Source organism: Ictalurus furcatus, chromosome 1 (genome assembly GCF_023375685.1).
Source record: "Ictalurus furcatus strain D&B chromosome 1, Billie_1.0, whole genome shotgun sequence".
In the NCBI taxonomy this organism is placed as follows: Eukaryota; Metazoa; Chordata; class Actinopteri; order Siluriformes; family Ictaluridae; genus Ictalurus; species Ictalurus furcatus.
This window is the reverse complement of record NC_071255.1, coordinates 30,852,447-30,968,556: the sequence shown is the minus strand read 5'-3', so window position 1 is coordinate 30,968,556 and position 116,110 is coordinate 30,852,447. Positions and strand designations below refer to the sequence as shown.

Here is a 116,110-nt window from a genome sequence, read left to right as displayed (position 1 = left end):
ATAAATGAATTAAGTAAGTGAAAATAATAATAATAATAATAATAATAATAATAATAATAATAATAATAATCAGGCACACTTTATTTGCTGAATGCAGGGTATGCAAAAAAAATAAAAATAAAAAACAACTAGTTTTAAAGGATTTTACTAACAAGAGTGTCTATTTTAGAAACAAATGAATGTGATCTAAAAAAAAAAAAAAAAAAAAAAAGTAATAATAAATAAATAAACCTTTTTATGCATTTCAAGGTTTGCAATATGAAGCCTGTCCCAAAAGTCTCCACACATAGGGGACTACAGTATATACACCAGCACCATGTCGGTTGTGCCGTCGTCAGTGGATGTTCATGGACGTTCACTTCTGGGTTGGTCTGCAACACTTCCAGTCTTTATTACTTTGTTGAAAAGTTTGGCAGCAGTGTTGTGTATGATGTGTTTCCTGTTTAAGTCCATCACAACTTTGCAACAGTTTCCCCATCTAGCCAATGATTTCAGAGAATGATTTTCAGAGAATGATTTCAATACGCCTCTGGGAGCAGTATTACCATGCATGCTGGCCCTCTGGCTGCGTCTTTGCCCCATAGTGTGGTACTATAGGTTCTCCGTAGAACACCCACGGTGCTGTGATGTGGTACAGATTTTCCTGCATGACCGTGTCCAGCTGCATGGCCAAAGGGAAAGGGTCTCGGAGTTTAATGTTTGTTAATGTGTTCAGTACCAAAGAGGCCAGCTTCAACAAGGAGCAGGTGGCAGCTGGCTGAATTTATCCTTCTCTGTAAGATCTAGTTAACTCTCTCGTTACTAGCTGTAATGATTCTTTTTGAAAATGGCCAGTCATCATGTTCAGTGCAGGTTGTTTAGTTCCAGGAGCAAAAATGATATCCTAGTGAAAATATCTTGAATGTAGGTGAAATTGTCATTATAAGACTATAATAAAAGGAAAATAAGATTATTTGGCCTACTTCTAGATTATATATTTTTTTATTATTATTAATTTAAAACTTGTTCTTTCGCTAGGTAACTTTTCTTATTTATAATTATTTATTTCTATAAACAAGTAAAATAATCTGCTAATAAAACAAGACAGTTGCAAGTTTGAAATGAGAAATAGTAATAGGCTTAGTTCTTAGGTACATTTGGGATTTGACAGTGCAACGAAAAAAAAAGTTAGTCCCCCCCTCCACCCAAACCCAAACATGTCCTAACATAACACCCTTAATTAAATACTTATTCTGTTAGCCAAAATCTTTTGGATATTTTTTCAAAAAGCAGAGATGCTAGATATATTCCGGTCAACTATGTTACTGACAAAATAAGTAAGATAACTAGAATTTTAATAGACATCTGATTTATGTAACCACGTACCAAAAGCAACAGTGTAAGGAAAACATATTTGGAGGCATAATACCTCTCTAGTTTCATAAATGTAATTCAGTGGTCCTCACGTGTTCTCAAGTAAGTCAAATTTGTATATGTTGTTTTGGAAGAAAACTACTTGGGGGACAAACGACACCTCTGGTCATCTCTGGACACTATACATATTGTACAGTGTTCAAGTGAGTATTTTTGAAAATGAAAAATTTTACAGTAACACAGTTGACCATAGGGAAACATAGTTGACGATGTAACAGCTGACCGGACATGAGAATATAGAGTAGCAAAATGAGCAAGAGACAACAGTTCACAGGTTATAATTACGATAAAATTCGTATCATTTTTATTTATTTGTTATTGAGCTGGTTATTGCAAGTTCTTGACTGAAACAATTTCCATGTACTGTGTTCACTGAAAAGTCTAAGTTTAAATTCACCTGCCTCATATTGTGTAGGTCCGCTTTGTGCCGCCAAAACAGCTCTGAACTGTTGAGCATGGACTCCACAAGACCTCTGAAGGTGTGCTGTGGTATCTCGCACCAAGACGTTAGCAGCAGACCCTTTAAGTCCTGTAAGTTGCGAGATGGGGCCTCCATGGATCGGACTTGTTTGTCCAGTAAATCCCACAGATGGAATTTGGAGGCCGAGTCAACACCTTGAACTCGTTGTCATGTTCCTCAAACTATTCCTGAACAGTTTTTGCACTGTGACAGGGCACATTGTCCTGCTGAAAGACGTCACGGCCATTAGGGAATACTGTTGCCATGAAGGGGTGTACTTGGTTTTCAGCAGTGTTTAGGTAGGTGGTACGTGTCAATGTAACATTCACATGAAAGCCAGGACGCAAGGTTTCAGAGCAGAACATTGCCCAGAGCATCACACACACCCACCAGCTTGGCTTCTTCCTATAGTGCATCCTGGTGCCATGTCTTCCCCAGATACGCGACGCACATGCACCCGGTTGTCCACCTGATGTAAAAGTAAAAGTGATTCATCAGGCCAGGCCACCTTCTTCCATTGCTCCATGGTCCAGTTCTGATGCTCACGTGCTCATTGTAGGTACTTTTGGGTTAGTATGGGCGTTCTGAAAGGTCTGCGGCTATGCAGCCCCATACACAGCAAGCTGCGATGCACTTTGTTTTCTGACATCTTTCTTTCATAGCCACCATTAACGCTTTCAGTTTGTGCTACAGTAGCTGTTCTGTTGAATCGGACCAGACAGGCTAGCCTTCGCTCTCCAGTGGTCCTTGGGTGCCCATGACCCTGTTACCGGTTGTCCTTCCTTGGACCACTTTTGGTAGGTACGAACCACTGCATACCGGGAACAGCCCACAAGACCTGTTGTTTTGCAGATGCTCTGTCCCAGTCGTCTAGCCATCACAACTTGGCCCTTGTCAAAGTCACTCAGATCCTTACTCCCATTTTTTCCTGCTTCCAACACATCAACTTCGAGACCTGACTGTTCACTTGCTGCCTAATATGTCCCAACACTTGACCGATGCCACTGTAATGAGATAATCATATTCATAATCTTATTCACTTCACCTGTCAGTGGGTTTAATGTTATGGCTGATCAGGGTAGTTGCCAAATATAATATGAAGAAATCATGTGACAAGAAAGTTGTATCCCATTTAATGGCCTTCACACACGTTCAAAATGTTCTAAATGACTGCACAGCTAGTGTTGAGTAACTCCTTTAAATTTTATCTTACAAATATTGTACTTTTAAATTGAACATTTGTAAATAAAATAAAAAGTCATCTATCTTACCTGTTGTCCTTTACTGTGTAACACAATTGACAAGTAACTTATTTGATATTTCTTGCATTTTGGGCCTATATTCAACATGGAGGCCAAGAAACTACTGAGCACATAGTATCTTTAGAAATGTATTTTCAGAAACATATCATAGGTTTTAGTCAAATTTTCTTGTAAAAATATGAAGCAATAATACTTGTGTGACAGTCAATTAATCCACACTTGACACAGGTTTGCCATTTTAACAAATATTTAGGAAAATAGAGAGGACATACCTTCTAGTCCTTCATCCATCTGCTTCTTGAGGAAATGACATCACTATGCAAAATCTGTAATTTTGTAGAAAAAAAAACATTCCTTTTTGAATGGGATTTTTGTAATGGGTAATTAGTTGGTTTTTCGGACATAAAATAAAGTATACCACAATAAACACGTCTTATTTTTGTAGTACACACCTAAATGTCTTGATTAGATAATCAATCTAAAGGCAAAATTATGAAAAGCATTTATATTTGAGGTCATTTTCATGCTTAATGGCAGAGTAGAATGAACAACTTTACAAAATCAGACAGCTGAATACCGGGGTTTTATGTGATTATACACCTTGTTTTTGTACAAAAGACATGGCCTTTCCCACATGTAGTGGTGTGATTTGGAAAAGTATAATTTTGTACTAGGAAAATAAGCAGTGGTGCTATATATAGATGAAAATGTACCAACGATTATAGGGTGACCCAGTAGTATTAATATTTGTGTATTATATTATATTATATTATATTATATTATATTATATTATGTATAGAGTCATTACCATGGCTCTGTTTGGCCCAGTACTAATGCACTTTTTGAGCCTCAAGAGAGTCATAAAAGATTATTACTTTAACCTAATATGCATTAAACATTACTCATATTGCCGCTACTTCATGCTGTTTATTCAGTTTTCTTCATGCCATATGTCTGTAGAGCTTTATTCAGCCTTTCTGGAAATGTGCTGAGGCCCGAAAGTAGCATTGTAAAAGTGCATTGTATAACTGTAGCATGTGTGAATTAGTTGTGGTTTGGAAAGTCATGCAGAGAACGGGACAATAGAGAGGTTGTATTCAGACAGCACTGGAGCGGAAAGAGTAGGTGGATATGGGGCGACTGCATAAAAGAGTCAAGTGTATTGAAATGGGACTCTACAGCGTTCATTCAGGCAGTGTCAAGACTTAGCCTTTGGCATTGTAAACCGTAGCTTTAAACTAATCTCAAGAAAACAGCTTGAAGAGTTGGGGAATGTTGTTCTAGCTCAGCCATTCTGTTCCGGTCTGTAGTGGGTGGATATTTTAATAAAACTTCCTCAGGCCTCAGATGAAGAAGACCTGAATCTCAGATGAATAAATCCATACTGTAAACAAACTCATGCTGTCACTGTAATGTTCTGTGTCCGTGAAATTTTGAAAATCCACAGAACAATACAGCACACTTGGATAAACAGATTCATTTTTCTTATTTCTTCACAAGCCAGAAGGATGAGCAATTGCAAAATAGGAAATTTGTTATGAGTTCCTGGTTGCAGGGAGTGTGTAGGTTTTCCACTGGAAACATCTGCTCACTATCACAGTGTCTGCTTTCCATTTTCACCCAAGAACACTGATAGCTGCTGCCTGATTTCTCTCAGGCTAAACGCAAAGTAGAGCAGAGGAATCAGTGCATGAGCCGGCCATGCTATCCATTAAGTACACCTCATCCTGCTTTATGAAGTATCATGAATGTTATAGCGATACTCCCTGGTGGTTTGCACAGGGAATGGATTTCTGGCGGTCAGTTCCAAGCATAAAATTGGTCCATTGTGTTTTTTGAACTCAGTGAACTATGGCCTATATATAAGAATGGCCTCTGTTCAGAGTGCCTTGAGAAAAGGAAATGTGGATCATTTCATGATCTTTACCTTAAAATAGCAGAGAATTACCAGCCAATTTTTTGTATTATTAGTTAGTTGCACCAGATTGTTTCATGCCACATGATCATCAGATAACCTGACATTTATTTTTCTTAACTTGCCATATTAAGTTATTTTGTGTGGGCAGACTCTGTTTCCGGATCTGGGTAGCCGTCAGAAGCCGTCAAAAAAGCACTGTTCGATAGGGCCGTATTGAGATATTACTTGTGTGCATGCATTGAGGAGTTAATACAGGAATACAGGAAGTGGTGAAGCTAAGAGGATGGATTTCCAGTTTGAACCCCCAATGAAATATTATCCAGTACCAAATGGTTATTTGTGGATAATTAACATAACACACATACAGTGCAGCTTATTATATAGGTATATGCCTTTTATGTACATCATTATAGTGCAATTTTTGCGCAAAGCAGTGTTATTCAATGTCAAATAAAAATGCTTTGCCTGACAATTGTGCTGTAATGATATCATATTTACGTTTTAACTGCCCCAAACGTCAAATGACCAAATGCCAGATGGTGAGACACAGGATTAACCAATCAAAATTATGCATTTTTCAAGTTTCTGTTTGAAAACCAGTTTGTTACACTTGGATATCCAGGTGATAGATAATGAAGTACCACAGGTTTACTGCAGGAGGATAAAATTAACCATAGCCCTAAAGATAAAATGTAATTTCTCCCATACTACTAACATCTTATTTTAGAAATGATCTTATTTTATAATATTTTAAGATTGGTTGATGATAGATAGATTTAAGGGCCTTAAATGGGCTTCTACTGCTGACTGGCTTCCACCCAAAATACATGATTGCTCTGCACTTATCAACAGTATAATAGTACAGATCACGTTATGACCTTATTTTGGGGTGTTTTCTTCTCCACACCCATGAAATTAATTCCTGGTTTTCCAACACTACTGCCAAAATTGCACAAATGGGTGTTTAGGCCTCAGATGTGATTAAAGTTGCACACAAGGGGTGGGGTTTGTCTCAGTGTCTCAGTTCAGCGTGATTCTGAGCTTAAACTCAAGAGCAGTGTTAAGTCCAGCACCACTGTCTGACACAATATTGTGTAAAAAAAAAAAAAAAAAAAACAGTGTCAACTGAAATTTATGTTTTGAGCTGCAAATATACTCAGCTAGTATTCATTCTGAAAGGACATCTATACAGACAACTTTCTCTGTGTGAGTATCATTTGAACTAAATCCTCCAGATCTGAATATGGTCCATAATCATATCCTCTGACATTTCTTCCTTGTCATCATGTCCTTCAACACTAATAATTATAATTAACCACAGCAAACATCATTCAGCTATCAGAAGGTCAACTGCTCAATGTGTGAACTGCTTGATTGCAGGAAATTCAATACATTTGGGGTTTTTTTTTGTTTGTTTGTTTTTTGTAAACTGCTGTTTTCTGAAGATCTCTGAAGATTGTTGCTTGAACAGACTTTTTTCCTGTATAAAAATGCTCTCTATTCTGGCATGTTTTTAATCTAAAATCAGTCCAAATCAGTAAGCCTTTTTTTCTATGATTCTAAAATTTCACAGTGGATCTCTTCTTTTATTCAAAAATCATTTATTCTAATCAAACTGAGACTTTGCATTGTCTTTGCCTTCTATTTTACTGATGGTGCATTTTCTCTGCCCTTGGGGATGAATCTTGACAACAATTAGTCTTTCGTATTCTGCCTGTGCTTCTTCTGTGTGGTGCTGCTTTGTGGATGGGGGTCACTGCTGATAAAATGCTGCCTGGACATCAAGCCCTTTATTGTGCTTGACAGCTGAGCTGAGAAAGTGGAGAAGGGAAGACTAATTCTGGCACCCAGATGAGTTGATGAACAGTTCTGAATTAATGATCCCAGAGAACAGAGCCTAATATCAGAAGCATTAGAAAAATTTCCAGTTCAGATGTGCGAAAATGCTGGCAACTTCCAGTGAATACTAAAGCATTTGGCACTGACAAATGGGACTCATAGAGCCTGTCTTTGTTCATGTGTGATCCTGAGAAATATTAATGGAAATATCCTTGTAAGCCTTTGATTGTCAATACAAAGAAAGCCCTGTCTCCGTTCCCAGTGTGAGAGATTATGAGAAATCCTTTAAATGGGAAATGCTTGTGCCATGATTGCCCAGGTGACAAGACCTGCAGGGACAGGTATGACAGATAAGATAATCCCACCTGGCAGGGCCTGGAGCACCTGACACACCTGGTCAAAACAGGAGCCTCTGATATGCTCTCAAAAGCATTTTCAAGTCTCAGCCTGATAAGACATGTCACCAAAAAATGTTGCTTAGTTGGTGTTAAATTAGAGATATGGCGCATTATACAACAATTAGTTTTGGTTCACTAATTTGATTGGATGAGTGGCATAGCAAGAGTGCTTTTATTTAGTATAAATATAATTTTTCACTTCTGCATTATGATGTTTCACTGTTTGAATCACTCCGCCATGTAAAATTCTACTTCCCAGTACAAAACGGTTACTACGTTAGAGTTAGCGACATCATCAATGGAAAACGATACATTTTTCATGAATATAACTTCTGAAAGCTCATCAGATGAAGATGAAAAGGAAGAAGGGAAGCCATTTTCACCAAATGCACCGTTAATAGGAATGTACAAATCGTTAGGACCTAGCTGGCCAGCTAACAAAGGGGCTAGGAGCGAGTGTGGCTTCTTCTGGATCAATTTCCATTCACGGAGCAAAAATAAACAAATTATTCGGCCATATTGTGTCTGAAATGTCAGTTAATCAATATTAATTTCATAAGCAAGTATGTGGATATACTGAATATCGGCACAGCTATGATTACCTCTGGAGCTCGTGGTTACGGCCAAATCACAGCCGGGCTGATGTTCAGTATAACCGCACTCTTGCTTTGGTCTTTCTGGAGCGTTCCTCACTCTGATCGATCATTGACTCCTGTCTAGTTTGTTATAATCACTATTGTTTTCCTTAGTTTGGTAATCCATGTGTTCATGCAGCATTATTATTATTATTATTATTATTATTAAGCTATATTTCCTTGCTTTTCCAAGTTGCCTAGTTTGCCTTGTTTTTATATTCTGACCCAGTTTGCCTGTTTGTTTGGTTTTTTCCAATCTAATGTGGCTCCTCTTGAGTTGTCTGATGGATTTATGAGCCTCAAAATGCCCAAATAAATGTAAACTAACACTGGTATCCTACAGCTTTGGTTGCATCAGTGACCATATTCTGATTTAAGACGTACTAGTTCTGAAATGTGAAGCATATATATGGGCTGGGATTGCAAAGCCTAGCACAGTTGTGGTAAATCTTTTCAGTACGTACCTCCTTACTACAAAAAGTTTCACTTAAGGTTGTGTTTTTGCCAAGTTACATTTCATCAGGATAGCTCAATGGAAGCTGTTCTTTCTCTCGTGTTGGCAGACTCTTAAAGCTTGAAGCATCCTCTTGACTGAATGGACTTTCTTTTGATGAAAAGACGGTTATTGTGGGTAATCATTAGTATTCCGCACATAAAACTACTTCTTTGTACATCTTGAATGCGTCTTAAATGTAGAACTGTTGTCACTTTAATAATACGTTGACATACATGATATATGATTGAAAATGTGCTGAATGTGTATTATGTCCCAATAAAGAAAAAAAAATGGCTTCTTACCAGCTATTGAAATTTGTATAGTTGTTTTAACAAAAAAGAACAATGGAAACCTAATGAAAGGATAGTCTAGCAAATGAATATTTTTCAGTCCGAATCTTCCAAAGCCAAAAGCTGGTCTTTGTCGGTTTTCTATACGCCTCCTCAGTGATCTTCACCATTTGCTCTGCTTTTGCTGGCTCAAGCATCTCTTTCAGTGAGCGAGCTCTTTCTTAATTGTGTTTCTCTGATCTTTTATTGTTGTTGACAGTTGCAATGGCATCACCCTGAGAGGAGAAAGTGGGAAAGTCTTCACATCTCTAAGCAGGCCATATTGGGTGATTGCTGAGAATCGATCAAAGGCACTGGCTAGTTGAGAATTGATGTCCGGTGTCCTTGGAGTGAGGCTCCCTACTGATTTCACTCTCCGGCTCTCTCTAATTAGTACAATGTTTCACTTGCTCTGTGAGTCTATAAAGCCCTCTTTGCTTTTTTCCCAGGTGCTAATTCAAGAAAATTGAACATTAAATTAAGTTTCGTGATAGGGTTTACATTTGCAACATTTCTCTCCCATCCCAGAGTATCACAAGCATCTATTTTACAATAGACACGTGACTATCCATCTAAGGCATTATTAAATACAGATTTTCTTGCAATTACCTGCATTCCTTTTTTACGCAAATGCAAGGTTCATTACTCTCGGTTAGGATGGTGGCAGGCAGCCAGATTATTTAAAAAGCAAGCCATTTCTCCAGCAGTTCTTTAAGGATTTCTCAGAAACTGCCAACGTGATGTTTTGACCAGGTGATGAACCTCCTAGATTTGAGACAAACCACAGCAATCAACCCTGCTCCATTTTTCAGGTCATTTAAAGGGTTTGCGTGTACACGTACAGTATATGAGTTGTGTGGTGAAAACGCTGTACACAAGGTGATCACGCATTAAACAGCCGTTGTGGTGTTTCAGGAAAAAAAGGTGAATTTGTTACATCCAGCTTTTGATCATGATCCTAATAAATTATATTAACCTTTGGTTCAAATACACTGTAGTACTTGTTCTATTGCTTTAGTTTAATTTGTACTGCACCCCACAAATACAGCTGCTCCAGCAGATTTTCCCATGAAAGGTCAAGGGAAATGGTCGGGAACATGAGCTAATTCTACAGAGAAACTAGCGCTTTAACTTGCATGCCCTACCCACCCAGGAATGCACTATTTCTCATCAATTTTGCATGGCCAGTCTAGTGTAACGAATGGCAAAGCTGATGATTAGCAACTAGGATACAGGAAACAGAATTCCGAACGTAATGAGGAATGCAGAACGATGAGATATTCTGACTTGGAAATGAATCTTCTATTTGATAACTTTTATAGACCTAATTATGCAGATGAATTGATTCTGGCAAGTCCTTGACTCGTGGCTTTACATCAAATTAAAGAGCAGGGGGAAAAAAATTAACTGATGGAATCAGTACCGCTCACACTCCTCGCTTTTATATTGATGGCTTGATAAGTTTTGCCCGTAAATGCCACCGGAAATAAGTTTTATGAGCACAATTTGTTTTAACCTCGAGCGTTTTCTCCTTCTCTTGTTGAGGTGTAAGTTGCACAGATTCACTTGTTACTGTTCGTTTTCAACGCAGTAGAGGGCCCTTTTCTCCTTGTACACGGAATAGAGCAACAGAGTTGAACCACACTGCAAGTGGAAATTTATTGTGTGGGATTTCTTATTTGTTGGGCACTTCCAGGGAGTGAGAGTGTTATTTCCTTCGGGTCTATCTATTTATACAATAGGTAGTTCCGTTCCACTGATTTGACTGGTCGTGTGGTGTTCCAAGAGTGCTTACTGTACTGTATATTTAGTATAACCGTGCTGGGACGTTTCACTCTGCGTATCACTCCGCTCATCTGTGTTCACCATGTACAATTCCACTTCCTAGTGCAAAACTGGTACTACAGTAGTGTTAGCGACGCCATCAGATGACATGGCAAACGATACATTTCATGAATAGAACTTTTGCTCAGGTGGATATGAAAAGGATGGAACGTACAAATCAATGTGAGCTAGCTAGTCAGCTAGCCGACATGCTATAAAGGGGAGTGTGGCTTCTTGAGGATCTATTACTGCAAAAATAAACAGAACATTTTCTAACATGGAATTCAATGTTGAATATTTATTGATACGTTATTAATGGTGAATCAATGTTTGTATACAGTATTCTGTTGAGTAATGTGTTTTTATACAATATCATGTAGAGTTATGTAAACAAACGACATCATCATCACCACACCTGAACGTGGAAACACTAGCTACAAAATGCTAACTAACTGAAACTGTCAGAAATGTACATGTATGTTAGCTCATAACCGGGCACCTGGGCACCTCTTGATTCATGCAATTTTCATGCGGCAGCAGAGCGATACATAAAACCACGCAGAGATACATCGAGTTCCAGTTAATGTTCACGTCAAACATGAGAATTGGGGAAAAAGGTGTGATCTCTCTGACTTTAACCGTGGCATGGTTGGTGGTGCCAGATGGGCTGGTTTGAGTATTTCAGAAACTACTGATTTCCTGGGATTTTCACACACAGTCTGTAGAGTTTACACAGAATGGTGCAAAACGAAAAACATCCAGTGAGCGTCAGTTCTGTGAGTGGAAACACCTGGTTGATGAAAGACGTCAGAGGAGAATGACCGAACTGGTTTGAGCTGACAGGATGGATACAGCAACTCAAATAATCACTCTTTTTCAACCATGATGAGCAGGAAAGCATCTCAGAAAGTCTACAATGACCTCACAGAAATCGGACAGTTGAAGATTGGAAAAATAGTCACCTTTTTCCAATTTTCATCTGTCAAGTTTTGGTAACAAAAACAACATGATACTGTATGAGCCCAGTGTTCAATAAATAATTGAATTTATTACTGAAAATATTCGCAATAAACAATTCATCCTCCACACAATGTGGTGTGTTCACAGTAAGCTTTGGTTGCTAAGCAACACAATGGACAAGGATTAGGCTATTCCATGAACAGAACAGCCTGAGTGTAATAGTTTATTGGTTAAAAACCTGGTACATTAACAATACAGAATTCAGCTGAGATTTGGTCACAGGTGTGTGTATATCCAGGATTTTATAAAGGCTTCAAACGCAGCTCAGACAATCAGATTTTAGAACCAAAGCTATCCATTTAAAAATAAATAAATAAAAATCAATATAGACACTATAACAAATAAGATTTGTTTGAGTAATTAGATTTCTCTTTTCTTTAGGTGTACTTAATCATAAAATGTTCACTCAGTGTAAAAAAGCAACTGCTGTTTTAAAAAAAAAGCCTATTAAAAAAATGAGTAAAAACCTTACAGAAATGAATGCTACAGAAATAGAGATTAATGATGTGGTTGAACTCTTTCTAACAGATTCATTCATATCCTCTGGGTAGAGCTCAGTGCAAGACCAGACAAATTTATCTTTCAGCAAGACTGCTCATTTTGTTCATCCAAGGCATTTTAACTTTATGATTACATGGAGAAATCTCTTCCAGTTCTGATGAAACTCTTCAGTAGAGCCATATTATAATTCGTTTGTCGCACTTCCATGTTTTTGTGTCCGATTCTGCACTAAATGCAGTATGTTTACCTTGCGCTTACTTTGACTTGTTCCCTAATTCGTTCTGTATATTAAATGACAATAGCAATGTGAGAGTGAAGTAAACTGAACGAATAGAATGATGGACATCTAAAGGCATGAGAATCAAAATGGCCGTATTTCCCACTTCAGCTAGAGATAACACTAATGCTGCCTTTTCTGTTATTTAATCTGTTAACCCTTTGGTTTCAAGTCCTGAGTCTCAGAGAAGGCGCAGTACTCATAATGTCCACCAGGTTTCTTTGAGCATGTTAACATGTCACGCAACATCATGAATGTTCCACTGCACTCCAGTTCAAGGTTACTCGTCATCCCAGCCTGGGGTACTTCAGCTTGCAGTACCTCTGAGACCTACAGCTGGTTTTTAGAGATGTTCTGTGGGTTTTGGTGGAGAAGGCCTACTGCAATTATGTGCTCAGTTTACAAACATCTGCTCACAATTTGAATGGCTTAGATTTGCGAATCTTTTCACAAAGGCATCAATGGAGCTGTTTCCAAAGTATGAGCACTTGGAGTTTTTATTTTTATTTTGTTTAAGAATGTTGAAGAGTTCATTGTTCTTTATGGACTTGTAAAATACCAACTATTGTATAACAGTTTGAGATCTGGGGAAATTGTTGAATCCCAAAGAATACGTTTTTACTCTTTTTTTTGTGGCAAACTGTCATTTTAGGCTTTTTTGTCATAAACTATGTGTTTTTACTCTTTTTTTCATGGTAAACTATTTGTTTTTAGTATTTATTCATGGTAAATTATGTGTTTTTTGCTCTTTTTCATGGTAAACTATGTGTTTTTGCTCTTTTTTTCATTGTAAACTGTGTTTTTGCTCTTTTTTCATGGTAAACTATGTGTTTTTGCTCTTTTTTTCATTGTAAACTGTGTTTTTGCTCTTTTTTCATGGTAAACTATGTGTTTTTGCTCTTTTTTTCATGGTAAATTGTGTTTTTACTCTTGTTTCATGGTAAACTATGTGTTTTTACTCTTTTTTTGGTTAACTATGTGTTCTTCAACTCTGTTAAATAAGATATTTATGAAAACAAATGAGCCATTTAAACACCGAAGTATACAGTATGTGAAAAGTGATAAATGTCTCAGTGACCTGTTCTCCATCATGCTTGGAGACGCTTGATTAGAAATTTCTGATTAAAACAACCAACTGGCGCTGACATTGCTCTTTAAAAGAATGAGCTTGAGTTCTGAGGGCCAATCCACCGATGCCTGTCCTGTTTGTTTCCGGACACTCTGTACCTGGAGTCCAATCAAAACCAGATGCCTGCTGTTGCCATGAGAGCACACCCATAATTCACTGAGATAGAATTAGAGACAAATCTACAAAGTTCACCAGCAGGTAGCATATTAGGAGGAGTCCGTCATGCTTTTTCTGCATCCTGTGCTGTAATACATCTTGTCTTCTCCTTCTTTCCTTGACCCGTGGTTGTGTTTAGTCTGTCCTTTCCAATCCTCATTGAGTAGACAGCTGGAGACCAACTGGAACATGATCTCTTTGAGGAAGGGATTCTGCCTAAAAGACGAATGCTAAGATGACGGAATCTACCAAATTCTTCCATTATGCTGGGAAGTGATGGGAAACAAATGTTGGTTTGATCCTTGAGTTTCTCAGCTAGGTGTTGATATGGAACCATTAAACAACAGACAGATAAAAGGCAGCTGTTGGTCTGTGATGCAATTTCTCACAAGAAGATGATGACAAGAGCTTGTTTTATTTACGCGTTTGCAAATTTACATATGATTTTTCTATACAAAACTGTTATTTACAGTACATCCAGTATTTCATAAGAATATTTTTTTTTATCTCTAATGAACAAAATTGAAACTCTGCTATAATAGCATAGTTGTTTAAGTACTATTACATTTAAAACTCCACAGTGTGACTACAGTCGAGGGGGTAAACCAGCTATATGAAATTAACAATAAACTGTTGATGAACTCAATCCGAATATTTTATCACTACTAAGCACCATTTTCATGTGACCTCTCAGAAATTGAGTGCCGTATGGATGCGGCGTTTTGCGTGTGCTTGCTTTCGGCTCTGATGATTGGCCGAGTCCTCCTGGACGAGTTGCGTGAGGAGACCCTTAAGGTGCAACCTTATATTCCGGGCGCGCTCTGCGTCCTCTCCTCCCTCTGTCTCCGCACAATCCTGCACCGCCTGCTGGAGCTCCACCTGAAGGGGGCGCCCCGCTTTATCCCCCAGCAGCGTGGGAGAGAACCACGAGCGGAAGATCTTCTCACAGATCACCTGTACAGAGAGAAAGAGAGAGAAAGAGCTGACGAAGAGTTGACCATCAGCGAGGCCAAATGGAAGGCTGCAAGATAATAGGAAACAGCCATTATGAGCGTGACCTGCTGGTCTTATTTCATGGCCCTGATTACAATCATCGGTCATATTCTTATTTCATGTGGTTTGAAGGGGACAGGAGCAGGAGATATGCTCATCTGCTTGACCTGGCATCCTGGACGACACAAAGCCCCTATTGTTCTGAGTGGCAGGAAGGACAATAGGATGACAGAGGTCATCTGGTGGTGTGATAAGTGATCAGTGATGGAGAGATGGGCTCTGTCTGAGGCATGGAGCTGGACTTGGTTTCATTTCCCTCACTCGTCTGTTAGCTGGTCTCCTTAAAAGGGAGCTTGCACTGACAACAGGTGATGATTTTGATTTTATCGTGAAAAGATGAAAGCGAAGATGTGATAAAGCTAAAATCATATAGTTTTATTAAAATGTAGTATCTCTTTTTAAATGTTTATTTACACGCATGACTGTAAATAAACAGCCACTCTACTGAGGCACTTTATAAAATCTTGTATTATTATTACCGTCATTGTTTTGCTTAGTTTTCGCCTTGCTTTCAGATACAATTTGAAATCGTCTTTGTTTCTCCTGACCACAAAGGTTTCTGTTTTTCAACACCGAGGCTGCTAACCTCAGCGATGTTTATAACACATAATGACGGTAGGCTCCAGTCCGTTTCTTTTCAGTGTTATCACAAACTTAACATTCCGCACATTGTTCACGGTAATGCTTGAGGTTGAGGAATAGCTTTCCCCCCTGACCATTGTTACAACAGTCTTTTTCTGTGAAACTGCCTACCATTTTGCACATGTCTGAAAATATTAGAATTATCAAAATGCCTGACTAACAAATGAGTGTTAAATTAATTAGCAATAAACTGTAATGCTATAATAGTCTATGTTTTGAAGAAATAAATACATACTAAATAGTAACTCACAATTTTCAAGATATTAATTCATTACACTTACCTGAAGGTTGCTGTTTTTGCGTTTTGATCCACACTTGTTTCTCTTTGTGTCACATTTAGAGATGCAGTCGAAGAAATTGCAGTCATGGTCGTTGGTGCAGTTTTGCTCAAGAATGTCCTGCATTTTGGGCTCAAAAAAGGTCATGTCCACATCTATAGCTGCCACCTGCCGAACACATTTAACAAATTTAGTACTGACCAAAAATTCTGTTTGTTTATTTATTTATTTATTTATTTATTTGTACATTCGTTTTCAGTGAACACTTCATCCTGGTTAGTCTTACGAGAGATCCGGAGCATATCCCTGGAAAGCTGGGTATAAAGCGGACATACACCCTGTACGGGATGCCAGTCCATCACAGGACAAATGTTGGGCAATACTTAAAATGTACAGAATAATAATATAAACCCTGAACTGTATATTGAAATACGTTAAATCCAAATACACCAGTGCTAAAGGAATTTATATTGATGTATTTACGGAGTTCAGTTGTGTAAAATGGCCCAATACTGGTGAGTCCACTGTGCAGAACTGTGTTTACTTTGTTACCGTGTAGAACTCAAACTATATTTAATAAATTTAGCCCGTAACACATGTTCTGTTTAAACCTAACCTTCTGAGAACCTGCAGTTTTGGCAGCAAACACTACCATAAATATAACACACGTCGCTGACTGAGCTCAAGTGTCGAGTGACATTATGACCGCCACAATCTGGAGTTTTCCAAAAGAAAGTGCTGTAATGTTTCTCAGTCATGAATAAAATATGATTCAAAACGTTTGGCTTTGGCTTTAAAACCTATTTGGCTTTAAGAGTTTTAATCCTGATCTTACCCAAAGGTCCTATGCAAATGTTTACACAAGTCAGTCTTCTGCAGCTAATTTGATTGATGGATTTGTTTTGTTTAAAAAAAAAAAAAAAAGAAAGAAAAAAAATGACAGCTGTATAATACAGAAAGAAAGAAATTAAAGAAAGAGAATTTTATTCATCTAATTTGATGAAATCTTTATCTTATTACTGGTACTGTGTTGTTTTAACTGAAGTTTTAGCTACTGAGGGTCCTTACTTGCTCTTAAGTCCTAAACCTTTGGATAAACAGGATTAAGCCTGACAGTAAAGTTCCCCATTACACGAAAATCCTATTTGGTTTTTAAAAGACCTATTTGGCAGTCATGTGTATAATTGGTAAGTGCTAAAATGAAAAACATTTATCAACCTATCAAAAAATGTACAATTATTCTTCCTATGAGGGGAAAACAAATGCACAGACTAAACTGGCTTGTTAATCTTTGGCAAAGCACGCCTCAGTGTGTTTACTATAAATGAATGTGCTCCCACTTTTTTTTGTTGTAAATTAGAGTGATTTAGTGGATCCATTTGTTGAGACGGCAGCTGAGACCGTGGGTGAATCTAAATTCCGTGACCTTCCCTTGTTCGTATAAGGTTTTTATTGTTTCCTCAGAGTATCATGCTTGCCTTAGGCACAGCTTACTGACAGTTTTACCCAGCTTTCCCAACCATGTCTCCTGTTTTGTTTTGTTTTACCTGTTTAATGAATGAAATCTAGAGATACTCCTGTACATCACAGGAAATACCCACCGTCAGGTCCTTCCTGATGGCAAAGTTTTCCGGTTTGATATCACAAAGGTGCAAGTGATGAGAAAAGTCATTCTCAAAGTGGTCCACCATGTCCAAGAAGCTCAGGGCAACTCGAGGCACCATGTCTATCTCAGTCAGTGTTTGTCCTTCTTCACTTTTTGGGCTCTGAGAGAACTCCTCCAGCGAGAAGATATTCTGGTCCCATGCGTGGCCAGCAGCAAGATATTCCACTGCGTAAAAATGGCCGCAGGAGCCCAGGACCTTGGCCACGTGGTCCGTCAGGTCCTGCATTACACGAAGAAAGGCGTATTCCTCCTGTTGGAGCAGAGCCCAGAGCGAGGCCAGCTCAGCCCGCGAATACGACTGGGACCTTTTTTTTAGTTTCTGGCCCCAAAGCCTTGGTAGCGTCAAGTTACTCCCAGTCTCCAGACCCAACAAGTTCTTAATCTGCAAAGCTGCATAAAACACCACATCCAGAGGTGACAGCTCCTCCTCAGCCCCGACATCATCTGCTGTGTCCTGGTACTCCAGCAGAGCCAAAGCCTCATAGGAGGAGAAATTCTCGAGCTTGGACTTGAGGACGACGGGCACGCCTCGCCAGCTGGCCGCCATGACCTTCTTTCCATTCTCGTAGTAGAGGCAGCGCTTGTATTCCACATGGCCGCCCACGCAAAGGTCTTCACATAGGTCACCTGTTAACACACCTTGCTGGTATTCCTCACACTGCAACACAGAGCAGAAGACATTCACGTCATGTTATAATGCATTCGTATGGCATTCGTAATAAATATTTCTGAAAATGCATTATAAGTAGTGTTCGTAATACATTATAAAAAAAGCAATTCTAAAGAAACCCAGCCCTACTTTGTATAGTGCACTGAAACATATTTTATATGACTTATACCATAGATTTTACCAGGGAATCTTCCAAAAAGTATAGTGTGTTATAAACACTGCTTATAATGCAGATTGTTAACAATTTATAAATGCATTATAACATGATAGTAATGTGTTTATAGTTCAGTAGTTCATGAATTACGAATGTATTCACGTTATATTATAATACGTTTTCATAAATAATTAGTACAATGTGAATATTGTCTAATGAATGCATTATATAATGTCTTAAATGTACTACATAGAAAGTGTTATGTATATGTATGTATATATATATATATATATATATATATATATATATATATATATATATTATATCAAAACTCATAAGGTGATATTAGTGTTTTTTTATGTTGTTATGTTACTTTGTCTTATAACAGAGAAGAATCCTTATATAACACTATAGCTGAGACTATATATATATATATATATATATATATATATATAATATATTATTTTGTTCTGATGATACATTTTTATTATTTTGTTTTTACTAACAGGGCATTAATGAAGCTTTGAGACATCCTATATGAAGGATACAGAGGTATTTCCTCCTTTTTTTAAAACTGTATTTTGTGTATTTAATTTATATAAGAACATTAGATTATATTGAATTATTCTTTAACTACAATTAAAGCACCATTCTGGTACAAAATTCCCATATCTAATAAGCCCATATGCTGGCCAAATGAATATAAATGAAATCAATGCTTGATCGAGCATGTCTCACATATTCTTAAATGTGCTGCTACTACAAACAAACTAATACTAAAAAAGTCACAATAACACAATCTTGAATTAGGTCTAACAGATAAATTGTTCTTCTTCATGTATAGGCAAAGTCATATAGTATTGTACCAAAAAAAAAAAAATCTCTTAAGTCACCTCATATGTTTTGACATAAGTCATTCATAATCATTTAGCATTCATTCATTCATCTTCAGTAAGTGCTTTAATCCTGGTCATGGTCACACCAGATCCGGAGCCTATCATGAAATGGGAATAAACCGTGGCTGGGAAATGCACACACACATTCACACACATTCACATCTAGGGGCAATTTATCTCTGACTGTCAACCTACCTGTACGTTTTGGAGGGTAGGAGGAAACCAGAGAACCCAGAGGAAACCAACATGGACATGTAAAACTGTGCACAGAGAGTAACCCGAGCTCAGGATCGAACCGGGGAGGCAGGAACACATAGGAATGTATGTTACAAAAGCTCAGTGTAGGAAAACTTTAAATAAAGTATTACCAAACATACTATATATGGAATTTTATAAAGAATATGCGGAAGAGTGGATTATCGCTACCCCTGAAGTGGATTATTCTATAACTGCACTGTCTGGAGTGTGTTATTCCACTTATACCACAGTGATTTGCCAGCGTTTGCAATGTTTAATTTATTAATGAATGACACATCGCACATTTAAAAAAAATTATAGTTTGATTTAATGTTGTGAAACTTCCAAGAGACAAGTTAATTCCTGTTCTCACTTTTTTATAGCTTCGATAAAGAGTTGTTCCCTCACCAGCCTCTCTCTCTCTCGCTCTCTCGCTCTCTCTCTCTCAGCCTGTCACTTTACCAAGAAACTGGAAAACATAAACTCCTCTGTACTGAAGATTTTCCAGAGCTGGGAAACTTTAACTGCTACAAAGTGCTTACAACAGAGACTTCTTCCATAAACGTTAAATAAATGTCTCCTAACAAAAACATCACCACATCAACGATTACACGTTTAACTTTGCTAAACAACAGCACATTTTTTAAATCCGCCAATTTAATCTGGTTATTATGAGTCTTGGTTTATATTGAGCATCCATCGTACAAGTCCGTGTGTATGAGCTTTTAGGATAGAAACAATAACGTGTTAGAATGAGCACATTATTACTGACTTGTCGTCCGTGCTACAGCCGGAACTACTATCCGAGTCGTGCGGTTATACACAAATAATACACACCTTCTGACCAATCAGATTCGAGCATTCGGGTTCAGGCTGTGGTATAATTTTATACAGAACATTCTGACGTTTGTGCTTTACAGTCAACAGAAGAATTTAATTGAATCGTGAAGCATCATAAAGAAGATTGCGTTAAGAACGTTCTGCTGTAACGGACATGCTGATGTCGATGTTTAAAACCAAAAACCATGTTTTCAAAAAAAGTGTATTATTGATGCTTTACAATTAAGAGAACATTCCAGTGTAGTCCAATTGAATATTCGGAAAAAGAACAATGTAATGTCTATGCTTTACAAATAACAGAACATTGCAAAGCTGTTGGTTTGCATTTTTACTCTGTGAGTGCATCAATACAATGTTTGAGTTTATATATATATATATATATATATATATATATATATAATATATAATGGAGTTGGTGAATGGTACCCTTGACATTTCTGTGCCTGTGAGGGCTCTAGGATAATTCTCTCTACATAAGAAATTTGCACAGATGATTGCATCTCCTCATATCTAGTGATATTATCGCTCTTTCTTAGAATAGGTAAGTCAAGGTAAAAGTGTTGCTATGGAAACAGAGAAAGTGAGGTCTTAGAAAACACAAACTGAAGAAATGACCTCAGAAGTGTTTTCTTTGCTTTTGTGTGTTTGTTTAACAGTGTGTACGATCGCTGTGAACCCTTTTAATCTTTTCACTACTAAGAAACAATGCAAGGAAAAGGTCCCCCCCCCCCCCCCCAGAACCATCAGTAATTACTTCTTTATATTTACAGCTTATTAATTTATTCCGGAGCTATTTCTCCGAGTGAAGTGAAATTAAATGGCTTCAGGTTGTTGTGTTTGCTCAGAGTTTTGGACAGATGAGTAGAATCAAGTGCAGGAATTTGGACAGATTTATATTTAGAGAAGCATCTAATGAGTTCTGTGTGATTGTGAGATCTTTACCGCTGAAATTGAAATCCACATGCAATTTTATTTCATATTGATCAGCATGCAGTACACGACACACTTTCTATGCACCGCTGCACTTTTTATGAAACACAGCCGTGTTTTAAACCCAGTGCTGTCACTGCTAATATACTCTTGATTTCATCTTACCTAAACTGAATATATACATTTACTGAACTATAGGGTCGGTGCATATGTTGCAAACCCAGCTCAATAATCCGACAGACAGCATTACGCAGCTCATTATGCAAAATGTGTAACCGCTTTGCACTCGTGTCATCCACATCTCAACCCAGGCCTCCTCTGCTTAAATATTCACATTCACACACCCACATGTCTCTTAGGACTGGAAAGCGAGGCATGATTAGTGTTTCACAAAGATTAGCTGCAAATCCTCCGCTGCCACATTCCAAAGTAAACAGCTGTCATCTCGAGTCAGCCAAGGGTTGATCCGGTCAGCTAATGGTCCTGATAGCATTGACATTAGCACATTAGTGATATTAATATCTTTTCCTAATCACCATCCATCAAAATGGTTTATTATGTGTCTCTTACTTTATCACCCGAGCTTCAATATGTCTTGATATATGTCCTATTTGGAGTGATTGTTTTGTTTGGGTAGGACTCCAGCTCAACTATGTGTTAAAGAAGATTGATATTTCGTCCTGCTTTAAATTGCTCAATCGCCTTGCGTGCAACTTTGAGACGTTTAAAAGAAAACGAAAAAAACTTACATGCACTATTCTCTGATTTTAAACTAAGGTAATAAATCGTTATAATTTGTGTGTCCTGCTTGTTAAACTTAACAGGCAAAATTTGCTGTGTAAAAACCTCGGTTTATTTGTGTAAGCAGTGTTATTGTCGCTGCGGTCACTGATTTACGAAGCTTTTAGTCCAGTCCGGACTGGATTTCTGCCAATTACCACACATCCGTTTGAATTCCCGAGATTTCTTAACCTTGCATCATATTGGTCAGCAGCTGTTTTTAGCTTCTGTGTCTGCATGTAAACTTTCCCACCATGCGGTTGGATAATGTCCAACTATACCCTTGTCTTCAATGTTCTATTTATGTTGGGTTTTTATGTACAGTGTATATAACACATAGTATTGATGCTGGCTTTGGTTTAAAATCACTGATCGGACTTTTTGCTTTTTGAGCATTATTCCGAAGCATACCCCAAAAGATCGTGCCTCTAATTAAAAGGTAACAAGGTTGTCGTACTAGACGTATGGACAGACTGGTAAGCCAATCAAACGGGCTGTCTAGTGCATGTTTCCTGACACAGACCATGTAGGGTCCGAGCACTGAACAAATAACAGATCCAGTTAAAAAAAAAGAAAAAGAAAAAAACAGAAAAGTCGAATGATTTCCACAGCTGAAACCTGTTTTTATACAGCCAAACATAATTAACTTAGAGACATTTGAACAACAATTAGTTCTGCTGCGGTCACAGAGAACTGCTAAAGCATTCAACATCCCCCAAATGTGGATATCTATTACAATGGACACGATTGTCAAATATATTTGCATTGGCTTGATGTTGTCTTACTCTGAAAAACAAACCCAGTACTAATTTAAAACATACCCTGACCTTGGTGTTTTTGCTAAAGCAGTGTGTTTTAGGTTACTCTTTATAATCTGCTTTAATAACAGAAGACATCTCATTAGGATATACGTAAATGCACTAAAATATCTCTGTATGCAATAATAGCTGATTTATAGCATCTGTCTGGAGGTCAATTATTCCTCAGCATTCAATTTTATCACACTAAACTAATATTTTTTGGTCATTTTGTATTCACTTAAGTCACAAATGTAAAAGATTTGTGGATTTGACACTTGTTATAACCATAGCAACAACAGGGGCAGTTGTTTTTGTTATGTTTTTAAACTTTGTATGAACTTGGCATGTAATTATAAAAAAAACATTCAAAGAATGGGCTTTTTAAAAATAGTACTCATAAAACCTCTCGGCTTCGGCATGCCGTGTATATGTGTGTGTGTGTGTGTCTGTGTGTGTGACCTCACTATGGCAGCATTCCCAATACTAAACAACTAAAAACATACATCTACAGAAGAGCCTCATTTTCCCTTTCCATTTTCCCTTTCGGTGTGACTATATAAACAAACTTTATATAGTCACACCGTTATATAGAATTATATAATAGTGTAAAAATCTTCACTTTTTCATTTCCACTGAATACAAGAGAAGGACTGTCCTGTAGTGTTTTTTTATCAGAAATACAAGAAGTGGAAAATTTGATTTGAATTGAAGAATAATTATTCATGAATGATTTTTACAGGCTTAATCTATCCGAGGATCTAGCAGAGGTTTAGATTTGTTTTTAAGACTGTAGTCCTAGATATATAACTTAGTTGTATATTTATATTAGTATCGAATTTATAGTTCAGCAATTGTGTGCACATAAATCCAGTGTATAAATTATGCATCATAGAGTCAGGTTGTACAAAAGGCCACAAAAACAAAAAACATTCTCATTTGTCACTGTTTATCCGTCTTTATTTAGCACAAAATAATATATAATGTGTATATACATATATATATTATACCCAAATCAATTATACATGATCCCATTCATGAGTATCTTTTTTTGTGTGTGTCCTCATTAACCGTCTGGGCTTTATCACCGTGTTGGAGTGTACATAGGAAGAGCAGTGAGGCCCTGCGGCAGAAAAGCATTAACGGCACAGTCAGAGACTCTGCTGGCTCTTTCATTAACGCTTGCTGAGAATCGACCTGTAGCTCAGGTGACAGGTGCGACTACTGATTAAAAAAAGACTTGTGTTTAAACAATTACTGAAATGTGCTCAGCCTCATCCGCTACCACTTTATTTGGTTTATTCTTGTTTATTGAGTTGTTTATTGAAGCAGGCTGATTAGAATCTTGTTTCAGTTAATAAATGAGGACGATATTGCCTTTACACGTCTCTGTGTTCGCCATTTAGTAAATTAACTCAAAAATAAAAGGGAACTTAGCAAAGGATGTCCTTTTGACCCGAGCCGTCTCTTCTCAGTGAATAAACAATATTTCTTTGTCTTTTTTCTTTCTTTCTTTCTTTTAAACAGCAAAATAAGGAAAAGCATTCAAAATGATGTGAAATGTGAAAACTTGTCTTGAAGATGAAGAGGTCTCCTGTTATTTAAAGCAGTTAATTTAAAAAATAAAATAAAAAAAGCGAGAGAGAGAGAGAGAAATATTAAATGCAGGTCAGAGAATGTTTTAAATGAGTATCTCTTTTATGTTGCAGTTTAAAGACATCATCAAGCCAAAGAAAGTGTGTGGGTGAAGAGTAAATATATAAATTAGAATTGAATTTTTTTCTTATAGAGGAATCCAGACACTCGTTAAGCACTGGAACACTTGAATGGAACGAAATGTGAGATCATGTAAAAAAAAAATTAAATAAATAAAAAAAACTTAACTTACTTGTGATGTATATATTTGCAATAAACTATGCCAAAAGTAAAAATGTAAATAAATAAAAAATTTTATATATATATATATATATATATATATATATATATATATATATATATATATATATATATATATATATATAAAATAAAGGTTTTCATTTGACCCATCCTTGAATATTTGGCAAATGTGTGCAGTGTAATAAATTCTAACATTTGGGGAAAAAGTTAAATGCTCAAGTGTTCCTCAAATGTCTGCCAGCTAATTACTAAAGTACTAAAGACAGATTTAAATGATTTAAGCATAACTAAAGATAAATGTTTACAATGTTTAATTAAAATGCTTTAAACAAATATTTTAAGCGAGTCTCACTTTTAAAGTCAAAATTAAGCCCCCCCAAATTTTCCCCCCAAAACACAAGTGACGTCGTTCAGTTTTTAATGATCTGATAAGAGGGACGTGTTGTCCCAACAAACACATTTTATTTATGACTCAGACGCGATGTTTCCAACAGGCATGTTACGTGCTGAAACAAGCTGGGCTCAGCTTGTGTCTCGCACTGGCCCCTCTCAGCACGTCTTTGCGTCGCAAGATCTGCTTGATTTCCCCTCGGTGAACCATAGCAATATTTTGACAATGCCTTTATTGTGTGTCACATACCACATCGCTTTTTTCCCTTTCTATCACAGATGTGGTCTTTAGAACTTTTCCGGTCGGATCAAGTTGTGTATTATTTTTTAAAAAAGACATTAATTTTTTTTGTTTTGCTTCTTTAAAACCTGCTACCTTTGAGCAGGTGTAGGAGATGGACCGGACTGTATACTGAAGGTTAAAACCTGTGCTGCAAATTCTACTTATAACGCATTTTTAAATGCTTGTGGTTCTGTATAGCATTTAACATACAGCATAGGTGTCTATGGAAAATTTAGCTTTATCATAATTACACACACACACATTCACTTCACAAGTTATTGCTGCTGGTTTTACATCGTTTTCTATATCTCATATCTATTATAATTCTTAAATTCCAGCACACATGGTTTCAGCTAAACCGAATACAGTGTTACGAATCATAAATTAGCCCATGGAGTACCCTTTAACGCCCCTCCGGACTGATAGATAGTTGCCGCTCAGTTTCTACACCCCGTCTTTAATTAGAAGAGTTTGGCATGGTGCAGAATTCCTTGGCTGGCTCCTACTGAGCCGTGGAGACATTTTGCCCTCGGGTGAATTGGATGTGGGACAGCGCTGTCTAAATGATGCCATTTTCAAAACACACTTAGGAAAGAATGTGTCTTGAATCCGCTTACCACAGTGTTTGATTTAAGTCCTATTAAACTCCAGACTCTCATTTGGTCCACATAGCAGGTGAATAAAACTGCAATTAAAAATCGGGAGCATATTTATACTTTTTGTTGAAGTCTGTCGTACCGTTTATTCCTGAACGCCAGCTACTGTTCATTTATAATATAATTATAATTGTGTGATATATTTTACATTTATTCATTTAGCAGATGCTTTTATCCGAAGTGACGTACAAATGAAGAAATACAGGTAAAGCAATATATCAAGCGGAGAACAATACAAGTAGTGCTACCATACAAGATCTTTGATTGAGTTGTAGAAGAAGCAAAGTGTGCAGAGTCGAGGTGTAAGTGCCAGAGTAAAGTTTTTTTGTTTGTTTGTTTAGGGATTAGTCACATGTTGACAGAAGAGGTGGGTCTTTATCATTTTAATCATGTAATAGCTTGAGTATCTCCATGTAACAGTAGATGTAAATGTGTACATCAAACCTACAATATCTACTTAAAACTGTTTCCAAACTCTGGTTGAACATTTTTACTTCTCTGCTACACTGAACCTGATGGTTTGTTGATTTTACTGCACCTCTTAAATCTAATTTCTCGGTGGAAACTCAATCCTAAATTTCCTTCGTTATGCTCCGTGTCACTGTCTTTAAGAATTTGGAGGCGGACGGCAAAAAAAAATAATAATCAAAAGTGGCATCATCGGTCACTCGACACGGATTAATTCGGCAGTTCAGAGAAAGCTTTAAGAGTCCTGTTGATGTTAAGTAACACTACCAAATCCCTTACTGAAGCTTGGAGCTAATATAACCCATGAATCACAGGCTGACAGATTAAGCCTTTGCAATGCCATGTTTATTATTCATTTGAACATTTATCAGGTTTACTGACTGTGACGCTCAAATGAAAATAAATCTATCAATCACAGACAGTCCACACTGCTGTTAGTTTGCCTGCTTTATATTGCTGATGTTTTAGACCCGGTGAATAAGTGTGACAGGCTGCTGAAACGGTTATATAAAGTGACTGCTGCATGCTGGATCATAAATTATCTGCAGCGTTTAACGCCCCCACTGTAATCGATCTACGTTGTTTTAAACAAACACATAGTTCTGCTAGTCGTGCCTAAATATGTGCACTCGAGTCACGCACTACGTTAGACAGGTCGCTTTGTTTATGCGTATGACTCTCATCTATCAAAGGCAAAAGTTTACACTACGCCTACATGGTGACTTGAAACTTTGTGACCTCACTGTTGAATGAAAACTCGACAGGTGATACCAAGCTGCCACTGTGACCTACCAGTCTTTGGAGAATCCTCCTGCTCTTATCATCTGTGCAGAAGTCGGAAAACATGGTCGTGTGCACGAAGAGCAGGCCGTTGAGAAAGAGCCATGAGGCAAGCCAGAGCAGGATGAAGAGAACAGCACTCTTGCGCCGCACTCTCGCCCTGAGCCACCGCAGCCCGAGACCTCCACGGCCCAAACCCGCGGCCCGGCACACGGCCCGGAACATCGGCCACACGCTGTACCCTTTTCAGCTCCCTGTGTGCTTTAGCGCTCCTCCTGCGGGCATCTGTGGTGGTCTCGGTAGTTTGTTGTAGGCTTGGAGTCCTGCTGGTGCTCCTCCTGCAGGAGGTCTGAGTGTGTGTGTTCTCCTCTGCTCCTCTTCTCCGCTCGGCGGTTCTCCATGCTGCCCTGGAGACCTTCTCAAATCTAGCTCCTCAGCTTCTTTTCCACTGGTTTGGGATTGAATGAGACTGGCAGTGCCATGATAAGCTCCTTTTTTTAAAAGTGTTCCTTTCTCACTATTTCACATTTCTCCTTCATACCCACAACCTCTCTCTCTCTCTCTATCTCTCTCTCTCTCTCTGTTTCTTTCACCGCTCTCACTGTTTCTCTGTCTCACGCTCTCCCTCCTCTGGCTTTCAATTCATTCTCTCTCTCTTAGCCTCTTTCAATCTCACGCTCTTACTATACTCCACCTTTTTTTCTTTCTCTCACTCACTCTCTCTCTCTCTCTCTCTCTCTCTTCATTTCTCAGATGCCCTCCCCTTTCTTGAGGACTTGCCTCCTTTGGGTTGCTTTCTTCCTGTTTCCACGGCAGCCAGGCCTTCTCAGCAGGCACACTGACTCTGAGCTGTTGTTTTCAGTGCCTTCTGCCAAACTCCTTCCTATGCCATGCGTACAACACTCTGTTCCACAGAGCAGTGAATGCAGCACTGTTTAATCAACTGCTCAGCTTGCACACTCTCGACCACTTCACGGCTTCTAACCAGGTTATGGATCTCAAGCACAACAGATTTACAGCTACGGTTCTTCGCTGCAGCTGCAGTAATGTTTGTCATTGTTTATTCAAGTTGCTGAATATTTGATTCAGAAAGCATTTCTCCGCAGTGATGAAGCAAAACTTGAGATTTGATTCGCAGGGACTGGATGAAGGAAGGCGCTTGTGTTTTTTTTTCTTCTTTGATGAGCCGAGCCCCCAAGTGCCTCAGTGTGACTGTTGTTATCTTTTGTGTTGAAGAGACAGCAAGTGCTCAGAATTCTTAATCACTCATTCATAATAGAGGAGGAAGCCCAGCCATACAGTACACCAGCTAATATCCATCCTTGTTTTCTATTAAAATGCTTCACATTATGATAATTACCACTTTTTCCTGTGTGCTCTGTGGCACTCTATTCTCCTAACTCATTAATCCATCCTGCAGATCAGAGATCCTTTTGAGATCTCCTCTGCCTTATACCTTTTCAACACCTCGCACACACACACGCACGCACACACGCACACACACACACACGTAGTCAAACTCCAATGGTCAGGGTGTATGCTACAACGTTTAACTTCATAGAATGCAACACAAATGACTAACCTATATTCACTCATGTTGAAATGTAGCTTTTGTGATCACACTTGCTTCATTTTGAATGAAGTAATAAGTCCACTGGCATTTTCACACATTTCTGTTTGCTCTTCTCACACTAGAAAAACATTCCTACTCTAAGAGGATGAGTTATCCAGACTTTGGCACCCCTCAGAGGAGAACATCAGTGTTTACACCAATTCTTTTTTTTTTTATTTACGTATGTAGCACATTTACCAGAAAATCATTAAGCCTGAAGATCGTAAAGAAAAAAAAAAAAAAACATCCTCCTCTGGTTGACACTGAAAAGTGGAAGGGTAGAAGAATGTAAATGAGATTAACAGATGCTCTCAGGGAGCACAGTGGCTTAGTGGTTAGCGCATTCGCTTCACACCGGTGGAGGTTTCCTCCGGGTACTCCAGTTTCCTCCCCCAGTCCAAAGACATGCATGGTAGGCTGATTGGCATGTCCAAAGTGTCTGTAGTGTATGAATGGGTGTGTGAATGTGTATGTGATTCTGCCCTGTGATGGATTGGCACCCCATCCAGGGTGTACCCCGCCTTGTGCCCCATGCTCCCTGGGATAGACTCCAGGTTCCCCGCGACCCTGTAGGATAAGCGGTATAGAAAATAAATGGATGGATTAACAGACGCTCTCGTGTCCAATGAAGTAAAGTTCTGAGATAAGACAAGGACTGATATTAGGATTCTATCACGAAGCTGTTTTGAAAAATGCTTTTTTTTTATCTCAAACTCTTGTGATAAAGTTCCCAAGTTACTTCAACTCCTCTGATGCTAAATGAGTCATGATAATAAATGGGCCTGAGTATAGACCCTTAACCACTGAACTGCTACTGCTACTAGCTAATATCAATGATAATGGACACATCTGGATTTTATTATGAATAAATTATGTTCACAGAAATCATGAATCCCTTATGCAGGTACAGGATGTTTACGGTTTCTTTTTATTTTAGCTTTAATAGGTGGAGTGGCTACTCTAAATTGTCTCTAGGTGTATATACATGTGTGTTTGTGTCACGTTCAGAGTGTATTACTGTCTTGTGCATAGGGTTTCCAGGTTAGGCTCCAGACCTACCTGCACTGTGTCAAAGATAAAGCTCTTACTGAAGATGAATAAATATAAGGACCAGCCCATACAGGATTTCACAGGATTTCGCGGCCAAAAATACTCGATTTTGATGTGGCTTTTTGTGTGTGTGTGTGGGGGTTTGTTTTTTTCTTTTCAGAAAACTATTTTATATATACTATAAAACTGGCAAAATTGCACTTTCACAAAATTGTTTTGCACAGGCTTTAGCAGTGATGTTTGTTGGTAAACAACAATGCTTGTTGAGGCAGCTGTGACTCAGGTGGTAGAGCGGGTTGTCCACTAATCGTAGGGTTGGTGGTTCGATTCCCGGCCCACATGACTCCACATGCCGAAGTGTCCTTAGGCAAGACACTGAACCCCAAGTTGCTCCCGATGGCAAGTTAGTGTCTTGCATGGCAGCTCTGCTACCATTGGTGTGTGTGTGTGAATGGGTGAATGAGAGCGCTATATAAGTGCAGACCGTTTACATTTACCAAATGAGACTTTTTCGCTGTACTCATGTTCGACGCATGTGAATCGAAGAGAGCTTTGGCTGAATGCGCGTTATGACGATGTCACATGACGCGTCTTGGCCCAAATCTGCAGAAAATCTGTGATCGTTTTGAAAAATTGCACGTTTCTCCGAATATTTGTGGAGTTTGTTTGAGTTTGTGTTCATTTTTGTGATCGCAAAAATCGCAAAATCCTGGAGGGACCGAAGAACCTGGAAGATTCTGCTCTTTTACCCCACCTGCACTCCATTAATTAGTGTTTTTCTGCTCTAACACACCTCAGCTTCAACTCATCAGCTCATCAGGAAATCACTAAAATAAAACACAGTATTACACAATACTATAAGATCAGCACTGGCAGGATTTAAAGTTTGAAAACACTGCCATCTGGTGGTCATAAGTCCTTGATCCAGTTTATATTTAATAAGCACAGTCATTGTGCAATGTGAAATGAATTTACCATGATCAATCGAACATGCTGCCTTTTATTTAAAACATATTTCCACGTTTAGCGCCAATTTCAATCAAGTCAGAGTCTGAAATTAGCATCTTTTCAGATTTGCACTGAAGCTATGATGCTAATGTAGCTAACCAGTAAGAGAAGCCTTCAGTTTATAATTGTGCAAACATGCAGGATGTATAAATCTTCACATACTCACCTCAAACCATGGTAGATTTATTCTCTCGTAAACGCGCGTCAGAGGTCTATGCAGAAGTGAAGATATTTCGTGAATAAAGCCATAATTTTAGTTGCTTTGTGCACACAAAACTTCCGTGTCACTTCATAAAATTGGGATCGAACCACTGGAGTCACATGGATTACTTTTGCAATGCCTTTATGATCTTTTAAGAGATTGAAAGTTTTGCTTAATTGGACTGTAAACAGAGGGACATAAATCTCCCAGATTTCATTCAAATGTCTTCATTTGTGTTCCGAAAATGAACAAAAGTCTTATGGGTTTGGAACGACATAAGAGTGAATAATTGATGACAGAACTTTCATTTTTCAGTGAACTACCCATTTATCATGTGTTATAGATGCAATAAACAGTTGTTCACTCACCAGCCTCTCTTTTTAATAAGATAAAGTTAACAAGTCCCAAAAAAAAGCAGCTTGTCATGTTACTGAGAAACTGCAAAACGCAACATCCTTCACACTGTGCTGGAAAACATCAAGGAACACATTTACCTCCAACCGTTACAACGCTCTGACACTGGAGACTCCTTCCAAAAATGCTAAATAAAAAAGTTCCTTATAGAATGTTTTACTGATTTTATATATATTGTTGCTAGATAACAGCACATCCTCAATGAATCAGTTTATTATTGTAGAAATAGATTAGGCAGCGTGTTCCCCATACAAGTCCCAGTGAATTAGTGGTTACTATGGAAACGATGGCATATTAAAATGAGTGCTTTAATATAAACCTAATATTACCAGAGCTGCTGTTAAAGAAACTCCTTTTCAGTAACCAGATTCAAGACTTCAACACTGCTGTGGTGTAATTAAAGAGGCGCATCAGTAATACACCATCAGTCCAACAGAGGGCACTAAATCAGAAGCACTTCATGTCCTGTAGAACTAAATTCACAGTAATGGACCGGGGCCTTTTTAGGTAATATGTTTGTGACTGCAGTCTGAGGCCATAAAGGGGAGCTGGGTTGTGGTTTTGTTTTTTTTGTTTTTCCAGCTTTGGGAACAAAAGAGGAGGGGAAATCCTACAAACAAAGCCTCTACTACTGCTGCTTATCATGATCAAGTGAATTTACAGGATAGTTTACAGGAATCGACAGTATTACTTTTGTTAATTGCACATGCCCATTAAGTCTTTAACTAATCGTTAACAATATATGTAGCATAGTTCCATGGCAATGTGTTAGTGTTATGTTAGTGTAGTGTTATTTCATGTTGAATATAGCCTCTGTTGCTTTGAGACTTCATATTCTCCATTGTGTATTCTTTGTGATTTTATGTGAATAACACTAACACGCCTTGAAATACAGTGTATACAGCCAGACATCAGCACTAAGGCCGTTACAAGTGGGTTAAATTAAGAATTTGTAAACATTTTTAAACTTTTCAACTCTGTGCTTCGTTCCTTAGCGCACACAGTAAGTAAAATGTTCACCAAGCAACATTACAAATAAATAAATAAATAAATAAATAAATCACATGATTTGCTGACACACTTTAAGCTTTTTTTAACACAAAAGCATTTACACACTGGGAAGAAAAAGTTACACAGTGTAATGAGGCTGGAAGTGTAATATACTGGTCATTTCCTGTCTGAACCCCAGTGTGTTTCAGGATCTGGTGTATTTCACTGTGACTATGACTCACCGGAGCAGATCCACACGCAGAGTGAGCTGTGGTATAAACAGTTCTGGAGAAGCAATAAAACATCCAAGAGGGAGAATTACACTCCCGGTGTCCAGCACCTACTGCGAAAATCACCAACCCCTGCCAACATACCGTCTCACTGCTCTCTGCTCATACAGAGGTATATATTTTATATTGTGTGGATATATGTGGGTTAGGATTTAGGAAAATAGTTTACACAGCTGTTCATGAGGAATGGCCTGTGGATTTGAATGACTAGGAAGGAAGCCCCTCATGCACTTACTGGTTTGTCATATATAGGACAGGATAGCTAAAGTTTTCCCATTTAAGCAAACTGATTAGCAGTGTATTTGCAGAATATAATGTTTAGGCTTTTTACTGTTCAATAATATGCAGTGCACATCATTCTTGCAGTCTTCATTCTTTTGGGAAAGTATGCGTGAGACAGAGTCTTTAATATCAAAGTAAGACCCAGGATATGTTGTCTTTAGAGCTTTAAACTTTTTTTTTTGTAGCCAGGGACATTCCTGTGACTAAGAGTAAAAAATATTCCACAGACCCCCTCAGTATGAATTTATTTCATGAACAATATTTAAATATTACAAGTGTTTCTCTTTTTTTGTTGTTCCATAGAGCTTTCTGTTCCCAAACTTTCCTGCAATATAACACAATTAGGTCAGAGTTGACTTTGGTGCTTGGACCCCTAAATATAGTAACTTTGATAATAGGGGTTGTGATTTACACTGGGGGTTCCCAAACTTTTCCAGGGCAAGGCCCCCCAAATGGCATTAACATTTGACCGAGGCCCCCTTTGTGCAAAACGTCTTTAAAACACATTAAAAATACAGACTTCTGAATATATCCCCCTTTTTTATTAATAATTACATCTTACATCACATTACATTAGGAATTGATTGTGTGTGTGGTTGTCAGAGTGAGAAAGAGAAAACCTACTAGTGGGACAGATGGGCAGACTGAATTGTTGAGGCCCCCCGGGCGCCCCCTGGTGGCCCCCACTTTGAAAACCACTGATTTACACTACCGTAACTCCTTTAGGTGACACTAGATTATTTTCTGCACTTGTTTTACGTTTTCTCCATTAATGATGGGGTAATGAGCTTTTAAAAGGTTGAAAACGTTAAAATCTGGATTTTCTTCACATGGAAAATCTCTGTACTTTCTGTTCAGTAAAAACACAGGCTATTTACAGCCACCAATCTACCAAGTCAATCCTACCAACATGATTTTGGGAAGTGGATGAAACCAGTGAACCCAGAGAAAACCCAGACAAACAGGGGAGAAGAGGTGAAAATTCACACAGACCGTTCACAACTTTAGCTCTGGATCAAACCCGTGACCCTGGTGGTGCAATATGGTAACATTACATGCTTTAGCTACTATACTGCCTTAGAGGAACATTAGTAATGGTTTATCATAATTACCCTAACTTTAAAAATTCAGTAAATCTAAAAGCAAAAAATAGTGTGAAGTGATAATGTAACAAAGAAGTATAATAATAATGGCACATTGTGATGACTCATTGCTTGTTTCTGATGGTTGTCAGTGTTTTTGTGTGATGGTTGCATTAAAAAAAAACTGCAACCATCCTTCTCCCATTTTAAAATGTCTGCCTAAAACTTGACTTTTCTCCTAATAGATTTGTTTTCTTCTTTTTTCTTACTTTGGGTTTTAGACAGGAGCTATAAAATGCATTACTAACATTATTTTTAAGAGAAAGGAGCAGAGCTGAGCAACTTTACGGTAATATTACAAATGATAGTTTTGTTGAAATGCCTTTCAAATATTATATATATTTATATATATAATATAATATTTTACACACACCCGGTCAAAAATTTAGAAACAGTCATTCTTTATTTAAATTTTTTTCCCCACATTTTAGAATAATAATAATAAAGTCATCAAGACTCTGGAGTAACACAAATGGAACTATGGGAATTATGTTGTGATAAAAAATCCAAAATAAATCAAAATAATTTAATATTTTAGCATCTTCAAAATAAATACCCTTTTTGCAGAGAATTTCCAGAAATGTATTCTTGGCATTTTCTCGACCGGTTTCTTGAGGAATTTCCCTGAGCTGCTTTTAAAACAGTATTAAAGGAGTTCACACCGATGCTGGACACTTAGTGGCTGCTTTTCGGAATATTTCGCTCCGAGTCGCCCATTTAAAAAAAAAAAAAAAAAAGATCCTTTTGTAAATAAAATGTTAGTTTTCTAATGAAAATGTCGGCACAATTATTTTTTGTCTACAACACCGATTTCAAACTTTTAATCATACACCTTCAGATCAAAAGCTTTTTAACATCATGAGAAACATTTCAGTCGAGTGTCCACAAACTTTTGACTGGTAGTGTATATCTAATCAAAGTACAAAGTTTCATTGTTTTTTGGGGTTAAAAAGTTTTAATAAATGTGTAAACATGTCTAAACCTGCTGGATAATCTAGGATCTAATCTAGCTCAGAGCAGCATTTCCCTGCTGTGTCATGAAAAACCACGCCCTGTCCTACTGAATCCACTCCAGCTGTTAGGTATTTGAAAGAACCAGAGTGCACATGTCAAAATGTCTTTCTTCTCTGGACTGTAATATGGAGCTGAAGGATATGTTTCTTTTTGTTCCATTCGTCTGTCTATCCCCTCTATGCCATTCTCTGGTTATTAGGTCATCTGGAAAATAGAGTCCAGAAAAATTATAGTCCACATCTGTAAAGGAATACTTACTCATTGGTTTTTTCCCCCCCTTTGCTGTATGTGTGAATGGTTTGCATTGTTAAAACACAAAAAGGTAATTCTCCTGATGACAGGATTGCACCCTGCTGCATCAGTCATTGTGTTGCACTACAAATAGTTCTGTCGAGACTGGACTTCCTCTATTGTTTGTTGCACAGCTCTGAACGAGGAATGCCTTGCTCAGCAGCTGTTGGGGGATAACCGAGGCCACGGTGAGCAGGATTTATATCCTCTCTAGGCACATCTGCTATAAAGTCATGAGCGGAAATGAACAAAAGGATTTGGCATTTAGAGTGACTGACGCAGAGTTCACTTCCTCGATGCCAACGCAAAACCGAGCTTCACGCCAGTGTGGCGATAGAAATATTATCTGGCCGGTGAATTTCTGCAGAATATCCTGTCTGTTTAGCTCATTAGGTCATGGAGTAGGTCAGTGAGTAAGCTCCAGTCCTGCTATAATTGTACATGTGGTTGCAGTGTCTGTGGAAACAATGACTTCTGCATTATTTTAGAACTATTTATAAATATTAAAGAATAAAAACAGATCTCTTCAAATTTCAGGAATATTTATTTTCCTAGTGTTGACTAGGGTTTTACATTTAAAAAAAGAAAGAAAAAAAAAGTTAAATCACAGCTTAAAGAGAAAAAAACAAAACAAAAACCACATAACGTTAAATGTGTGCGCACAATCAGTGAGTGATGAGAGTATCAGCCTACAGGGTTCACTCGTTGACTTCCTCCTCATCCTCATCGAAAGCATCTTCGCCATCGTTGGCTGTAGCCTCTTGGTACTGCTGGTACTCAGACACCAGGTCGTTCATGTTGCTCTCGGCCTCTGTAAACTCCATCTCGTCCATGCCTTCTCCGGTGAACCAGTGCAGAAAGGCTTTTCGTCGAAACATAGCAGAGAACTGCTCAGAGATACGCTTGAACAGCTCCTGGATAGCCGTGCTGTTGCCAATGAAAGTGGACGCCATCTTGAGTCCCCTGGGTGGGATGTCACACACAGCCACTTTGACGTTGTTGGGGATCCACTCAACAAAGTAGCTGCTGTTTTTGTTCTGGATGGCGAGCATTTGCTCATCCACTTCCTTCATGGACATGGGGCCTCGGAAGACGGTGGCCACAGTCAGGTAGCGGCCGTGACGCGGGTCACATGCAGCCATCATGTTCTTAGCATCGAACATCTGCTGTGTTAATTCAGGCACGGTGAGGGCACGGTACTGCTGACTCCCCCTAGCGGTCAGTGGGGCAAAACCGGGCATGAAGAAGTGCAGGCGTGGGAAGGGAACCATGTTTACAGCCAGCTTGCGGAGATCTGCATTCAGTTGACCAGGGAAGCGCAGCGAGGTGGTGACTCCACTCATGGTGGCTGAAACCAGGTGATTAAGATCACCATACGTTGGTGTCGTGAGCTTGAGTGTGCGGAAACAGATGTCGTAAAGTGCTTCGTTATCGATGCAGTACGTCTCGTCCGTGTTCTCCACCAGCTGGTGCACAGACAGTGTGGCGTTATAAGGCTCCACCACTGTATCGGACACTTTGGGTGAGGGCATGACACTGAAGGTGTTCATGATGCGGTCCGGATATTCTTCACGGATTTTACTGATGAGCAGCGTGCCCATGCCTGAACCAGTGCCACCTCCCAGCGAGTGGGTGAGCTGAAAGCCCTGGAGGCAGTCGCAGTGCTCACACTCCTTCCTCACTATGTCCAGCACTGAGTCCACAAGCTCGGCTCCTTCTGTGTAGTGCCCTTTCGCCCAGTTATTCCCCGCACCTGTCTGTCCTGCAGCGGCAACGAAAACAAAGCGTTAGACCAAACAAAAAAAAAAAAATAAGGGAATTCAATCACTCCACACCCCCCGCCCTATAGCAGTTAGAGATATCCATGTGCCAATTGTTTCCCATTTATCACTCAGACTACGAAGTATTAGCAATGCACGGCTGTCCGGGAAAATTCCATAGGCTTCTGTGCACTGTTAAAGAAAACTGTTAGACAGAGATTTTACGGCGGAGTATGCGAGTTGTCTTACTGTACATCAAAGAAAGAGTTTGTGATGACTATTGTCATCTTTTCTTGTAAAAACTAATGGCCCTTTATTCAAACTCATTTTATTTTTGTATATTGTAAGTGACAGATAATGGACTGCATGGTTTTCATTTTCCATTCGTTCATATCGAGTGTGGAAAGTCTACTGTGATGGTTCAAAGGCATGAACTGTGTAATGTATGGGACCTACAAAAGGTTAGATCACCCTGGAGGTCTAAGGGATATCAAACATGCACGTCTATAGCTGAAACTGTTTATATTAATTACAAATCAGTGCTTTATACGTCTTCTTATACACCTAGTATACAAGCAAGAATGTTTTCGGGTTCTTGAATATACACTATATTTGGAAATGGGTAGCCTGGCTCATCTTTTAAAATATTTCAGCTACAACATAGCCATGTACATCTTGTGTGTTAGAGAAGTCAGTATTGGTACTGGATCACAAGTTTAGTAGGTATGGAGTTAGATTTGGAGCTTTTTAATTACAGTTGTTAAGAAGCCAGCTAAACCATGTGAGGTTTAGTCCTCAATGGAAACTCTAATTCAGGAGAAAAGAAAGAAAGCAGACAAGTATACAAACCAAGTTTATGACCACTAGTTAGCATCATGCATGCTGAAGTCATCCCACACTTGCCTCAGTCAAGATTGTTGGCTAAAATCCAATATCCACCCATAGTTCAACAACAACGACAATGAAACTGTAAAGGTTTAGCAATGCATTATATCACGAGTTCTCATCAGTTATGTAATAAGAATGATGTGTGGCAAACGATTACACACAAGCACTTACTAAACAGTAACCCTTTCCTCAAACCAATAAAAACACTAAACTTATGGTAAATAAGCAACCTCTTGAATTCATTAACCCATGACTGTACTTCACACGCCCCTTGTAATATGATGTATATGAATGAGTCAGCGAATCAGCCAGTGATCAGATCTAGGGTGTAATCACCTGCTGAAAAGTCATCTGCATGAAGCTACAGTTTGGGCTAGAAAGAAGTCAGCCCTAGCCTCACTTCATACCATTCTGTGCATTTTCGCTTACGATCAATTGTAATGGTGATGCCCTGGGTTCCAGAAGAGTCCAAAATAATCCACCTTAAGACATTTGCTTACAACAAATAGCCCTGATAGCCCATGTATACCCTTGCTAGATCAGATCATTTAGATATGAACAGCTAAACATCAGAACAAATCTGCATTTAACCTGCAAAATTTATATATGTATTAAATACATATGATCATCTTTGCAAATGATATGGTCAACCAGATCACTCTAAGAATATACTCTAGTGCTTCAGGAACTAGGTGGATGCTGAATACAAGCACACATTTTCATCATATATTATAAAAAACAAAGAGCTGTTGTATGCCGATTAAATTGGTCAGGTAAGTGTTAGAGAGAGCAAACATCTGGAATTCATATGGTTCTGGTAAAAAAGTTTTTAAACAGACTTGGACAGCATTCATATTACATCAGCCATTTCCACACACCAACTCGCTAATATTTTATTCGTTTGAAAGATGCAATCAATCAAAGCAACTTTTAAGGGAGTAAGAACATAAATGAAGCATCGACATGAGGGTTAGCGGACTTGCTCAAGGGCCCACCAGTGTCTTTTCTGGTCGTGCTGGGATTTGTATATACAACCTAGTGTGTCAGAACGTTTATCACTGAACTTCCACAGTCTAGCACCCTAGAGCACAGTTTGGGAAAGGAAAACTCACCAAAGATGAAATTATCAGGTCTAAAGAGCTGTCCGAATGTCCCAGATCGGACACTGTCCATCGTCCCCGGCTCCAGATCCACCAGTATGGCTCGAGGTACAAACTTATGTGCTACAAAAAACAATACACGCAGCCACACAGGCAGACTGTATAATTCTATTCACTAGGTTATTTTCCATTTAGACCATTTATTTACATCCAAGAAAAGTAGAGACACACTCATGTCAGTATCAGTATGATGGTTCAGTGCTGAAACAGAAACCTGCATTCAAACATACTGCAAACATTTTAACGTTAGGGTTTGGGAGCTGAATGCATTCTTTTAGAGTGACGACACGATTAAAAGATGGAGGCCAGTCGCAGTGAGGGCTAGAGATATTGGTCTGGTATGTGTGTGGGAATGAGGGACGTTCAATAAGGACGCTGATTCATACGTTCACACACTCACACAGTATCATATACTCACAGCTTGCCGCATTGTAGTACACATTAATTCTCTCCAGCTGAAGGACCGAGTCTCCCACATAGTTGCCTGCTGGGTCAATGCCATGTTCGTCACTTATGACTTCCCAAAACTGAGTGTGACAAAAAAAATAACACACAACAATAAGTGAGAACACAACTCTTGAACAAACTTTACTGCCTTCGAGATTTGGAAACACGTTCAGATCTGTCCTAAACCGCATACTAATATTGTGAAATAGACCGGCACCAAAGTTCTAACAGGTACGGTACTAGTTTAGTAGGAGAGCGAAAGTCAAGCCTATTATCTATTTAAGTATCATAGATCAGGTAAATACACTTTTGAAAAATAAATAAAAAAGTGTTCCTCATGAGATACTTATGGATTCTTATCAGAAAGGGGTTTTATGAATACTCTCTGATAGTGTAGGGCTCTACATGCAATATATAATGGTTTCCATAGAGGGACAACCTAAAGAACCCTTAAATGTTTCCCGATTTAACTTTTATGTCCTAGGAGTCCTTCATTTCCACATAATCTGTGATGGACTGTATGGCAAACAAATCAGAACCAAGTGAATGCATTATGGTTAAGATGTTCTCATAATGATAAAGGATAAGCTTGAGACATGGTTTCATATTAGATTTTTTTTCGCCCCTTATAATTTAATATTAAAGGAACAGAAGCTAAAATGAGGTCATAAACTTGAGTTGTGAAGTAATGTCTGAAAGAGAGAGAGAGAGAAAGAAAGAGAGAGAGAAAAAGAAATCCACCTCTCAAAATGGATTTTATTTTCTTTTTATTTGGGTGTTTAACTGTGGGACTTTATTCTCCTACCTAATCAGTGAATGTATCCCAATGTATCCCAATGTATCTGTACCCCTCCCTTTGTCTGGTTGTGCCATCATACAAACTTTATATGGTGGGTTATAAATCTAAAACTAGTGAAATGTAACAGTTTTCATTCATATGGCTGTACAACAAGCACAGTAAATATAAACTGAAATTATACCCGTGTATTTGGACACAGTTGTTACATCCAGAGTGGTATGAGGTTTGGGACAAAACCTGCCACACCCTTAAGCAGCTGATCAACTTGCATTACACATGCAGTGTATAACAGGTGAAATCTATAGCTGCCGAGTCCTAATAAGACAGTAGTTTAATTATAATAATATTAATACTAAAGGGGAATATATAATGACCCTTTTTCTACATGTTTGTATTATTATGAATTAAAGTAAATAAAAGAAAAGAGAAGCGTAAAGAGGTGTTTACCTTGGTGCCGATCTGATTGCCGCATTGTCCGGCTTGTATATGAACTATTTCTCTCATTTCTGCTGTTAGTCTTAAATCTGTAACACACTTCTGTCTGAGTCTCAGTACTGAATGAACTCTGAGCTGCTCTGTGCTAATATAAACCTCTCTCTCTCTCTTTCTTTCTCTCTCTCTCTCTCTCTCGGAAGCACGTCCTTTTCTACATGAAGTGCACTACGTAGTGTGTATAAGTCATTATTTATATGGCCACATGTAGTGCACTTGAATGAGGAGTAGTGAGCTGTCTGGAACCCAGCCTTTTCGAGCGCCGTCTTAAAGCCCCGCCCACAACAGCTGTCTCAGGTCTGTGACACATCAAACCTCCAATCAAAACCTCGAATTAGCTGATAGGCTAGCACAATGGGGTGATGTTGTTGTAATAATAATAATAATAATAATAATAATAATAATAATAATAATAATAATAATTGACAAACTGCTGCTCTTTCTTTCCTTAAAACAACATCAACAATAATAATAATTATCATTATAATTATAAAGTTGATGGTGATGATGAACTACCGGCCCTTCTTTCCTCTTAAAAAAAATAAAATAAATAATAATAATTATTATTATTATTATTATTATTATTATTATTATGAGTAAAGAAAGCACCGGTAGTTCATCATCATCATCATTATTATTATTATTATTATTATTATTATTATTATTATGCCGAACTGCCTGCTCATTCTTTCCTTAAAACAACAACAACAATAATATTAATATTAATATTAATAATAATAATAACAATAATAATAATAATGATGATGATGATGATGATGATGAACTACTGGCTCTTTCTTTCCTCATAATAATAATAATAATAATAATAATAATAATAATAATAATAATAGCTTCTCTCACCTTTTTTATAAACTCTCACAAAGGCAAAATATCTTGCTGGATAATGAAGGCCTCTCTACAGTAAAGGACTACTGTACTGTAAAACAGTGATGTGAATACAACAACATGCACATTCTTACTGCTTAGGCAACGTGGATCTTCTAATATGTGGAGTTCTTCTAAAGGTTTAGAGCACTTAGCTGCAGAACAGGTTATGAGAGGTGAATTTGCATTCCCCTTAGGACAAAATGAATAGTAAAAAAATAAAATAAAATAACAACAGTATAAAAGTTTGCATCATTTTTTTTGAATGTGGTAAGAATATATTATTCTCCCTAACTGCCTTCTTCACATCAGCTCTGGAGATTTGTGTGGCATAGCAAAATGTTCGCTTTCATTTAGTTATTCGCCAGCAGATTTTTTTCCCCAGTCGATTTTGGTGTATATTTTAGATTTCTGTATTGTTGCTGGATACATTCACATATTATTTTTTTCAAATTTTTCTTAATTTTTCCATGGATATATTATATAGATAGAGTGATTTTTTTTATTTTGCATTTTTCATCTAGAAACCAAATCAAACTATATCCATTGTGTGTGTGTGTGTGTGTGTGTGTGTGTGTGTGTGTGTGTGTGTGTGATTCATAGATTTAAAAGATACAGAGAGCGCTCTAGATTGCAATGATTCATGCACTAATGCTTTAATCGCTAAGAAGAGATATTCAGTATCTATCAAATGGCACCAGCTCCACGCCTCTGCAATCTACAGTGCCAGAGAAAGAGACGGCAGATCCTGGCCATTTTAGTCGACTTTGGAGCTCTAGTTCCAGCTAACATGACACCCAGAGCGTGTCTCAGACATGTCTCAGAGCTAATTATGTTTCAGACGAGCATGTTCCCCAGTCCCCAGTTTAAAGACTTTGTTTACTCAATCGATTACATTTTTGGAGATGCTCTTAGACCAGTTCTCAGTTTGAAGCTCTTACAACATATAGTCACATAGAGCCAAAAAAGTAACCCTATACATTTTTTTACATAATGTGTATGCATAGACTAGACTAAAATAGACTAGCAGTCTATTCTACACATAGTGGTACAGGTTATTGTTTCCTGTGTTGGACACCATATTGGTAACACCATGGCGGTATAGAAGTGCACGTATATTTCCGGTTCTTTCCTTCTTTTATATCTTCAACAAGTCCTTCATTCAGATCCTCCATTTTCTTTCTTTGTTTGTTTGTTTCTTTCTTTTTTATATTGTATACCATACAGAAACAGACAGCATGAGAACTGGTCACAAAGATTAGCACATATCCCACTACCCAACCATGCACACACACACACACACAGAAATCAAACACAATGCCCCTTTAATAAAAAGGTTGATTGTGAGCTGATTAATCAGCTTAAAACTGATGGTTAATGAGCAGATTGGGGAACAGGGCCTCATACAAAATTAAGAAATACTCAAATCTCCTCAGAGCATAGTGATCTAATCAGGTTGCTGGTGCTCTCTCTCTCTCTCTCTCTCTCTCTCTCTCTCTCACACACACACACACACACACACACACACACACAAACACACACACACACACACTCACTGCTTTTAGCTCCACAGAATTTTACATTTAGTGCATTATTCAGTAAAATGGTTAGTTTAGGGCAGACATTTTGAGTCATCCTTAAAATTTGTTTCATTCATTTGTGATATGAATTGTTGTTCATGATCTATTATAACATGTATATGAATTCTCTGCATTATCCAAATTTGTAGCATTACTATGAACATCCCAGCGTACACCACTCTTCATAGCAGTGCTGTAAAGTAATGACTCTGTCGTCTTCTCCGACATGTTGACTCTGACATGTTGTGGCAAAGGCTTCAGCTGTTTTCATCGATCCAGAGAAAGCAGGGTTTACCAGCTCAGCTGAGAGAACGAGCAGAAGCACTTCACTCACACTGAGATGGAACATATGGTCAAGAGAAATTCCTGTGGGCATACTTATCAGTCTGATTTCTTACACCACACAGGAGTATTAGTATATTTCAAGCTGCTGGTTTTGAAAGTTTCAACACACAAACACCGGTAAACTTTAATCATTTAATATGCACTTTTTAAATATATGATTCCTTTCCTGTTATTAGTAAACATACTTTATATATTTATACTTCCATCAAAAATGTACTTGCATCAGCTATCATATGAGAAGGAGTAAATCTCATAGATAGTAGCTTTAACAGTAAAGAGCCCAGAAAATCTTCTGGGTTCACCCTGTACTGGTCGCAGCTTATCCCACTAATTTTATTTCTCCTTGGCTGCCTGAAACTCAACAAGACCTGTTAAGGAAGGATTTAATTAATCACAAATATTCATTTGGTCAAATTACATGTTAAATTAACAAACAGCAATGATGTGAGGGAAAGAAATGTAAAAACGAGAGCATTTTTAGTATAATGGGCCCCCTGGTGGCAGAGTAGCAGCAGTTTGGACATTTGCATGCGTAACACAGCAGGGACAATAGGGACAAACAAGAAATGCAACATAATCATGTATATTTTAAATAAAGCAGTGTTCTGTACTTTGCTTGGTATAGGCAAAAGTGTTAAAAATGACTCTCATGGTACATTGCCAGAGCAATATATGTAGAAACTCCTACTTTTTAAACTATTTCTGCCAAAGTGAGACGTTTGGCAGAAACTCAAGACTGATCATCACCCTGAGAGCATACAGCCTCACAGAGAAGCATGGGGGTGGTAGCATCATGTTGCTACTCATGGTCTCTTGCTTCTCTGAATGATGGCCCCCTTCCCTGTTCACTGACCTTTGGTGGATGGCCTTCTCTAGGCAGAGTCTTATTTTCTGCCATATTCTATACATTTTAATAATAGTTTCATGAAACTGTTTGTTTGGTATGTTCTCTAACAAACTCTGGGGCCGTCCAGGAACAGGTGTGTTTACACTGAGATCACGTGACACTTTACTTGCACACAGGTAGACTCCATTCAATTACTTATGTGAGTTGTGATGGCACCTGGTTGCACCAGAAATAATTTTGGGGTTTCACAGTAACAGGGGTGAATACTAGTGCAATCACAATGTTTACATTTTATATAATTTTGAAAATATTTTTATATTCATGGGCTATTTTGTTTAGATCCGTGACATATAATCTCAGTCAATTCATTTCACGGTTGTAACGCAACAAAAGTTCAGGTGAGGTGAATATTTATGCAAAGCACTGTAAATAATGTTTATATTGCACATTGATGTCCAGTATTTATATTTTCATTCTGCTGGGTGGAACATGTGGAGTCCTCCATTCCGCATCTATTAAAAAAAAGTGAGACTAGTGATTTAATCAATTTCAAATAAAATTAAGAGCACCGGAAAATGTGGTCTCTATGTGACCTGATGCAGGTTCTGGGTGGGTGAAATTTGTCAGTGTACTGTATAAATAAGCAGGATATGGGTACACATGGAGTTTTCCTTTACTGACACTTCAGGACATTTATCAGTCCTTCCAGGATGTTGCGATTTTGCGATTGCAGAAATGAATGCAAAATCAAGCATACTCCACAATATTCTGAGGAGCTTGCAATTTTTCAAAATAACCGCAGATTTTCCGCAGATTTGGGCCAAGACGTATCATGTGACGTCATCACGACACGCATTCAGTCAAAGCTCTCTACGATTCACATGTGTCGAACATGAGTACAGCTAAAAGGTTTCATTTACCAACAAACATCACTGTGAAAGACTTCATGCAACTGCAATTTCGCTATTTGAAGTAGTTTTCTGCAAAAAAAAAAAAAAAAAAAAGAACAACAAAAAACCCCACAAGTTGCATCACAAATTTTGAAGAAAAGCATTTTTGGGCACAACATTCACAAAAAAAACTCTAAATCCTGTACTGACTGATGTATAATGATCATTTGAGCCACGCATTACCCCATTAATGCTGGACAAACGCTACATGTTCTAGACACTCTTAGTGGATGCAAAATCAAGCAGAGACGCTTGAGTAGAGACACACATCCAGACATTATCTGTATGGAGGCCCAACTGTACCAATGTATAAGGACTACAGGGTAAAGCATTAGCAGATGGTGTAAAAGTGATAAATGAAAATACAGTAGGTGAACAAAGAAACTTAAGAAAATCCAAATTTGCATAGAACACTGCCAAAGACTGGGTTTTCTGCTGGAGTCATTCCAATGTCTCAAAACCTATATTACATTTTCATGGAACACTAAGACAGCAACTAATAAAAATATACTAGATATTTGATTTTGGGAATACCTCCTGGAACAGCTGTGATCACTGTTAAGAAGTCCCATATGTACATTGTATGAAGACATGACTGGAGCTTCACAGCGGTGGTCTGGCACCACAAAACTGCCATCTGGATTGTTGGGGTTGATCCCATTGTTGTTCTAAGGCTGGCTTTTGTATTATGGTGGCAGTAGCAGTTGTGCAAAGGCACCATTATATAAAGATTTAGCTGCTCTTGTGATTGTTTGACTTGCATTAGGAGGCTTATAGAAATTCCTGATGCATACCAGATAGGATCCTGATCCATGAAGATTATTTTGATGAGATAAGAATGTCTGTAAAATGTTGTAAATGTAAATGTCGTTGCTAGAAATATACATTACCTGATTACTTAAGCACAAGTTTGTTCTTTTTCTTCAGGTTCTTTTGGAGAAATAAAGGATTAGCACCTTATTCGTGAAAATAAAGTTTCACAACTGTATTCATTTCACAGTTATTCAGTGTGTTTATGGTTTATTTGCACAATCTTGCTCCAGCTTTATCTTCTCTTGAGTCCTTTTTTTTCCCCCACTATTGGGCTGTTTGTATATTTCCTGACCTTTGTCTGTTTTATGGTTTTGAGACCAATCTTGCCCTTTGGTTTTGTTTGCTATATTCATGTAATAAACTCAAATCTGTATTTCTATACAAGCGATCTGTGATTTCATGACATTTAGCAGTATAAGAGAGTTTCAATTAATAGCAAACAGCAGGCATCAGAAAGAAAATAAATGTCATTGGTTCATCATGTCAGCGCAATTGTCAGTAAAATATAAAAACACCTTACATTTAAGGTCTCAGAAACATTGGAACGCTGAAAAAGAGGAAGTATCGCAATGTCCTTGAAGTGGCCTTGTCACTCTCTGGAGCACATGGCACTTCTACATGTTGATAAGACTTGACTGAACAGCTTGCTGTTTCCTTTGGAAGCATTTGCAGTGAACAGTTTCTTACAGTCAAGTATAATGCCTTTCAAAGTAGTATACAGTAGATCTTCATATCTGCCGGGGAGTAAAGGAGCACTAAATGTGAAGGTGATTCAGGTATTTTTTTTTAAATTGTCATGAAGAGTTTCATCATCCTGTCTTGAAATTTTCGTAATGCCCAGAGGATCCCATCAGCAAAATCGTTAGCGTCAGTTACATTCACGTCAGCCGCAGCAGACACTGAATTACAGCTGAAATCCCCTTTGCAACCACATCCAAGTGACGAACACGGGGTCTCGCAGAAGCCTGTTGTGGGTCATGCAGGATCATGTTCTCATTAGCTTTTGGGAAACATCTATAATTATCTATAAAGGATACAATTAGTTAGCAATTAATAAATCTTTATTCAGTTTATTGTGTAGTAGAATAGAATAAGACCCTTTATTTTTCACGTATACATTACTGTATAGTCATTTTTTTTCTTGTTCTCCACATATCCCAGCTTGTTAGGAAGCTGGGGTCAGAGCACAGGTTTAGCCATGATACAGCACCCCTACTGTGTGCTCTAGTGGAAAGCCTTCCCAGAAGAGTGGAGCTTAGTGGTTAGCACGTTCACCTCACACCTCCAGGGTTGGGGTGTTCGATTCCTGCTGCTTCCCTGTGTGTGCGGAGTTTGTGTTCTTCTCCCTGTGCTGGTGGGGTTTCCTCTGGGTACTCCAGTTTCCTCCCCAAGTCCAAAGACATACATGGTAGGCTGATTGGCATGTCCAAAGTGTCAGTAGTGTATGAATGGGTGTGTGAATGTGCATGTGAGTGTGACCTGCGATGGATTGGCACCCCGTCCAGGGTGAACCCCTCCTTGTGCCCCATGCTCCCTCAGATAAGCTCCAGGTTCCCCGCGACCCTGTTGGATAAGTGGTACAGCAGATGGATGGATGGATGGATGGATGGATGGGGTCAAGTGTTCACATACATTTGACCATATAGTGTATTTAAAATTCAGTGAATCACATCCCAATCCACCATGGGTATAAAATAATGGAAATAAATACTGAAATAAAATGAATCAAATCTGTCCTTGCTTGCTTTTTCTGAAGTGTTCGGATGTTTTAATGTATAAATTTTGAATCTGAATCTGATTCACTGTATTTGAAATGCAGCGTAGCCACCAAGTATTGAATTTCTGATTATTTTAGAACTGGATTCATATTTAAAGCTATGTATACAAAACTTTATATATATATATATATATTGTCCTCTGGAGGTAAACTTTCTTGTCTGCTGAGGCTTCTTGGTATATTTTTCAAGTCACAAAATCCCGTTGTAGTCCAGACATTGTCACCCATTGAGAACAAAAGGCAGGGAAAGCAGAAAAGGCGGTTTCTCGTAGCACAACCACACAGCCAGTCTTTACGGGTGTACCACTCCGATTGAAAAGAGCGTGTTATCTTCTGTCCCGTCGTTTGTCACAAATCTTTTAGCTCCGGCATCGGTCTTCCATTATTTATCACTTCCAGTTTTGATTGAAAGTTCAGTTTTGAGAAATGTTTTAGCTTATATATATATAATCTTCCATTTTTGCAGTCAGGGCAAAAAATAAAAACAAACGGACTGATGCGGTGCACTTAACTTTCTCGACTTGAATTTTGTAACTAGCATATTCCCCACAATGCCATTTGTCTGTAATACGTGAAGAAGAACAATAGCAGAACAAACCCGTATGCTCACACACACCCCCTCCAGTGAGGCAGAGGTACTGGCTGCCTCCCCTCCTGCTTTTTCACTGCGGTGTTATGTCAGATCAGCAAGACTAATATGTTACACATATACGTGAAATACATGACTTATACTATGGAATGTGAGGACATATAATAAAAGTGTGTACAAACATTACATTGGTGACATACAGAGAGATCAATTGCACATGCTCAAGTTGAGAAAAAAATGAGCAGCTCAACCCAGTTTGTAAGGTATTGCGCAATCCGAGAGGAGGCTCAGCTCGACGCTGCCTCCTTTCGCGTCTTTCCCCCGTATTTGAACAGGAAAATACACAAATTCAGCGATATTGACTATAAAAATCATTGGAATGATTGGAATCATACAATAATTACATTTCTATCACAGTTCAGTGGACAAATATTTATTTATTTATTTAATCATTATTTGTTTTTTTTACATTTCATGATGATACGGGGGAGGCACTGCTTCCCCTGCCTCCTCTGACTGCACGTGACCACTGACTCCATTGACTCAATGGGGCATGCCACTTGATAATAATCCGCCGTAAAAATACTTAATAAGTACTCTCTTTACTTATTCATTGCTTGAACCGGACTCTTTCCGTTAGCAAATATTTTTACCGTTATTATCTCTCTCTATATATATATACCCATCGGTATATATCTTAGTTTTGGAACTGTGATCTAAGAATCACCAATATTTCTGCCATCACAGAGGCGAAGTTCCTTGAACTTCTTATAAGAAATCGCTCCATGTAATACTTCTCTCAATGTAATACGCACATTTCTTATATCATTGACTCCCTTCCATACAGACAGCAACACACAATGACTTCATAAAATTCTAATTCTAAATCATTGACTCCCTTCCATAGAGACAGCAATACACAATGACTTCATCAAATTCTAATTCTAATTCTAAATTCTTTATGATTCCTACCAGTCAAGGTCTTTCGCTCTGCACAACAAAGGCAAACCGTCTTTGCATCAACACAGACTTCAGGGTGAAACTTTTCCACGAGTGTCCTCCGGTTTGCTTGTTGTCCAGAAATACTCGCGCAGCCCAGCCAGGAGACGCCCAATTGTCGTGGAAATTAGACAACACTCGTAGACTCGTCCTCTGAAGGTAAAAAGGTTTATTACAGAAAGATGGTTAATACAGGATAGAATTAAACAGGATAAAATAATGGGAGCGCTCTGAAGCCTTTGTACTAAACCACTACTATATATATGAAACGCAGAGCATGACATAATTCTGTGTACCGATAAGAAGCAGTTTGAGGCAGTTCAAACAGGCTTTGTTTTAGGATTTTGGAAGATGTTTAGATGAACCTTGAACAGAAGGACATGTTTGTGTCTCTGTAAGCAGATAAACATTCTGTACTGATCTCAGTGACATGACATGGCCTTCTTAGGCGTTATCCTCTGATGAGAATGAAATAGAACAAGAACAACAATCTTATTACGTAAAAATGAGTAATTTCCCTCACTACTCAACTACTTTTTTAAAATACAGTCTATATCCTTTCGAAAACCTTACATGTGATGATTTATGTGATTTAATGTTGTATATTATTTCTCTTTTTATCTCTGAAACCCCTCTAAAGGGGAGCTGGTTCCAGGCGCTCGGCTGGATGTAGCTAAAAGCTTGGCTAAGTTGTGTAGTTACTCAGCAACACGGCTCTGAGTCCACGGGCTGGACTGAAACAGCAGAGTGCGGGCCTTCGGCTTTATTTTCAAGAAACATTCAAAGTGCTCTGCTTACTATGTTAAGTCGAGCATTTTCAAACCAAAACTGAACGGCAGAACCGTTAAAGCTAAGCTGTGTAGCTAACTAGCCGGGCCTGTGTACAGTTGGTTTGCTAGTTGAGTTGTAGCGTAACGTAAATATGCGCCTGGTGTCGTAAAGAGTCACAAAATAATTTTCACCACTGATGATTATAATAATAACTCTCTCATTACTGTATATTTGTGCCTGGTGCAAGCGTTAACACACTTTGCTTTGAGCTGTATTTCACTTCAGTCAGGTTTTCTGATAAATCCTTCTCCTTTACATGCATCAGAAAATAAAATATCACAGCTCTCAAGACCAATATCATGGTCTATACATGGTCTATATACAGCAACACATGTAGTTTTGGAGATTTGCTTTACATTTTATAGCTCAATTACAGGAAAATGATTAACGTTTTTACATGATTCACCATGTACTAGGCTTGTTTTCATCCAATTTAATGCTCTCTAGAGCTGTATGTTCCGCCTCCCCTACTCTCCCCTGCCCCTGGAGGGAGGGGCTTGATCTACAGTATCCGCTCCTTCACAGCAAACATGGTTCAGCCGTGCATCTTCACACATGGGCTGCGTCCGAAATCACATACTGTGACAGTACGCACTAGTCAGTGTGTGTGTGTGTGTTTGTTATGACTACAATTCTGGACACACTACATCCACCATGTTAGCATTGTCATGTGACCTTCGACATCATCATAAACACAAAAATCTTAAACCAGTTAACAGTTTATTCGGGTTTTGTTAAACAAGTCCTGTTTAAAAAGAGCCGACGCTGTCTTCTGCGTTTATTTATTTATTTATTTTTCTGAGCTCATCTGCACCAGTCCCGTTGCATTATGGGATTGTTTGACTCGTGTAGTGTGCATTGGTTGCATACTGCACAATCTCGCCGGGAAGCAGTACACCATCCGGGTATATCTCGCCTACTGTTTCTTGCATAGAATTCGGACATAGCTACTACACCCCTGGTGTACTGCTTTTCACCGACTATATAGTAGGTAAGTATGCGGTTTGGGACACAGCCATTTCCTTTTCCGACCATTATTCGGTGGAGAAACAAATCATTCTTTAGTTTCACGATTGTAGAATTGTGTGAGGTGGAGTTGACATGACGGACCCCTTTTTTCCCCCTAACTTGGAGCTGTTCGATGCCGGAACGTCCAGAGTCCATCTTTACATGTCTTCAGGGTTTCTCCAACACTAAAGCCACAGCGACTCGCATTGACAAAGTGACCGCACACCGTTCTTTTCCAACGAAAGCCGGCGACTTCCAGCGATATATAGATGTCCGCGATGGCAAAGAGCATATGCTGTATTTCCATCTCGTACAATATGATGCACATATATACCCTGGTGTATTTTTTATACAAACACTCTCCTTCCAGAAGGTTTCGTTTTAGCGGCAAGAAAACTGGTTTGTTGCAATGCTAGTTGCGCCACCCACTGATCTATGTTACTACGGCAACCAGTAGTAGAAAAGCCTACTGGCGACTTCATAGTGCAGCGATAAAATGGTTGCATGTGTGAACGCACCTTCAGGGTAATTCGGATGGTTTCCGCTGACGACCCTGAACCTCTCCGTCACCATCTGTGCCACTGACCTTCGACCTCACACGTGTACGGCGACTCCAAAATCACACGGTGTCTTCGTTTCCAGTATCTCGTTCTCGTTTAACTAAATCGGTGTGGCGGTGAGGAATCCTCCTCCTCTGACATAAATAAAGCCTCTCGTTAACCTCTTCTCTGTTCTCCATATTCAAAGAGTTGGCAGTGATGTGTGGCGTTTATGTATCGTGTGTAAATCTCGCTGTCATTCTGACTTCCTGTTTCAAAAGGAAATACACCAACACAGGGAATCAAATCACCGCTCTCCTGCCATTTCATGGGAACGTTAAACTGAGTGGCATCGTGTTTAGTCTCTGTTTAGATGTTTTAATCTTTGATATCTCCATGGTAATAATGTCCCCAGTTCTGGAAACTCACTCCGTGTCCTTCACCGTGTGATCATTCGTCATGTAGTTAGTGGTTGTTTTGTAAGAAATCATCACCACCACTCCTGAGGTTAGTGATTGTATCGCCGTTGTATATTGGATGATCGATGGTTTGCATTTTATGACCTCTTCCTTTGCTGTTCCAGCAGTTTGCAGTGGGAGCTGCACGATGTCCTTAATGCCACGGGTGGTGGATTTTGATGAGACCTGGAACAAGCTGCTAACCACCATCAAGGCGGTGGTGATGCTGGATTACGTAGAGAGAGCTACGTGGAATGACCGCTTCTCGTATCCTTTCACAGACGAGCCTGGGGACAGGCTACGCTCGGTTTGGTGTGATAAATGCTTTAGGAGCTTAGAGACACAGTCTACTTTACAAAGTTTACTTTTTTATCTCTACTGACAGAGAATAATTTTGGCATGTTTCCCTTGTGCTGATAATTGAAGGCTAATGGCAGTTTATTAAGTTACAAACAAGTACACTACCAGTCAAAAGTTTGTGGACACTTGACTGAAATGTTTCTCATGATGTTAAAAGCCTTTTGATCTGAAGCTGTATGATTAAATGTTTGAAATCAGTGTTGTAGACAAAAATATAATTGTGCCGACATATTAATTTCTTTCATTAGAAAACTAACATTTTATTTACAAAAAAAAAAATTTTTTAATGGATGATTCGGAGCGAAATATTCAGAAAAGCATCAGATAAGTGTCCAGCATCGGTGTGAACTCCTTTAATACTGTTTAAAAAGTATTAATATCTCAGGGAAATTCCTCAAGAAATCGGTCGAGAAAATGCTGAGAATACATTTCTGGAAATTCTAGACAAAAAGGGCGTCTATTTTGAAGATGCTAAAATACTAAATTATTTTGATTTATTTTGGATTTTTTTTTATCACAACATAATTCCCATAGTTCCATTTGTGTTACTCCAGAGTTTTGATGACTTTATTATTATTCTAAAATGTGGAAATAAATAAATAAATAAAGAATGAGTGTGTCTAAACTTTTGACCGGTAGTGTATGTAGCGCAAATTTAAAAATACAACCATTACAGTTAGTATAAGTTTCAAATGTACATTTAAACATGAAAGCAATACATTCATTCATTCATTCATTCATTCATTCATACATCCATCTGGGAAACCCACACAGACGTGGAAATAACTTTCCACGAAACTCCACACACACAGTAACCCGAGCTCAGGATCGAACGTGGAGGCAGCAGCACTACCTGCCATGCCGATTGGTGCCCAGGAAGAACACAGTCAAAAATCATTCCAGTTACTTATCCAGTTGTTATGGTACCGCCGGCAGATGGTGCTGTGGCGACAGCGTGCACGAGCAGCTTGAGAACGTGCACGTGCACATGATTGAGGGGCGCATGGACAGTAAAGCTGGGTGAAGTGTCGCCAGCTGTCGGCAATCAAGAGACTGTTTATTTAAACCCCGCGGCATTAAAGCATTAAAGTGTGAAAGTGTTGAAATAAATTCCCGTCCCGTAAAGCCAAGTAACGTCAAGCCAAGTAAAGTAAAGAGGAGTTTGGAATAACAGAAAAGACGACGGAATGTATAATGGTGCCAGGTTGTGATGTTGCCATGCTCTGACTGTTTTCCTGTTACTTAGTTTAAACCCTGTCGTAGTTGAGTGTTTGTATCCTGTCGTAGTCAAGAAAGTTTAAGTCCTGTCATAGATAATGATGTTGATGCCATGCCCTAGATAAGAGTGCTTATGCCATGCTATAGTTAAATGAGTTGTTCCTGTTCTAGTCAACTGAGATGTTCCTGTTCTAGTCAACTGAGATGTTCCTGCTCTAGTTAGATGAGATGTTCAAGCTTTCATTAGATGTGTTCCTGCCATTGTTAGAGGATTGTTTCCCGTCTTGGTTATAGTTAAAGGAGAACTGTTTGTGTTAAGCTTCACGCTCTTTGCTTGAGTTAGAATTTTATGTTTAGATCTGGTTTCCTGCCTCCTCGTGGGTTTATTTCCTGTCTCAAAGCCCTGTACTGTAACACCCAGAAGTTTTTGTAGTATCTGTGCACAATCAGGAAAAGACTAAAGCACTTTCCGAAAAATGCGGTCACCAAAAGGGACAAATTCTAATAAGTATTTAGAGCTTCATTTTCAAATATCTTAACTAAGAATTACCCAGTCTCCTACAAAAATACATATCATGCATAAATGTAGTACAACTGCCCCAATTATCTGCCCTTAGACTCTTGTTATAAGTCAGTCTGTACAGGTTTTTATAGATTTTGTGTGTGTGATTTGTCTTTTTTTGCAGAAAACTGCTCGAATTGGTGAAATTGCAATTGCAAAAAATTGTGTCTCAGTGACGTTTGTCCATAAACGAGAACTTTTAACTGCACTCATGTTCGATGCACATGAATCGAAGAGGGCTTTGGCTGAACATCACACGTCTCGGCTCGAACCCGCGGTAATAGTGAGAAATCGCAGGCTCCTCCGAATATTGTGGCGTTTGCTTGATTTTGCGTGAAATCCTGGAGGGACTGGTAAGTGGAACGGGAAAACATCAGAACTGTATGTGGTTATTACACCGATGCGGTAGCCAGAGCATAGAAAAGCTTGGGGTGGTCCTTTAACTCTTATTCTGAACACACGTAAAGCGAGTTAATTTCACGCTGGGGGATTTTACTGCGCGGTTAAAGATCTTAGGAGCAAATAACGCTAATCCTACCAAATGTTCTAGATTCTGACTGTGATCCTGTAAAGTTTCTTTAACCGCAGGTCTCAGTGATATTTACGCGTTGTGTGTCGCATACCCAGAACCCCTGGGTGAACGGCTATACACGGAGACTAAAGTGTTTCTGGAAAATCATGTCCGTCAACTATATAAGGTAAGGACTAACGTTAGACTTCATCACGTGTGCCTGTAGTAATAACGTTTATCTCCTGTTCGTTTACTCATCATTTACTTGTCACTACTCCACCACCGACGAGACGGCCTTGTCTGTGTTTGCAGAAAGTGCTGGAGTCTGAGGAGAAAGTGCTGCTGATGTATCATAGATACTGGGAGGAGTACAGTAAGGGTGCTGACTACATGGACTGCTTATATCGGTGCGTAGAGAGAAACCTTTTCTTTTCTAGAGCATAGCTTACTGTAAACCGACACGTTACACGATGTACAGTTCGCTTCATTTGTAACGTCTTTACATTTAATTAAAGGCTTAACATTGGGTCGTTTTATTGGTTGAGTGGTTGCCATGGAAACATAGGCTTCTTTCCTTCAGTCTTCCAGTGATTTCTGTTGTTGGTAGAAAACATTGTTTCTACTCGGATAATCGCTCGGACTGTATCATCTACACCCGCTGCCAAATAGGCCACTCGAACGGGTGAAGATCCTCCTTTTTCATTTTAACCTGTTCCTCATCATGAAAATAGCCATGGTTAGCTGGCATAGCAATGAACCCTTTTTAATCACTGAAAGTAAACACAAAGCAAACTTTACAGCTAAACATATTTTGGACAAGAGGGAAACTGTGTAAATGAAATTTTTGGCAAAAAGTTGTATTAAGGTCACTTCACTGAGCTGTGAGTTCTGGCATTGTGACTCGCACGGAGCGAAACGTCTTCTAAAAAATATTGCTCATTAGTGGCTCATAGTTTCTCTGGAATTGTTATCTTCCATCATCGCCGTTTGACGCAGATGTTGTGGGATGCAGGATATTGTTGTGGGATGTTTGTGTTCGTTTGCTGCTGTTCATATAGTGATTTTTTATTTATTTTTTTTTTTCCCATTAGGTACCTCAATGCGCAGTTTATAAAAGAGAACAAACTGACCGTGGCAGGTCTGCAGTACAGCTACGGAGGAGTCGATATGAACGAACCACTGATGGAGATCGGAGAGGTACAGAAACACTCACTCACCCAAAGACAAACTACTGCACTCCGGTAAAGCTGTTACGTTCGACTCGTTTGAAGAATGCAGAAGTGACGTAGAGTTCCAGATTACACGTTGTTCAGTGCCAAATGACTCAATTCATTTGTTTTCAGGAATTTAGACTTGGCATAGACACCGCAAGGTCACGTGTCTGGTATCTGGGTTCGATTTTTAACCGCGTTTGTTTGTGTTTTGTTCGATTTCTGAAATCTGATTGCTATATTGTGCATACCATGCAAATCAGCTCTTAACGTTTGACAATCATCTTCCTGTCTTGTTCCTTGTTTTTCTATTCTGTGCAAAAAATGATTGCGCCATTGGAAATCCCAGATTTGCTCGTTTATTTATTTATTTATTATTTCCTAAGAGGAAGGTGTCCACTACAGCCATGATTAGAAGCACACACCTACGGTTTTATACGGTTTAAATAAAGCACTACGCCTGGTGGCAGATGTATTTTTATTTGCAGTCTACAAATCAAGAAGGAAATGATGGTAGATGGGAGCAGATTGTGGAAACGTACATGTTTAATTATTATATATCCAAATAAATACACTCATCGAACACTTTATTAGGAACAGCTCCTCGTTCATGCAATTATCTAATCAGCCAATCATGTGGCAGCAGTGCACTACATAAAATCGTGCAGATACGGGTGGGCAGCCTCAGGTAATTTTAACTCAGTTAACCACTCTGTACAATTGTGGTGAGCAGAAAGGCATCTCAGAATGCACAACACGTCGAACCTTGAGGTGGATGAGCTACAACAGCAGAAGACCATGTGGGGTTTCACTTCTGTCAGCAAAGAACAGAAAGCTGAGGATGCAGTGAGCACAGGCTCAGCAAAACCGGACACGTGAAGACTAGAAAAACATAGCCTGGTCTGATGAATCCTGATTTCTGCTGAGGCACACAGATGGTAGAGTCAGAATTTTGCACCAACATCATGAATCCATGGACCCAACCTGCCTTGTGTCAACAGTCCAGGCTGGTGGAGGTGGTGTAATGGTGCGGGGAATGATTTCTTAGCACACTTTGGACCCGTTAATACCAATCAATCAATGCTTTAATGCCACAGTGTAGTTGAGTATTGTTGCTGATCATGTGCATCCCTTCATGGCCACAGTTTACCCATCTTCTAATGGCTACTTCCGGCATGATAATGCACCATGTCACAAAGCAAAAGTCGTTTCAAACTAGTTTCCTGAACATGACAATGAGTGACCGGATGTGACTCCAGTAGGGATGTTGTAGAACGGGAGATTCGCAGTGTGCACCTGCGAAATCTGCAGGAATTGTGTTATGTAATCATGTCAACATGGTCCAGAATCTCAAAGGAATGTTTCCAACGTCTTGTGGAATCCAATGCCATGAAGAATTGAAGCTGTTTTGACAGCAAAGTGAGGCCCGCCCCAGTCTGAGCCCGACCCTGTAGTGTTCCTATTAAAGTGTTCATTGACTGTATATACATGCTTTATGCCTTATACATGCTGTTAGGAGGAATAGATAATAATCAACCTTGGAAACGCCTCTCACACCACCCTGTTGTTGATTATTTTCCTAAAACAGCACATCCCTCAAGTGTTTAATTTCTTGCACAAGTATCTAAGGCATCTCGGATATCCTGCAGTATTTTTTTTAGCATCTCGAGTGCAATTATATAGACGTTTCTGAGTTTATATTTTCTATCCAGATAATCCAAATAAGGTGTAAATCCATTCTTATACCCCAAATTATTATTTTTTTTATTCAAAATTATGATGATTGTGTTTGACATTTCCAGCTTGCACTTGATATGTGGAGGAAACTGATGATTGAGCCTCTTCAAGCCGTGTTGATCCGAATGCTTTTGAAAGAAATCAAAAAGTAGGTTAAAGCATCAGACAGAGTCGATATCGCCTTTTACTCCTTTTGTGTTTCGTTTATGAGCTAATATTGTCCGTCTCATCTTGATGAACTGCTTCTCTATTATGCACTGATTTAGTTTCAGTCTGAGCGAGGAGTATTTTTGTAATACTGAGTTAAAATGTTCCTAGTGATCGGTGTGGGGAGAATCCGAATCAGAAAGTAATCCACGGGGTTATCAACTCCTTTGTTCATGTTGAACAATACAAGAAAACGTTTCCTCTAAAGGTGAGTACCTGTGAAATAACACTTCTATAGTTAGAGCATTGTGTCCTGGTGAGGTTTCATACAGGACTACATGTTTCTGTGATATTTGGATATGTTTACAGTTTATGAACTGTGCACTCACGTGATATAAAAGACTAACGAATCTGAAATAGCTTGCTTTTACACTGTATAGCATTCCAAATAACACAAAACTGAAAGTATCTGCACACGTGACCCACATGAGAACCATTCCCTGTGTTTTAGTTTTATCAGGAGATTTTTGAAGGGCCGTTTCTGACAAAAACAGGAGAGTATTACAAACAAGAAGCCGCCAACCTACAGCAGGAGTCCAACTGCTCTCAGTACATGGAAAAGGTAACACGATGACCCATACCTTCCTGCCCAGGGGTGGACAAAATACTGAGAAATTATACTAAAGTGGAAAAGTAAAAATAAAAGTGCAAGTGTCCAGCCAAAATATTCACTAAAGTGAAAGTAAAAAAAAGTTCCCACTTTATGTGTTCAATCATTAAAAAGTAAATGGTTTTTAATGCAAGAAATCAAGTTAGTCATGTTTTTATAGCTAAAATTGTTACATGATGGGGTTTTTTTCTATAGAAACTATGTAATTTTTGCTTGAAAGCATCATACTGTCTCTGTAAGTGTGCATATGTTTACCATTAGCTAGAATTGGACCTTTACAGTGGATATAAGAGGTCTAAACACTGCTGTTAAAATGGCAGGGTTTTATGATGTAAAAAAAAAAAAATCAAACCAAGATAGATCACGTCAGAACCTTTTCTACCTTTTATTGCAGTCAAGTTGCAACCTATAAATTAAAGTGAAAAACAATAAGAATCATTTTTGGGGGGGGGATGAAAAATAAATGTAGAATAACCCGGTTGCATAAGTGTGCACATCCCTAAACTAATACTTACCCAAAATGATTGAATGCTGTAATAAAATGTAAAGGTGCTTCAACTAAGTGTTAGTTTAGGGGTGTGCACACTTATGCAACCGGGTTATTTTACATTTTTTATTTTTCATGCGAGTTTGGCACATCTTGGCTTAGTAATATTTTGCCATTCTTCCTTGCAAAAGAATTCTAACACGGTCAAATTGGTTGGGTATTTGCTGTGTACAGCTCTCTTCAGCTCCCCGCACAGATTTTCAGTTGGATTTAGATCTGGACTTTGGCTGGGCCATTCCCAAACCTTGATCTTGTTTTGGTGAAGCCTAATTATTTGTTGATCTGGAGGTTTGCTTCGGGTCGTTGTCATGCTGAAAGGTGAAATTCCTCTTCATTTTAAGTGTTTTAGCAGAAGCCTTAAGGTTTTGAGCCAATATTGACTGGTATTTAGAACTGTTCATTATTCCCTCCACCCTGCTTAAAGCACCAGTTCCAGCTGAAGAAATGCAGCTTCAGAGCATGATACAGCCACCACCATGCTTTGCCATGGGGATGGTGTTCTTTTTGCTACTGATGGTGATGTGCTGTATTTTTCGTTTTGCGCCAAACATATCTTTTGGTATTATGGCCAAAAAGTTCAACTTTGGCCTCATCAGATCATAACATGTAGGGAGCAACCAGGACTTGCCAGAAATTGCTGCAATTCTTTTAATGTTGCTGTAGGCCTCTTGGCAGCCTCCCTGATGAGTTTTCTCCTGGTCTTCTCATCAATTTTAGAGGGACTTCCTGTTCTTAGTAAAGCCACTGTTGTGCCACGTTTACTCCACTTGTTGGTTATTGTCTTTACAGTGTTGTGTGGTACATTTACGTTTATGGCATTTGGCAAACGCTCTTATCCAGAGCGACTTACAGAAGTGCTTTGAAGTCTCTATCAATAATTACATCCCGATACTGATTCACTAGGTCAAGGAACAGGAATGACAAGGGACTGAACAAGCACCTGAGTGGCCTGTGTGTATAGAAATGGGTTAGACGAATCCTTCTGATGTTGTAAAGGAGAAATCGATACGAGCGTGTCAGATTAGCAGTGTGAGAGGAAAAGGACAGTTGATTGACCGTGGTTACCGCAGGGTTGTGCGCAGTGACCAAAGGTGAGATCTGAGAGTTGTCCAGAGAGATCCTGGTATGGGAACGAATCACCTGGGATGAACAGCAGCTCAGTTTAGCTGGGATTACGTTTCAGCTGATGAGCTCCCATCCACGATGAGACGTCAGCCAGAGATGCTGAGCGTAAACATGAGTGTCTGAGGGAGGGGAAGGAGAGCGGAGTTGAGTGTCATCTGCATAGGAGTGGAATAAAAACCCATGTGATTTATATGACCTCACCAAGAGATTGGATGGTATATCCAATGCCTTGAAATGAGATGTTTCCTGATATGTTTCAACAATGAAATCCCATACCTGCTTTGTAAGCTCATTGCAGCCCATGGCGTTTCCATTTGGATGGTACCAAGATGGTGTCAGGAAAATCCTACAGGAACAGATGTACTTTATTTGAGGGTAATCAGTCACATTAATTGATGGCAGGTGTATTCTGAACACTGCCACTTTCCCAATTATAAAAGGTTGTGCACACTTATGCAAGCTGGGTATTGGAAGTTTTTTATTTTTCTTTTTCCCCATAAAAGATTTGTTTGTTTTTGTCACTTGATTTCACAATAAAGGTGAAAAAGGTTCTGCTATGGTTTAACTTGGTTTCATTTTTTTTTTCCATCACTAAAACCTGCCATTTTTACAGAGGTGTGTAAGCTTTTTATATCCATTTTAGTCAATGCTAGTCTAACCTGGCATTAGCAATGTAAACACCTACCTTTAGTCAAAATAACAGCCAGTTAACATTAGCCAATTGACAAAGCTTCACACGCTCAACATGCTTTTTCAAATCAGGTAGAGCCAAAAGGAGAAGCCTCGTTTTATACGAGACTTTGTGTACTCTGGCACTTTGAAACATTTGACTGAGGTAGGACCAGGTGTGCTCATCTTCAAGTTTTTCTTTTTGGAAATGTAACTGAGAATACAAGTATTAAGTTTTAATACTACTCAAGTACACCAAAATAATACTTAAGTCTAGTAATGAAGTATTGTCCACCCCTCACTTTGTTTGCTATGTTTTGTTTTTAACTGTTAAAGATAGATCCTAGTTTATGCTCTTGTTGTTTTTTTTGCATTGTTTTCAGTTATTGCTCTTGCTAAGTACAATAATAATGCCACCCCAATTCGAAAAAAGTTGGGACAGTATGGAAAATGCAAAAAAAACAAACAAAAGAGTCATTTGAAAATTCAATTCACCCTGTACTATATAAAAAAAAGCCTTGAAAAGGTTTACCAAAGTATTCCCGAGCCCATATCAGGATATCCATTACAGATTCATGATGGTTTTTAAGACCGTGATGTCTGACAGATCACGTGCATTCAGAAGTGGTTTTCGGCCTTGCCCATTATGCATTGAGATTTGACTGGATTCCTTGAATCTTTTCATTATATTGTGTACTGTAGAAGGCAAAATCCTACTGATTTGTTCTCAAACTGTTGATTATTCGCGGATGCATCTGTTGGCAGATCGGCGAGGCTTGACCCATCCTTGCTCTTGAAGGACAAGGCCTTTTTTGGAGGCTCCTTATATACTATGATTAGACGATTGCCTCACCTGTTTCACATCACCGCCTTATTTCAACTTGTTGCATCGCTATTAGTCCTAAAGTGCCCCTTTTTTGGAACGTGTCGCATGCATCAATTTCAAAATAAACTTCAAACAAAACTATGCAGTTGACTAGGTAAAACGTCAAATATTTTGTCTTTATGAGTTTTGTTTAAATACAAGTCAAAGTACATTTACAAATCACTCCTCTTTTGTTTTTATTAGCATTTTCCAGTGTCCCAACTTTTTCAGAATTGGGGTTGTATTAATTAGCATTTCCACTAGCATTCTTTCAATCATAACATCACAAGACACGATGTAGGAGCTCTGGATTGTTCACCAAGGCATGTGCTAAATGTGTAGCGGCCTGGGAAAACCCTGGGGGTTACACTTGTGTTTTAGTGAATATTGTTATTAGACTTAGTCATTATAATGAGGAAGCATCTAGTTTCTTCTCTAGTAAGCTTTATTGGAAATTTCAGCAAGGTTGATTGTTTGCCGTTCAAGACTCTGCTTGATTGATGTACTAAATTATTTATAATCCTGTCTGTTTAATTGTTTTTGTCTGTGTATTTTTGCCTAAAGGTTTTGGGGCGTTTGAAAGATGAAGAGGTGCGATGTCGGAAGTACCTGCATCCAAGCTCCTATGCCAAAGTGATCCACGAATGCCAGCAGAGGATGGTGGCTGACCACCTGCAGACCCAGTCTAGGTTGGGCTGCAACATACAATAAAATAAAAAAAGAAAAGGGTTGGCGAGACCAAGATTGCGGAGTCCTTTTTATATACAGTGGCAAGAAAAAGTATGTGAACTGTTAGGATTAAAGCAAATAACAGCTTTATCTTCACCTTTCCTCCGTCAGCCTTCAGCCGTTCTTTGTTAAGAGTGGAGTGTTTCTCTCCTCTATGCTACCGCGCGGATGTGGTTTGCCTCAGAGCGTATACGGGCCCGGAGAGAGTCTAAATGAACACACTGGCAACCAGAGCAGTTCAGAGAGACTTCTGATTTATTTGTAGAAGGACAGAGGTTTATATAGGTACAAATAGCTGTGCATAGGCGTTGTGCTGTGTGGAAATGATATGGCCGTTAAACTGTCTGGCCACGTTCGTGAAAAACATCTTGGGCAATACGAGAAAGTACAACAGGTTTTGATCATATATGGTATATGTTCGCTAGCAGAAAATAGGAAGTTCATATGATGACATGTTTACTGACACGTACACAACAGTCAGGTCTTGAAAGTTCATGAGACAGAAATTAAACTATAACCTAAACATACTTATACATATCTAAGGGAATAGAGAATAGAGAGTTTCCAACATGAACCTTTTGGAATTTCATGGTTTTCTGAATAAATTTGTCATAAAATGTGACCTGATCTTCATCTAAGTCAAGGGTATTGACAAATATAATGTGTCTAAAATAATAATACAAAAAAAATTCGGATCCCTCATGTCTTTATTGAACACACTCATTCAACATTCAAAATGTCATGAAAGTCATTCCATAGCATCTCTATTGGGATGAGGTCTGGGCTCTGACTTGGCCACTCCAAAAGGTGGATTTTGTTTTTCTGAAGCCATTTTGTTGGGGACTTGCTCTGGTGTTTTGGGTCGTTGTCCTGTTGCATCACCCAACTTCGACACAGTTTCATCTGACGTACAGACATTCTCACATTATCCTGAAGAATTGTCTGATATACTTGGGAATTCATCTTCCCCTCAATGATTGCAAGCTGGCCAGGCCCTGATGCAGCAAAACAGGCCCAAATCATGATGTTTCCTCCACCATACTTTATGGTTGGGATGATGTTTTCATGATCATATGCCGTGCCCTTTCTACGCCAGATGTAGTGCTGTGTGGTTTTTCCAAATAGTTCAATCTTAGTTTCATCAGTCCACAAAACATTTTGCCAATACTGCTGTGGAGTGTCAATGTGCTCTTTTGCAAACTTCAGGCATGCAGCAATGTTCTTTTTAGTAAGCAGTGGCTTCCTTCGTGGTGTCCTACCATAGATACCCTGCTTGTTCAATGTTTTCCGTATTGTACACTCATGAACAGAGATGTTAGCCAGTTCCAATGATGCCTTCAAATCTTCAGCTGTCATTCGGGATTGTTTGTTTTACCTCATTGATGAGTCTTCCTTGTGCTCTTGGTGTCATTTTGACTGGGCGCCCAGTCAAAATGAGTGTAGAGTAGAGTAGAGTAGCAACAGTCCCAAAGTGTCTCCATTTGTAAAATGTTTGCCAAACTGTAGACTGGTGAATTTCTAAAGTCTTTGAAATCACTTTGTAACCCTTGCCAGCATTATGTAAATCAACAATTCTTGATTTCAATCCTCTGAAAGCTCTTTTTGGTGAGGCATGGCTCACATAAGCGTGTCCTTCTTGTGCAGAGCAAACTCCAAAAGTTTGAGGGGTTTTATCAGTCAAAGTAGCTGTAGTCCACACCTCCAAACTCATTTTCTTAACAAGACTCCAAGCACTATGAGTTTTTTTGGTTGTTCTCAATAAAGACATGAGGGATCAGAATTTTTTTGTGTTATTATTTTAGACACATTATATTTGTCAATACCCTTGACTTAGATGAAGATCAGATCACATTTTTGACAAATTTATTCAGAAAACCATGAAATTCCAAAAGGTTCACATACTTTTTCTTGCCACTGTACACAGTGGTTTCACTCTTCAGAAGCCGGCCAGGCCAAAATAATAAGCAAAAATTCCCTCTAACTTTACCAAAAGAAAACTAACTAAACTACAAGAAAAGAAAACAAAAATACACCATCTTCCCTCACTCCGTAGCTAACTCAAAACCCGGAGAAAAGAAGAATTAACACAAATGGTGCCGACTTCCTACAAACCACTCTTAACCGTGCACTATTTACAGAGGTGACTATCAGTGTGTTAATTAACAAAATAATATATATATATATATATATATATATATATATACACAAGTGTATCACACGAATCCTAAAGGGGCAGAGCATAAACAAAGTCAGATCAGGCATAGGGTCATACACAGGCGAAATAGTTATACACAGGCGAAATGACTGACGAGGCTTAAGTACACTTCCGGAAACGTGCAGGCAACCAATTCTGTCACACAAGGCCGGAGCGGGCGTGGACAAGACGTGATCATCCACTAGCAAGCCGGAACGTGACACATGCAGTAGGCGGGGCCTAGAGAAGGGGGAGGAGACAAAAGAAATCCATCCCACCACAGACAGACACACAAATGGCAGATAGAGCAAACAGAAATAGATTGGATAACGTAACAGGTGGTCTGTACTGTACTGTTTGGACTGGAGCTTCACAGCGGTGGTCTGGCACCACAAAACTGCCATCTGGATTGTTGATCCCATTGTTGTAATGCTGGCTTTTGTTTAATGGTGGCAGTAGCAGTTGTGCAAAGGCACCATTATATGTAGATTTAGCTGCTCTTGTGACTGTTTGACTTGCATTAAGAGGCTTACAGAAATTCCTGATGCATACCAGATAGGATCCTTATCCATTCATCCATCTATCAACCCTCAACCGCTTATCCGTTATAGGGTCGCGGGGGCAGCAGCTCCAGCAGGGGACCCCAAACTTCCCTTTCCCGAGCCACATTAACCAGCTGTGACTGGGGGATCCCGAGGCGTTCCCAGGCCAGTGAGGAGATATAATCTCTCCACCTAGTCCTGGGTCTTCCCCGAGGTCTCCTCCCAGCTGGACGTGCCTGGAACACTTCCCTACCCAGGGGGCATCCTTACCAGGTGCCCGAACCACCTCAACTGGCTCCTTTCAACGCAAAGGAGCAATGGCTCTACTCTGAGTTCCTCTCGGATAGCCGAGCTTCTCAGCCTATCTCTAAGAGAGAAGCCAGCCACCCTCCTGAGAAAACCCATTTTGGCCACTTGTACCCGTGATCTAGTTCTTTCGGTCACTACCCAGCCTTCATGACCATAGGTGAGGGTACGAACGAAAATTGCCCGGTAGATCGAGAGCTTTGCCTTCTGGCTCAGCTCTCTTTTTGTCACAACGGTGTGGTAAAGCGATTGCAATACCGCTCCCGCTGCTCCGATTCTCCGGCCAATCTCCCACTCCAATGTCCCCTCATTCGTGAACAAGACCCCGAGTTACCTGAACTCCTTCACTTGGGTTAAGTACTCATTCCCTACCCGGAGTAGGCACTCCATCGGTTTCCTGCTGAGAACCATGGCCTCAGATTTAGAGGTGCTAATCCTCATCCCAGCTGCTTCACACTCAGCTGTGAACCAATCCAGTGAGTGCTGAAGGTCACGGACCGATGATGCCATCAGGACCACATCATCTGCAAAAAGCAGCGATGAGATCATCAGGCCACCAAACCGCAACCCCTCCCCACCATGACTACGCCTCTATATCCTGTCCATGAATATCACAAACAGGATTGGTGACAAAGCGCAGCCCTGGCGAAGACCAACCCCACCTGGAATGAGTCTGACTTTTTGCCGAGAATCCGGACACAGCTCTCGCTTTGGGCATACAGCGATTGGATAGCCCTAAGAAGGGAACCTCTCACCCCATACTCCCTCAGAACCTCCCACAGTAAACCCCTTACCCGGTCATACGCCTTCTCCAGATCCACAAAACACATGTAGACCAGATGGGTATATGCTCAGGCCTCCTCCAAGATTCTTGCGAGAGTAAAGAGCTGGTCCGTTGTTCCACGACCAGGACAGAATCCTCATTGTTCCCCTTCAATCCGAGGTTCGACTATTGGCCGAACCCTCCATTCCAGCACCTTGGAGTAGCGACCGAAAGTCCTTCTCCATGTCCTCTCCGAACTTCTCCCACACCCGCTGCTTTGCCTCTTTCACGGCACAGGCTGCAGCCCTTCGGGCCTGTCGGTACCTTACAACTGCCTCCGGAGTCCTCGAGATAACACATCCTGGAAGGCCTCCTTCTTCAGTCGGACGGCTTCCCTGACCACCGGTGTCCACCACGATGTTCGAGGGTTACCGCCCGTTGAGGCACCTAAGACCTTGAGATCACAGCTCTCCAGTGCAGCTTCAGCAATGGAGGCTTTGAACATTGCCCACTCAGGTTCAATGCCCCCAACCTCCACAGGGGTGCCAGAAAAACTCCGCTGGAGGTGTGAGTTGAAGATCTCATGGACAGGGGCCTCCTCCAGACATTCCCAGTTCACCCGCACTACCCGTTTGGGCTTTCCAGGTCTGTCCAGAGTCTTCCCCCACCCCTTGACCCAACTCACCACCAGATGGTGATCAGTTGACAGCTCTGCCCCTCTCTTCACCCGAGTGTCCAGAACATGTGGCCTCAGATCAGATGATACGATTACAAAATCGATCATCGACCTTCGCCCTAGGGTGCTCTGGTACCACGTACACTTATGGGCCTCCTTATGTTCGAACATGGTATTCGTTATAGATAGTCCATGACTAGCAAAGAAGTCCAACAACAAACGCCCGCTCGGGTTTAGATCAGGGAGGCCGTTCCTCCCAATCATGCCTCTCCAGGTATCTCCATCACTGCCCACGTGCACCTTGAAGTCTCCCAGCAGAACTATGGAGTCCCCTAATGGTGCCCCACACAGGACTCCGTTCAGGGTCTCCAAGAAGGCCAAGTACTCTGAACTGGTGTTCGGTGCATATGCACAGACAACAGTCAGAGCTCCCCCCCCCGCCACAACCCGTAGGCGTAAGGAGGCGACCCTTTCGTCCACCGGGGTAAACTCCAACATAATGGCGCTCAACCGGGGACTTGTGAGTATCCCCACACCCGCCCGGCGCCTCACACCCTGGTCAACTCCAGAGTAGAATAGAGTCCATCCCCTATCCAGGAGTACGGTTCCAGAACCGAGACTGTGCATAGAGGTAAGGCCCACCAGATCTAACTGGTAGCGCTCCACGTCCCACACAAGTTCCAGTTTCTTACCCCACAGAGAGGTGATGTTCCACGTCCCCAGAGCCAGCCTCTGCCTCCTGAGTCTGGTCTGTCGAGGCCCCTGACCGTCACTGCCACCTGTGTAGCAGCGCACCCAACCCCCACGGTTCACCTCACGAGTGGTGGGCCCATAGGATGGAGAGGGGGGTGCCACATTGTTTTTTCGGGCTTTGCCCAGCTGGGCTCCATGGCAAACCCAGCCACCAGGCGCTCGCAGTCGGGCCCTTCCTCTGGGCCTGGCTCCAGACGGGGGCCCCAGGCTTCCTCCGAGCAGGGTAACTCCTCCTCTCTTTGCTTTCTTCATGAAGGTTTCTTTGAACCATTCTTAGTCTGGCCCCTCCCCTGAGACCACTTTGCCTTGCGAGACCCTACCAGGAGCACAAGGCTTCAGACAACACAGCCCTCAGGTTCATAGGGACACACAAACCTCTCCATCACAATAAGGTGACGGTTCCCGGAGAGGAGGATCCTGATCCCTGAAGATTATTTTGATGAGATAAGAATGTCTGTAAAATGTTGTAAATGTAAATGTCGTTGCTAGAAATATACATTACCTGACTACTTAAGCACAAGCTTGTTCTTTTTCTTCAGGTTCTTTTGGAGAAATAAAGGATTAGCAACTTATTTCTGAAAATAAAGTTTCACAATTATTCATTGTGTTTATGGTTTATTTGCACAGTCTTGCTCCAGCTTTATCTTCTCTGAGTCTTTTTCCCCCCACTACTGGGCTGTTTGTATATTTCCTGACCTTTGTCTGTTTTATGGTTTTGAGACCAATCTTGCCCTTTGGTTTTGTTTGCTATATTCATGTAAACTCAAATGTAAACTCAAATCTGCATTTGTATACAAGTGATCTGTGATTTCATGACAGTTAAGCAGTAAAGAGAGTTTCAATTAATAGCATACAACAGGCATCAGAAAGAAAATAAATGTCATTGGTTCATCATGTCAGCACAATTGTCAGTAAAATATAAAAACACCTTACATTTAAGGTCTCAGAAACTTTGGAACTCTGAAAAAGAGGAGGTATCGCAATGTCCTTGAACTGGCCTTGTCACTCTCTGGAGCACATGGCACTTCTACGTGTTGATAAGACTTGACTGAACAGCTTGCTGTTTCCTTTGGAAGCATTTGCAGTGAACAGTTTCTTACAGTCAAGTATAATGCCTTTCAAAGTAGTATACAGTAGATCTTCATATCTGCCGGGGAGTAAAGGAGCACTAAATGTGAAGGTGATTCAGGTATTTTTTTTTAAATTGTCATGAAGAGTTTCATCATCCTGTCTTGAAATTTTCGTAATGCCCAGAGGATCCCATCAGCAAAATCGTTAGCGTCAGTTACATTCACGTCAGCCGCAGCAGACACTGAATTACAGCTGAAATCCCCTTTGCAACCACATCCAAGTGACGAACACGGGGTCTCGCAGAAGCCTGTTGTGGGTCATGCAGGATCATGTTCTCATTAGCTTTTGGACAACATCTATAATTATCTATAAAGGATACAATTAGTTAGCAATTAATAAATCTTTATTCAGTTTATTGTGTAGTAGAATAGAATAAGACCCTTTATTTTTCACGTATACATTACTGTATAGTCATTTTTTTCTTGTTCTCCACATATCCCAGCTTGTTAGGAAGCTGGGGTCAGAGCACAGGTTTAGCCATGATACAGCACCCCTACTGTGTGCTCTAGTGGAAAGCCTTCCCAGAAGAGTGGAGCTTAGTGGTTAGCACGTTCACCTCACATCTCCAGGGTTGGGGTGTTCGATTCCTGCTGCTTCCCTGTGTGTGCGGAGCTCATGTTCTTCTCCCTGTGCTGGTGGGGTTTCCTCCAGATACTCCAGTTTCCTTCCCAAGTCCAAAGACATGCATGGTAGGCTGATTGGCATGTCCAAAGTGTCAGTAGTGTATGAATGGGTGTGTGAATGTGCATGTGAGTGTGACCTGCGATGGATTGGCACCCCGTCCAGGGTGTACCCCTCCTTGTGCCCCATGCTCCCTTGGATAGGCTCCAGGTTCCCCGCGACCCTGTTGCATAAGTGGTACAGCAGATGGATGGATGGATGGATGGATGGATGGGGTCAGGTGTTCACATACATTTGGCCACATAGTGTATTTAAAATTCAGTGAATCACATCCCAATCCACCATGGGTATAAAATAATGGAAATAAATACTGAAATATAATTAATCAAATCTGTCCTTGCTTGCTTTTTCTGAAGTGTTCGGATGTTTTAATGTATAAATTTTGAATCTGAATCTGATTCACTGTATTTGAAAAGCAGCGTAGCCACCAAGTATTGGATTTCTGATCATTTTAGAACTGAATTCATATTTAAAGCTTTGTATACAAAACTTCATATATATATATATATATATATATATATATATATATATATATATATATATATAGTTATAATATATATATATAAAAAAAGATCTCTTGTAAATTAATTTGCAAATTATAGTGGCATAATTCTCATTCTGTACCGAGTCTTTAATGTTAATTAACAAATATTTGAACGAAAAATTTATAATTTTTCATTTTTATGAACAAACAAACAAACAAAAACAAAAAAAAGATTGACGTTTCTTCACTTCCATCGCAACGCATTGATTACGTCATCACTCAGTGTCAAGGCTTTCGATCTTCGAGCGTCCTTGTCCTGACTTGCTTACCGTACTTCTAGACGAAACCATCACTGAATAGGTGAGTTTTTAAAACGTTCGTTTGGACAATATAACATTTTCAACTACAGATTACATTTTATACATTTCAACTTTTTTAAAATACAGTCTGTATCCTTTCGAAAACCTTACATGTGATTTAATGTTGTATATTATTTCTCTTTTTATCTCTGAAGCCCCTCTAACCGAAGCAGTAGTTTGTTCCTCGAGACTGGACGATGGCAGAGGTTTAAGTGAAAGCTATCGAAGGTGTTTTTTTTTTGACAGACGGGGGAAGTTTTATTCAACACACTGACATTGGTCAAGGTAACAGGACATTTATTTACAGTAACCGTCCCTCTTAGTGGTGTGCGTCTGTGTCACGGTGTTAGAAATGTTTAATGTGATAAAATAGCGGCTGAAAGGGGAGCTGGTTCCAGGCGCTCGGCTGGATGTAGCTAAAAGCTCGGCTAAGTTGTGTAGTTACTCAGCAACACGGCTCCGAGTCCACGGGCTGGACTGAAACAGCAGAGTGCGGGCCTTCAGCTTTATTTTCAAGAAACATTCAAAGTGCTCTGCTTGCTATGTTAAGTCGAGCATTTTCAAACCAAAACTGAACGGCAGAACCGTTAAAGCTAAGCTGTGTAGCTAACTAGCCGGGCCTGTGTACAGTTGGTTCGCTAGTTGAGTTGTAGCGTAACGTAAATATGCGCCTGGTGTCGTAAAGAGTCACAAAATAATTTTCACCACTGATTATTATGATAATAACTCTCTCATTACTGTATATTTGTGCCTGGTGCAAGCGTTAACACACTTTGCTTTGAGCTGTATTTCACTTCAGTCAGGTTTTCTGATAAATCCTTCTCCTTTACATGCATCAGAAAATAAAATATCACAGCTCTCAAGACCAATATCATGGTCTATACATGGTCTATATACAGCAACACATGTAGTTTTGGAGATATTTGCTTTTCATTTTATAGCCCAATTACAGGAAAATGATTAACGTTTTTACGTGATTCATCATGTACTAGTCTTGTTTTCGTCCAATTAAACGCTCTCTAGAGCTGTATGTTCCGCCTCCCCTACTCTCCCCTGCCCCTGGAGGGAGGGGCTTGATCTACAGTATCCGCTCCTTCACAGCAAACATGGTTCAGCGGTGCGTCTTCACACATGGGCTGTGTCCGAAATCACATACTGTGACAGTACGTACTAGTCAGTCAGTGTGTGTGTGTGTGTGTGTGTGTTATGACTACAATTCTGGACACACTACATCCACCATGTTAGCATTGTCATGTGACCTTCGACATCATCATAAACACACAAATCTTAAACCAGTTAACAGTTTATTCGGGTTTTGTTAAACAAGTCCTGTTTAACCGAGGTTTAATACTTAAAAAGAGCTGACGCTGTCTTCTGCGTTTATTCATTTATTTATTTTTTTGAGCTCGTCTGCACCAGTCCCGTTGCATTATGGGATTGTTTGACTCGCGTAGTGGGCATCGGTTGCATACTGCAAAATCTCGCCGGGAAGCAGTACACCATCCGGGTATATCTCGCCTACTGTTTCTCGCATACTGAGAATTCGGACATAGCTACTACACCTCTGGTGTACTGCTTTTCACCTACTATATAGTAGGTAAGTATGCGGTTTGGGACACAGCCATTTCCTTTTCCAATCATTATTCGGTGGAGAAACAAATCATTCTTTATTTTTACGAGTATAGAATTGTGTGAGGTGGAGTTGACATGACGGACCCCTTTTTTCCCCCTAACTTGGAGCTGTTCGATGCCGGAACGTCCAGAGTCCATCTTTACATGTCTTCAGGGTTTCTCCAACACTAAAGCCACAGCGACTCGCATTGACAAAGTGACCGCACACCGTTCTTTTCCAACGAAAGCCGGCGACTTCCAGCGATAGATAGATGTCCGCGATGGCAAAGAGCATATGCTGTATTTCCATCTCGTACAATATGATGCACATATATACCCTGGTGTATTTTTTATACAAACACTCTCCCTCCAGAAGGTTTCGTTTTAACGGCAAGAAAACTGGTTTGTTGCAACGCTAGTTGCACCACCCACTGATCAATGTTACTATGGCAACCAGTAATATAAACGCCTACTGGCGACATGATAGTGCAGTGATAAAATGGTTGCATGTGTGAACGCACCTTCAGGGTAATTCGGATGGTTTCCGCTGACGACCCTGAACCTCTCCGTCACCATCTGTGCCACTGACCTTCGACCTCACACGTGTACGGCGACTCCAAAATCACACGGTGACTTCGTTTCCAGTTTCTCGTTTAATTAAATCGGTGTGGCGGTGAGGAATCCTCCTCCTCGGACATAAATAAAGCCTCTCGTTAACCTCTTCTCTGTTCTCCATATTTAAAGAGTTGGCAGTGATGTGTGGCGTTTATGTATCGTGTGTAAATCTCGCTGTCATTCTGACTTCCTGTTTCAAAAGGAAATACACCAACACAGGGAATCAAATCACCGCTCTCCTGCCATTTCATGGGAACGTTAAACTGAGTGGCATCGTGTTTAGTCTCTGTTTAGATGTTTTAATCTTTGATATCTCCATGGTAATAATGTCCCCAGTTCTGGAAACTCACTCCGTGTCCTTCACCGTGTGATCATTCGTCATGTAGTTAGTGGTTGTTTAGTAAGAAATCATCACCACCAGTCCTGAGGTTAGTGATTGTATCGCCGTTGTATATTGGATGATCGATGGTTTGCATTTTATGACCTCTTCCTTTGCTGTTCCAGCAGTTTGCAGTGGGAGCTGCACGATGTCCTTAAAGCCACGGGTGGTGGATTTTGATGAGACCTGGAACAAGCTGCTCACCACCATCAAGGCGGTGGTGATGCTGGATTACGTAGAGAGAGCTACTTGGAATGACCGCTTCTCGTATCCTTTCACAGAGGAGCTTGGGGACAGGCTACGCTCGGTTTGGTGTGATAAATGCTTAGGAGCTTAGAGACACAGTCTACTTTACAAAGTTTACTTTTTTATCTCTACTGACAGAGAATAATTTTGGCATGTTTCCCTTGTGCTGATAATTGAAGGCTAATGGCAGTTTATTAAGTTACAAACAAGTACACTACCAGTCAAATGTTTGTGGACACTCGACTGAAATGTTTCTCATGACGTTAAAAGCCTTTTGATCTGAAGATGTATGATTAAATGTTTGAAATCGGAGTTGTAGACAAAATATAATTGTGCTGACATTCATTTCTTTCATTAGAAAACTAACATTTTATTTACAAAAAATTTTTTTTTAAATGGACCACTCGGAGTGAAATATTCAGAAAAGCAGCCGATAAGTGTCCAGCATAGGTGTGAACTCCTTTAATACTGTTTAAAAAGCATCTCATGGAAATTCCTCAACAAATCTGTCGAGAAAACGCTGAGAATACATTTCTGGAAAATCTATGTAAAAAGGGCATCTATTTTGAAGATGTTAAAATATTAAATTATTTTTATTTATTTTGGATTTTTTTATCACAACATAATTCCCACAGTTCCATTTGTGTTACTCCAGAGTTTTGATGACTTTATTATTCTAAAATGTGGGGAAAAAAATAAATAAAGTATGAGTGTGTCTAAACTTTTGACCGGTAGTGTATGTAGTGCAAATTTAAAAATACAACCATTACAGTTAGTATAAGTTTCGAATGTACATTTAAACACCAAAGCAATACATTCATTCATTCATTCATTCATTCATTCATTCATTTATACATCCATCTGGGAAACCCACACAGACGTGGAAGTAACTTTCCATGAAACTCCACACACACAGTAACCCGAGCTCAGGATTGAACACGGAGACAGCAGCACTACCTGCCATGCCGATTGGCTGCCCAGGAAGAATACAGTCAAAAATCATTCCCGTTACTTACCCAGAATGTTTTTGTAGTATCTGTGCACAATCAGGAAAAGACTAAAGCACTTTCCGAAAAATGCGGTCACCGAAAGGGACAAATTCTAATAAGTATTTAGAGCTTCATTTTCAAATATCTTAACTAAGAATTACCCAGTCTCCTACAAAAAAACATCTCATTCATAAATGTAGTACAACTGCCCCAATTATCTGCCCTTAGACTCCTGTTATAAGTCAGTCTGTACAGGTTTTTATAGATTTTTTTTTGTGTGTGTGATTGTCTTTTTTTGCAGAAAACTGCTCGAATTGGCGAAATTACAATTGCACAAAATTGTGTCTCAGTGACGTTTGTCCATAAACGAGAACTTTTAACTGCACTCATGTTCGATGCACATGAATCGAAGAGGGCTTTGGCTGAACATCACACGTCTCGGCTCGAACCCGCGGTAATAGTGAGAAATTGCAGGCTCCTCCGAATATTGTGGCGTTTGCTTGATTTTGCGTGAAATCCTGGAGGGACTGGTAAGTGGAACGGGAAAACATCAGAATTGTCTGTGGTTATTACACCGATGCGGTAGCCAGAGCATAGAAAAGCTTGGAGTGGTCCTATAACTCTTATTCTGAACACACGTAAAGCGAGTTAATTTCACGCTGGGGGATTTTACTGCGCGGTTAAAGATCTTAGGAGCAAATAACGCTAATCCTACCAAATGTTCTAGATTCTGACTGTGATCCTGTAAAGTTTCTTTAACCGCAGGTCTCAGTGATATTTACGCGTTGTGTGTCGCATACCCAGAACCCCTGGGTGAACGGCTATACACGGAGACTAAAGTGTTTCTGGAAAATCATGTCCGTCAACTATATAAGGTAAGGACTAACGTTAGACTTCATCACGTGTGCCTGTAGTAATAACGTTTATCTCCTGTTCGTTTACTCATCATTTACTTGTCACTACTCCACCACCGACGAGACGGCCTTGTCTGTGTTTGCAGAAAGTGCTGGAGTCTGAGGAGAAAGTGCTGCTGATGTATCATAGATACTGGGAGGAGTACAGTAAGGGTGCTGACTACATGGACTGCTTATATCGGTGCGTAGAGAGAAACCTTTTCTTTTCTAGAGCATAGCTTACTGTAAACCGAAGCGTTACACGATGTACAGTTCGCTTCATTTGTAACGTCTTTACATTTAATTAAAGGCTTAACACTGGGTCGTTTTATTGGTTGAGTGGTTGCCATGGAAACATAGGCTTCTTTCCTTCAGTCTTCCAGCGATTTCTGTTGTTGGTAGAAAACATTGTTTCTACTCGGATAATCGCTCGGACTGTATCATCTACACCCGCTGCCAAATAGGCCACTCGAACGGGTGAAGATCCTCCTTTATGCCCCTTCTGCCAAAGTCCAATATCTTTGAGGCACATTTTAGTGGACTGTGATGGTTTTGACTCCTCTAGGATTTTTTTATTATTATTATTATTTAATATATTCAGTTGATTCATATGAAAAGATTATTAATGAAGTGAGGACAGATTTAGTTTTAGATTATTATTTTTTTTAAAATCAAAGATAAACTTTTAAAAAATGTCTGTAAATGTTCCTTTGCTTCTTTCTTTCTTTCTGTCTCTCTTTCTGTCTGTCTTTCTTTCTGTCGATTTCTTTGTCTGTCTTTCTCTCGTTCTGTCTTTCTTTCTGTCTTTCTTTCTTTCTGTCTTTTTATCTTCTCTTTCATTTTAACCTGTTCCTCATCAGGAAAATAGCCATGGTTAGCTGGCATAGCAATGAACCCTTTTTAATCACTGAAAGTAAACACGAAGCAAACTTTACAGCTAAACACATTTTGGACAAGAGGGAAACTGTGTTAATGAAATTTTGGGCAAAAAGTTGTATTAAGGTCACTTCACTGACCAGTGAGTTCAGGCACTGTGACTCGCACGGAGCGAAACGTCTTCTCAAAATATTGCTTGTAAGTGACTCATCGTTTCTCTGGAATTGTTTTCTTCCATCATCGCCGTTTGACCCAGATGTTGTGGGATGTGGTGCGGTTTGTGTTCGTTTGCTGCTGTTCATGTAGTGATTTTTTATTTATTAATTTTTTTTCCTGTTAGGTACCTCAACACACAGTTTATAAAGAAGAACAAACTGACCGAAGCAGATCTGCAGTACGGCTACGGAGGAGTCGATATGAACGAACCACTGATGGAGATCGGAGAGGTACAGAAACACTCATGTGCCCAAAGACAAACTACTGCACTCCGGTAAAGCTGTTACGTTCGACTCGTTTGAAGAATGCAGAAGTGACGTAGAGTTCCAGATTACACGTTGTTCGGTGCCAAATGACTCGATTCGGTTGTTTTCAGGAATTTAGACTTGGCATAGACACAACAAGGTCACGTGTCTGGTATCTGGGTTCAATTTTTAACCGCGTTTGTTTGTGTTTTGTTCGATTTCTGAAATCTGATTGCTATATTGTGCATACCATGCAAATCAGCTCTTAACGTTTGACAATCATCTTCCTGTCTTGTTCCTTGTTTTTCTATTCTGTGCAAAAAATGTTTGTGCCATTGGAAATCCCAGATTTGCTCGTTTTATTTATTTATTTATTTATTATTTCCTAAGAGGAAGGTGTTCACTTCAGCCATGATTAGAAGCACACACCTACGGTTTTATACGGTTTAAATAAAGCACTACGCCTGGTGGCAGATGTATTTTTATTTGCAGTCTACAAATCAATTAGGGTGCAAGAAGTAGGTGATGGTAGGTGGGAGCAGATTATGGAAACATACATGTTTAATTATTATATATCCAAATAAATACACTCATCGAACACTTTATTAGGAACAGGTCCTCGTTCATGCAATTATCTAATCAGCCAATCATGTGGCAGCAGTGCACTACATAAAATTGTGCAGATACGGGCGGGCAGCTTCAGGTAATTTTCAGATCAGCCATCAGATTGGGGGAAAACTGTGATCTCCGTGGTTTTAATCACGATGTGATTGTTGGTGCCGTGCGGGCTGATCTCCTGGGATTTTTACCCAATAAAGAAAAAACATCTGGTGAGCGCCTTGTTGATTAGAGAGAGTTCAACGGAGAGTGGACAGACTGGTTCGAGCTGACCGAAAGTTTACACTAACTCAGTTAACCACTCTGTACAATTGTGGTGAGCAGAAAGGCATCTCAGAACGCATAACACGTCGAACCTTGAGGTGGATGAGCTACAACAGCAGAAGACCATGTGGGGTTCCACTTCTGTCAGCAAAGAACAGAAAGCTGAGGATGCAATGAGCACAGGCTCAGCAAAACCGGACACGTGAAGACTAGAAAAACATAGCCTGGTCTGATGAATCCTGATTTCTGCTGAGGCACACAGATGGTAGAGTCAGAATTTTGCACCAACATCATGAATCCATGGACCCAACCTGCCTTGTGTCAACAGTCCAGGCTGGTGGAGGTGGTGTAATGGTGTGGGGAATGGTTTCTTAGCACACTTTGGACCCGTTAATACCAATCAATGCTTTAATGCCACAGTGTAGTTAAGTATTGTTGCTGACCATGTGCATCCCTTCATGGCCACAGTTAGGAGAACTAGATAATAATCAACCTTGGAAACGCCTCTCGCACCACCTTGTTGTTGATTATTTTCCTAAAACAGCACATCCCTGAAGTGGTTAATTTCTTGCACAAGTATCTAAGGCATCTCAGATATCCTGCAGTGGTTTTTTTTTTTTTTTTTTTTTTTTTTTTTTTTTTTTTTAAAGCATCTCGAGTGCATTGATATAGACGTTTCTGTGTTTATATTTTCTATCCAGATAATCTAAGGTGTAAATCCATTCTTGGACCCCAAATGATTATTATTATTTTTATTCAAAATTATTCAAAATTGTGATGATTGTGTTTGACATTTCCAGCTTGCACTTGATATGTGGAGGAAACTGATGATTGAGCCTCTTCAAGCCGTGTTGATCCGAATGCTTCTGAAAGAAATCAAAAAGTAGGTCAAAGCATCAGACAGTCGATATCGCCTTTTACTCCGTTTGTGTTTCGTTTATGAGCTAATATTGTCCGTCTCATCTTGATGAACTGCTTCTCTATTATGCACTGATTTAGTTTCAGTCTGAGCGAGGAGTATTTTTGTAATACTGAGTTAAAATGTTCCTAGTGATCGGTGTGGGGAGAATCCGAATCAGAAAGTAATCCACGGGGTTATCAACTCCTTTGTTCATGTTGAACAATACAAGAAAAAGTTTCCTCTAAAGGTGAGTACCTGTGAAATAACGCTACTATAGTTAGAGCATTGTGTCCTGGTGAGGTTTCATACAGGACTACATGTTTCTGTGATATTTGGATATGTTTACAGTTTATTAACTGTGCACTCACGTGATATAAAAGACTAACGAATCTGAAATAGCTTGCTTTTACACTGTATAGCATTCCAAATAAGACAAAACTGAAAGTATCTGCACACGTGACCCACATGAGAACCATTCCCTGTGTTTTAGTTTTATCACGAGATTTTTGAAGGGCCGTTTCTGACAAAAACAGGAGAGTATTACAAACAAGAAGCCTCCAACCTACTGCAGGAGTCCAACTGCTCTCAGTACATGGAAAAGGTAACACGATGACCCGTACCTTCCTGCCCAGGGGTGGACAAAATACTGAGAAATTATACTTAAGTGGAAAAGTAAAAATAAAAGTGAAAGTGTCCAGCCAAAATATTTACTAAAGTGAAAGTAAAAAAAGTTCCCAATTTATGTGTTCAATCATTAAAAGTAAATGGTTTTTAATGCAAGAAATCAAATTAGTCATGTTTTTATAGCTAAAATTGTTACATGATGGGTTTTGTTTTTTCTATAGAAACTGTAATTTTTGCTTGAAAGCATCATACTGTCTCTGTAAGTGTGCATATGTTTACCATTAGCTAGAATTGGACCTTTACAGTGGATATAAGAGGTCTAAACACTGCTGTTAAAATGGCAGGGTTTTATGATGTAAAAAAAAAAAATCAAACCAAGATAGATCACGTCAGAACCTTTTCTACCTTTTATTGCAGTCAAGTTGCAACCTATAAATTAAAGTGAAAAACAATAAGAATCATTTTTTGGGGGGGGGGAATGAAAAATAAAAAATGTAGAATAACCCGGTTGCATAAGTGTGCACATCCCTAAACTAATACTTACCCAAAATGATTGAATGCTGTAATAAAATGTAAAGGTGCTTCAACTAAGTGTTAGTTTAGGGGTGTGCACACTTATGCAACTGGGTTATTTTACATTTTTTATTTTTCATGCGAGTTTGGCATATCTTGGCTTAGTAATATTTTGCCATTCTTCCTTGCAAAAGAATTCTAACACGGTCAAATTGGTTGGGTATTTGCTGTGTACAGCTCTCTTCAGCTCCCCGCACAGATTTTCAGTTGGATTTAGATCTGGACTTTGGCTGGGCCATTCCCAAACCTTGATCTTGTTTTGGTGAAGCCTCATTATTTGTTGATCTGGAGGTTTGCTTCGGGTCGTTGTCATGCTGAAAGGTGAAATTCCTCTTCATTTTAAGTGTTTTAGCAGAAGCCTTAAGGTTTTGAGCCAATATTGACTGGTATTTAGAACTGTTCATTATTCCCTCCACCCTGCTTAAAGCACCAGTTCCAGCTGAAGAAATGCAGCTTCAGAGCGTGATGCAGCCACCACCATGCTTTGCCGTGAGGATGGTGTTCTATTTGCTTCTGATGATGTGCTGTGTTTTTCGTTTTGCGCCAAACATATCTTTTGGTATTATGGCCAAAAATTTCAACTTTGGTCTCATCAGACCATAACATGTAGGGAGCAACCAGGACTTGCCAGAAATTGCTGCAATTCTTTTAATGTTACTGTAGGCCTCTTGGCAGCCTCCCTGATGAGTTTTCTCCTGGTCTTCTCATCAATTTTAGAGGGACTTCCTGTTCTTAGTAAAGCCACTGTTGTGCCACGTTTACTCCACTTGTTGGTTATTGTCTTTACAGTGTTGTGTGGTACATTTACGTTTATGGCATTTGGCAAACGCTCTTATCCAGAGCGTCTTACAGAAGTGCTTTGAAGTCTCTATCAATAATTACATCCCGATACTGATTCACTAGATCAGGACTAAGAATACTATCAGTCTAAAAATTCTGTTGGAGAAGTGATATAGCAAGAAAAGCACATCTAGGGGGGAGTTCATTCCACCACCTAGGTGCCAGAACAGAGAAGAGTTTTGATGCATGCCTTCCTTGTACCCTGAGAGATGGTAGGACCTGTCGAGCAGTGCTAGACGATCAGAGGGAGCATGGTGCAGTGCAGGGTGTGACAGGTGCTTTAAGGTAGGTGGGTGCTGGTCCGTTTTCGGTTTTGTAGGCAAGCATCAGTGTTTTAAATCTTATGCGGGCAGCTACAGGAAGCCAGTACAGTGAGCGTAGCAGTGGGGTGGTGTGGAAGAACTTAGGAAGGTTGAAAACAAGACATGCAGCTGCATTCTGGATCATTTGCAGAGGTGCAGTAGTCCAGTCTCGGAATGACAAGGGACTGAACAAGCACCTGAGTGGCCTGTGTGTATAGAAATGGGTTAGACGAATCCTTCTGACGTTGTAAAGGAGAAATCGATACGAGCGTGTCAGATTAGCAGTGTGAGAGGAAAAGGACAGTTGATTGACCGTGGTTACCGCAGGGTTGTGTGCAGTGACCGAAGGTGAGATCGGAGAGTTGTCCAGAGAGATCCTGGTATGGGAAGGAATCACCTGGGATGAACAGCAGCTCAGTTTAGCTGGAGATTACGTTTCAGATGATGAGCTCCCATCCATGATGAGATGTCTGCCAGATATGCTGAGCGTAAACATGAGTGTCTGAGGGAGGGGAAGGAGAGCGGAGTTGAGTGTCATCTGCATAGGAGTGGAATAAAAACCCATGTGATTTATATGACCTCACCAAGAGATTGGATGGTATATCCAATGCCTTGAAATGATATGTTTCCTGATATGTTTCAACAATGAAATCCCATACCTGCTTTGTAAGCTCATTGCAGCCCATGGCGTTTCCATTTGGATGGTACCAAGATGATGTCAGGAAAATCCTACAGGAACAGTTGTACTTTATTTGGGGGTAATCAGTCACATTAATTGATGGCAGGTGTATTCTGAACACTGCCACTTTCCCAATTCTAAAAGGTTGGGCACACTTATGCAAGCTGGGTATTGGAAGTTTTTTGTTTTTCTTTTTCCCCATAAAAGATTTCTGTTTGTTTTTGTCACTTGATTTCACAATAAAGGTGAAAAAGGTTCTGCTATGGTTTAACTTGGTTTCATTTTTTTTCCATCACTAAAACCTGCCATTTTTACAGAGGTGTGTAGACTTTTTATATCCATTTTAATCAATGCTAGTCTAACCTGGCATTAGCAATGTAAACACCTACCTTTAGTCAAAATAGCAGCCAGTTAACATTAGCCAATTGACAAAGCTTCACACGCTCAACATGCTTTTTCAAATCAGGTAGAGCCAAAAGGAGAAGCCTCGTTTTATACGAGACTTTGTGTACTCTGGCACTTTGAAACATTTTACTGAGGTAGGACCAGGTGCGCTCATCTTCAAGTTTTTCTTTTTGGAAATGTAAAGGGGAATACAAGTATTAAATTTTAATACTACTCAAGTACACCAAAATAATACTTAAGTCTAGTAATGAAGTATTGTCCACCCCTCACTTTGTTTGCCATGTTTTGTTTTTAACTGTTAAAGATAGATCCTAGTTTATGCTCTTGTGTTTTTTGCATTGTTTTCACAGTTTTTGCTCTTTCTAAGTGCAATAATAATGCAACCCCAATTCCAAAAAAGTTGGGACAGTATGGAAAATGCAAAAAAACCAAACAAACAAGAGTGTCATTTGAAAATGCAATTCACCCTGTACTATATATATATATATATATATATATATATATATATATATATATATATATATATATATATATATATATATATATATATAATATATATAAAAAAAAGCCTTGAAAAGGTTTACCAAAGTATTCCCGAGCCCATGTCAGGATATCCATTACAGATTCATGACGGTTTTTCAGACCGTGATGTCTGACAGATTACATGCATTCAGAAGTGGTTTTCGGCCTTGACCATTACGCACCGAGATTTGACCGGATTCCTTGAATCTTTTCATTATATTGTGTACTGTAGAAGGCAAAATCCTACTGATTTGTTGTTCTCAAACTGTTGATTATTCGCGGATGCATCTGTTGGCAGATTGGTGAGCCTCGACCCATCCTTGCTCTTGAAGGACAAGGCCTTTTTTGGAGGCTCCTTATATACTATGATTAGACGATTGCCTCGCCTGTTTCACATCACCTTCTTATTTCAACTTGTCGCATCGCTATTAGTCCTAAAGTGCCCCTGTCCCAACTTTTTTGGAACGTGTCGCATGCATCGATTTCAAAATAAACGTTTATCTTCAAACAAAACTATGCAGTTGACTAGGTAAAACGTCAAATATCTTGTCTTTGAGTTTTTTTTGTTTAAATACAAGTCAAAGTACAACTTTTTCAGAATTGGGGTTGTATTAATTAGCATTTCCACTAGCATCTCTTTCAGTCATAACGTCACAAGACATAGGTGCTCTGGATTGTTCACCAAGGCATGTGCTAAATGTGTAGCGGCCTGGGAAAACCCTGGTGGTTACACTTGTTGTGTTTTAATGAATATTGTTATTAGACTTAGTCATTATAATGAGGAAGCCTCTGGTTTCTTTTTTTTTTTACTAAAACCCTACAAGCTTTAGTGGAAATTTCAGCCAGGTTGACTTATTTGCCTGCTCAAGACACTGTTTGATTGATTTACTATTTATAATCCTGTCTGTTTAATTGTTCTTGTCTGTGTATTTTTGCCTAAAGGTTTTGGGGCGTTTGAAAGACGAAGAGGTGCGATGTCGGAAGTACCTGCATCCAAGCTCCTATGCCAAAGTGATCCACGAATGCCAGCAGAGGATGGTGGCTGACCACCTGCAGTTCCTGCATGGAGAGTGCCAGAACATTGTCAGACAAGAAAAGAGAGATGGTCTGTACTGTTTAATTGTCACAGCCACATCCACTAGTATTTAGCTTGTAGTAATGTTTCATTCTAGGTCCAAAAGAATTGCATCAGTAAATACTGATGATGCAGGATGTGAAAGAACCTGTCGATCATGAGACCCTGGGTTTCAAAAAATATCTTTAAGTATGAGAGACTTATTTATTGAAAGGAAATGCATTCCTGGTCAAATGTGAAAAAAAAGTAAAAATAAAAACAATTCAAAGAAAGAAGTTTGTTACATTTTTGAAAATGTCGTCCAAATGGAGCTAAGGTATATATCCAAAAGTTTGTGGACACCTGACCATGATATTCATATGTGGTTCTTTCCCAAACTGTTACCACAAAGCTGTATAGAATGGCTTTATATGCTGTTGCGTTATTTCCCTTCACTGGACCTAAGAGGCCCAAACCTGTTCCAGCATGATGATGCCCTTGTGCACAAAGCCAGCTCCATGAAGACATGGTTTATCATGGTTGGACTGGAAGAACTCGAGTGTCCTGCACAGTGTCCTGACCTCAACTCCACTGAACACCTTTGAGATGAACTGGAACACCGACTGCACTCCAGACCTCCTCACCCAACAGCAGTGCCTGATCTCATTAATGTTCTTGTAGCTGAATGTTCACACAATGATCCCCACAGCCATGCTCCAAAACCTAGTGGAAAGCCTTCCCAGAAGAGTGGAGGTTACTATAACAGCAGAGGGAATAAATCTGGGATGGGATGCTCACCAAGCAGATATGGGTGTGATGGTCAGGTGTCCACAAACTTTGGTCATATAGTGTATTTCAAACACAAGCTCCAATATTGGACTGTTTTGTGATTCGTCTACTAACCCTAAATCTTTCAGAGCCGTTTTAAGCACTTTTCAGTCTATCCTTTTCTCCTTTCTTCGATGCAGTTTGTCGCATCTACTCCAGCGAAGTAAAGCACAAAACAAATCAGGAATCATCTTCAAAAGAAACACTATCAGTATTTATTAGCAGTACTTCATGTGAAACGGACGAGTATTCTGGGTACAAGTCATTTTTGGAATGCAGTAATGACATTACATGTTATTCTGAGTCGGGCCAGCCTCTTCAAAATAGATCCTGGCTGTGATGTGTTGGTAGCAACAGCTGGTTAGCTTTGAGGAAACGGAGAGAGATGGTCAGGGACTATAGTGTATGTGTGGTTCTCTGTCAAAATCATTCATATTAATTACATATGAAAATTGAATGTGTCATTCAATTTTCATATGTAATTAATATTTTATATATCAATTTTCAGTTTGTTTGTTGGTATCTCCCTTTTCTGCTAATAATTCTATACTGTACTAATAGTGTTGCTCTTCATTCACTGTAAGTACTGCTGAAGTCAGTGTTCTGAGTGCAGCGTTTATCATTATATTCATTATCTATCTCTCCTCAAACTAGCCAGGTTATGAAACTCTGTCGCTCACCATGTCTGAAATCAAACCGTAACAATTCAGTGTCTGGTTAAATACCTGTGACGTTTATCCTTGATTTGTAAACTGCTGTTACTCCTGAGCAGTCTGACATGCAGGAGCCCAAACCCCTGTCTCACTGACTGACGTGGAGAATTGATGTGGCTTGTGTTGACTCGTTTTCAGACATGGCGAATATGTACACACTGTTGCGGGCGGTCGCCAGTGGCTTACCTCACATGATCCAGGAGCTGCAGTTGCACATTCGTGATGAGGGGCTCCGAGCCACCAGTAACCTCTCTCAGGAAAACGTGAGTCTGTCTGTGTGTGTGTGTGTGTGTGTGAATGGATGCATGCGAATGTTGTTTTGGGCTGCATATACGGGGCGGTGTATTTGTGCTGATCGGATGACTGAATACAGCTGTAAACCCCGTGTCTTTGCTTCATTGCGATGATCTAATTCACTGGAAGGAGACAACGGATGCGGATGAAACCTGCCCCCTCTTCCGCAGCGTTACAATGCCGTCACTAATTCCCACAATTATTCCAGTAAATAGACTTGGGATAATCTTTTAATTCTTACGAATAAAGAAAAGGATTATATGCCTGATTTTGGTTTTCTGTTACCACACGCTTAAGAAGTTCTCCTGTTCTCGCTGCAGATGCCAACTCAGTTTGTGGAGTCCGTGTTGGAGGTTCATAGTAAATTTGTCCAGTTGATTAACACAGTGCTCAACGGGGATCAGCACTTCATGAGTGCGCTTGACAAGGTACACATCCTCCTTTCACGAAGATTTTTATTAAACATACACTAAGAGAAATCAGAAGTATTTATGAAAGATCTTGTACGGGGCCGTAGTACAGCATTAGCTTGTAGACTAGCATGTTCAGGATTGCACGTAATATGAATTCATATCCACAGAATCAAACACGATAAATGTGTGAGGCTGAGTCAAATGAAATATTTATTTATTTATTTATTTTTATTTTTTTGCAACGTTTATTGCGAATACGTCACAACAGTGTATACATTTTTTCGACATAATTTCCATTCATTCAGTGGAAATGCTCCAGCGCATAACAAGTGTCCTTAAACTCCTAGGCCGCTTTTAAGGATATCATTTGATTCGCTCTCTGGTGTATATATAGAATAAAAGAGTATTCCCGGGTATCATTGTTGTGGGGTTTTTTTTCCATACAATTTATACAGGTCATGATTTTAAACCAGTAGGTGGCATCAGAGTGTCAGGAAAATAGGATTTAGTCAATTGTATGGTTGTCTATAAACTATTATAATAATAATAAGTGGCAGACAATCTTATTATTAGAATATTAAATTAATTGACCTCAGTAGCAGACATGAAGTCATTAACAGAGTGTCGGCAGCTCTGTAAAATGTCTTAAATTGTCTGAAATTACATTAAATCAAAGTATTGAATTGTCTTTAATTTCCTTTCATTTACATAGTCTTAGAGTTTTAGATGGTTAGTTGTTGGTCATGCATGTGTCCAGCAGTAACCTCCCTAAAGAACTTCAAATAACGTTTTAGCCTATTATATAACTGCAAATTTGGTCTTAAATGATATTCGGAGTGGTATTTTGTTTTTGTTTTTTTAATAACATTGAACTTTAATGGTGTCTAGAGATTTCAAAAGTACTATGAGTACGCTTCATAACCCTCTTTAAATGATAAACTTATTTATTATTTATATCTTGACTTTTTTTCAGGCTTTGACGTCAGTAGTAAACTACAGAGAGCCCAAATCCATTTGTAAAGCGCCTGAACTGGTGAGTTGTTTTTTTTTGTTGTTGTTTGGTTTTTTTTTTTTTTTCATTTTATTTTATTATCTTTCTTGTATTATCTTTTATTACCTTTCCTCTCAGAATAATGCTGCGTATGATGATCTGTTAAAACAGACACTTTCTCTGCACAGTGACACTAATCACAATGTGGATTTCATATGCCTGTTCTCTTGTGCCGTGCATTACAGCTTGCTAAGTACTGTGACAATCTGCTGAAGAAATCAGCAAAGGGGATGACCGAGAACGAGGTGGAGGATAAACTTACCAGCTTCATCACTGTCTTTAAGTACATAGATGACAAAGATGTTTTTCAGAAGGTAATCTCAGCAGGAAAGAGTTAACTTGTATGAGATTTTTTGTGTTTATGATGACGTCGAAGGTCACATGACTGTGCTAACATGGTGGATGTAGTATGTCCGGGATTGTAGTCATAATACACACATGTTGAATAGTACGTACTTTTTGAATGTCAATTACGTACTGTCGTAGTATGCGATTTCGGACGCAGCCGTAATAAACGAGGAGGCACTGCAACCATAAAAGCAGTCCGTCTGTCGCATGATGGCACAGAAGAAAGGTTCCACCGGTGTTCATCTAAAGGTAGAATGTAGGCTAAATATCGATAATTACTGAAAAACCCATCATCGATATCATGGATTTTTTTTTTCGAGATCGTTTTATCGCCCAGCCCTGTTCTTGTGTGTTTGGAAATAATGTTGTCTATTGGTGTAAATCAGGGATTCTCAAACCCCTTTAACTCCCCTTTAACCTTTATATAGTGTTAGAATATAAGTTATAAAGCATTTGCTTCTCTTTAGCACTGTTTGCGTCTCTCTTCTCTCTTAGTTTTATGCCAGAATGCTTGCCAAGAGGTTAATACATGGCCTTTCATTATCCATGGACTCTGAGGAAGCCATGATTAACAAACTAAAGGTAAGACCAAAATGTGTCTCATTTTGACCTGTAATTCTGCACTCAAGTGACTCTAAAATAAAGTCCACACAATAAAGTGACTCAACTGTGATGAACACTTCCCCCTCACCCTCTCTTTACACAGAAGCTCTGTCATTACACCCAAGCAGTTTGCAGAAATGCAGGGCTTTATCAGATGAAAGTGTGCAAACTATGCTCTTGTTTGTTTCCTTTTTTTTGTATCCTTCTCTGTTCTGTGGTTTGCAGCAAGCATGTGGCTATGAGTTTACGAGCAAACTTCACAGAATGTACACCGACATGAGCGTCAGTGCTGACCTCAACAACAAGTTCAACAACTTCATTAAAACCCAGGAGACCGTAGTGGATCTGGGCATCAGCTTTCAGATCTACGTGTTACAGGTGAGACCGTGAGAGACTGACCACACACACAAATATGTAGAGCTGGAGGAACATAAACACCGGGCCTGATATGTTAGCACTTTAAATCTGTTCATGGAGCGTAAAGAACCGGTGATTTCACATTCAGTTTCCCCAAACATGTCTTAACCAGCAAATTTCTCTCAAGTGTCACTGTTGTGGGAAACATGAGAGGATTGTGTGAAGTAAGATGTGTGTGTGCGTGTGTATTGCAGGCGGGTGCATGGCCTCTCACCCAGGTTCCTTCATCTACGTTTGCCATCCCTCAGGAACTCGAGAAGAGTGTACAAATGGTGAGTTACCATGTCCCAGCGACATAGTCGTCTTGACATCAGAAGGAAGGCAATATAAATCGTGTTGTAGATATAAATGCTGCCAAACAAATGTTCTCGTGCACCAGGTGTTGTCATAAAAAACGTTGCAGTTGGTTGGGAAGATTTCAAGCAACAAGTAGATTCAGGGTGAAAGTGAAGAAGTTCTCAGGGACAACATGATTAAACAACACTTGATAGGAAAAACCTACAGAGCCTTAAACATCCTTAAAGACCTTAAGCATCCCTGTCGGTACAATTAATCCACAGGTGTAAAGTTCCTGGAACCACAACTAATCGTCCCCAGATATGATTTCACAATACACTCTCAGACTGATAAGGAAGGTACGAGATCAGAGAGAAGCCAGCAGTCACTCAAAAAGAGTCGCAGGACAACCAGACGGCAGCAGGAAGAATAGTTACACAGAGAGTAGAGGTCGACCGATTAGTGGATCAGTACCTGCCGATAACCGATTAATCAACCGATAGTTTTTCAAATTTATACTGAATGCAACAATAACATTCAGAGTAAAATACCGCTGAACTTTATTATAAAAATAAACAGTACTTACTGTACCATGAAAATGTACCGTTCTTTTTTTAAATGAAATAAGTCTATAAATAGTAATATATATATTAACTAGTAATAAATATTAATGTAAATAAAGGATGTACATCCAAACTCCAAACAGAGACTGCCAAAGTGAACTAAAAAATAAAAAAACACTTCAAATAACACAACCAAATTAGTCAGTGATAGTTTTTATTTGGCCTCTAGAGGCTGCTCTCGTAATGTATAATGACTGGACCCTTCTAAACCGCTCCCGCAGCGGACACAACTGGGAAAAACTATCGGTACCGATTATTAACAGAGAGCAGTAAGCAACGAACTGCATAGCAGTCGTCTCAACTCCAGTGTTTCTGTTCATATTTAGAAGTACAAAGTCAAAAGACATTGTCTGTAAATTTGAAGTGGACATACATGTATCTACTGGAAGTATATTAAATAACAAAAACAAGTGTCAGAATACTTATTTCCCCTCACTTCATGGGTTCAAGAAGTGTAGGACTCGGGGCTTATTTGATTAAATGTTTGAAATCGGTGTTGTGGACAAAATTATAATTGTACCGACATATTCATTTCTTTCATTAGAAAACTAACATTTTATTTACAAAAAAATATATTTTTAAACGGACGGTGTATATCACCAAATGTAATGACAAGTTGTAAAACTAGTTGAGTAAATGTCACGCATACCACCCCACGTATGCTACTTTTTTAACCTGTTTCTTACCGTGAAAATAGCCATGGTAGCTGGCATGGTATTAAATTCTTAACAAACAAACAAAAACAAAATACAAGAGAATTAATTAAGATCCGTTGTGCACTTCTGTCTGTGTATATATGTATGTAATGACACTGTGCACTTGTGTGGCATTTCACTTAGGCGGGAATGAATGATTTAGGAATTATTGCGTGTGGTTTTAACATTACTGGAGTTTAACTAACAATAACCAAATAACTAAAACTTTCAAGTCAATTGTTTCTATATGACACACTATACAGAGCGTATATGTTATTGCTGATGTCTCTCTTCCTCTAGTTTGAGCTGTTTTATAACCAGAATTTCAGTGGGAGGAAGCTCACCTGGCTACACTATCTCTGCACAGGTACGGTGCATACACACACACAAACAGAGGACATAGTTCTCATTAGAGCTTTGCATTAGGATCCTGATTTCATTGTTTCATGTTGCTATGTGTCACACTGATAGGGTTAGAACGTGACACCTTCAAATTAAGGCTTGAAGTCATTCAGAGCTTTAAGTTCAGCCGTTTCTTTTAATCGACTGTGTTTGCATGCAGTGCGTGAAGACTCTGAGGCTCCGAGTGCCATGTAGGCAGTGTTTTGTGCTGGGTTTAATTAACACGTTGTTGTGGTTGTGGAATAGCAGGAAACAGGTCAAATGAGCCAATTAGCTGCTCCGGCTTCATTCACTGTGTTCAGATAGTCAGTTACCCACCCTGCAGTCGTCCTGTTACTACTCCGAGCTCTCTCTCTCTCTCTCTCTCTCACACACACTCTCTCATACACACACACACCTGTACCAACCTGTTTATAGCTACACAACTGTACAGATGAAGCTCTTAAACACTGTTTATTATTACTTATTCATTGTGCAGCTTCTTATTTAATCACTACCTTCAGTTATTCTGTAAGTGCATAAAGTGTAGTTACAAGAGTGAGAAAAGCAAATCCTCCACCACGATGAGTTTCCGTCGTGTAGAAACCGTGTTCGCAAGTATCCTTAACTTAAACGTAATACTTTTCTTTTAAGATGCCGCTACAAATGCACTTTTACTTCAGTTATCAAATGTGTACAGTATATAATAAAATTATGACAATTTATATTTCTTGATACGAAATCTATTTATGAAACAGACAGAAAAGCATGCGTGTATACACACACACACACACACACAGAACAAAATTGACTAACGTGTTCGTTAATCCTTTAATGTTCACACACATATTCTGTGGGAGTTTTGTTGTCGTTTGAGCATGATTGGCCATGCAAGGCAAGATTGTCATCTCTGTGGAACGTCATTTCTCTGGAACCGTTTTTTTTTGGTTGACTCATTGTCTAGGGGCGCATGGTGGCTTAGTGGTTAGCACGTTCGCCTCACACCGCCAGGGTCGGGGGTTCGATTCCCACGGCTCTGTATGTGCGGAGTTTGCATGTTCTCCCCGTGCTGTGCGGGTTTCCTCCAGGTACTCTGGTTTCGTCCCCCAGTCCAAAGACATGCATGGTAGGTTGATTGGCCTGTCTAAAGTGTCCGTAGTGTATGAATGTGTGTGTGATTGTGTGCCCTGCGATGGACTAGCACCCTGTCCAGGGTGTACCCCGCCTTGTGCCCGATGCTCCCTGGGATAGGCTCCAGGTTTCCCCGCGACCCTGAAAAGGAGTAAGCGGTTGAAGATGGATGGATGGACTCATTGTCTAAGATTGAAACAGAAAATTAGCAGCAGTGGATAAATAAAGTGATAGTGACGTACAGAACTGCTCAAGGTGATGTCACCGCTCTTTTATAGCGCCGTGCGTGCTTATTTTGGAAAAGAACACTGACCTGTCAGATAAGTAGTCAGATATCATTCCGATAATCCTGCCATCATTTCACACTCTCTGTCTCTTTCTATCCATCTACCTATCTTTCAGGTGAGGTGAAGATGAACTACCTGTCCAAGCCCTACGTCGCCATGGTTACCACCTACCAGATGGCGGTGCTGCTGGCCTTCAACAACAGCGAGATGGTGAGCTATAAAGAGCTGCAGGAGAGCACACAGATGAACGAGAAGGAGCTGCAGAAAACCATCAAGTCCCTGCTGGACGTCAAGATGATCAACCATGACTCACAGAAAGTAAGACCGCAGCGAGGCGTCTTAAACTCCTGATCCAGATGAAGCATAAACACTCTTCTAGCCTCGTAGGTTGTGTTGACCGTGTAAACTAGACACCAGGGAACGTTTTCACCTGGTAGAGATGTTCAGACGTAGTTCATATTGAGCAAAGTTACAAAGACAAACATTTAATTTCACTTCAGTGGTTAACTGTCACTGTAGGATTGTGGTGCATGAGTTCACATCATGCATACATAAGACTGCTTCATGCTTTCAGAAGCGAGTCACGTTAAACAGCAGCGATCAGAGTTTATTTGCAGAAATTTCTAACTCTACATCAAGCAACACATTCAGCTTCCACGTAGTAAAACAGAGCTGCTCTCAAATCCACATGACAAACCAGATAAAGACACAAGGCTGTTTTTATAGTCATTTTATATATGGACCTTTTAAAATGGTTGTAAGAACATTTAGATGTTTTTACACTGCCACTCGGCTACTTTGTGACCTTCTTAGTTGCTTACTATTTATTTGTTTATTTGAAACATTTTGTGTTTCATTGCAGTTTTTCCAATAGTTATTTTTAGATCATACACTATATGGCTAGAAGTACTGTATGTGGACACCTGAAAATCACAGCCTTGATGAACATCACTTTCCACAACCATGGGCATTAAAATGGATTTGTTCCCACTTTGCTCCTATAACAGCCTCTACTCTGCTAGGAAGGCTTTGCACTAGATTTCCACCTGACCTGGGTTGAGGTCAGGACTCTATGCAGGACACATGAGTTCTTCTACAACCCCAATTCCGAAAAAGTTGGGACAGTAGGGAAAATGCTAATAAAAACAAAGAGGGGTGATTTGTAAATGTACTTTGACTTGTATTTAAACAAACAAAAAAAAAACCTATAAAGACAAGGTATCTGATGTTTTACCTAATCAACTGCATAGTTTTTTGAAGGTAAATGTTTATTTTGAAATTGATGCATGCAACATGTTCCAAAAAAGTTAGGACAAAGGCAATTTAGGACTAATAGCGATGTGACAAGTTGAAATAATAAGGTGATGTGAAACAGTTGAGGCAATTGTTTAATCATAGTATAAAAGGAGTCTCCAAAAAAGGTCTAGTCTTTCAAGAGCAAGGACGGGTCGAGGCTCACCAATCTGCCAACAGATGCGTCAACGAATAATACACCACTTTGAGAACAACATTCCCCAAAGACAAATCAGTAGGATTTTGGGAATTTCACCTTCTACAGTGCACAATATAATTAAAAGATTCAAGGAATCCGCTCAAATCTCGGTGTGTAAAGGGCAAGGCCGAAAACCACTTCTGAATGCGTGTGATCTCCGATCCCTCAGACGTCACTGTCTTAAAAACCGTCATGAGTCTGTAATGGAGATCCTGACATGGGCTCGGGAATACTTTGGTAAACCTTTGTCACTCAACACCATTCGCCGCTGCATCCACAGATGCAAATTAAGGCTTTACTGTGCGAAGCAGAAGCCATACATCAACACTGTCCAGAAGCACCGCTGACTTCTCTGGGCTCTGTCTCATCTGAGATGGACAGTAGCACAGGGGAATCGTGTTTTGTGGTGTGATGAGTCGACTTTTCAAATAGTTTTTGGAGAAAACAGCCGCCGTGTTCTCCGGGCCAAAGAGGAAAAGGACCACCCAAGCTCTTATCAGCGTCAGGTCTAAAAGCCAGCGCCTGTCATGGTCTGGGGGTGTGCCAGTGCCTATGGCATGGGTAACTTGCACATCTGTTAATGCAGAAAGGTATGTATACATTTTTGGAGCAACATATGCTGCCATCCAGAGCAGGACAACGCCAACCCACATTCTGCTCGGATTACAAGCGCATGATTGTGTAAGCAGCGAGTGCGAGTGCTAGCATGGCCTGCCTGCAGTCCTGACCTGTCTCTGATTGAGAATGTGAGGCGCATTATGAAGCACAAAATAAGGCAACGAAGACCCTGTACAGTTGCACAGCTGAAGAAATTAGTAATGGATGAACGGGGGAAAATTCCACTTGCTAAACTTAACCAACTGGTGTCTTCAGCGTCCAAATGCTTAAGTGTTATTAAAAGAAAAGCTGATGTTACACAGTCATAAACAGTCAACTGTCAAACTTTTTTGGAGTGTGTTGCAGTCATCAGATTTGAAGTGAGTGTATATTTTCAACAGTAAATTCAGTTCACAAAGTCAAACATCAAATTATGTGTTTTCAATATAGTACAGGGTGAACTGAATGTTCAAATGACTCTTTTTGTTGTTATGTTTTTGCATTTTCCGTACTGTTCCAACTTTTTCGGAATTGGGGTTGTACACCAACCTTGGCAAGCCATGTCTTCATGGAGCTCACTTTGTGCACAGGGGCACTGTCATGCTGGAACCATCACACACACATGTGTTTGTTGAACATCTCATTCCAGATTTATTCCATCTTTGCTGTTATAATATCGTCCACTCTCCTGGGAAGGCTTTCCACTAGATTTTGGCTGTGGGGATTTGTGTTCATTCAGCTACGAGAGCATTAGTGAGATCATATGGGTGTGATGGTCAGGTGTCCACAAACCTTTGGCCATATAGTGTATTTATATAAATGTGTGTAGTACTGAAATGGTTTCTCTTCAAGTCTTCATTGAAGACTTTAAAAGTTGCATGTTTGCATTGAATGAAATGGAGATTATGTCGGGCACTGATATAGATCCGTGACACCTGTTTGCTACAGATAAATCAAAACGTCAAAAATTAAGCATTTCTTTTGACTCACCCTTGTACTTAAATCATCGGTCATGTTGTCCTTTAGTGCTTGTATGACTTCTTACAAAAAAAAAATACATTTGTTGATAATCAGGCACAAAAGTGCTTCCTAACACTACATTCTTTCCCATGTTTCCAGGAGGAAATTGAGGCTGAATCGACTTTTTCGTTAAATATGAGTTTCACTAGTAAAAGAACCAAGTTTAAGATCACGACCTCGATGCAGCGGGACACACCACAGGTACAGCATTGTGTTTACAACACTGAAAGATCCATCCAGTACATGCTGTCTGTCGTATGGAACCTGTGTGACTGGATTTGTGTGTGTGTGTGTGTGTGTGTGTGTGTGTGTGTGTGTGTGTAGGAGGTGGAACAGACGAGGAGTGCCGTGGATGAAGACAGGAAAATGTATTTACAGGCTGCTATAGTGAGGATCATGAAAGCCAGGAAAATTCTGAGACACAACGCACTTATACAAGAAGTGAGTCAGTTAAATTGACTCTGGGTGGGTGCTTGTTTGTTTGTTTGTGGTTTGTGTGTATAAGATGTATAACAACACATCTTGTTGAACGTGTTTATTATTAGACTTGGATTATGTGGCGCATCTGCCAAACGAGTCCCTGTGCACGAGCTGCTGCTATAGAAACATTAGGAATTACAGCCAGCACTACTGTCCTAGCTGCTCTTACAGAAAATCAACCAACACATTCTGGCCAATCAGAATCAAGAATTCGACAGCACTGTGGTAAACACTGATCAGCCATAACATTAAATTCACCTGCATAACATTGGGTAGGTCCCAAAGATCCATCAAGGCATGGACTCCACAAGACCTCTGAAGGTGTGCTGTGGTATCTGGCACCACGACAAGCAGCAGATCCTTAAAGTCCTCCAAGTTGCAAGATTGGGCCTCCGTGGATCGGACTTGTTTGTTCAGTACATCCCACAGACGCTCGATCGGATTGACATCTGGGGAATTTGAAGGCCAGGTCAACACCTTGAAGTCTTTGTCATGTTCCTCAAACCGTTCCTGAACAGTTTTTGCAGTGTGACCAGGCACACTACCCTGCTGAAAGAGGTCACAGCCTTTAAGGAATACCCTTACCATGAAGGGGTGTACTTGGTCTGCGGCAATGTTTAGGTAGGTGGTATGTGTCAATGTAACATTCACATGAATGCCAGGACCCAAGGTTTCCCAGCAGAACATTGCCCAGAGCATCACACTGCACACCAGGAACACCCCACAAAACCTGCTGTTTTGGAGATGCTCTGATCCAGTCGTCTAGCCATCACAATTTGGCCCTTGTCAATGTCACTCAGATCTTTACGCTTGCCCGTTTGTTGTAAGTTTCATGTGACCGGTGAATTTTGTAACCTCATAAAGTGTAACCGCCTATCATGTGCCAGTATGCAAATCTTCATTTGCATATTCCTAGATTCTTGATTAATTGATGGAGTTAAACAAATATTTCTCTAGCTTTTCTCTGTTGTTTGATGATCACTGTTGTACAAAAAAAAAAGTCATGTTTATTTTAAACCCTCAACATTTCTTTTATTTTCTTCCTTCAAGGTGATCAACCAGTCCAAAGCTCGGTTCAACCCCAGTATCAGCATGATAAAGAAGTGCATCGAAGTGCTTATCGACAAGCAGTACATAGAGCGAAGCCAGACCTCTGCAGACGAGTACAGCTATGTGGCGTAAAAGAAAGAAAAAAAACTTGGCGGTCAAAACGTAAACCATGTCTTTATTTTTGGCTGCAGCTGGCTCAGGCTGTCTCCCTGCGGGATGAAGTGGGACTGCGCCTCCATCGGAGGAGGAGGGAGAAGGGCCTCCATGTACCCAGGCAGTCATAAACATCCCCCAACTCCCTCTAGCCCAAAACCTTTTCTGATTTTACGCTGTTTACAACATCACCAGTGCCACGCCCCCGTGCGTCAACGAAAAAAACGAAAATAATGCTTATAGCCATTCAAGCGCAAACTGATTAAAACATCAATTTTTAAACAATGTAACCATAACCAAGAGAGCAAACGGACGTGTCAGAGTTTTTAAAAAAGTGTCTAAGGAAAAACAACCATGCTTTCTTTTCTCACGTTTGCAGTTGTAGTGTGTTCTTCTTTTTTTTAAATGTATCAAAGTGAGAGGGGGAAAAAAAAAGACTATTGTAATAAAACCGTTATACTGATAATTGTATTTACCTTCAATATGTAAAAAAAAAAAAAAAAAAAAAATATGAGGTGACAAAATACTGCTGCTTGTCAAATAAACAAATGAAAAACTCTGATTGTTTGAATTTCTAGACAGTAATGGATTGGGTGTGATGGCTACGAGGAAATAGTCTTGGTTAAGTGCTGTAATAGTGACACCGTTCTCTACAGAAAGGAAATGCTCGAGGGGGTTCTGCTTTTCATCAGTCTGGAGGTAGTTTTCTGTTAAAATGTCTCACTTCAGGTCCAAGCCCCGTTCCACAGCCTGGCGTGTGCTACTTCTTGGCATGAAGATCCTCTTCAAATAGGATCCATATGAGCATTTCTGATTAAGCACACATTTCCACAGTGTGTGCGTCATCAGCAAAGCATGTTTCGTGCACTCTGGGGCATTGCGTTGTCATCTTATTGAAGGGTACAAGTTTTGTGGTTTCACTTGATGTCACATGAGTTTACCCAGAAAAGCTTATTTTAAATCTGTACAGGGTGTGTTTGTGTAATTTTAGTTGTTGCCAGAAGGGGTCAGAGTAGAGCGACGACCATTTGTTGCATTAACAGGAATGAAGACGAGTGGCAGATGTTTCATGAGATACAGGTGCATCACAAAAAGTTAGAATATCGTGGAAAAGTTTGTTTTTGTCCGTAATTTAATTATCTATTCTAGATTCATTACACATAAAGTGAAATATTTCAAGCCTTTTTTTTTTTTTTAATCTGGATGATTATGGCTGACAGCTCATGATATTATCTCAAAATATTAGACTAAAGAATTTATAATACAGAAATGTTGACCTGATAAGAGCTCTAATCAGTTAGTTATCTCAAAACACCTTTTTACTAAAGACACTGTTGCTCAGTGGTCCGAAGTCTTCTTTTCAGAAGGAAGTAAATTTTGCATTTCATTTGGAAATCAAGGTTCCAGGGTCCAGAGGAAGAGTGGAGAGGAACAGAATCCAAGTTGCTTGGAGTCCAGTGTGAAGTTTCCACAGTCAGTGATGATTTGCGGTGCCATGTCATCTGCTGGTGTTGGTCCACTGTGTTTTCTCAAGTCGAGAGTCGATGCAGCGTCTACCAGGAGATTTTAGATCACTTCATGCTTCCACCTGCTGACGAGCTTTATGGAGATGCTGATTTCCTTTTCCAGCAGGACTCGACACCTGCCCACAGTGCCAAAACTACAAGTAACTGATTTTCTGACCATGGTATTACTCTGCTTGATTGGCCAGCCGACTCTCCTGACCTGAACCCCATAGAGAATCTATAATTGACACCAGACCCAACAATACAGACGAGCTGAAGGCCGCTATCAAAGCAACCTGGGCTTCCAGAACACCTCAGCAGTGCCACAGGCTGATCGCCTCCATGCCACGCCGCATTGATGCAGTAATTCATACAAAAGGACTAAAGCCCTGACCGAGTATTGAGTTCATAAATTAACATACTTTTCAGAAGGTCGACATTTCTGTATTATAAATTCATTCTAATATTTTGAGATACTGGATTCTTGAGTTTCATGAGCTGTACGCTGTAATAATCAAGATTAAAACAAAAAAAAGGCTTGTGATATTTCACTTTATGCGTAATGAATCTAGAATATATGAAAGTTCTACTTTTTGAATTAAATTACTGGAAAAAATGCACTTTTCCATGATATTCTATTCAGAATATCTGTAATAAATTAGTCCTGGTATTAGTCCCGGTTAACCTCTTTAGTTAGTAAGTGTCCAAAGCAACGTGGAGTATAATTAGCAGCTGGATCACAGATGTGTCTGTCCAAGACCTGGCACCTTTTTTCTGTTTTAGGCCATGCCAAAAATCCTGGTTATTGTAACTTAAGCGGTATAGTAAAACGTGAATAAAGGTCTCACAAATGACTCCAGTTAACACACCATTGACCTTGACTCAACCTGAACTCCATAGGTTTACTGAGACGATGTTAAGGATATTTTAGCCATTTGGGAATGACCTGTAGCCAGACCTGGCAGGCAACAGCAGTCTGCTAATGAGCCTGGAATCTCAAACTCAGGTGCAGGAGAAACTTTCTGGTATGTTTTTTTTATATATATATATATATATAACCACTTGCATTCAACCACTTGATACAAATTATCAGTAAAAGAAGGGATTCATTTTCAATTCAGTGTTACATATGTAACAAAGGCAGAATACACTACATGGCCAAAAGTATGTGGACACCTGACCATCACACCCATATGTGCTTGTTGAACATCCCATCCCGGATTTATTCCCCCTTTGCTGTTATAATAACCTCCACTCTTCTGGGAAGGCTTTCCACTAGATTTTGTGGATCATTGTGAGATCATTCAGTAACAAGAGCGTTAGTGAGATCAGGTACTGATGTGTGAGGAAGTCTGGGGTGCAGTCGGTGTTCCAGTTCATCCCAGAGGTGCTCAGTGTGGTTTAGGCCAAATCATACAGGACAAATCATGTCTTTATAGAGCTCGCTTTGTGCACAGGGGCATTGTCATGCTGGAACAGGTCTGGGCCTCTTAGCTCCAGTGAAGGGAAATTGTATCACTACAGCATGCAAAGACATACTATATAATTGTGTGCAACAATTTGGGGACGAACCACATATGAGTGTGATGTTCAGGTGTCTGCAAACTTTTGGCCATATAGTGTATGTGATTCTGTATTTTTCTACATCCTGGCTACATTCTTGAAGTATAGTAGTGATTTAGTGGTGTGTATAGGTATGTCAGGGCTATAAATGTCAGAGTTATTTCATCTCCAGATTTCTTAGCATGTTGACAAAACATTATATTGGTTTGCACTTAAGATGAGTTCAGTGACATGTTTCAAAAGGTTTTCGAGGTGGGGGTATGCATATTTTAAGTATGTATAAAATGAATATGAAAAGATAACTTGAGATGTCGGTATATAACAGCAATGCCAGACAAACGTTTTGGACTATGGTTACAAAACTGAAACCAAACCATTGGTTTTGTTTCTGGGTTACTGACAACAGCTTGTGGCACAGTCTGTTAAATATTTTAAGGTTCTAGGTATCCCTCTGTGGAACCCTGAATTATTCCACCATGAACCCTATCAGAGAAGGTTCCCATTAGAAGTCCTGTAGAACGTTTACTTACCAAACAAACCTTTGAGAAACTTTTCTTTCCCTGAATAGTGCCTGTAACTTGCTCGTAATTGTGTATTTTACATATTTTAGCATACAAATAGACCAGAGGGATTTGAACACTCTTAAAAAAAAAAGTCACTATGTATCTAGATACAAATCTGACCTCACACGCCTCATAGGAGTGGTGGTGATGCAACTTGTCTAGTCTTATGATGAAAGAATGCACAGAGGTCACCACCTCCATCTTTCTGGTCATAGCTCACACAACTGGTATGAGCCGTCCATTGCTACAGCTACAGGAAAAATAAACACACATCACTCCTTCAGCCCTCATCAATGCCCAATGAAGCGTACCAAATCTAATTCATCACAGCCATGACAAAAAGGCACTCGAGACATATCGTATATCAGTAGCACATATCAGGTTCATAGCTTACAGTCTTGTGTAATATTCTCAATGGGAAACTGTGGGCTGTCTGTCTTCTCGGTCTGTTTGAAGTTTCTGTGCATGTTCTCTTTGTGTCCACACGTGTTTCCTCTGGGTTTTCCGTTTTCCTCCTTCCTCACGCCATAAGGTGAACTGGCTACACTAAATTGACCCTAGGTATGACCCTAGGCTCCGGATCCAGCATGACCCTGACCAAGATAAAGTGGTTACTGAAAGTAAGTTTGAGAATTTAGAAAAGCACCTTAGAACTTACAGTTGCAATCAAAACGATTCAACCCCCATTGCAAATCAGGTTTATTGTCAAAATTTACAGACTTTCAGCTGTTGAAATAGTTCAACACAACGAATGCTTCAAGTGGTTTCCCCAAATTCAACTGAAAATGCAACTTATAATGATTTCTCCAGTCTCAAAATGATTCAACCCCTTCATGACAAGCATCTTCAGTACTTAGTAGAGCACCCTTCTGCTGTTAAGACTTGCTGCAAACGAGATGCATGGCTTCTGGCAGCGTTCCTGAGGAATCTTACCCATTCCTCATGAGCTTGCAAACAGCTGAAAGTCTGTAAATTTTGACAATAATCCTGATATACAATGGGGGTTGAGTAATTTTGATTGCAACTGTAGATGATACATTCTAAAAACACTGGGTTAAAAACAACCCAGATTAGGTTATTTTTAGCCCAATGGCTGGGTAATATTGGACAGAACACAAAGATGTGTTAAAAATAACACAAAATAACACAGAGATGTGTTGTTTATACTTTTCCCCCTACAATTATCCTAAAATGCAACTTGTTTGTATGCTAAAATTCTACTAAAACGCTCACAAAATAATCAACAATTGCATGAAATTCAGGTGACATTTATTAAAATCATTAAAACATTTGATAGATGTAAGAATTGGAGTTGATGCATCTTCTTACTAATCTCCCTGCCATCTGGGAAGACAAGAGTCCCACTGCCTTCCATTTGAAAGGCTGTAAAAGAGAAAAAAAAGAGTGTCGTTAGCGGTTAGCTACAAAATATGGACAAATACCTTTGGGCTTTAACTGAGAAATTGTGATACAGAATCCCAAACTGTGTCATTTTGGAAATATGACCTCCAGTCTCCTAATGAACAAAATGGCACTGTAGATTCACCAGGAAAATCTAGCTAAGTTGTGAATATTTATTTTCCAGACTTTAGCACCTCACCGACAATTTTTTTGCACAACCTAATTAAGTCACCAACATTAAAGAGATAGTGGAAAGCATTACAACCTACCGTAACCCCCATCCTCTGTGAACAACTATCGGCCTCCACATTACTGAGCTAGCTAAGTTCCGTTAGCCACTGACTGTCTGCACCTGTTAACCAGCATTAACATTCACCGAATACATGAAGAAACACGGCCCTAACCCACCCTCATAATGCTAATTACTACAACTTGCCTTGTCCAAAACAGCTGCTAAATGTAGTTAACATTAACCCACTCTCTGTATTACATCATGGTGTACAGCTATAATGCTAGTGCTTCCCTTTCAAAAAGGGAATGGGAATGTCTAACATTACGGCGAGCTGTATGCTAAAGTAATGTTATTAACTCAGGTGAGCGTCTAGGTTAGCATCACTCATCCCTACTGTGATTGTTGACAGCATCCAACTAGCTAACCCTAACTCAGAGCCTCAGATAAGATACAGACGAAGAGGATTATAGAATAACCTCAGTCTATATTTCACAGCCAACATAAACACATGGCACTAGTAGTGTAACGCCAACACTGAGGAAGCAGTACATGATATTAAAATTAATTATCACTTGCTGAGTTACTGTTTTCCAATCAATACATTTTCAAGAACTCCCTGCCTACATATCTCAAACTCGGCCAGGCATTTTCAGCAGCATTAGTAATAGCTAAATAGTGATGCATGCTAACTTAAATGTGTTCATTTGCTTTCCTTGGCTCAAAAACCGCTACCTCCACCTGAGGCAAATTCAAACAGTCTGCACTGAGTTTATCTGACCCGAGGAGCTGGGCTGAGGCGTCGGTGTGATGGAGGGGTGCATTTATTCAACTGTCAGTGAAAATGACCCAGCCAATAACCCAACGGTTCGGTTACACAAAACTACCCCAAAACTGCGTAGAGACTGAGAAAATAACCCAATTATATGACTCAAAAGGTTTAACCCAATGTATGGGTAGAAAAAATAACCTAACATTTTTTAGAGTAGGTTTAGAATTAATTTCAGTAATGTCAATACCAAAACTATACAGAGTTAGAATGTACAGTATTTTGAGAATTAATGTTGAAGGATTTAGGCTAATGCTTTAGAATTCATTAGAATTCATTTTATTGCTAAATCTAAGTATGAAATAAGTATGTTTTAAAGTCATTTTAGAACTAAAATCTTTTTAGGATTTACAATGAGGCTTTACAATTTAGATAATAGTTTAGAACTGATTACACAGAAGTGCAATTTAGAATGTAGTTTTAGATATAATATGTTTTAGTATTTAGAACAATGCCTTCAAATTTAGATCATAGTTTTAGGATTAATGTTAATTCTAAACTACATAGAGCTACAATTTAGAAAACCGTTTTAGATTTAGAATAACGCCTTTGACTTTTAGAATGACTATATTTGTTCTATAGTTTCAGAATGAATCTGTTTCATGATTTAGTATGTCTCCTTAGAATTTAGATAATAGTTTTAGAATAAAAAAAATGTTCATGATAAAACTACATAGAACTAGCATTTAGAGAATAGATTTAAAAGTAATGTATTTTAGGGTTTAGAATAAGGCTTTAGGATTTGCAATATAGTTTCAGAACGATGTTTTAGGATTTAGATGACAGTTTTAGAATTTTTTTTAAAAAAGAATTTAGAAAAGCACCTTAGAAGTTAGATTACAGTTTTAGAATTTAAAAAAAAAAATTTATTTAGAAAAGCACCTGAGAATTTAGAGAGCAGTTTAAAAATAAATAAACTAATACTAAAACAATACAGAATTAGTTTATTCTATTAGTCTATAATCTAAATTATATTCTAAATCCTAATTCTATATAGGTTTTTTTAAAAAATATATAATTTAGAATTAATCAAAAAGTTAAAAGGAGTAAATTCTAAATCGAATTAGTTTCAGAACCAGCATATTCATTCTAAAGCTATGTAAAGTTATATAAAGCTATATAAAACGAGAATTTATAGTATAGGTTTTAGAATGAACAGGATTAGGATTTTGGGATTGAGAGTAGTTTATGGCGCATGCGCGGCAGCTCGACGTTATGAAATGTACTTGATGTTTGTGCATGTTATAATCACACAGTGTGTGTGTGTGTGTGTGTGTGTGTGTGTGTGTGTGTGTGTGTGTGAGAGAGAGAGAGAGAGAGAGAGAGAGAGAGAGAGCGCGCGCGCGCAACTCCAGAGTATTGGAGCTGGTGAACTTTCAGTACTCAGAGCAGCCTGAGCGGGGAGTTAAAGTACAATCCTTAATAAACACAGCAGTTTACGCAGTCCAGTCAACTCTCCCTCACACACACTCTCTCACACACACACTCACCGCAGGCGTGAACAGGTGGGCTCTCACAGCACAGTGTTACCTATGGACGTGTTATGAGGATCAGCGCGCGCTGGAGGAGTCTCTGTGGATATGTGTTTTTCATGGCTGAGGCTTTGTGAGCTCCAGGAGCCGGCTACACTGTAACTCCGCGCGTTTGTTCCCCCTCTCCTGTTGTTCTGCCTGTGAATATGAAAGTGACGGTGTGTTTCGGTAGGACCCGGGTGGTCGTGCCGTGCGGAGACGGCAACATTAAAGTCCGGAGCCTTATCCAGCAGGCCATCATGAGATACAGGAAAGCCATAGCTAAGGTAAGCCATGTTTATGGAGCTTCTATGGATTAAAGCAGCGCGAGCGCCCGCCGTGGCGTGCAGTTTCACAACATGGCGCTTTTCTGGGACAAGAACAGGGAAGAAGAGGGAGAGAAAGGAGAAAGGCACACGTCCTGCCTTTTCTGACTGGAAAAAGGCGTCAAAGAAAGGGTTAGAAAGCTCACGTAACTCATATTTAAGGTGTCAGAAAGTGTTTAGTGGTGAGTATGTAGTGTTTGTGACCTTGTTAGAGTCGCTACGTTGTAACAAAACAAATGCTGCTTTTTTGTTGTTGTTGTTCTTAGGAGCTACATGTAGCGTTGAAGGATAGTCTGTGAATTAATGTTTCTCCTCCGAGACAAACTAGAAAACTTTTTCGAGTTAAAACACACTGCTTTCTCCTGCTTGTCCTTTCATAACCGGCGCCAAACTTAACTTCTCTCTCTCTCTCTCTCTCTCTCTCTCTCTGAGTGTGTGTGTTACTATCCCTCCCCCTCTCCCAATACAAGCTATTACACTTTTCCACACCTAACACAGTAAAAAAATTTTTTATCCAGTTATGCTGTTTAACTACATTTTGAGCATTTGATCAGATTTCCTCCCAACAAAGGGAATGTGTGAAACTGTAACTCCTCTTGGCCCTGGAAACTTGGTTGCATCCTACACCACAGAAATACCCCCTACAAGGGTGATTTGTAGATTTGGCACTCTTCATGGCCTGCAAACAGAACAGCATTATGTCATCTCTTTAGTCCAGAGCTCATGGAGGAGGTCCAGGTTTCACTCCTGCATGTCTGGTCACACTCTCTGCAGGGGTCTTTTTTAAACTCATTTTTGCCTAGGTTCTTGATTCCTGTGTGTTTCCACCTGGTCTGTATGTGTGTTGAGAAATTGTCGCATAGGAGGTGTTTGTCCTCTAAGCTGTAGGGCTGCTTCTAAAGCATGGATTGTTCAGAATGGTTCTTATGTTTTACTGTAATTCAGTGCAGGGTTGCCAGGTCTAAGTAAAATGTCCAGTTGAGCTACATCTGGAAAAACTGCATAAAAAGACCTCTAATTAGCACCAGAAGCATGGGTGTTGCAAAAGGAGATGTATTTCCACCCATCAATCCATTCTCCATAGCGCTTTTCCAGCACAGAATTGTGGGGGAGCCTATGCCTGGGGACACGGGGTGCAAGGCAGTGGACGTTCTGGAAGGTTCTTCCAACTCATCGCCAGGCTCAATCACACACATTCAGACACTACGGACAACTTAGAAATGCTAAGTCTACCATGCATGTCTTTGGACTGTGGGAGAAAACTGGAGTACCCAGAGGAAACCCCTGGATTATCCTATCTTTGTATTTTTTTTAAAAAAAATGTTTTTTCTTCAGTCCTTGTGTTTGAAACAAGTTCACCATGTTGTGTACACATTTCTAGTTTGCAGTATCTGTAATATGCCTTTTCATTATCTCACGGTACGGCTGTTATGCACTCCATCACATAATCCCCCTTTCTTTCACCCAGTCTTTCCAGTATATTTTACAGTTTGAAATTTAATTTAAATGTTTAATTCTGGTTATTTGCTTTAACACAAAGTCTTGGCAGCTGCAGGCTATTTTTAAACTAGCCCAAACAAACGCCGGCTGCAGACTTTGTCTTTCCACCCATGACACTGTTCCAAAATGAGCCCAGTTTCGTAGAAAACCTGCGACCTTGGCAACCCTGATTTAGTGTCTCTAGGTTTCTGTAGCAAATCCTCTGTCGTGGCTTATCCACTCACATGCATTTATGTAACTTTAGCTGAAGGCAGCTCATTGAGATTTATGATTTGAGGATTTCGTAGACTTAAAAAAAAAAAAAAAAAAAAAAAAAAAATTCCTCTCTGGTCTGATTAGTGAAATGATAAGTTGGCTCGTTTATTTAAAAACAATGGTTAACGATGATTGCACAGAGAAATGTGCTTATTCTCTGCTTCAAGGTCTAAATCGATGCATCATCTACAAGTCGTCTTAATTAATCACCAGTGATTAAGAGTTAAAAGTTAACTGTTGTCACCGTTCAGTTCTGTTAGTTGCTTTGTGAAGCAAGGAATTTGTTCTAGCTAGATCTTCACAAATATTAGTTGAATATACCCCTGTCCTAAAGCCTGCTCCTAGAGTCAACTAATCAACAAGTCCTTTCTTAGGTGAGAGTGTTGTAATGTTGTTGTGCAGGATGATTGCAGTAGCAGGATTGGGAAACACTCCCTCATCCTCCTGTGATTCAGGTCTTATTGGAGCTACAGGTTTATTTGGAGATCTCCTGCTGTGTTGGCTAAGGAACAGCTTGTGTGAAATGTTTATTGATGAACGTAAGCACCTGATTGTTTAGTAAGAATTGTCTCTACTTGGCCAAATATCAGGGCTCTTGCGCAGGCCTGGAAGGTCTTAAAAAGTATGGGAATTAAAGGCACTTCTTTCCAGACCTGTATGGATACTCAAGAAAATATTTGGGAGAAAGTTAAAATGTTCTGCTCTCTACGTCTTTCTAGACTCGAGACTCCAAGGTTCTGTTTCGGATGTTTTATTCTCTAGCACTAGCATAGCCTAGAAAACGCTTATCTGATTTCGGGGTTCACAATACCGTCCGTTCATGGCCTTAAAAATAGCAAGACACAAAATAAAATTGAAAGTCATGAAAGTAAAATAATAATAAAAAAAACTCCTTCTGGAACAAATCAAATAAACGTCTGGAATATTTTCAGGAGAAAATGGAAAGAAACTTGAATCTAAATATCTTTGCTATTTTAAAGAGTGGAAAAGGAGGAATGAATTTTTGCTCCATGGCATGTGGTTAAGAGTTAATATGATGTTTCTATTTGCATTTAATATTAAACTTTATGCTTTTTATGTTCTCATGATTTTTTTTTTTCCAGATCGGACCTGAACAGTGCAGTTAGTATTGCTATTTAAATGCTCTTATCACTGTGACTCTATACATCCTTCATAGGAGCGCTGTAACTGTTCAAACCTTAAGAATAAATAAAGCACAGAGGTCACTACCACCATCATCTTTGCTAATTAGTATACTCTGGGGAAAATATACACCCGTCACACCATTCCTCCAGCACTCATCCCCTCACATTCAGTTCCCAGAAATACTTCCCTAATCTTATTAATCACCAGGATGACACACCACACAAGGTTCCTCACAGTGTGATGTATTTCAGGCAAGTTCACACTCTCCTTTTTGCACTTTCACTGCCATTAATATTGTCATATTTAAGTGCTTTGGTGAACCAGTGCTAGTGTTTGCCAGTATATGTGTCTTCCCGCCCCCAAAAGAGCACTCGTAAGCTAAGTATGGAAAATTATTCGGAGGCCTTGCTCCCTGCATTCCTGTTAAAAAGCCTGGAAAAACTGCACAGGCCTCTTTGTGTGCTGGAAATACTTGGAAGGTTAGGCGTTCTCCCAGTGCCATGAGAGCAGAGTAAGTTTAGCGTTGGGTAGGTTTGATGATTTTTTAAAAAAATTTTATTTGTGTTTATTTAAGCCGTATTATTGGAGTATTGGTGAGTAAGTTGTATCTGTCTAACCTGTCACCCTTCAGGTAGTTCTGCCAATCAGATGGTTAATTTGGGAATAAACCAGCACAATGTAGTGATCATTTCCCCTTAAAATACGATCTAAACCATTTCAAAGCCACAAATCCTCTGGTACTATGAAACTTAATGTATATAAGAACAAGAAGCATCTCAAACAAACGTTCTCCTTCTTGTCAAAGAGTCATACCATTACATGCATATTCTCGCTAAAACAAATGCGCAAGGGCTTCTTCCAAACTTGGGGAAATCGAACCCCAGACACGGTTGTAACGTACACTCGGGCTCGAGTGGCACTCCGAACCGTTGACTCAGCAGAACAGCGGCGACTTGGCAATCGATCACCTGAGTGTAGGATTTCCCAGTGGAGATCTCCAGGCTTCATCTACCCTGAACATGTTGTTTATTTATTTATATATATATTTTTTTTGAAGAGGAAGAAGCAGCCCACATCTATAATCATGCAGCATGTGCAGACGTTGATGTATTATGTAATCCTAGTTTATGACAGAACAGCAATTAAGCTTGAGTAGCATTTAATTCAGTTACTTCTTGTAGAGTGAGCTGTCTTAGCAGCTAGGTAGGAAGGGATGGGGAAAAAAATTGATTCTCAGCTCAATATTAGATTAAGTAGAAGATTGTCTTCAGTCTTTCTTATAATATTTGATCCACATTATGTCTGAGCTCTGTCTTACGGGACGTGAAGGTATTTTGGAATACCCAGGGTATATTTAGCTCTGGAAGACCACTAGCGGACTGCGGTTCTGAGCTAGTGACTAGACGTTTAAATCCCAAGAATTCCAGAGAGCCACTCTTATTGTTATGAATTGACGCTCAGTTGCTTGGGATGTACTCTTGACTTTCTATTATGAATAAATGTTATGTCTTTCATTTAGTTTAATTCAACTTGGGGTAGCATTTGAATAGCTTTATCGTGTCATGATATTTATACATTTCTCTACATCTCCTACTTCATTATACATTTGAATGCCAGATGTTCATTGTTGTAGATTTTTTTTTTTTTGGTAAGAGTGTTAATCAGTTTAATAATGCTGGGATTAGCATTGATTCATGCACAGGTGAAATAAATGAGCCGTTTAAGCCGCCTGGATTGCTCGTATACAGAAGGAACCCCGGTGTTCAATGTGGAAGTTGGACATCGTTCGAATTAGCCCTCATTTTCCCCGAGTTGCACAGCTAATTTTTTCTTGATTGCACAAAAGGCTCCAGGTGAAATATTTGTGATGCTGAGAACTTTTTGACCCCGTCGTGTGGCCTGTGACCACAGAGTGAAACCTTAGAAACCATAAGAGAAAACGGTGATTACTGCAATCACTACTGAAGCGCTTAGTTCCTAAGAGCGAATTCTTTTAGAATCTGAGCAGGCAGCGCGTCTTGTATTACAAAGCAGATACTCGTTCAGGGGGAAGAAAAATTCTGAGCACAATGTACAACTTCAGACAAAAAAATTTAAAAATAACAAACGAGTCACGGTTTAAAACTCTGTATTCGAGATTGAAGAGTTTGGAGTTCAAGTTGTTTTGGTTGTTGAAAGGGCTTTGACCATCAAGTCCTCAGCTCTATGTTTAAATTACATTCAATTTTGGATAAAAATGTCTGCTAAGTGAATAAATGTTTTTGATCAATATAAAGCATGGCTTCAGGGACCTGACATACTTGAAGAGATGCTTGATGCATGGCTCTGTGGCTGATGTATGCAGCCTTGTTCTGTGCACATTTTGTACAAACAGAGGATTAAATATTCTGTACCTATAGTGCAGGTCAGAGTTTTTTGAACTTTTGAACACACATGATTTTGCACAAGTTAAACAGGGAATATGGCAGTTCGTGATCATGTGAAGATACATTTGAGGTCATAAGTTTACATACGCCTTGCAGAATCTGCAAAATGTTGTTCATTTAAAAAAATTAAAAATGAGCGGGATCATAAAAATGGCATTTAGTTTTTTTTTTGTACGGCCCTGAATAAACTATTTCACATAACAGATGTTTACATATAGTCCACAAGAGACAATACTAACTGAATTTACACAAATGAACCAGTTCAAAAGTTTACATATGCTCGGTTATTAATGCTGTGTGTCGTTACCAGGATGATCAATGACATGATGTTTTTATGACTTGTGAGAGTTGTTCATAAATCCCTTGTTTGTCCTGAGCAGTTAAACTGCCCACTGTTCTTCAGAAAAATCCCCCAGGTCCTGCATATTCTTTGCTTTTCCAGCATCTTCTGCATATTTGACCCCTTTCCAACAGCGGCTATATGATTGATTGCGATATCCATCGTACACGACTATTACAAAAGGTGCCAACATTCCCTGATGCTCAAGAAGGCAACACGATACATTAAGAGCTAGGGGGGTGTAAACTTTTGAACAGGATGATCGGTGTAAATTATTTTTTTTTCAAAATTATTTTTTTTGTTCATTTAGTCATTTAGCCCTTCAGATGCTAAATAAGATGTTTACATGTTTCCCAGAAGACAAAATAATTTACCCCGATTACTCATCATCTTCACTTCTTATTTATTTATTTTTAACATTTTGCAGATTCTGTAAGGCATATGTAAACTTATCACCTCAACTGTAATGTGTAGAAACAAATAGAAACAGAAGCACTCATGTAGATGTTTTGACAGTAAACAGTATATTTCTATCATTGTAAATATGGCTACTTACCTGCACTGTTCACCATGCTGCTTCACATTGTTTACGTTGCTGTTGCACCATGTGGCAGTTCTTTTGTATGAACATAATCGTTGTGCAAAATGAATGCAGGGTAAGTGGCATCTAGTGTACTAAGTATACTGAGCTTGGCCTAAGCTGACTGTCGGCTGTCCTGCTTGGTCTCTGTGCCGTGTCCTGTACCGTTCGCACAGTTTGGGCAATCTAAACATTTCACAGAAAGCACAAGTTCTTGCCAGCATGGTGTATCACCGCCCTAACATGTCCTTCCTTAGATACCTGCATGTTTTTTTTTTTTCTTTTTTCCCTTTCTCCCCAAACACAGCAATACTGAGTGTTGTAGCATTGGCCAATTGAGTAGGACAACTCGGCACTGATCAAGCGCGGTACTGGAAGGAAAAATGACTTGCCTTCACAGGAACACATGGTATGCAATTCACAGGGAAGTTTATGTGGACATTGCCACTTATAAAGCAAATGCAGACATGTTAGGACGTTGTTTTCAACAGCAGGATTATACGATACTGTGGAAATCAGGAGCCGCTCGGGAAACCAGACAGCTCATAGAAGCAAAATTATTTTCCTGCTTAGACTTAATCTATTGTGGTGTTAATTGCTAATCTGCAAGATAAACAAACCAGGGTCTCGCGAGCTCCAGCTATAATTTATGCCCTCCATAATTTAAGCTCCGGTGTGATTAGACATGAATGTGTCATTAAATTCTCTCTTTTATTTATTTATCTATTCATTTATTTATTTATATATTTATATATTTTTTAATTTATCGTTGTTTAGATCAGCTCCAATACAAAACGAACAGATTATCAGACCAGTGTGGTGCCAAAAGCAATGGCAATTTCCATTCTATCCAGTCAAAATTCTTGTGAATGCAGTCATCTTACAGAGAAATGTTTATGCAGACTCTCAGATTTTCCATTTATGGCCGTTTTAAGCTGCAAATTTTACAGGTTTTAGGTCACTTGGAAGCTAATTTACTGAAGCACAACACAAACAGTGTAACATGGTGGTGGTAGCACTGTGAAAGTTCTCTATAATGGCGCTTTTCCGTTGCACGGTACGGTACGACTCGACTCGGCTCGCTTTTTGGGAGCTTTTCACTGTGGATATTACCTGTTTATCGAAGTCACTCCTGTCACGGATGAATGTAACTGGGTCATATCGAGCACTACGTAGGGTCTAGAACGCCATTATTTTACATCCTTAATAGGGTCCATGTCCATGAAAGGAGTTTGGAATACGGCCTGACCGTGTGTTTGTACAGGGCTTCCTTCAATAATACAACATTATTCCTGCATGAAGGCGAGTGGAAGATGGCACCCACGCTGAGGCGGCACTAAACTGCAGTAGAAAAGCAAGCTCGGAAATGTGAAGTGAGCCGAGTCGAGCCGTACGTCGCGGTGGGAAAGTGGCTTAAGGCCCTGTTTACACTAGTGTGTTTTTGTTTTAAACCAGGCGTTTTAAAATGAAAACGATCCTCGTCCACACTGGCGTTTCCGCTGTGTTTCAGAAACGATCTCCATCCACACTGCACGAGCGAATACGCATGTCACATGACCATTCATGCACATACAAGTGTAAACAGGAAGTTGGTTGCTAGTCCAAACTGGCAATCCATGTAGGACCTGTGCCGCTTGAAATGAGATTTGTTGCCCACTCAGGGGGTGAATGCGGGCGAAGCCACGCCTTCGTTTTCAAAAGTCTCCGTTTTGGTCTGTTTACACTGAAACACGAGCCCGGAGTTTTCGAACTAAAACGGGGTCTTCCGCATTTCCAAAAGTCTCCGTTTTCAAGGGTGGAAAATGTCAGAGTATTGTAGACGACAGGCGGAACCGGAGCACAAGTTACACATTTTAAAATGAAAACGCGCTAGTGTACACAGGACCTCAGAGATCATGGTGTGTGTATATGTGTGTGTGTGTGTGTGTGTGTGTGTGTGTGTGTTGGTGCATAGAGTTTATCCTGGATCACTTGGAAGTCACTTGGGATTAAAGTGTCTGCAATTTATGTAAATGCATTGAAGGTTATAATGCAATGCATGACATTTCACTTCATTTTGACGATCCAGTTTGTTTTCTGTTCGGAAGTAGGCTTTTATGTCACCCTCTCGTCTCCTCTGCACTCTGGAACTACACACTTTCGAAAGTATTAGCCATAGTGTTACTGTTTCTTCCTCTTGTCTTGTTTTAACTGCTTTCAGCTGTGTGTAAAAAGCCATTTCAGAATGAACGCTGAACTTTTGTAGCTGCTAAACTTCATACTGCAAAACTGCAAAACATGTTCTTAGCTAAAAATACATCTGTGGCTAGCTAAATACCCTGAAATTTGTCTTTGCTCTGCTTTGCCCTGGGGTTGATTTGACAAACCTTTACACTGGTGTTTGGTCTTTTGATGTTTTTCTCTCTTTTTTTTTTTTTTTTTTTTCTTTTCCTCTAGGTGTTCTTTTTCAAATGACTTAAGTTTCAGGCTGTGGCCCGTGTTTGTTTATCCCTTTAAATCGAAGTTCACGTCACTGCATGAAGCCAGCTGCTGTTTTTGTCTCATTCGTAACGCTAACAAGACAAACTGCACAAACACTTGCTGTCGTGGATTTTTTTTTTTCCCCTCCTCCTTGGCAGTGCTGCGTTCAGAAGGGTCATGTAAGAGAGAGACTGTGGACACACAACATAGGCATTGAGTTAGTTATTTGTTTACATTCACTTATTAATATTGTTTGTAGATTTATCCAGATATTACAAAAACGTTAGGCTTGTAGGAATGTATTAACAATTGTGCATAATATCTGCCCTGTAATGAACTCTGGGTATTGTGCATTGTAATCCTGAATCTCACAAATGTCGACATTGGCACTGCTTCAACACGTGGATCCAGTCTTGTGTCGTTCAGCTGTATGAGTCCTTGTCCCTGCCTCTGTTTTGAAGATGTGCTGTGAGCGCCTTTTTTTTTGTGTGTGTGTGTGAGGCCTGTATGGATCAGTTCTGTGGAACAGGCGTGAAGAAACTCCCCTGTTAATTACCACCCTCATCTTTGCCTTCTCATTTAACACAGGCTTGTAACTTCACGCCCTCTGCATATGTCTCCTTTTGTGCCTTTTTAAAAATCCTACATCCCTCTCCTGCTGGTGTTCACAAGCACTTCTAGTGTTCTTCAACCCTTTTGCTTTCCATTTCCCCTCTTCTGATGGCTGCCTATCACACCCTATCCGTCTCACAGGCGCATGTGACCTTTGACCTGAGGCTTCTAGGAGTCCATCTAATACGAATTGAGTGGGTGAATCTGGCCCAGGCTGATCCAGGCTTGATCTTACACTGATGCTAGCCTGGAAGAGAACCCTCCTTTCATCTTATCGGTCTGGATAACAAAGAAAGGAGTCAAAGAGTGAGAGCTAATGATACAAGTGAAATGTTCCATAGCCCATTAACAATGAGCTTTATTTGGTAACGGCGGTTAGAATGAGAAGTTCCTGTTGCAAAGCAGAAATCTGTCTTTGTGCTATATTTCTCTGGCTGGCCCAGCTGCTGTTTATAAGTTGTGTTGGATACAACTAAGCAGCTGAAGGATGTGGAGGATTTTTCAACGACCTAATAGTGAACTCTCAGCTTTATAAGTACCCCAAAAGCCCTAACATTGCGCCATCACTTTCAACAGTATTATATAATTAGGGATGCACCGAAATTTCGGCCGGTGAAAACGGCATTTTCGGTTTTTGGCTGGAAATATATGCCGCATCGGCGCTCAGATTTCACTCTCGATCTAGCCGACAGTTATCGTTGCACTCTAACATTACTAGAGCCGCGATTTAACGAACATTTGATGGGGAGGAAAGGCCGCGTGCACGGGAAATGATACAGGCAGAGCTGGAGGTGTGAAACAAAGTGTGCCAGAGAAACGGGTGCGTACAAGTGATGAGGGCGCAAACTCCCTCGCTTTCTGACATGTTTGACGAGATTCTACAGGAAAGCGCTTCGATCCGCAGCAGCGCAGTGATGCTTTCTAATGCTTGCACGGATCGCACGCAGGTATTCATCTGCCCCGAGCACCAGATCTCCTGACAGAAGGCCGAGCAACCTTTGTTCTTGAAGACAAGCCTGTTACTTTTTCTTAAATAGAAAACCGTCCAATTTGCTACGTGTATAGCAATTCCATTAAAATGCATTGTACCCCTGCAAAACTTTGTTCTTGACTTGAGGGTGCATCTGTTGTTTACGGTTTGAGGTTGGTTTTAGTTCTTATTGCTGCCGTTTTGCATAATAATCTTTAATTCACGTGGAAATACGTTTACATAAGCAGAATAGAGGCCTAGTTCATTGCTCGACTGCCTTTTTGCATATTATAATAGTTTTCTAGAGCGTTACATTATTTGGATAATTGGATAAAAAAATCGGTTAGATTTGATTGTTAGAACTGAATGAAGAATAATATATATTTAATATTTTTGTTTTGGTGTGGTTAATTTCAATAAAAGTGTGACCCATTTGATTGATTTTGGTAGTTTTTCAATTCAGATTCATTGAAGTCATGAAATGAATTACAAAGTCTAATATTAATACAATTATACAAAAATCTATTTTAAAATGGGGTTAAATTAATTTTTTTCCGATTGCGGTTTTCGGCCAAGTGCATCCTGAATGTTCGGTTTCGACCCAGAATTTTCCTTTCGGTGCGTCACTATATATAATATTATTTAATTTATATATTGCATTCTTGATGGGAAAAATCTACCCTGAATAGCTTGAGTGTAAAATAATGTTTAGAAAGATGTGTGTTGTAATGAAATTCCAAATTCCTATTTTGACTTTGGTTAACGTTTTCCTACATCACCCATAATGCCGTTCGACTACCCCGTGGCACCAGTTGGAATTCGTCTCTACCTATAAGGAGCGATGCAGCAACGCTTTAGTCCTTCAGTCTTTCCAGCTGTCTCACCTCCTCGTCTGTACCCTCCTCACAAACAGATCAGCTTCCAAAGCTTTAACGCTAATACCACAGTCACCGCCATCGCGCTCGTCATCTCAGACGGCTAACCATTCGAGCCGAGTCTCTGCTGTACCTCAGAGCAACTGTGTCGTACAACATTTGTTGTCTCAATTACTTCTATATTGGATTTCTCATGAAGATGACGTCAAGCGTTGCTGGAAAATGGTGAGTGAGAAGAGAAGCTCTGTGTTGGTAATGAGGCAGAGGACTCCATGCAACTCCAAGTACTGAAATAACTTCCTGGACTATGCAGAGAGGTGTACCTGTAATGATAGATTCTGAAACGAATGCTTGAGAGACATTCTGACTCTCTTGTTTTTCATCGTAGGCTGTTTATTTATTTATTTATTTGTGTGAGCAGCTAATCAGATTTTTCACATTTTACCAATTCAAGTATCCTAATGGGATAGTACTTACTGATGTGCAAAACCTGCACTTCTACGAGTTGCTCTTTTGAAGTTTTCCCTTTTTTTTTTTTTG

At 39.6% G+C, this 116,110-nt stretch overlaps 5 protein-coding genes across 13 annotated transcripts in view; 3 read left to right on the top strand and 2 right to left on the bottom strand.

The window, feature by feature from the left end:
• Positions 1 to 14,053: 14,053 nt before the first annotated feature.
• Positions 14,054 to 27,788, bottom strand: dipk1c (divergent protein kinase domain 1C). 2 transcript variants are annotated; one of them, XM_053636032.1, is made up of 4 exons: positions 27,086 to 27,788; positions 17,232 to 17,954; positions 15,634 to 15,798; positions 14,054 to 14,611 (listed from the first exon to the last, which is right to left on the bottom strand). In XM_053636032.1, the coding sequence occupies exons 1-4, from the start codon at positions 27,296 to 27,298 to the stop codon at positions 14,348 to 14,350; spliced, it is 1,365 nt and encodes a 454-aa protein (XP_053492007.1). In that variant the 5' UTR covers positions 27,299 to 27,788; the 3' UTR covers positions 14,054 to 14,347. The 2 variants fall into 2 exon arrangements, with proteins under 2 accessions (XP_053492007.1, XP_053492013.1); XM_053636038.1 differs by lacking the exon at positions 27,086 to 27,788 and adding an exon at positions 19,212 to 20,440.
• Positions 27,789 to 30,412: 2,624 nt separating this feature from the next.
• Positions 30,413 to 41,032, bottom strand: tubb6 (tubulin, beta 6 class V). Its single transcript, XM_053636051.1, has 4 exons — positions 40,870 to 41,032; positions 39,595 to 39,703; positions 39,129 to 39,239; positions 30,413 to 37,130 (listed from the first exon to the last, which is right to left on the bottom strand). The coding sequence occupies exons 1-4, from the start codon at positions 40,924 to 40,926 to the stop codon at positions 36,067 to 36,069; spliced, it is 1,341 nt and encodes a 446-aa protein (XP_053492026.1). The 5' UTR covers positions 40,927 to 41,032; the 3' UTR covers positions 30,413 to 36,066.
• Positions 41,033 to 49,641: 8,609 nt separating this feature from the next.
• On the top strand, positions 49,642 to 62,919 carry LOC128614582 (cullin-2-like). 2 transcript variants are annotated; one of them, XM_053636010.1, is made up of 9 exons: positions 49,642 to 49,858; positions 52,661 to 52,802; positions 55,271 to 55,373; positions 55,499 to 55,593; positions 56,278 to 56,383; positions 58,200 to 58,282; positions 58,453 to 58,549; positions 58,793 to 58,903; positions 62,722 to 62,919. In XM_053636010.1, the coding sequence occupies exons 2-9, from the start codon at positions 52,684 to 52,686 to the stop codon at positions 62,866 to 62,868; spliced, it is 861 nt and encodes a 286-aa protein (XP_053491985.1). In that variant the 5' UTR covers positions 49,642 to 49,858; positions 52,661 to 52,683; the 3' UTR covers positions 62,869 to 62,919. The 2 variants fall into 2 exon arrangements, with proteins under 2 accessions (XP_053491985.1, XP_053491995.1); XM_053636020.1 differs by having other exon boundaries at positions 49,643 to 49,858; positions 52,664 to 52,802; positions 62,722 to 62,918.
• A 7,783-nt stretch (positions 62,920 to 70,702) lies between these two features.
• cul2 (cullin 2) lies at positions 70,703 to 97,038 on the top strand. Of its 3 annotated transcripts, none has more exons than XM_053635986.1 (22): positions 70,703 to 70,776; positions 70,931 to 71,060; positions 73,509 to 73,647; positions 75,388 to 75,490; positions 75,616 to 75,710; positions 76,725 to 76,830; positions 78,528 to 78,610; positions 78,779 to 78,875; positions 79,119 to 79,229; positions 83,516 to 83,678; positions 85,307 to 85,431; positions 85,783 to 85,890; positions 86,849 to 86,908; positions 87,112 to 87,240; positions 87,770 to 87,856; positions 88,103 to 88,255; positions 88,489 to 88,566; positions 90,189 to 90,255; positions 91,803 to 92,005; positions 94,896 to 94,997; positions 95,121 to 95,237; positions 96,327 to 97,038. In XM_053635986.1, exons 3-22 carry the CDS (start codon positions 73,529 to 73,531, stop codon positions 96,456 to 96,458), a joined length of 2,238 nt encoding a protein of 745 aa, XP_053491961.1. In that variant the 5' UTR covers positions 70,703 to 70,776; positions 70,931 to 71,060; positions 73,509 to 73,528; the 3' UTR covers positions 96,459 to 97,038. The 3 variants fall into 3 exon arrangements, with proteins under 3 accessions (XP_053491961.1, XP_053491953.1, XP_053491970.1); XM_053635978.1 differs by having other exon boundaries at positions 73,506 to 73,647; XM_053635995.1 differs by lacking the exons at positions 73,509 to 73,647; positions 75,388 to 75,490; positions 75,616 to 75,710.
• A 6,909-nt stretch (positions 97,039 to 103,947) lies between these two features.
• pard3aa (par-3 family cell polarity regulator alpha, a) overlaps positions 103,948 to 116,110 on the top strand; it is a 434,509-nt gene continuing 422,346 nt past the window's right edge. For 4 of the 5 annotated variants that reach the window (XM_053635967.1, XM_053635945.1, XM_053635955.1 and 1 more), the window contains exon 1: positions 103,948 to 104,367. In XM_053635967.1, the coding sequence (XP_053491942.1) occupies positions 104,248 to 104,367 (120 nt within the window). In that variant the 5' untranslated portion in view covers positions 103,948 to 104,247. The remainder of the gene's footprint in view (positions 104,368 to 116,110) is intronic. The other variant, XM_053635960.1, reaches the window with a different exon arrangement.

Bases quoted from the DNA above. Each gene is read 5' to 3' on its own strand.
- dipk1c (XM_053636032.1), bottom strand. From the start codon at position 27,298: ATGTTCCGGGCCGTGTGCCGGGCCGCGGGTTTGGGCCGTGGAGGTCTC. The intron at 17,955-27,085 runs GTAGGTCACAGT...TCTGTGTTGCAG, and splicing joins GGAGGATTCTCCAAAGACTG to TGTGAGGAATACCAGCAAGG. The intron at 14,612-15,633 runs GTAAGTGTAATG...CTCTCTGTACAG, and splicing joins GCAAAAACAGCAACCTTCAG to GTGATCTGTGAGAAGATCTT.
- tubb6 (XM_053636051.1), bottom strand. From the start codon at position 40,926: ATGAGAGAAATAGTTCATATACAAGCCGGACAATGCGGCAATCAGATC. The intron at 39,704-40,869 runs GTAAACACCTCT...TGTCACACTCAG, and splicing joins GCAATCAGATCGGCACCAAG to TTTTGGGAAGTCATAAGTGA. The intron at 39,240-39,594 runs GTGAGTATATGA...TGTTTTTTGTAG, and splicing joins GTACTACAATGCGGCAAGCT to CACATAAGTTTGTACCTCGA.
- LOC128614582 (XM_053636010.1), top strand. From the start codon at position 52,684: ATGTCCTTAATGCCACGGGTGGTGGATTTTGATGAGACCTGGAACAAG. The intron at 55,594-56,277 runs GTGCGTAGAGAG...TTTTCCCATTAG, and splicing joins TACATGGACTGCTTATATCG to GTACCTCAATGCGCAGTTTA. The intron at 58,904-62,721 runs GTAACACGATGA...TTTTGCCTAAAG, and splicing joins GCTCTCAGTACATGGAAAAG to GTTTTGGGGCGTTTGAAAGA.
- cul2 (XM_053635986.1), top strand. From the start codon at position 73,529: ATGTCCTTAAAGCCACGGGTGGTGGATTTTGATGAGACCTGGAACAAG. The intron at 78,876-79,118 runs GTGAGTACCTGT...CCTGTGTTTTAG, and splicing joins AGAAAAAGTTTCCTCTAAAG to TTTTATCACGAGATTTTTGA. The intron at 85,891-86,848 runs GTACACATCCTC...ACTTTTTTTCAG, and splicing joins TCATGAGTGCGCTTGACAAG to GCTTTGACGTCAGTAGTAAA.